We start from the raw sequence: 144,179 nt of genomic DNA on the forward strand, positions 1-144,179 counted from the left end.
ATATGCAAGCACGGTCGTCTTAAAGTTGGCACCATTGAAGGAGATCTCCACGCGCTTTCCTCTGCAGGTCTGTGTTGAACTTCAAGGAAAAGGTCTTATTATATTTTCCCTATCCATTTATTCAGTTTCCTCTTATTATTTAAACTTATGAACTTAAAAATGTCTGCCTGTTAAGTCTTGGTTTATCCCTGAACTTTGAGCAAATGATGTCTGTTTGCCTTAAAAGGTCCTAAAATGCTGGTGTGTGGGTCTCAGGGGCAGCAGTCCCAGTGGAAGGGAGGGTCCTGGGTGGGACAAGGCAGCCACATATCTACTAAAAAATCCAAACAAGAGCAATAACAACCACTTATATATAGCAAGGATCACTTCAGAGAGGTCTTAGAAAGTTCTATTGAACTTCCCCAATGTGAAAGCCAGGAGTTATGGTTTTCAGGTGTATTTAGAGGGTGACTGACCACATTGAATTTGAAGCCCAAACTTCAGATTTGCACTCCAAGGTTGGGTGTGTTCTCATGTACCTTGAGTATAATTATACTAGCTCTACATATTCAGAAATTTAAGAAGAAAATGACACATATCAGGTTTTCTCATGACACTTTACATTTGATAAGCACTTACATGCTTTAAGAATGAACATTTTAAACATTATATTCAAACAGTGAGATACTTAGTACAATTGCTAGGTTGAAACATGCACACAAAGCTTCTTAGATGTCACCGAGTGGTTGTGTGACAAGCCTGTATGACCATCTGCTGTTTCAGTTTTCATTTTGAATTTAACCCTTGTAGTCATTACATTCATTTTTGATAGAGCTTTATTTGTGCACTCATATCTGTATCTGGTTGCTGATTGTTTATTGAAATTATTAAAATAAACTCAACAATATATGACTTGGTGTTTTAGACACTCGAAACTGGGTAACAATCAGGTACCTGTGGTTTGGGCGTCAAGGAAGACATGAGGCCCAGAGACTAATGGCATGATAACCCACCACAATTTACCATCAAGGCAATTGTTTTAGACAGATAGTTTTAACAACACACAAATGTTTGGAAAGACAAAGTTTAGGGCACAACTCATTTCCAGAAGGTTTGTGGTTTTGTGGACAGATAGTTGTAGCAACCGAAGGAGATGATTTGTAAGGAAGAGAATCTGGAAGACACATCTGCATATCAGATGTTTCTTCTTTTGTTCTGGGCCCCAGAAATGTGCCTACATAGGACAGAAAATCATACACAGCCGAAAACTGGAGAAAGGGAAATATCACAATATATTCCAAACATAAATTCATAAGGGAGGAAGTTATAAGACCAAGAAAGAAGACTGACAAAAAATACTAATATACATTAGATATAAATATATTTATATAGATTTCTAGAACTTGTCTAGAAAGGGATACATACATGCATGTATGTGTGCATCCATCCATCCATCCATCCATCCATCCATCCAAGTGTCACTACCTCGTTCTTTCTAGAATGACTTTTTGTTACCTAAGCACAGAAAACCAGAGTTCTGTTCCTGGAAGTATGCATGCTGTCTTCTGGCTCATCTGTAACTAGCTCACGTCCCCAGACTATTATGCAGATTCTTTTTCTGGCCAGAGACTCACAGGTTTGCATCTTCTTTGATTCACATATATATATTTTAACACGTCCTTTTGTAACTCGACTTACACTCTTACACTTGAAATATATTGTGATATTTCTCCCTGGCCCCCTTTTTTCCCAGTGAGAAAACAAGAGGAGGACTACATGATACAAAATAAAGCAATGACTGTGACTTGTTCTTTGTACTGCAGTGGGAAGCAGCTGGCTTGGAGACTTGGAGATACCAGTGTCTGGCTTGATAGCTTATAATATATATGTATATTATAATATATATATACATATATATATGTATATATATATATTAAATTGTTACTTAAATTCAGGTAGCAAGTTACAGAGGCAAATGTGAGTCTTTCCTTCTGCATTAGAAGGTACTTCTAGTGTTTTACAATTTACTTTTTTTTTAATGTGTAAACAAAAAAAGTAAAGAAGATTGCAAGAATTTTCTTTGTTCTTTAAGATCCTAAATTTGACTGCAACTTACTTTAGCACTCAAAACACTTAGTAATCAAAATTAAATAATTATTCTTTTTTTCTTTTGAAGTCAAGAGAAAGACATGCATGTTTGGGCAGTGATTTGATCAGATAGCCTTTTCTGCTCAGTGTCTTGGAGGGAATTTCTGAAAGTTTTCATTCAACAAAGGGATATTTCTTGAGCAAAGACTTCCAAATCTTTCTATTCTTTGAGGGTGACTACCCATCAGTCACTCTTTTTTTTTTTTAATTGAGAAAAGGAGAGAAAAAAACAAAACAAGTTTCCACCTCCTCCCAGCCTCCCATTTCCCTCCCCCTCCTCCCACCTTTCTCCCCCTCCCCCCACTCCTTTCCCCCTCACTCTCCAGTCCAAAGAGCAGTCAGGGTTTTCTGCCCTGTGGTAAGACCTAGGACCTCCCACCTCCGTCCATATCTAGGAAGGTGAACATCGAAACTGGCTAGGCTCCCTCAAAGCCATCACATTACGGTAGGATCAAACCCCCGTGCCATTGTCCTTTGCGTCTCATCAGCCCTCATTGTTCGCCATGTTCAGAGAGTCCAGTTTTATCCCATGCTTTTTCAGTCACAGTCCAGCTGGTCTTGGTGAGCTCTCAATAGATCAGCTCAACTGTCTCAGTGGGTGGGTGCATCCCTCGTGGTCCCGACTTCTTTGCTCATGTTCTCCCTCCTTCTGCTCCTCATTGGGACCTTGGGAGCTCAATCCAGTGCTCCAGTGTGGGTCTCTGTCTCTATCTCCATCCATCACCAGATGAAGGTTCTATGATGATATGCAAGGTATTCGTCAGTATTGCTCTAGGATAGGGTCATTTCAGGTTCCCTATCCTCAACTGCCCAAGGAACTAACTGGGGACCTCAGCTTGGGCACCTGGGAACCCCTCTAGGGTCAGGTCTCTTGCCAACCCTAAAGTGGCTCCCTTAACTAAGAATTGTGGTTCCGTGCTCCCCTGTCCAACCTTCCTTTATCCCAATCCTCCTGTTTTCCCAAGGCCTGACCTCCTTCCCTTCTAACTTTTCTCTCCCCATCTCCCCTTACCCCCATCCCACCCCACCCCCAAGATCCCAATTTTCTCCCTGGCAATTTTGTCTACTTCCCTTAGCCAAGAGGATAACTATATGTTTTTCCTTGGGTTCCCCTTCTTACTTAGCTTCTTTAGATTCACCTATTGTAGACTCCGTGACCCTTATTTATGGCTAGAAACCAATTATGAGTGAGTACATCCCATGTTCATCTTTTTGGGTCTGGGATACCTCACTCAGGATAGTGTTTTCTATTTCCATCCATTTGCATGCAAAATTCGAGAAGTCATTGTTTTTTACCGCAGCGTAGTACTCTAATGTGTAGATATTCCATACTTTCTTCATCCATTCTTCCATTGAAGGGCATCTAGGTTGTTTCCAGGTTCTGGCTATTACAAATAATACTGCTATGAACTACAGTAATGAAAACAGTGTGGTACTGGCATAAAAACAGAGAAGTCGACCAATGGAATCGTATAGAAGACCCGGATTTTATCCCACAAACCTATGAACACCTCATTTTCGATAAAGGAGCTAAAAGTATACAATGGAAGAAAGAAAGCATCTTCAACAAATGGTGCTGGCAGAACTGGATGTCAACCTATAGAAGAATGAAAATAGACCCACATCTTTCACCGTGCACAAAACTCAAGTCCAAATGGATTTTAAAGACCTCAATATCAGCCCGAACACACTGAACCTGATAGAAGAGAAAGTGGGAAATACCCTACAACAGATGGGCACAGGAGATCGCTTCCTATGTATAACCCCAGAAGCACAGACTTTAAGGGCAACATTGAATAAATGGGACCTACTAAAACTGAGAAGCTTCTGCAAAGCAAAGGACACTGTCACTAAGACACAAAGGCAACCTACTGACTGGGAGAGGATCTTCACCAACCCCGCAACAGACAAAGGTCTGATCTCCAAAATATATAGAGAACTCAAGAAACTAGACTTTAAAATGCTAATTAACCCAATTAAAAAATGGGGCACTGATCTGAACAGAGAATTCTCAACAGAAGAAGTTCAAATGGCCAAAAGACACTTAAGGTCATGCTCAACTTCCTTAGCAATCAGGGAAATGCAAATCAAAACAACTTTGAGATATCATCTTACACCTGTCAGAATGGCTAAAGTCAAAAACACCAACGATAACCTTTGCTGGAGAGGCTGTGGAGGAAGGGGTACCCTCATCCATTGCTGGTGGGAATGCAATCTTGTGCAACCACTATGGAAGTCAGTGTTTCGGTTTCTCAGGAAATTCGGGATCAACCTACCCCTGGACCCAGCAATACCACTCTTGGGAATATACCCAAGAGATGCCCTATCATATGACAAAAGCATTTGTTCAACTATGCCCATCAGTCACTCTTGTGGAAAAATCAGTCATCTGCGTTTTCGTTTTCACAGCTATACAGAGCTTGTTTATACAGGTGTTGGTCACCTTTGCTCTCCATTGTATTTTAAGGCTCCCTCAATCTCTTAGAAAACCTCTGTGCTGTTTCTGTGTGGAAAAGGTGTACTGTAATTGTTAAATGTCAGACCCTGGACACTTAGGACATTTTTCTGATTCATACTTTGTGCTTGTTGCATATGATCCTAATGTTTTGAAAGACTCAGTTTTTTATTTTTTGTACTAGCTGATATGTTGGTATGTTTTGTTACACTTATATTCCCTCTTTCTCAGATTGAGTATCCCTACCCAATGCTTGCCCTTCTGTCTCCCTCAAGTACCTAGAACAGGGCTTTTCACAGTTAGGAAAATGGGGGACGTAGGCGTCATAGCAGCCTTCACCACAGGACATGGATTTAGGAATATTCATCGACAGAGGTATAGGGTGAGCTTATGAAACTTGATGTGGTGGAGGCAGATTTGGAATCTCTGCGGGAGCAGCCGTTGTTGGCACTTGGGTCTTTGGGCACCGCCCTTTTCTTCCGGCTGGACTTGGCTGGGTCCCCGTCATTGGGGTCAAACAGCACGGTCACCGACTCCATCCTGCTCACGGTGTACAGGCTGCTCTGCCGCGTGGGATGAAACCTGGTGGTCTTGAGCTCCAACTCGTCGTAGGTGGAGACTTGGATGAAAGGACACCAGCGAAATGCTCTTTTGAAGCCTGCGCGGAACCTGAGAGGCAGGAGAGAAAAGTTGTTTTCAAGTGGGTATTTCCTTCCGCTGCCTTCAAAAAGGATATAGACTAACGCTGGTTTTGAATTTAGCCAAATTCTACAGAGGCTTAAGTCTGTGCTACAGAATCAGTTCAGTGAGTTCTTGTTAAAAAAAAAAAATCATTTCCGTCAATGGGGAGATAATTCATCAAATTGGAAAAGCATGGGGTTATCAACGTGGGAAACTGCTTGTTGGCAATAATCTCATACATTTACATAATTAATTGCATGAGGTTGGCAAGTTAAAATATTTAAAAATGGCATACTATATTTCAAATGTTTTTTTTCCAGAAACAATTGCACATTTACGAATTTGACACATTTAATGTTAGAATTAGTTGTTAATATTTATGGTTTTACTTAATCATCTATAAATATGTGAAATTCTTCTTACTGTACATCATTAAATGAAGTTGATTTAAAACAGATTTATTGCTTGAACAGTGGCTTAAACTAAGATATGGCTTATGCAATTAGTTTATAAAGAATGAAATATTTAACCAACTTATGGCACAGGTCTCTTGGTGTCTTCCCAAGCTAGGAAGTTAGCACTTACATCTACATAAAGAACCATTTCTATTGGTCTATAAAATCTACTGGTTTATTGAGAGAATTGTCAACCATGTTGCATTTTGTCTTACTCCTCTGTGTTCAGTGCACTGACAAAGTGGGGTTTGGTTTTTGAATTTTTAATTTTTTAAAACAAAGAGGGCACAATTAACCTTCTTTACAGTATTACATTGGTCATCAAGGCTCCTGCTTTATTACATTGGTCATCAAGGCTCCTGCTTTATTTAAAGACAAGATCTCACTTTGTATCCTTCGCTCAATGCAAATTCGCAGTCTCCCCGTCTCAGTCTTCTAGACTGCTGAGATATCAGGCTTGTGCCACTACACATGGCACAATGATGATTTGTCTTTAAAAAGATCTTCTGCTTGACGTCTCCAACATTCTCACTAGCCATCCCATGGAAACTACATCCTCTCTGTCACTTTGCAAGACTGTGTGGGAAGGACAGGAATTCTCCTTGCTTTGACAGTGATATCCATTTTGAAGGATATTGATAGGAGAACTTTATGAGCCGAGCCGAGCCCATCATGTATACCATTATATCCCCTCCCATAGAAAGTGTATTTTATTTCTTTTAAGAACTCTCATGTCTTTGGGATTGTGGATAAGCCTTCACTCATGAGGAATTCTTTTACAATGCTAGATACAATTCTGAAGGTTTTAGGGGAGAAGTTGTCTTTTGTAAAAACCACCCAGTGAAAACTTCTAATGCAGTGATTCTTGACCTATTGGTCATGGCAGCTTTGGGGGTTTAACTGCCCTTTCACAGGGGTAGCCAAAGACCATTTAAAAACATATTTACATTACAATTCATAACAGTAGCAGAATTACTGTTATGAAATAGCAATGGAAAGAGCTTTGTGGTTGGGACTCATGACAACATGAGGAACTGTATTGAACGGTCACAGCATTAGGAAGGTTGAGAACCACAGTTGTGCTGACTCTTTCAAGAACCCAAGTTTTAAGGTGGGACATTTTGTGAAGTATAAAAAGCCTGCATCAAGCTTTGTGTTCCCCTCTGAGTTCTTCCACTGAACATGAGTTCACCCATGTCTGTACTTTAAATCAGCACCAAGAAACCAGAGTGCTTCCAGAGAAGGTGGAAGGGTTAAGAGACCTGGTATTCAAATACCTTTTATTCAAACAGCAGTAGATGATGGGATTGTACATGGTTGAGCTCATTGCTAGCCAGAAACTAGCCAGGTAGATCTGCTGGATGTATTTCCACCGGTTCAGCTGTTGGTAGATGGCAGTGAGAATGAAGTAAATGTGGTAGGGCAGCCAGCAGATGGCAAATGTCACCACAACAATGATCATCATCTTTACAACCTGGGAAGAAAGGGTAAAATCACCGTGAGCAAGTTAAAAAGTCATTAGAATAGTTTCAATAACTTTCTACAGGTTATTTTTAAGCAATATAGCTAAGTACATAGACTATATAGCATACTTAATGACTAGCTGAAGCTGTAAATGGTAAAAATGAATATACTCTATATTTATGCATACATAATGCTTATTTAAGCTGAATATATTATTCAGGTATATTATGCCACAATTCCATCGTTACCTAATAGTAAGTGACAGGCACACAAATATGAATGAGTATATTTTCATTGGTCTGGACTAGGGCTAGGGATGTAGTTCAGTGGTAGAGTATTTGCCTAGAATGCACAATAAGAGCCTGGTTTGATCCTCTGTACCATGCACACACAAAAATTGACCTAAAAATGTGTTTACAAAAACCTGTGGAGAGGAAGGCAGGTACTAGTTTAGGTCATGATAACATGGAATGTGTAATGGTGAAGATATATTTATGGAAACTAAGCCATTATGAAGGTATATTATTCTACAAGAGATGGACTGGTTCTTCATTATTTGTAATAGTCTTCTCAGAGTTATAGACCATTTAAATTTTGTTAATATTGTGCTCACTAGGCAACTGTCTGAGTATTTTTTGTAGAGATACTGTCTCTGAATAGTTATTATTAATGTAATAATCTAAGGAAATTTCACTAACTTACAATTTATAAGTAAGTGTTTGGTTTATATGGTTGATTTGTGCCATTTACTGGTAGGTAGGGGTTGGAGAGATGGCTCAGCGGTTAGGAGCACTGTTTGCTCATCCAAAGGTTCTGAGTTCAATTCCAATTATCCACATGGTGACTCACAACAATCTGTAATGAGATCTGGCACTCTCTTTAGGAAGGGAACTGGTCAGTCGTCCTCATCAACTTAGATCAGAAAGCTCAATATGGACAAGTTCAACAGAACTACCATATATGGGCTGCCCATGCATGCCTCAGCATTGCCAGGGCGTAAATTTTATTTTTTTTCAGAGATGAATGTTGTTTTCAGAACAAGGAGAGTCCCTGTCTTTCTCACAGAATCTCAAAAGGAATCTTTTTGGATACTAAATTACATTTTTTTTGCTTCCATAGTTTGAAATTTAATATCTAGAAGATTCCATTTGAGTAGGACAAGATTGTGTACCGATTCCTTTAGAGTTGAAATCTTCCTCCCTGAAGGAAGGCCCTTGAAGGTTTAGGGAGCTCTAAGTGGAAATGTTTCCTCAGGGAAGTAGAGTGGGAGGCTCATGCATGATACTCAAAGAGTAAGCAATCCATACATCCCAGAAAGTCAAATATTGCAAGTTCTCAGGGTTTCTCCCCAAGGTTAGAGAAATAATAGACGGTTGCAGGAAAAGAAATCTGACCTGTTTGCTGCCTTCCAGTCATGCAAATACCTTAGGGATGCAGCTTTCCTGAGTCAGTGTTTGGGGATGCAGTTGCCTTGAGTTACCTCTGCTCCAATAAATAACTCTTTGCCCTTATTAATTTCAGCACCACAAATGAATTGATTGTTTTATTGATTGAACTCCACTGTAATTATTACTTTTATCTGCCATTTGTTTCCTATCTGGGGTGAATGGAAGTTTGTGTCATGCCTCTCCAGTCTTAGAAGCTATTATATATAGGGTTGAGGAACAAAAATTACAGTGTCAGAGGTGTGCTGATTTTCTATGAGTTATTATTCAGGGAGGCTCCCAAGGCCCCACAAATCATAAACATATCTCTCTTGTTAATGGCATGCCAGACCTAGCTGATAAGAACCTACTGCTGAAGTTACCGAATGCTGTATTGATCAACAATAGTCCTACTTGGCTACAAACCCTGAATGCTGCAGTACCAAAATACCATGTAGTGGATGTCTGCTGGTGCAATGATGGCCTGACTAGAATTGACAATTTTCTGGTTGAATTTAAGGCTTGCTCCACAGGAGGAAATTCACATCTGATACTGTAAGCTAGGATTCAGTGTGTGTGTGGGGGGGGGAGGGGGGAACTACCGCTACTGCTTTGTTAAATGGGTGTTATGTCTCTACCAAAATGTTTTCAAAACATTTTTGCTTATACTCCCGCCGTTCAGTTAGTTGTTGTCAGTTTCAGTCATGGAAGTCATGGGTTACCATAAAGACTCGTAACCACTGGTGAAACCATGAGAAGTGACTGTGGCTGTGGCCTAGTGGTCCAATGCCTACCTTTAGATATGCATCTAGATGATGGCGTAGCTCAGTGGTATATAACTTGCCTTTCATGCAAGAGGCCCCAAGTTCAATCTCTAGCAACACACACACACACACACACACACACACACACACGCAGTGGTTAAGATGGTAAATGGCTGTTTGTAGGAAGTTAAGACCTACTAGGCCAAAAGGAGCCAACCTGGAGTCTGCCTGGTGCTGTCAGAAGTCCTGATCATGCCTAGCCAATGAGGCGTGACCACGTGATGTCAGCTGTCAATGGATCAGAAGGCCTGGGTGCTGGGAGGGTTTATAAGTTTTTTCTCCATTGTTAAATAAATGACTCTGCTCTATCCCTTTATTCAGACTCCTGGCATCTGTGACCATTGACATCATACCTTCTTATCTCCTCCCCTGAAGAAGATGTTAGGGTCCAGTTACAGCTATCTACAATACCCCTGTAAGGCTCAGAAAACATTATAGTTGAGAGAACCAAAGAACATAAGAGCTGGAGAAAGGGAAGAAGTTCAATTTCCTCATAGTTAGAACATTCTATATTGATGTGAGGTTCCTTAAGTTCTGAAAAGTTTTAAGTTAAAATATGGCCTCCAGGAAGAAGAGGGTGAGTTTAGAAGACTCAATAAGTAAACAAACTTCACACAGCTGAGGAGGTTGAAAATTATAAAATTCATGGGCCCTTTCCCCACAGTTATAGAAACATTCAACCATCACCCGAGAAGAGATTCTATGACATGTTGAGTTGGCACTGTAAGCCATACAGAGTGATCTAGGGATGCAGCCTTCATGAGCAAGACATCACTCATTGTGTTGGGGTGAGCTTTTTAGTAAAGTGGCTGCCTTTGACTTGTCTCTTCTAAGTAATGCCTTAGCCATACTCCCTTAAGCAGCCTGAATAAACTCACTCATTCAACCAACCTGGACTCTGGTGTAATCATTACTCTGGTCTGTCTTTGGTTCTCTATCTGGAGTCAATAAAAGTTTGTATTGTGTCTCCCCAGGAAAAGTATCACAAAATGCCAACTTCTATTTCTCCTCTACCTGCCCTTGAGTTCATGAAAAGCAGAGATAACCCAACACAAGATCGGTCTCTAATATATTTGGGGATAAAAAATAGAAAGAGAATATATGTACAATGAGCAATAATTAGAGTGAAAAGAAATGAATGGAAGAATATTTTATGTGTCTATGATTGAACTAAAATCTCATCTATGTGTCTATAAAAAAGATAGAAACAAAAACATCACACACTGATTGTATCATCAATATGATTATCTCTTTTAATATTTCTCATTACTCAGGTACCTGAAATCTCTTCATACTTGTTTAGGAATTTAGAAATAATAAGTTCAGAATAAGATATATCCAATAAAACAATTTTGAGGCATAACCACAGTCAGATTAACACAACTCAAAGGAATAACCTGATGCATGGCCCATGAGGCATCTTAGAAGTAGAAAAATACATTATTTATAAACTCCACTTGCCATTTGACTACATGTTGTGAATTTAGATGAGAGTTGGAAAGGTTAAGAATCATGAGAAACATTATTCTAGAAGCAGACAAAGCCTGAAATGGTCAATGCGAATGGTAATGCTTCTCTTAGGGTCTAAATGCTGGATGGTACAGGTGATTAGTGCTAAACCTCAGGGGAAACTGGCCATTAGAGCAGAAAATCCAGGTCAATAGCTCAAAGAATGTTGTCATTAGCTCTCCAAGTCATTTGATTTTTGTCATTATTCTTTAAATTTTATTTTTATCTGAAGATCAAATTTCTGCAGTTAGTTTCATGGTTCTTACTCATGTATTTGGGAAATTCAAATAAGGACCATGCTTTAATTAATTCAGCATTACACATTTCAACAGGTTATGATCTCTCTATTGTTCAGGGGGAAATTAAAAACTAAAAGGTTTAACTGCTGTCTTTTATGGGATGAAGCTAGGGTCTTTATACTCAGACCCTTACTCCTTTGTTCTTTATTAAAGCGTGATGGAGCCAATGACAACATGTGGGATATTTTTTTTGAAGTTGAAAAAGGTATATTGCTTCTGAGGCAATAAGATTTTCTATGATAGTGTTTGGGTCTTACCATCCTGTGTTGTCTGTGGTATAGGATTTTACCAGCAACAAGAGAAGGATGCACAGACTAGTGACGCAGATCTTAAAAGGCTGTGATGTTTGCTTTTATTTGTTTACTTTAGTTTTATGTTATCTATCCACCTACTTACTTATTTTTGAATGTGTGCAGGTGGTGTGGGAAGTCTTTGTGTATATGTGTTGCTTTTTTTGGTTAATGAATAAAGCTGTTTGGGCCTGTGGTAGGACAGAATAGAGCTAGGCGGGGAAAGCTAAACTGAATGCTGGAAGGAAGAAGGCAGAGTCACAAGGAGCTGCCAAAGGAGAAAGATGCAAGCTGCCAGCTGGAACCTTACCAGTAGGCCATGAGCTAGATATGCATAAGTTAATAGGCCAAGCAGTGTTGTAATTCATATAGTTTCAGTGTGATTATTTCAGAGCTTATCAGCCAGGCAGGAACAAGCAGACTCCCCCAACATGTGAGCACATGTGTGCCGTGGTGTACATCTTCAGAGCTGTTTGTTTCCTCTACTGTGTGGATACCAGGGACCCAGCCCAGGTCTTCAGGCTTGGTGGCAAGCACATCTACCAGTTGAACCATCATCCCTGCCTAGTACCTTTTTTTAGTAGTTAAGAATCCACTTCAACCACCCATGCAGAACTGAAACACAGATCATATGCCAGTGAGACAAGGTCCTACTTCTTCATGTGTCAAAGGGAAAAGGAAATGTTAGATTTTGGTGCCTTGCACAGGTCAGATTGAGATGCTGGCAGCTCCTCTTGTCTCTTATGTTCAATCACTGCAGGGTGGATGGTTTTCAGGTTTAGGCCACAAAGAAAGAATTGAAGTAGGAAATTAAAATAACTATCAACTACTAGAAAAAATCTTGGAGTAATATTTTTCAGTACAATATTTTGCATTCTGAATGTCAAAGTAGTTAATCCTGTGTGAAAGACTTTAATTAGGTCTCCACAGAGCACATAGAACTAACCAATATTCTATTCCTTCCTGATTGTGTTTTCTGTGTTAGAAACTTAAGTGCACATTGCTTTGAAAAATACTGGCCTCCTTATTTGAACTACAATTACTAGTAAAACACAACAAAAAGAAAATATTTAAATTTAAAATACTATCCCACCAGTTACTTGAGCTTGATTTGGGCACTTCATTTTCAAAGACAGTGCTTAAAATTTTCATTCCAAGTAAGAAAATAATTCTGAATGTTGTCAGTTATTTCAGAAAATTTGAGGATATAGATATATTGTAGGATATTATGGTAGTAAAGCTAAGGTCATCTAGGAATTAGACATTATTCTAATTCTAACTAACATGGATATCTACATAACCAAGGTTTGTAGGAAGTTATATGAGGCCCACGTAAATAAAGACAACTCCTATACTCATGTATTAGATGAAATTTTTGCACATACACATTGTACTTGCAAACTATTTTCTATATTTCATTAGTCACAATTAACTTTAATGTCATTTTTATTTTCTAATTGGAAACACAGCCTTTGAGACTACTGTAAGATTTCAGCACTATCTGTCTGCCGGATTTCACTAATATATGCAGATCCGTCTTTGCAACCTGTGATCCAAGGAGCTGAGGAAAGGCAAAGGGCTATAGTCTAATGCTGTAGACAGTTTTACCTCCGTTTCTGTGTACTTTTATTTATGAATGTAACAAAGAAAACAACGATTGAAGGACGGTTTTTTGAGTTCAGAAAAAAATGTAACTAAACACTAGTAAGCACATAGTAAATATTTAAAGAGCGGCCCCTCCCCAGAACTTCCTCAGGACAGACCAGTTTAAACACAGTTGCCTGGCACATACTCAAGATGCTACCTGGGAAAGCACAAAAGCCAGGCAGAAGGCCATAGCCCCATTCAGGGTACACTGAGGACAGCTCACAGCATATCCTTCAGACAGATCGGGTTCTGTGGCTATGTTCTGACATCCGACAAGAATAAATTTGTCTTATAAATTAAATGCAAATCTTTGTTACAATAGGCATGACATCATATCCAAGAACCACCCAGAGAACAAAATGCACTTGAGGTAAAGGGTCCTTGGCCTTGTTTTCTGGATCCTCTCTTACTGTTACCAATGCATCATTTTTTAAAACTATATTCTGATATATCATGATATCAAAATAATTAAAAAGATACAGCCATAGAAAGGAGATATGTGGCATTATAAAAATACATTAAAGCAAAGGGAATAGAAATTGGTTTTATGGGATTATGATAGCAAATGATAGATAAGTTATAAACATCTGCCCTAGCCTGCATTATGTGCCCTCCAAATGTTATTATACCATGATGTTTGAATACTCAGTCTCTCAAAGGTGATCCTATTTGGATAGATGGGATTTTTTGCAAATGTGATTCTGTTAAAATTCTTGATAGTGGGCTCCATCCAACATGACTAGTAGTTTTTGGAGAAGAAATGATTTGACATAGACACATCCCCAGGGAAGCTTGTGGACGCACAGATGGCACAGATGGCCACCCTCTTGCAAGAAGAATAGCTTCAGAAGAAGCAGGCTGTGCTTCTCGTTCACCTGCACTTCCAGCCTTGAGAATTGTGGGAAAGTGAACCTTGCTATTTACATTTTCCAGTCTGGTAATCTGTTGCTCTAGAAAAAATAAAGGTGGAATTTGTTCATGAGAAGTGGGATGCAGATGCTATGAACCAGACTCAAGGAATTTTGATGGCTCAATAAATTTTGATATATAATCAAGAGCCTGGATTTCCTCTAAGGCCATTGATAAAACAGATGTGAAAGATTTTTTTTTTTTTTTTTTTTTTTTTTTTTTAGTGAGGGCTCATGAAGAGAATAGAACACTAGGGAAGAGTTTTATAATTCTAGACATGTACATATATAACAATCGATCGACTATTCATTCATTAGATCGGAATGTTTAAGCTGTATCTGGTGAATTCTGATAAAATGCGAACAGTGTTATTAGACAATGCAGGAAAGACAATTTTTGTTATCTGGAAAATAATATAACGAGATAATGGTCTGGCTTTTGTGAAAAGTAGAGTAGGCAGAGAGCTTGGATATTAACAGGAGGGAATTATAAAGTTTGAAGGCGTGGCCTAGGCTCCCTTGCAGTTGCTGGCAAGATGTGAGAGGACATAGAGAAAGAAGAAATTTTAGACAAAAATTAGGAGTCTATCTAATCACAAACATGTGGGAGGGTTTTTTTGGAGAGAGTATAAGCATATGGCCACATGCTCATTTGATGAAGTGGCTACAGGAAATGACAGAAGAACCTAACCAGGTGTCTCAGTGAATGGCAGAAACACAGAAGGTTTTGCTAGTAGAGAATCTGCCAGCTTTGGATTTGGGGACAGAGATGGGTCTGAACAAGGAATGGCATCCTTCAGGTCAGACAGTAGAGCTGTTCTGTGGCCTGACTGTGTTTCCCTTCGAGAACACGGAAGGAAGACAGGGTTAACAGGGCTCTCTTGCCATCCTGGCTCCAAGCACACAGACCTAGAGAACTTTGTTCAATCATTTAGATGCAATGGAATTTTTCCTACTATGTTTCAAACTTTCTAACCTTCAGAAATTGGAGAAAGTGAACCTTGTTATTTGCATTTTCCAGTCTGGTATTCTGTCAACTCAGAAAAATAAATGTGGAATTTGTTCATGAAATGCGGGGACCCGATGTAATAAATATTTTAAAATGCTAGGAGTCTTGGAGCCTATCTTTATTCTTTTCCTGAGTTCTCCTGCTTAGAGGGGAAATATCTGTCCTGTGACCTTTCTGCCTCTGTATTTTGGAAGCAGGTAACTTGCCTGGTATCAGAACTGTTAGGTGACAAACTTTTCCTGGGGAGATTAAACACACACACACACACACACACACACACACACACACACACACACTTCTTCACCTCAGAGAGGAAACCTGTGAAAGCTCCAAATAATGGTTATACCAATGTTCAAGTTGGCAAACAATTGAGTTCTTTTGGCGGTTACTAATTGAAGTATATATAAGGAATTATTTACAAAAGCAGGAGTGCCTAAAAATATCAGGTGTATTATGAAAAGTTCACCCCAACGCTGGTGAACACACCAGAAGCCTGGAGCTTTCTGGGCATCTTGTAAGCGGTCCACAGGTCCATGTAACCTCTTCTCACAGCTAAAACTTCTGTCTGCACCTGGCCTGTTGCCTCCCTAAGCAGGAATTTATTTCTTTGTATACTGTGGGGCAGGGGCCATAAAGAATTTTTCGGTTCTAGACATGTGACCCCCGAATCTCTTTGAGCCCCCTCTTCTGGAGGAAGTATGTCACCTGGGAAGCAAAGACAGTTGCACAACAGCATCTGCAGGTAGAAAGAATTTGTATGAGAATGGAGACCTTCCTTCAAGTTCAATCCATGTTTCAAGTAAGATTATATACATGCATATGTATGTGTTTGAATTTGAATTTAGAAATTGATAAACTAAATGCATGTTGCATGTAAGACAGACTTTGGAGGAAGTAGAACCCAGAATAGTATGGGTTGAATTTTAAGTGTCTCACATTCATGTGTTAAAGTCTTAGTTTCCAGTAACTCAAGAGCATGATTGCCTTTGTACAGACGGCTCTTAAATTAAGATGAGATAATTGGAGTGCGTGTTGATCCAATCTAACAGGTAACACACAGAGAGGGATGAGTGACCCTGTGAAGAAACTAAGTTGTTGCTGTGTGTAAGGAATCAGGCCAGATGACACTTTGATCTCGGACTCAAAGGCTTCAAAATTGTAGGAAAACAAATTTGCAGTTTAAGGCAATAATTCTGAGGTGTTTTTTTAATGGTAGCCTGAGCAAGTGTCTTAAGTAAGATGTTTGTGATAGACAGTACACTATGTGGCTCCATTCAAGAAGAACAGAGAGTAAATCATTGTATAGGGTCCTAGTGAGATGCAGCTCTCCAAGGTGGTTTAGCCTGTAGGCCCTCCTGCAGCAGTACACAGAATAGAGCAGGGTCATTATTCCTATCACTCTGGCATCTTTTAGGTTAAATGTGATCTTTCTCACAAGATCTGCCTTCTGTGCTAATTCCCATATAAAGAAGGGATGACAAGCGCACAGAAGGTTTGTTTTCTGAGTGAAGACAGATTAGTCTTGGTTTTCATACAACTCACAAATCAAATTGAATCTGTCACCTGAGCTTAGACTGAAGAGTGAGCCTTTTCGACAATGCTTCTTAGTTATCACACTTAAGGATTCACCTTTGACAATTTGTTTGTTGTTAGAGGACTAAAATAGAAAATGGTGCCCAGTGCAATGTTCACGATTGTTAAACAACAGACACGGACTTATTTGCCAGTATTGCAGTGGTCAGAATAAGACCAATTTCAACAATAAATTTTAGATGAAATCCCAAAATATGATAAGTATTGTGACTGATTTTGTTTTGAAACATCTAATATTTTTGAAGTCAAATATAGTTTTAAAAGTACTATCTATTTTGGAGGTATGTATGTGAGTAAATGAATACAAACATGTAATAAGTATACATATTCATAGTGCATATAGTCAAAATATGTAAAATACATAACAGTATAAATTGAGTCTTGTAATAGGAATAGGAGTTTTTAAAATTTTTATTCATTTTTTGAGAATTTCATGTATTGTGTTTTGATCTTGTCACCCCTCCTGGTTCAACTCTCCCAGATCCAATTCCCCTACCCCATATATACAATGTTGTACCCTTAAAAAATTAGTGACCATTTTTTGCTGCTTAAATGTATGTGTGGCATTCCACTAGAGCCTGACCGACTTACTAGGAGCTTCACTCTTACAAAAAACTGACTCCTCATCTCCTAACTATTGGCTAATGATCACCAGTAGCTATGGTATGATTTCCTGTCCAAGTTCCGTCTCCAAGCTGGGATTTGGCCTTGGGTTTGTGCACAACATGGCATGCTTTTACAAATGCTAAGTTCATATGTGTAGCTGTCCCACTGTGTCCATAAAGCACTGTTTCCTTGTAGTCTTCCACTACTCTGGCTCTTACATTCTTTCCACTCTCTCTTCCTTAGTGATCCTTGACCTTAGGGAGAAGGGATTGTTGTGTATATTCCATTTAGGACTGAACATTCTGCCGACTTTTACTTTTTGTGCTTTTGCCAGTTGTTGGTAAACAGTCTTTGCTAATCACCATCTAGATCAAATAGAAGCTCATATGATGAGAGCTGAGAGATGCATTAATCTGGGTATAATGATATACCACTGAGAATTGGTTTCATACTAGTTGTACTTAGCAAAACAATAGTAATAGGTTCTCCCTTAGGGCCTATGACCTGCCTAGCTATAGGTTCTTGTCCTGATAATGGTACCAGATATTGGTTTCATCTTATGGGGTAGGACTTAAATCCAATAAGGAAGTGGTTGGTGGTTGGTTACTTTCATGATGTTTATGCCACTATTGCAACAGTGGGCATGTCTTGCCAGGCGAGGTTGACCATTTTTGACAAGCATTTCCCTCCTTTTGTTTTGTTGAGGTATCATGTCTTTCTGTATCCAAGGCTGGTGTTGATCACGTGTTATTCCTTGCTCATCCTCCCAAATGCTTATTTTATGGATATGCATTACAGTTTTGGCTTCCTTGTGCAGATGGCTAATGTGTTACATGGCAATAGACAAAACAGAAAGTCACTTTTGTTTCCTTTTAGGCTCTTCTCTAATAAATTCAGAATGGGCCAGCATTGTTTTCAAATTTTCCATCTCACGGTCTATTTGGGAATTTTTCCATTTTTTCATTTAAACATCTATTATTGCATTTCTCTCACTATTTTTCTAAAGAAATTTCTGTTTATACCTCTGTGTTGCTGAAGGCATTGCTCAGTACAAAAAGGACTCAGTTTTCAGTCTAAGATCAAGTGATAGTCTCAATTATTTTGGGGTTGTATGAAATCCATACCTAATCTGTTTTTTTTTTTTTTTTTTTTTTTGCTCCGTAAGCCACCCTGCATCTCCTTTTGAGAGTCATTGTAGAAATTCAAGATACTGGTAGTATCTTGGAAATGGAAGACCATGGCCACAACATTTTAAAACTCTGAAGTATGATCAAGAGACCAAACCTAAGAATGCAAGGGATATACAAAGGGCCTAAGGTTTAAAAGTCATAAAGAATATATTTATTCAATGAAATTGTAACAGAAAATGTCCAAATTCTAGAGGAAGAAATGAACATCCAAACACAAAAAGTATTTAGAATCTCCGGTACAGAGGTTCAGAGATGAACCCCTCTACAGTGTAGTGTACAAAGCAAAGAAACAATATTGGCAACTGCAAAAGATAAAGGCTGACTGCCTACAGTGACAATCAGAATAACATCAGAGCTCTCATCAGTAGCTCTAAAAGCTAGGAAAGCATGAAATAATACAGTTAAAGTCCTGAAAGAAAAGAATTAACCATGATCGCAATATCCAGCAGATCAGCCTCTTAAAAAATTGATGGAGTCAAGGAAATTACAAGGGAACTCACAGAGACAACTAACCTGAGCTCATAGGAGCTTGCCGAGTCTGGACCAACAGTCAGGGAGCCTACGTGGGAGTAATCTACATTCACTACATATGTGTGACAGTTGTGTAGCGTGGTCCACTTGAAGGATTCCTAGCAGTGGGAGCAGGGTCTGTGCTTAACACTTTGATTGGCATTTGAGAACCTGTTCCTCATACAGGGTTGCCTTGAACAGCCTTAATAGAAGGGGAGGCACTTAGTCCTACTTCAGTTTTATATGCCATGCTTTGTCGATATCCAAGAAAGGCCTGCCCTTTTCTGTACAGAAACAGAGGAGAGGCATGGGGGTTTGGGTGCATAGGGGAGGTGGGGGGACGAAAATGGAGGAGAGTAAGGGAAACTGTTGTTAGGATGTAAAACAATGAATAAACTTTACTAATAAAAAATGATGGAGTAATAAATACAATCAAAACAATCACCAAGTAAGGTAGAACATGACTACCAATCCAGAACTGACAAAGACATTTAAAGGAATATTGTATAAAGAGGAAGAGAGTCTCCATCATGAAAGCAAAAGAAAGAATAAATTTCACCAGAGGAGAATATTAACAGAGCAGAGCAAGGAATATCATGCCCAAAATAATAGAGCAGCAAACCCTTACAAGTCAAAGGTGAGAGCAGAAAACAAACACTGAAATGGCCAGTCACGAAAACAATTAACAAATCACCAGGAATTAGTGAACGTATTTCAAAAATAATCTTAAATGTAAATGACCTCAACTCAACAATATAGACTCTGACTGTTCGACTGGACTAGAAAAGAAGAACCAACTCTTTGCTTTGTCAACCAGCATGCCTCACCAGTAAACAGAACTGTAGGCTGAAAGTCAGAAGATGGAGTGAATGGGTGAGAAGTAGCTGCCATAAATATTTTGATACCAGGAAAAAAGAGTTCTATCCAAAATTATTCTGGAAAGAAGAAGAAGGCTACTATATATATATACATATATATATATGTATATATATATATATATCTGTGTGTGTGTGTGTCTGTGTGTGTCTGTGTGTGTGTGCGTTATATAATATGTTATGCTGTAGGAATTCCTGCAGCCAGTAGGCTTTAAGTTACCTACCCACTTGGGTGGGGCCTCACATAATATACAAGTTATTTATTATACAAGGCTTAAATTCATCAGGATAGGATAATTGTTGAAACATTTATCACATGTTTCTTGCTTGATGTATTTGTTCATATTGTATGCAATTTTGTATTAGGTTTAGAACTCTCTTATTTAAACAAAAGGGGGAGGTGCTATAGGAATTCCTACAGCCAGTAGCCTTTAAGTTACCTGCCCACTTTGGCAGAGCCTCATATACTATATATGCTGATGTAAAGCGTGTGTCTGCTCTCTCTCTCTTCTGGCTGCAGAATCCACAGAATGTTCCATCCAACGGGAACAGTATACATTCTTTTAAGACATCCATGAAATCTTTTCTAAAAGAGACCAAATTCTGGTCCACAAATCTACTCTTAATAAATACAAATATTCAGAATAACTTTTTCCTTCTTATTAGAGCACAGTTCAGTAAATCCAGAATTCAATAGCCAGCAAAACTACACAAATACTTGGCAACTGAACAGAACATTCTTGAAAGATCAGTACATCTTTGAAATCAAGCAGGTTATTAAAAATATTTGTGAATCAATAAAAAGGAAGGTACTATTTACTAGAACCATTGTGGTGTAGGTAGGGCAGTTCTGAAGATGAAGTGTTTACACAAAATGTCAGAAAGATCTCAAATAATTGGCCGAATGCTATACCTCAAAATCCTAGAGACATAAAAACAAGTCAAACTTTCAATCAGTAGAGGCAGAAAATTTTTAGGTTAGGGCAGAAATGAACGAAACAGAGATAAAAAGAACAGTATATAATAATAAAGAGTTTTATGAAGAAAATAAGCAAGATTGACAATACCCAAGCCAAACCTATCAAAAAAGGCAAAACCAAAATTGATAAAAATAGAGATGATAAAGAGGCAGTTCTAACAAATTCCAATGAAATATAGATAGTCACTAAAGAGGACATTGAATATATTTCCCCAACTGATAGAATATAGAAAAAAGTAAATCTGAAGACCTTTTAAAATTAATTAATTATTTTCTGAGCCTGATCACATTTTTCCCTCCCTCTTCTCAGTCACTCCTCCCAACTTCCTCCCATCCACTCCTCCTCCTTTCTCTTTAGAAAAGGGCAGGTATCGCTGAAGACATATATTAAAGCAAAAATATATGAACATAATAAATAGATCTATACCAAATAATGAGAATGAAGCAACAATGTTTGTGACCAACGGATTGCTTCCAAATTCCACCAAATTTTTAAAGAAGAGCTATGGCCAATACTCATTAAAGTGTTCTGTACATTGGAAAGGGAAGGGATACTACCAAACTGATTCTCCAGAGCCAGTGATACTCTTGCATCTTAATTGGATAATGTCACAACAACACCCCTTGACCAATTTCTCTGATGAATTTGGATACAAACATTCTCAGGTCCTGCAGCTGAATTCAAGAGCAAAATAACATCATACATTATAACTCCTTTCTATCATTCCATGTATGCAAACCAATAAATTGAAAATAGCACATAAATTAAGGACAGAAAGACGAGATGGTCTTGATGTCTTCAGCAAAGACCTCTGACAATGTTCAGTGTTGTGGGATAATCCTTCTGTACACTGTGAAGATGTGTTATTCTCATTGCTAGTAAAAAGCCGATTGATGGATAACTAGGCAGGATTTTTGGATAGAGAGAATTCTGGGAAGAAGGGAACTGTTAGAGGAGCCTCCAGTCCGATGGAGAGGAAACAGGACATGCAGAAGAGGTAACAGTCATGAGCCTTGGGGCAACACATAGTAATAGAAATGGATTATTTTAAGTTGTAAGAGTTAGTTAGTAAAAAGCCTGAGCTATCAGATGAGAACTTATCTATCATTAATAATAAGTCTCCATGTCAGTTATTTAAGAACTGGAGGATGGGAAAGAAAAGTCCACCTATAGTTCAGCATTTCTTTATGATACAAGTCACGAATAATAAGGATAGTGTAAACGTTCCTCAACATAAGAAAGACTACATGAAACAAGTCTACAAACAACATTATACTAAGTAGGTAAACACTCAGAGCATTTCCTAAAGAATCAGGAATGAGATAGTGTCCTCCATCTTATTATAGAGCCTAAAATGTTAGAATCTTAAGAGAAATAAAAGGGATATATATATAAGAAAAAAATAAAATTTCTCTATTTACAGATGACATTATAGTATATTGGAAAATCCCTAGTAACTCACAGTAAAACCTCCCAAGTCTGCTAAATATTTTCAGTAAATTAGCAGGATACAAAATCAGCATACAAAATTCAATAGCCTTCTATAGACCAATAATGAAAAATCAGAGAACAATAAAAGGAAAAAAGAACTCCCTATTGCTAAAACAAAACAAAATCAAAAATAACCAAGGAGAATAGAGACCTTTATAATAAATATTAAAACACAGAATAAAAAATTGAAGACACTAGAAGATGGGAAGACCTTCTGTGCTTATTGATTGGCAAGACCATATTGTACGTGGTTATTTTACCCAAAATCCACAGGGTCAATAGAAACGCCATTGAAATCTCAATTATATTCTTCAAAGATCTAGAAAAAGAAATACTAAAGTTCATGTGGAGAAAAATATAAATAAAACCTGGAACAGCTAGCTTGATCCTAATCAAAAAGAGCAATATTTGTGTCATAGATAACACCTGGTTTTAAATTATGCTATAATGTCATAGTAGCACAACTATATAGTTCTGACACAAGTGCAGACATGTAGGACAATGGAATAGAGAATACATGACTGAGAAATAAACCCACACAGTCATGGCCACCAGTTCTTTATCATGATATAAGAACACATATTAACAAAAACATAGCCTCTAGATGTGGATATCCACATGTAGAAAAATAACACTGGATCCATCTGTTATTCTGCATAGAAATTTATTTAAGAATGCACCCACCCACGGAGACAGTGGGGCTGATCTATTGGGAGCTCATCAAGGCCAGCTGGACTGTGACTGAAAAAGCAGGGGATAAAACCGGACTCTCTGAATATGGCGGACAATGAGGGCTGCTGAGAAGCCAAGGACAATGGCACTGGGTTTTGATCCTACTTCATGTTCTGGCTTTGTGGGAGTCTAGCCAGTTTGGATGTTCACCTTCCTAGACCAGGATGGAGGGGGGAGGACTTTGGACTTTCCACAGGGCAGGGAACCCTGACTGCTCTTCAGACTTGAGAGGGAGGGGGAGAGGAGTGGGGGGAGGGGGAGAGAAGTGGGGGGACGGGGAGAGGAGTGGGGGGAGGGGGGGAGGAGTGGGAGGCTGGGAGGAGGCGGAAAATTTTTTTTCTCAATAAAAAAAAAAGAAAAAAACCAGAATGTATTGAAGATTTACTACAGGACCTGCAACTTTGAGACATCTAGGGGAAGCATTGATACCACATATACATATAAATAACATTATATAGACTTATCAGGATATAGCTACATATTTAGAAATACATGTGTGTTTATCAATGTACACATATCAACAATGAAAGAAATAGAGTCCATGAATTTGAGATAGTGTAACGGGGTGCATGGGAAGGGTTGGAGGGAGGGAAGGAAAGGGGGAAAATGATGTAATTATATTTTAATTTAAAAAATCTAAATACGTGCCATGAGATTCCAACTCACACAATTCAGAAAGGCTGCCATGAAGACAGAAAATAACAATAACTCCTGGCAGGGATGTGAGGAAGGAAGGACTTTAGGCACTACAGGTGGGAATGTGTACTAACTACAGGTGGGAATGTTTACTAGCTACAGGTGGGAACACTCACTATCTCAGCGACTAGAGCAGTCCTGGGGGAGTCCTGACAGCGCTAGAGTGGAACTATCCTATGACCCAGCTGGACCACTTGGGTACATATCCATGTACCACAGAGATGTTTATATATCTGTGTATATGCCTGCTGCAGTATTTGCAATGCTTGAGGTATGAAACCAGCTTATGTGTAGATGAATGGATAAAGAAATGTACATACATACTCTGGAGTTTCATTTAGCAACAATGATAAATGACATCATAACCTCCGTGGAAAACATATGTAACTGTTTGGCAAAATAAGCCAAACTAAAAATGCACATCTTCTTTTATTTCTAGAAAACTAGCTTTAAATTATACACACACACACACACACACACACACACACACACACACACACAGTTAGGTCATAAAACTAGAAAAGGGACCAGGGAGAGGGAGAGGGAGAGGGGGAGGGGAAAGGGGAGGAGGAGAGGGAGAGGGAGAGGGGGAAGAAAAAAATCACAGTAAAGAGGGGGAGGGGAAATAAAGTCATGGAATATGTGTTATAGTAAAGAAGTCTGTATTTTTTTTTTTTTTTTTTTTTGGTTTTTCGAGACAGGGTTTCTCTGTGGCTTTGGAGCCTGTCCTGGAACTAGCTCTTGTAGACCAGGCTGGTCTCAAACTCACAGAGATCCGCCTGCCTCTGCCTCCCGAGTGCAAGAAGTCTGTATTATTTGGAGCAGTGGGACTATCAAGAGGGCTAGGGAGAGGGAGAGGGAGAGGGAGAGGAGGAGAGAGAGAGAAGAAAAAAATCACAGTAAAGAGGGGGAAGGGAAATAAAGTCATGGAATATGTGTTATAGTAAAGAAGTCTGGATTATTTGGAGCAGTGGGACTATCAAGAGGGCTAGGGAGAGGGAGAGGGAAAGGAGGAGAGAGAGAGAAGAAGAAAAAAAATCACAATAAAGAGGGACAAGGGAAATAAAGTCATGGAATATGTGTTATAGTAAAGAAGTCTGGATTATTTGGAGCAGTGGGACTATCAAGAGGGCTAGAGGTGAAGCAGTGGTTGAGTACAAATGGCTCCATAGGCTCATAGATTTGAATGCTTGACTTTAGGCAGTGGGACTTGACAGGGAGTAGAAGGTGTTGCTTTACTCTAGTAGGAGTGGCCTTGTTGGAGAAAGTGTGTTACTGGAGAAAGGCTTTGAGGTTTCAAATGCTCAAGCCATGACCAGTGTCTCTCTCTTTCTGCTGCCTTCAGATTGGGATGCAGAAACTCAGCTATCATGTCTACCCTTCTGCTGCCATGCTTTCCACCATGAGGATAAGGGACTGAACCTCTGAAACTCTAAAAGAGCCTCAATTAAACACGTTTCTTATAAAAGTTGCCATGGTTATAGAATTTCTTCACAGCAACAGATCACTGGTGAAGACACGTGATACATATGGGTAGTGGGGAGGAGAATGATGTCATGGCCATCAATTGCTCATGTGGAAGGGAACCTACAGATTATTCCTCCCCCAAGAAAGATTGCATGAAAGCCTCATGTGGGTTGAAACATTTTGCTCAAGCCAAAAAGTAAAAGAATGAGAAAAGTAGTTGAGATGTGTGAGAATCTCAAGGTTGAAGGAGAGTTTTAAATCTACATGAGCATGGACAAATTTCTCTGGGTAAAAATTTGTCAAATAGGGGCTGTAATGCAGTGTTTTAGGACCCTGTATAGTACAAAACACTTTTACATTATTCGTTTATCTGAAGGCAAAGGATTGGACCATGAATCCTTGACAATCTCATGTACACTCACTATAACTTGAAGCCATACCGAGGATTTTCTGGAAGGAGTCCTTCAGCCCTGATAAAAAGCTACTGTCAGGGCTTGACATGCACAAAAAGAAGATGAGCTTCATTTACTTTTTTTTTTTTTAACAGACAGTGAGACATAAGATCTTTTGTCTCTGCTGCTGGCTGCTTAGCAGAGCCTTCCCACCTTGTTTCTCCCAGGATATGCAAAGACAGATCTGTACATTTAAAACTTCCTGTGCAGGCAGAAAAAGGCTATGCTGACACCATTTGTCAGAATCACAGATTGTTTTTCTATATATTGGAATCTTGCTAGCTCTCTTAAAAATATAGCGTGCCTGCTGGGCAGTGGTGGTACACACCTTTAATCCCAACACTCAGGGAGGCAGAGGTGGGTGGGCCTCTGTGAGTTTGAGGCCAGCCTGGTCTACAAGAGCACCAGGACAGGCATCAAAGTTATGCAGAGAAACACTGTCTCATATATATATATATATATATATATATATATATATATATATGGTGTGCTTAATATATTGTGCTCATAAATACATTGTTGCAACAACTACTGCTTCAATGCGGATTTTTTTCCTATGGGGCAAAGGTTAGACTTGTTGGTGTTGTTTAATTTTTCAATGTGCTTTTGAAACTGGCCTTTCATCTTAGAAGTGTAAAACCTTAATTTATTTTCCTTTTGAAGTTGCATAAATACAGGATATTTAAGATTATTCTTTCCAGCACTGATTTTGGCAGAAAATTAGATTCGTCGCTGAAAAGGAAGCTATTTCTCTACAGTGTTTGGTGAACTGAGTCAGCAAGATGTGTAAATTACGATCTTACTTGTTTTTCACAGTGAAGTAGGGCTATGTGATTTGCATGCCTCATACTCCCTCCCCATCACTGGTCTTTGTAAAACAGTTTCCTGTGGGAGTTGCCTCAGGTCTCTTTCTAGCATTGTTTCCCTTCTCTCTTCAGGCACTGCAGGGTGATGTCTAAGGAGACTTAGCATATCACTCTTTCTACATACATATTTCCTAACATGGAAAATGTTTTCCATTTCTCCAGTACAGAGGAGGGCACATGTATCATTCATCTTTGTGTCCTTAGAACTTACCAGACTCCACGACACTGAGTAAATATCTTTGAACAAGACCATCCCCAACCCCACATCAGACAGAGGGTTGTTTTCCAAAATATACAAAGAACTCAAGAAATTGGTCATCAAAAGAACAAATAATCCAATAAAAAATGGGGTACAGACCTAAACAGAGAACGCTCAACAGAGGAATCGAAAATGGCTGAAAGACACTTAAGGAAATGCTCTACATCCTTAGCTATCAGAGAAATGCAAATAAAAACAACTCTGAGATTCCATCTAACATCTATAAGAATGGTCAAGATAAAAACACTGATGACAACTTATACTGGAGGGGATGTGGGGTAATGGGAACACCCCTGCATTGCTGGTGGGAGTGCAAACTGGTACAGCCCCTTTGGATATCAGTATGATGATTTTTCAGAAAATTAGGAAACAACCTTCCTCAAGACCCAGTAATACTATTTTTGGGTATATATCCAAAGGATGCTCAATCGTACCACAAGGACATGTGCTCAACTATATTCATAGCAGCATTATTTGTCATAGCCAAAACCTGGAAACAACCTAAATGCCTCACGACTGAAGAATGGGTAAGGAAAATGTGGTACATTTACACAATGGAGTACTACACAGCAGAAAAAAATGACATATTGAAATTTGCAGCTAGAAAACATCATTTTGAGTGAGGTAACTCAGACCTAGAAAGACAAATATTATATGTACTCACTCATAAGTGGCTTTTAGACATAAAGCAAAGAAAAACCAGCCTATAATTCGTGGGGACCACGGGAGAGGGTAGAGGAGAAAGGGAGAGGAAGGGAGGGGATTAGAGAAAAATGTATAGGCCAATAAAATCAATAAAAAATAAGACCATCCATTTCCCTCAAATCATGCTATGAGCAGTTTAACAGAGAGAACTTACTGTTTAGCCAACTTCACATCACCGCTGCTTGCCTGTAGCATGTCCACTGTATGAACTCCAAAATTATTGAAGTGAGTGAAATAAAATGTTTCAAAATATTTTACAGCCAAATTTAATTAACCTTTACCAGCCATTTGTTTTATGTTTTTGGGCATGTGGAAAGAATAACCACCTGAGCTACATAAAAACATATACACAAATGGACTATTATTTTTCTTATTTAATATTATATCCTTTGATCATAATTGCTTTACACTGTGTTTATAAAGAAACCAAGACCCTAGGTTCAACTTTCTATGTGTCATATAAGCTTTCACATTTAATAATTTAGTTTTATAAGATTCCTCCCTTGAATAGGGAATAATTGTCATCTTAACTTTGAAAGAAAGTGTTTATCTTTAATCCTGGAGAATCTACAATCAGAAAAGCAAAACATTTCTCAGAACCTCATAATCCTGGGAGGTAGAAAAAAAAGGTAAAGGGTGAAAAAAGTCCACAATATTCTAAAATTCCCTATCTGTGAAATCAGAAGACTTAGCTTTTCACCTGTGAGTTACACTCATCTCCAGCTAAGTCACAACGTCTAATTGTGAATAAAACATGGATCCTATCCAGCACTTTTATGGAGTTTGTTGGAAGGTACCAATAATATTCAGACCCAAGAACTAACTCGCTGAGGTCTTCTCTGCTATGGAGTCATGGGGCAGACAGAGGAAGAATCAGATGTAGAAGGATCAACATGAAGGCAATGGATAAGGGTTTTTCTTGCTCCAAGGAGCCATATGCTCAAAGCAAAATGAAATAAATGCTGTTCTAATTTAAGAGTTCAAGGTCAAAATTAAAGATGGATGTACTGCGAGATCATTTGCTGGACCTGTCCTCCCTCAATTCGTGGTCTATCTATCTTGGAAAAAGAGACTGAAAATGAGTACACTAATGACTTTTCCTTGTGTTGAATTTAAATAAACATAATTATAAGCTTTATTTCCATTTAAATAATATAACCTTGCTCTTTAGTTGGGTGGAAATGCATGTGCACACCCACATAGTTCAGAAAAGTTATAATTTGATTTACACTCTTAAATTGCTGATATTCTTTTTCTCCAAAGAAATTAAAAAGTATCATTTTGTGCATTAGAATATTATCCATTCTGCTTATTTTATGGATTTTTTTCTCTAAGCCTCCCTTTTAAGCTGTGACCCTTTAGAATGGTACAGTAAAGATATTCATTTTGTATCATGTGTTTAAGTATGCTCTAATTCTTGGAAACCTTTCAGCCAGATGAGGGTAATAAAACAGCTACAAGACAGTCTCTGCTCACTGTATTTCAGGTGAGCTGTAAATGCATGGAAACTGGCCTGCTCATCACCTCCTGACACCATTTAGGGGTCTTTATGTGGGGCCACATCTGGTAAAAATCCTGGTTCAATTGCAGTGTGTGAAGAGGGGCACCGTGAAATCTCACAGCAAAGATGCTGAGGAGACAGAGAACTGACTTGTATTTGCAATTAAGGAAGAAAAGTCACGTTTTTTCATTTTCTATAAAACCACATTTGGAAGCAAAACCAAAAGCAGATCAATGGTGACATATAAAATTTTGACCACCACTTACCAGCTTTTAGTGTATTTACATTAAAGACTTGTTTTTCCTTTTCGTCAAGACGGGTAGCATTTGAAGGTCTCATTTTTTAAAATTAAAATTCAAGTTCCTTTTCCCTTTACGGGTGAGTATGGATCATTTTTATTTGATTTAGGATGCTATTTTCTTTTGCTGATAACGCTGTGTGGAGGTTGTGTGTGTTCCTCATGTGTGCTAGTAAAAATCATTTTACTCCTCTGCCTTAGATAACCATAACAGCAGGCTTTGGGAATCCTATCTCAGAAGTTTATAAAAGACTAACACAGCTTTTTGGAGAATGGCAAAGTGACTAAACAGAAATAATCTCAGGATAATTTTTGAGAATCAAAGGGAATGAACTAATTACCATGCGATTGATAAATATAAACAGATAAGGATGTGTTGGGAGACATTTGAATGATTGACAAATTCATAAACTTGAGAACACCAGGAGCAAAGGCAGGAGATGTGCAAGGAAATAGAATTCTTAGAGGATCTAATATCTAAGCAAAGTCATAGAGGAAAACTTTTCTGATACCTGATGACATGAAATAAGAATGGAAAAACGGGTAGACATCTAAAAAAATAGGGTAAATAACTGTGACCATCTAAAAATATTTTTGTGCATCATGTGACATAAAATATGTCTGTCTTTCTATTCTTCATCTAGACTGAAGGAAACTAATCCTGGGAATGTGGAAGGCATTTTGTTTGTGAGCAGAGTAGTGAATGAGATTGAGATTGCCAAGTTTCACATTACTGTAAAAGATAGGGGCATTTGCTGCCATTTTGTATCTCAATCACATGTTAAACTTTTCAGTAAAAACCTAAACAGAGGGATCAGGGCTTACGTAGAAGTTAAAGCATTGGCCACCCAAGTGTGAGGATCTGGTTTTTGAACCCCGAGACACCATGTAAAGTCAGGTGTGAGAGCGTGAGACAGAGGCAGGAGAACCTCTGATGCTCACAGCCCATTAGCTTTGGGTTTGTAGTATTAAACAAGGATAATCTATCTCAGAACAAGAGCGTGGGGAGGACTGATGCCCAAGGCTGCTCTTTGAACTCCACATGAACTCTTTCACTTGCATTACCAAATACAACCATGTATAATATACACATGCAAACAAGAGGGAATAGAAAAAAAAAAAACAGTAGAGTTGAGAAATGGATCAAGGATGGCCGGCAAGAGGTAGAGATGCAGAGAAAAAAGGAAGATGGAACAAGAGAACAGCACACGCAGGCATTTGCCTGGTACCTGAGCTGAGAGAATTCTGGAAGGGATCTCATGTGAGGCAAGAAAGTTCTGTTTGGGGGGCCAATGAAAAAAAAATCCCCAATAAAACAAGAATTTTTCTTTCAGGATACAAAAAAGCTTAAAAACGATGGCATAGATGAAGTTAGTTAAAATATAATTACAGAATACCAGAGGGCAGAGAGCTAAGAGATGGTTCCAAGGAGGAAAATATATCATTAAGTGCACAGACAATAACATTAAAGAGATGAAGTTTAAAAAAGAATTCTGAGTTTTAAAATTTTATTTTGAGATATATTGTACAGAGTGCAATATATTTGAGATTATTACAGATAGGTATCATATGATTTTCTTCATTATTATTATTTATTTTTAAAATATTTTATCCTTTAATTTTTTTCTTTTCTATTCTTTTTTTTTCTTTTCTTCTCTCTGTGTGGGTATCTTGCCTGGATTCATGTTTTGCAGTGCCTGGGAGGCTACAAGAGGACATTGGATTCTCCGGAACTGGAGTTACAGACAATTGGTGGCTGCCATTAGGGTGCTGGGAATTGAACCTGGGCCTCCTGGACCAACAACCACCAAGGCTCTCTCCAGTCCTTAGATTTTATTCCTACTTATGTGTGTGTGTGTGTTTCTGTCTGTCTGTGGGTATGTGCACATGAGTGTAGGTGCTCTAGAAATCTAGCAGCACTGGTGTGTTGGTAGTTGTGAGTCAGCTGATATGGGTGCTGGGAACCAAACTGATATTATCTGTAAGAGATGTATGTGCTCTTAACCACTGAGCCATCTCTCCATACCCTTTCCCATCTTTAACTGCTTTTTTTTTTTTACTGTGATCATTTCTATTGTTGATTGAGCCACTAAAACATAGCCATATAATTTCCTGAGCCACTAAAAAGAAAACAGGCCGATAATTTCTTGACCCATTGGGATTTTAGGGTTCAATTATATTTGTTCTATTTTGTGATCACACTTTTCCTCAAACTCAGCAAGTGCTTTTCAAACAAACAATCTTTTAAAAATAGAGGTCAAAGAAAATAAAAAGTTATTAGTCAATACTAATCAGTCTGTCACCATGCTGGATAAACAGTCACAAGTGCAATACCTGCTGACAGTGGATCAGAAGTTCAGAGGCAGCACACTGTGATCCATGCAAACCGTATAATTAACAGGCCAGAAATACGAGGCAGGTGGTACAAACTTTACTGTTTCTGAATGCCCCAAATAGATGCACAATCAGTCAGTATTAACTCATTTTTCCTCGAGGTACTATATAACCAGTTTCCAACTGGTAACCACTATAATAAGGAAAATTTCTACTTGGATTTTATATATTGTTTGGAAATATTTCTTTTGCTTAATTACAAATAAAATGCAAAATTTATGAGAAAATACACATAGTGTAGCAAAATAATATTTTTTTTGTCCCTGCCCCTATTCTAAGCTCCAGGGGCTAGGAGACTGATTAAGGGTCCATGAATGAACTGGTGTTCATGATTCCTAGTAGGCCAGGTAATTGTATTCATGGCTTTTTTTTTTTTTTGTCATTTAGAAGTGTGATAGGAGACTCTTCTTATAAAAATTTCTAATCAAAGAAGGAACCTGTGCACATAAATAGCTAAATGTCCAATAGCTAGGCAGGAGAGAATAGGTGGGACTTCGGGGTAAAGAGAGGAACTTGGGATAAATCCAGGCATGGGAGACCCCAGCGAGACACTGAAGAAGTCAGACATATGGAATGGAGGAGAGGTAACCGAGCCACATGGCAGAACATGGATTAGTAAAAAAAAAAAAAAAAAAGATTAATTTACACTATAAGAGCTCAGGTCAAGCTTTCATAATTAGTAATAAGTTTCTGGGTTGTTATTTGTGAGCTGGTGGTCCGAAGAAAATCTGACTGCACACATATGTGACCATCAATTCTCCTCTGGAAGGTATAGATTGGTACATACTCCCACTAGCACACGGTCCTTTCAGCCTTGCTGGGTTGTCCTATAGTAGCTCACTTTCCCTATCCCAGAACCCTGCTGGGCTGTCATAAAGGCAACCTCTCTCTCCCTCTCCCTCTCTCTTCCTTTGTCTCTGTCTCTTTATCTTTTTCTCTTTTTGCTCTCTCTTCTTCCCTTCCTCTTTATTTTTCTCCCTCCTTCCCTCCTTCTCTGTCTCTCTACTTCTATGTCTCCCAGCTTTATGTAGCTCAGGAAATTAAGTTTTTTTCTCTCATCCTCCTAAATGCTGAGATTCCAGGTATGGGCCACCAACCTGATTCTGACTTTCTACTTTGTTTCAGTGGTGTGTCCATTTTATTAACAATTGAACAGTAAAAGAGAATATTTTCCTTTCCTCTCTCAGTGACTATATCTAAACAGTCATCAAATCGTGATCCTATTAAGTTTTCCACATTTGATCCCTTTCATTTTGTGTTTACCCTGTCTGGATTCAACTTTCTAAATATGTATGTCTTTATATAACTGAGATCTTTAATGTGATGGTAAAGTCAGGAAGAGCTCACTAATTGGTTATCCACTAAGAAATGGCTAGCCTATAAACATGCACAAACAAGTAATGTTTTACAGAGTAAGTGGGTTTTATTTATGTATTTAGGAATATATATGTATGCATGTAACAACAATTAATGAAAAAAGAGGTCATGACGTTGAAAAAGAGCAAGGAGGAGTATATGGGAGGTTTTAGAGAAAGAAACAGAAGAAACAAATGAAGTAATTATATTATCTAAAAATGAATGAAATAATTAAAATCTAAAAATCAAGAAATGGATTTCAGAATTGGTAATCTTTTTTTTAGTGATGTCTAGTTGCAGACAACATCTTTGTTTTGTCATTAGGTAGACTTCTATGTGCATAAAATATATTACATACACTATATATGAATCCATACATGAACGTTCATATGAGGAATTAAGACATACTTACTACACCACGCCTTGGCACAGTACATGTCAATACTTTAAGGATCAATATTTCTCTTATTTTGCTTCTTTTTTCTTTCATACTATCATGTATATGGAATATTTACCAAATGTAAGTCAACAGTGGTACATTTTTTCTCCTTTCCCCAGTTATATTGGACTAGTTGTAAGAGTGGGGAAAGATGTAATAGAAATTGAAAAGAAAAAAAAAATGTTGCCACTTGTATAGGCTAAAAGAAGTAATAAACTCATAATTTTATTAGTAATTAAAGAAATAAATAAACAATTGCTCTCTCAACTGTACCCACTGAGAAAGACATAGAAAGATCATTAGCATTGAAGGCAGCATAAAGGAAGTTAAGGGTAGTGGTTATGGAGAGACTCCTTTAGTTAAAATTTTGAATCTTAACTCAGCAGTCTGTGCCTTTTTAAAAACCCATGTAATAAGATATCTCTAAAATGAAAATAATACCATTGTTTTTCTCATGTGACTCTTAGCATTCAGATGCTTAATCTGCTTAAACCACAAAAGGAAGTGCCCCGTGTGGCACAGAAATAAACCCCCAAGCTCAGCTGGAGAGCTAGCTCTGCTCATGTGGCCCAGGAGCAAAGCCTGCAAGAACAGCTATATGGAAGACTCTGCACTATGATTTTAGTTAAAAATCACAATCAGGTTTATTTCTGTTTTATGGAACAAACATGGAGCAGATAGACAAAATTCCTACATTATGAACATTAGGTATCAAACGCGTTGTACATTTTGTTCATATACCATTATAAAAATAGCAAGCAAAAGAACACTTCAGAATTTTATAAATAAGAAATAGAGGGTGAGAGATTAAGATTCAGTATGAAGCCATCCTGCCTGACTCCTAGCTCATGTTCTCTCTAATGTGTGACACCGAGCAGATGTGCGTGTCTGGTATCAGAAATTCAAGGAAGTCACAATGGTTCCTTTCTTTAAAAAAAAAAAAAGATTACTTCAAAATCAGTTTAGTCCTTCCTCCATCTCAACCATCCCACTCCCCCAAGTTCTCCCCAACCCTCCCCTTCTCACTTCTCTCTTCCCCTCTCCCCTTCACTCCACCCCACCCCCACCCCCATGCTCCCAACTTTTGCCTGGAGATTTTGTCTGCTTCCAATTTCCAGGAGGATAAATATATGTTTTTCTTTGGGTTCACCTTATTACTTAGCTTTTCCAGGATCGCAAACTATAGGCTCAATGTACTTTGTTTATGGCTAGAATCTACTAATGAGTGAGTACATACCAGATTTGTATTTTGGGGTCTGGGTTATCTCACTGAGGATAGCGTTTTCTATTTACATCCATTTGCATGCAAAATTCAAGTTGTCATTGTTTTTATGGCTGAGTAGTACTCTAATGTGTAGATGTGCCACACTTTCTTTATCCATTCTTCTATTGAGAGGCATCTAGGTTGTTTCCAGGTTCTGGCTATTACAAATAATACTGATACGAATATAGTTGAACAAATGCTTTTGTAGTATGACTGAGCATCTCTTGGGTATATTCCCAAGAGTGGTACTGCTGGATCCTGAGGTAAGTTGATTGTAGGATGTGAATCTGTCCACCCAGTGTGTAAGTTTTATCTCTCTTTTCCTCTCTGTGCAGGAGCTTCTTTAGTTCAGTGAAGTCCTTTTTGACCATTTTTGGTTTTATTTCACATATTTTTAGAAGAAAATAAAAAGTTGTTATCCAAACAACTGTCCAAAGATTCCTTGCTACAAATTCTTTTAGTAGATTCAGTTTCAAGCCCCGTGCTTACATTTCTTGTCCACTTTGAGTTGATTTTTTTTTTCAGTTAATTTTGTGAAAGGGTCCAGGGTTTTTGTTTTGTTTTGTTGGATTGTGGATAAAATTTCATCAGTTAGTTTTAAAAAGAACATTATTTTTCTCATGGAAATCAATTGATGATAAAAGTGTGGGTTTATTTCTGAGTTCATTATATACTCTACTGACACAAATATTTGTTTTTATTCAAGTCTCTTGTTATGATTGATCTAACTTCTTATCAAGTTTTATGATGCCCCTAGGTTTTTTCACTTACAATGTACTGCATCACTAATCACCAGTGAATGTGACACAGTCCCAAAGTGAGCTATGACCCTCATTTGTTATTACAGAAAGATTAAAATTAACAATGTGGAAATAAGTCAACCCCTGTATGCTAACAGCAAGAATGTCCATTTGTATACCATTATAGGAAATGGTATACTGCTGCTTCCCTAATCTATAGTTAGTAGTATCATATTATTTAGCAATTTTACTTCTGGAGATATGTATATACACATACATGTATATATACATACAAACATACATATGTATATACATATCCAAAGTTACTGAAATTAGCATTCCTGGAATTCCTACATTGTAACATTGTCAAGATCAGGAGTCAACATACGTATGCATGAATTGGATGAATGGTTTTAGAAATGTAATACACTTACTCAATAGGGTACTTTTACCCTGTTGAAAGAAATATGTTTGCTATTTTAGAAAATATGGATTAAACTATTGAATATTGTACTAAGTTAAATAAGCAAGACACAAAAAGACAAATATCATATGATTTTACTTGTGTGTGCAAAAGTTAAACCTGTAGAAGAGTAGAATAGTTGTTACTGGAGGTGAGAAGGGTTGGGAAATCAGTTTGTTTGTCAAGGCACAAGTTTCAATTAGATAAAAAAATATACTTTAATGTCTACTGTACAGCTCGTGACTATAGTGAGATTATATTTCACTTCTAAAAATTGCTAGAAATCCAAAGAAGAAAGTAATAAAGTAGAGAAGTAGATATGTCATTAGCTCAATTTAATCTTTCCTTAAATATACAGAGGTCAAACACCAAAGCATATCCATAAATATAAGAAATATCAGTTTTTAATTAAGAGGCAAGGGAAACATCTCAGTTATCAGAACTTTACAAACAAACCATGCAAATAGATGTGAACTTTTGTAAAACTTTAGTGGTAATTTAGGGCAACAGATAAAATTTTGACCAATATTTATGAGGTTTTGATGCAACTTGGCCAAGGTAGACTTACGTATGTGATTTGTGTCTGCTTGTTGCAGGCAATGTTCATTTTATTCTTTACGTCAAGGAAATAACACCTATTGCCTATGAATCAAAGCAAATCCATTGTCATTTTGGATACATAGGAATAATGCAAATCTGGAGATTAACTTTTTATAGTAAGTTTAATAAACTGTGGGAACATTTAACAATAGTCCATGCAATTTTTTCATAACCAAATCTTTCTTTCCTATATGCTATTTAATTCCACTGAGATAAGAGACACACTGTAAAGAGTGATATCATACCCAAAGGATTGGTCTGGAGCCCTGGCAGGATAGAGGACATATTTTAAATTCTAAAGAAAAATACTTCCTTCAACTACCAAAATTTTGCCTCTCCTTATAACAAAAAAATGGCATATTTAACAGGCATGCAGAAGTTAGAGCTTATCTTAAGAAAAAGGCATAAAAAAATCACCCTATATGATGGAGAAAAAGAAAACCTGATATAATTGGATCAACCTGGGTCCCTTTTCCCACAGGAGAGTCCATTAGCTGCCTCACAGCTTTAGGCTCTGTTTTGGGCTTCACTGTAAACTGCAAGACTGGTACAGTGGAGAGAAACCATCTCTGTCTGTCCCTGGATTGTACCAGCACCGTGGATCACAAGAAGGCACATCTGGAATCTGGACAGCAAGTCAATGTCTCCCCTTTTCTTAATTCGAGTGTTTTAAGTTTGGTTATTATTTCAGCATTTTTGTCAAAGTTCTGAAGGATCTGGAGCTTTTCGCATCAGTAGAAAGAAACCACTGTATAATCAACTCGACATGGGCCATTAATTATAAAATTATTCTTGCTGACAACCATACATTTTAGCATTTACTGCAGGCTTTTTCTGAATACCCATTTTGTTTGAATTTGCCTAGTCTCAGAGTTCTGGGAAATGATGTATTAGAAGTTCTTATGACACAGGCAGGAGAAAAATCTCATTGATTGTGAAGCAAAGTTTTATTGTCTGATGGGGAGTTCTGTGTACTCGACCAGATATCTGGATCCGATACTGCTTCTTCTAGCTGCTTGTCAGCCAAGGGGAACACCAGCAACCGGGAGTGAAATCGTGATTGCCCTACGATGTAAGGGATGTAAGGGATTAATTGTGTTTTGTATATGAAATTACATGTTCCAAGGTGGTTTTAAATTTTTTAATAGCAATTTTGAAGGAGGAAGAGAAAGGCAATTTTGAATTATCAGCCATATGTCAGCAACGTAAGACTACAGTATGCCATTATATGTTGCTCCCTCTTTAAAACTTCAGAAGCTAGGGTTAATTGTGGATGTCACTGTGGGACAAATGGCTGTGCTGAGTTTCCTTGGCCTCAGAGCAAGGCTTCCGTTGTCTTTGAGCTTTCTACTCTGAGACAGTTAACGGTTGCAGACCCTGGCTGCAGACTTTCTTAAGGCATTACAGCACTGCTGGAGAATTCCACACTTTAATGAGCAGGGCCAGAACACCTGGAGTCTGACCTCACACAGATAGCCAAAAAGAAACGGTCACAGTGTGAGACGTTTCTCAACAAAATAATGAGATGTATGCCTAACCATTAACATATGAACTCTACACGAGTCCCGCTCAATAAGACTTAAGATTATTCTTTTAACTACCATGAAAAGACCTTTCTCTTTCTCTAAATGATGGATCTCCTATCTGGATACATGGAAAAATATGAACAGAATAACTTAAATATCTAATAAAGAGATATACCCCAGATATCTGGCCAAAAACTCAGGCAAAACAAATGCTAACAAATGTGAACGTGATACGTAATAACGATTAATGAAAGCAGAGGCCATAAATTTGAAAGAAAGAAGGGTATATGGTAGGGTTTGGAGGGAGGAGAGGGATGGGTGAAATGATGTAGCTATAATATAATCCCCAAAGCACACAGCCAAGCTACAAGGAAAAGGTATTTTCTGGACACAACAAGTCAGATGTACATATGGAATCACAATGCTTTCAGGAGATTATTATTATTTTTTGAGACAGGGCCTCACTATGTAGTCCTGGCTAACCTTGATCTCACTATGGAGACCATGCTGACCTTGAACTCATGAAGATCTGCCTACTTCTGCTTCCTGAATGCTGAGATTAAAACTGCGAGCTTCGATGCAAATCAATCCTTATTCTCCCCAAAAGTCTAAGTTAACCTATTTGTCAAATATTTTTAAATCATATAGACTGTAAGTATTTGGATTAATTTAACAGCTTTAATTTATGTGTGTGCTCACTTACCTATAAGCTTATTTGGTACCATGCAAACAATATATGAACACAAGCATACATGTAGAGATAAAATAAATATGTTTGTCCACATAAACACATGCAAAATACATTTTTAGAATTACAACTATTTTATAATTTTGATATATTCATCATTTGTATGTTTAGACTTGTAATATAATTAATATATTTTATTAATAAATTTTTTCATTAATGTAAATTTCTCAGTAGCATTAATCTATTTTTAATTGTTCCAGCTTTAATCTCAAATCTAGCCTTCTCAAGGTTTAACTACCAGATGAAATCAGGTAGAAAATTTATATCCTGTATAATATTTGTTTTGCTCCTCCAATAAGAGATAGCACTTTCCAGCACTAGGAAAGTTAGCTGGTAGGGATGAAGCTGCCAAGTCAGTATCAACTTGATTTCAGTCCTCTGACTAGAAAGACAGAACATTCCTGTCATCCACAATTAGGGTAACCACAGAATTCCCATTATTCAGGGGTAGGTTATCCCTATCACAAACATCCCTGTCTTCCAGAGGTAGGGTATCCCTATCACAACCATGCCTGTCTTCCAGAGGCAGGTTATCCCTCCTGATCACCCATAGGAATGATAACTATCCATGACCCGCTCAAGGATGGGGAATAAAATGGCCCAGGACCAACTGCTTGCTGTTTCATGAGGCAGGCACTTTTAAGTGCTGACTCTTTGTATTAATAAGCCATTAATGCTATTTTCCTTCCTAGCACTTTAATTTCCATGATCTTAAAGTGAGCATGCTTAGGAATAGGCCAGTCTCTATGTAAATGTTTTCTTTGTCCAAGGGAAGTATTGCTTTGGAAATAACTTCTGTGTTCTTGCAGATAATAAAACGCTCTCTACTAGTTTTGTTATGTCTTAGATATGCTTATATTTAATTTTCACTTATCATCACAAGAACACATTGTGTTCAGTTACAGCATATCTTGAAGTTTTATATATCTCATGTGTTAAGATTTATTATTCATAGAAATATATGATGCCAGGATCTGACTCTGCCTTCCCTGAACTTGTAATTGTGAGATGTGAGATACCAAGAATAATCTCTGGACATCTTTTCACATCACTGTTAAGAAGTCAAGACCTATATGCATCTTTTCTTATTTTTTAAATAAAGGAGTAAACACTTTTATTTCTCAAGGCTTAATGGAAAACCTGAAGGAAACACAGAAATGTTTCCAGGCTTTCCAAGATGAATCTTTCCCACTGCCAGCCAAGGAGGTATGGGAGATTAGTCAATCAAAGGATTCAGACGTGTGGTACTGGCAATCAATGCACAGCACAGTGGCCAAGCGTTCTGTTCTCTGATCTCATCCTGTAGCATGAGGCACAGCAGAAGAAGCTAGCCAGAGTGCACATACAGCTATTTGTCCTGAAGTTTCATTGTCTCAATTAAAAACACAGAGTGGTAATGAGATTCAGTCCTGCCAGAAGCATTAGATGTATGTGGCTTTGTTTTTGGTTCTTTTCCACTAAAAGAACGCAGTTTTAAAAGAACCAACTGCATGTTTCATCTTTCTCTGCTGGATTAAATTATTTGGATACTTTCAGAAAGATGTGAAGCAAATATATTCCAACACTGCTGACTGATTCTCCAGTCCAAACAAAATAAAAAACTGAGTGAAAAATATTTGATAAATAATCATTATTATCTATCTAAAATTTCTATATTTACTCTTGTTGTTGGAGACATTTTGAAACAAGGTGGAAACTTCAAAAGTTATCTTTCATCTCTCAACTTCATTTTCCTAGAAAATTTACTCTTAAAATAGTTGTATATACTTATATGATTATATATATGATTAAAACTTAAGACATACAGTATTTCATGACATATCCTTGTATTATGATTAAAAATAATAAAGGATATTCCTACAATTTGTCAGGGTCCAGTGGGGAATGACAAAGTAGAAAATATATTCAGAAAGCAATGTTTACTGTAAAGAAAAAATAATGAAAATAACAAGACAGATATTTTAACAAACTTTTAGATAAAAATGCATGGCCATAAGGAGGAATGTGTCATGAAGGTATAGAAATGTAAGACAGTTATCAACACAGGCACACCACAGCTGTGAGGCGTAACACTTGGGACTCTTTATGATATTAACACAAGTGGGATCTGGGTAACCACCATAGCCTAAAAGTTCTTTTTATTATATTTAGATTATTTATTGTGTGAGTATTTGCCCAGTTTTTTAATATGATATTGCATGTGTGGAGATCAGAGAACAACTTGTGGAAATTGTTTCTCTTATGGGATCCAGCTGAGCTTGGCAAATTTGGTGGCAAGTATCTTTACATTCTAAACCATAGAGTCAGTCTATAGAGTGTTTTTTTTTTTCTGATATACAGTAAATAAATGGAAGTATAGAGAACTGAACTGGCTGCTAAAACCCAGATAAAAAGATGCTAGCGTATTCACAAAGCCAGCATTTCAGCAGTTGCTCAATTATTCTCTCCTGTTGTGGAATATTAGCATAAGATGTATTACATTTGCTTATGCTGTGGAATATTTGTGTAATGGTGCAAAGATGTGTTACCTTCTTTTTATATTGCATTTCTTTAACTCTGTAAAGCTGTGTTACTTTGCTTGCCTAAAACACCTGATTGGTGTAATAAAGAGCTGAACGGCTAATAGCTAGGGAGGAGAGGGTTAGGCGAGACTGGCAGGCAGAGAAAATAAATAGGAGGAGAAATCTAGGCCCAAGAAAAGAAAGAAGAGGAAGGATGGGGAAAAGGAGGAGAGGAGAACACCAGGGGCCCAGCCATCCAGCCACACAGCAAGCCATAGAGTAAGAAGGAAAAAAGGTAGATAGAAGAGAGAAAGATAAAAGCCCAGAGGAAAAAGGTAGATCGGATAATTTAAGAAAAGCTTGCTAGAAACAAGCCAAACGAAGGCCAGACATTCATAAGTAAGAATAAGACTCTGTGTATTTACTTGGGAGCTGTGTGGCCGCCCTCAAAGAGTAAAAAAACGAGCTACACTGTCCTACAGATGACAATGTGTGGTGAGTTCTCTTTTTGATAGTACAAGTACACTTTGTTACTTTCAGTGTTATTTCTGGGGAGTTAAAAGACAAAAACTATTAAGCCAAAGTTCAATTTAACAGCATAAAATATGACTTGGGAATTAAAATGTGGAGAGGGAAATGCACTTTCACTTTCTTTGCTCAACATGCTTGAATGGATATTTTCTAAAGTAAGAGCAAGAGATGGTACCACTAGATTTGAAAAGTGTAAAATATACCCCTTCCCAAGGTTGCTGCCTTTGCCCCTATGGTCAAAAGATGTCTCAGGGCATTTCCCCTTTATTCTTGTTAAAATTCGTTTACTGAAACCTTAGGGTCTGGAAAACCAATATCTTTTGTCTTGACTCTGTCTTGATAAAAATCTACAGGAATCCTAAAAATTTCTCATTCAGTTAACAGAAAAAAATAACTAGAACCAGATATTTGTTTATGAATATGAGTTCTGCATCTGCATTCAGGATCTCTACATAGAGAAGAGAACAACATAGCATTAGAAGGGAATGGCAGCTTGCACTAACTGATGTGCAAAAGGTACCAGGTATAGAACCTTGGGATGCTAAGTCTCAAGGGTCCTGGATGCACAATGCTAATTAGCATAATGTTCTAAACAGTAATTCTAAGATGCCAGGAGGATTCTTCTGTCTCAGTCACATGTGTGTTATGGGATGCATTTTGTCACTGCCAAGTGTCTTAAAGTCACATATAGGATAATGTCACTACATTTTTTTCTCATTCAAATTAGAGAGAAAAGGTAGGGTTTATTTATGAATGTGAGAAAGACTGGAAACAAACATCTCTATTTTCAAAGTGAATGAATTCAATTTTAGCCTCAAGGATTTAGTTAGTAACAGCTAAGATCTCAAGTCAGAAAAATGAAACGTTATAAATGACTCTGAGACCATCTCCATGCTTGTTTTAGAGATACTTGAATAAAACTATGATTACGCTCAAAAGATTAAATCTCATATTTCATTTATTTACCAAAACACTCTAAATATGAGATGTTTGTTGCCTTCCATATTTTTTTACACAAGGCCAAATGAATTATTAGAGGATTTGTGAAACTGTAGTATTCTACTGGATATATCATTCTAGATCCTACTTATGAACTAGGATTCTAGAATGTTAACACTTCCTTTAAGGCAGGTTGTGGTTTGAGAACTATACCTTTAATATCTAACTTTCCATGTGTTGTTGTTTTATTAAATCAAAAAATAAACTTCCAAGAGCCTGGGCAATGGCTCAGCAGGTGAAGTGCTTCTTGCACAAGCTTGAAGATCTGTGTTTGGATCTCCACCATCCACATAAGGGGTCAGGTGGATGAGCTCCACCATCCACTTAAGGGACCAGATGAATGTGCTCCACAATCTACTTAAGGGATCGGGTGGATGTGCCATCCGTAATCCTAGATTTGGGCAACAGAGGCAAGAGAATCCTAGAATTCACTGGATAACTGACAGTCTAGTTAATCAGTGTTCCAGGTTCTGTCTCTCCCAAAATAAGGTGAAGAGTAATAGACAAAGAGATGTGGTCTCAACCTCTACTGTCGCAATGCACATACAAGGTTCATATCCTCACACTCAAACAAGCATACACACGTGTACACAGAGATATTTTTTTTAGCTTAGTCATGTACTTATGATGTGAATTATGTTGGAGTTAAGTACTTTTAATAGTTTCATACATGAAATTTTAGTTAATATTTCAGTAGCCAAAAATCTATGATTCTGTCTCCCAGTTAGTAGAAGAAAGTAGACAAGGTTCAGTTTACTTTTCCAGGTAGTATATTATTCTCACAATAGGATTGAGGTAGTCCTAGGCATATTGACAAAAGGCCCTACAGCGAGAAAGCCATCTCTCTTAAGACTTTATAAAAATATCACCTCAGTTTTAAATTTAATTTTATATATCATAGTAGAGTTCAAAATAGCCTGTATTCCTCAAAAAAGAACTTTGACAGGATTTTAAGCAATAGACATTGAGGGTAAAAACAGAGAAAGAAATGCTGTCGGCTTTGGCAGTTCTGTTACGTGTTTGATATTTATATTTTGCACCTGGCTGAGTATACTTTTCCTTGAAGTGCTGGAGTCCAATATGTGTGTAACATACAAAATTTTAAATCAGACTATTTACTATAATTAGAGACATACTAATTACATTATAAGGTATATCAATTTCTTTGAAACTGTAAAATATACATAAGAAGGTTTATTAATGTGTTTTGTTGCTCATACATTTTTATTCCATTAAATTCGAGTTTTTCACATGTGATTCAAATATTGGGACAATAATACAGAGTGCTCTTCAGCTCTCTTTTGTGTCTTCTTTTTATTATGTCTTTTATTTTTTTGAGATTAATATAATACATGCATTCCTTCTTCCCTTTCCTACTTCCAAACTCTCCCATACATACCTCTTTTCTCTCTTGCAAATTCATGGTCTTTTTCATTAATTGTCATATGTGTGTGAGTGTGCGTGTGTGTGTGTGCGTGTGCACACGTGCATGTGTGCGTGTGTGTGTGTTCAGTCTATAGATTGTTATTTTTATGTTTTTAGGGCTGATCATTTGGTATGGGATGATCAATTGGTGTGCTCTTCCCTGGGGAAGACTATTTCTCCCTCTTTCAGGCGCTGAGCTCTCTTGGGCTTTCCTCCCACTACTTAGCATGTCTATTTTCATTATCCTTTTTAGCTCATTTTTAGGCAGTCATGATGGTGAAGATTCTGACATTGCTGTGCCCCTCGATCTTTTTAAATTTCATACGTCCATGAAGCATAGACCAATTTTGAGTCAACACTATAATGTTCGTGATGTGTTGTTTCTGGGGGGAGGGTGTTTCTTTGTTTCCCAAGACTAATGGCTTTTACCTGCAGCTGATTACAGACAGTGTTATAAAAATTTATATCTTTAGGTAATATACATGCAAAAACGGAGAGGGGGTGGTTAATCCCAATTTATCTAAAAGTTTCTTGTCATTTGAAGTATCGAACATACTAGGTCCCAAAAACTTAGAAAGTCAATGTATTGGCTTTTCTTCAAGGGATTAAATATATAATGTCTTACCCACAACTCTAAAGATTATAGGAGAGACAGAGATGGAAAGAATGGCTCAGTCTCTCTTTTGAAATTTTTCTGTCTTTGAACTCATTGTAGACAAGACTGGCATTGAATTAGGTGTCTTCTGACATTAGCTTTCTAAGTGCTGAGATTACAGGTACCAACATGCCTGCTAGCTAATTTTATTTAAGTATATTTAAGGTGTGTTTATTTCTATATACGTTTTTAGAAGTCAGTCACATTTATATATACAAATATATACACATTTATTATGTGTCAGAAAAAATTAATTCAGCTGCTATTTTTTAAAACAAGAAGAAATGAAGAGATGTCTATACTTCAAAATTAAGGTAAAATAAGGTTATTATAGAGAGATAGAAGCATGGATAAACTATGAAGAAATCTAGGGTTGATATGAGATATGACTATGAAGTACCTATGCCTGGGATGTCATTTTACATTATTTCAGTCAGAGGTAGATAAGTGAATCATAACTTTTAAGTGCCCTCTTTTCTAAAATATTCTAGAAAAATCATGTTCCAGATGTGGTTTGTATTGTACCAACTACTAAGTGTAGACAATGAAATTGAGGGAACATTTGTGACTTATTTTTACCAGTAATGGTAAAGGGGAAAAAAGACAAATTTCCTCTTGGTTTTGTTCTCAGTAAGACTTTATATTAAAAAATAAAAGAACAAGTATGAAATTTTATTTTTTCCTAGAAAAATATTACATTTATATGAAAAAAATTAAAATATGTAATAATAATACACTTAGATTTCTTGAAAGTTGTTCTCTAAACTCTCATACAGAGCCTGTGACACACAGTGGTATTCCCCAATACTGATGATAATGATAATGATGATGATAGTAGTAATAATGAAAGGTTTCAAAGGAAATCAAGATATATGTAAAATGAACATACTGTTGAAACATTCCCTGTCTTAGGTTTTTCTCAGTTGTTATAGGGATAATTTGTTTTTGCAGATAATTTTTAAGATGAAATTTTTTAAAAAACAGAATAAGAAATTATATATATTTCATATCTGTAGCTAGTCAGAAATAGATCGGTCTTACTTTCTAATTTTAAATATAGTAGATTGTGTATATTAATGTGATGTGTCTTGTTTAGCATCACTTGTCAGTAAAGGATGTGGTGTCAAAAAGGAGTAATTTGTTACATGATATTTTAAAACTTGGATTGATTACTTTTTATGAGACAGTAGTAGATAAGATGTTTAAAGATAGCAAGATTTTAAAGGGATTCTCATAAGGTAGGTAATATTCCAATAAATAGATTCACCAGTCCTAAATGAAATAAATAACAATGACTGATATGTTCATCAAATGATGCCAAAAGCCTATTTCGGAGTAATTTTAATATTTAATGTGTGATCAGAAACAAATTTTTCAAGTCATTCAGTGATGTGTATAATACCACTAATGAAATACTCATTCCTTAAGGAGATGTATACGGTTGCTGATGAAGGGAAAGAACAAACAAAGGAGAAAGAAAGGAAAGAGAAGAGAAGGAGAAGGAGGGATAGAGAGAGGGAAGGTAAAAGAGAGAAGGGAAAGGACAGAGGGAGGGAAGGAGGAGAAGGAGGAGGAGGAGGAAGGAACCGAGGGAGGGGAGGAGAAAGAAAGGGGAGTGGAAGAGGGAGAAGAAGGCAGTAGAAGAGTGAGGGATGGGAGACAGGGTGGAGGAGAAAATTCCATTATTTTAACTTTTAGCGAGCGGTGCCACTCGGGGAATAAAGACAAGTTTGAGCAGATTTCAGAGTACAGCAGAGGAGCTCTGGTTAAGCACCATAAAAAGCAGCTACACATGCAGAAATAAAAGTCAGCTAGATTCCATCTAAGAAAAACTTTGACAGTTTCGGGAAAGTAACTAAGAATGAGCCACAAAGGCGAGCGACAAAACAGCTCATCTGTAAGGATGTAACGTCTACTGCAGACAGACATGCGCAGACCTTCAGGGCCAAGGTCCGCAGGAGGCCAGCAACAACGAAACGATTATGTAAAAGGAACACAGAGGCATTTGGAAAGGTTGAAACGGGATATGAACATACGTCGTATCAAATGACACCAGTCGGCTCTCCCTTCTCTCTCGGAAGGGACCCAGTCTGCACCAGTTAGGTGCAGTTAGGTGGGACAGTACCTTTCGTTTAGCCTTCAGCTGCTCATGGTACTTGTCACAGGTGTCTCCTGGGATCTCTCCTCCCCAGAGAGTAATTCCAACTATGGTGTAGGTGACGCCCATAATGAGCAATGGGAAACAGTACACCAGGATGATGACGATGATGTGGTACCTGCAGAGAAATACACACATATGCATGCTGAAGACTCCTGGAAGGAGACATATGGGACTCTGAATTTGTTGAGCTTTAAATCATAATACAAATGCAAACAGTTATTTTCATCTTATCGCTGTCTTCATTTCACAAACATATCAAAATATCATGCAAACACTGTAACCTCGGGTCATGTATCAAATGTTTTAATTGCTTATTTCCAACCTGTAAATGAAAATTTATAAATGAAGTCTTCTCTTAATTTATACACATTCCCTTTACTTAGAACCAAGGGTGATACCCCCTCTCTGTTGTCCTTTGTTTAGTAATTGCTGAGCGAAACTATTGAGGTGAATCCTCAAAGGTAAGGGTGAAGGAAAGAATATGTCAGCCATGATATGCATTCTATTCCACAAGAGAATATTCCATTTATTCTGGTGACATCAGACATTTATAAAATACATTTTCTTCTGCATGAAAAGAGGCACTCTGAGCCACATTGTGCGCTTCTTTTGATTTCCTAAAGAAAAACCCTGTGAAAACATTGCAGCAAGTCTCCACAGTCAAGGTGTGTTTGATTGCCTTATTAACTCAGATAACAAGCTCGTCGTGCGTGATAAACACACAGCTTTACAAACTGCCAAATTTAATTTTATGATTCCGTACTTTTCCATCAAAGCGACAAGGATGTCATTAGGGAGAAATGGAAGCATGATATATAATATTTTGGCTCATGCACAAATTTGCACATTTTATGTGGTTTCTACAGTCTTTTGAAGACTTTAAATTAATTAATGAGTTTATAAGTGTGGTTTGTCTTCTAAAATAAATCTTTTTTTTTAAAAAAAATTATTTATTTTACATCCCAGCCACAAGTTCCCTTCCCTCCATTTCTCCCAGACCCTCCCCCTCCCCCTCCTCTGTTCCCACCCTCCAACCCACTTGTCTGTTTCTGTTCAGGAAAGGTCAGATCTCCCCATGAGTATCGACAAAGCATGGCGTGTCTAGTTCCAGCAAGACTAAACACCTGCCCATGTATTAAGGCTGGGCAAGGCGACCCAGTACGAGAAGTAGGGTCCCCAAAGCCTGGAAAAGCATTGGAAACACCCCCCGTCCCTGCTGTTAGGAGTACCACGAGAGGACCAAGCTAGACAACTGTAACACAAACGCAGCCTGCCTAGGGCAGTCCCATGCAGGCTACCTAGTTGTCAGTTCTGTCTCTGCGAGCCCCTATGAGCCTAGGTGAGTTGATTCTGTGAGTGAAGGACACCATACAAGAAATCTTCAACCTCCTTGCCTATCTTCATCCTGGTAGCTAAGTACTGATTTAAAATCAACGGAGAAGTGATTCAGAATAATAATATCCTCTAGGTAGGATTATTCATAATAGGTAGTTATGGCACAGACTAATAACCATACCTGCTTTCTCTTTAGTAGAACCTCCCACTTGGCCAAGAGAGAAAACTGGAAATGGAGCTTTCTAAAAGAAGTCATGCCTGATCTTGTACTAGTTCTAGTCCTCTAGTGCAGGCATTCCTTGCCCACCTCTGTCTGATCTAATATCTTTTTACCAGTAGATGAACATGAGTTGGGATCTATTTTAACTTAGCAGACTACTAGCTTCCACCGGCCTGAAAGCTTAGAATGTTGTCAGAGAGCATCTTAGGCCTATAGAAAAGCTCCCCACCTTACTGTATCCTTCTCTCTGATATACCCACCAATGTATTTTAAAGTTGTCTTGATTTGTGCCCTTTTCTGTTCCATAGAACTTAATGAAGCTCCTTCCACTTTGGAATATAGAATTTAGAGTATCCTAAATCTATGTTCATGGGTCATAGTCACTCAAAGTGGCTCCATAATAAACTATTTCTTATTCCCTTAAAAAAATCGTCTGGACTTCTGAGAGAGCAGAGTTGGATAAAATAACTTCAGAAGAGGTGACTGCAGGCCAGGCATGGCTGCATAGTTCTTTGACCCCTTGGGAGGTAGAGGCAGGCATATCTCTTGGAGTTCAAGGCCAGCCAGGGCTACATAGAGAGACCTTGTCTCAAAAAATTGATAGTTCCTGGCAACATTTATTATTTTTAAATGTCATCAATGATAGGAAAGCAAACAAGTTCATTGAAATTTACAGGAACAGGAAAAAAATCAAATTAAACAATTACATTGGCTTTCTCTTTTACTTTTTTCAAGTTAGGTCTAAAATATGAAATCTATCAAATGGCATACCTATTTCTTTTTTAATTTAGTGGCCAGGACTTTTCATGCTGAAATGAACAAATACAAACATATGAAAGTAAAACAAAATTAAAACACCTGCCAGGACTTCTTTCTACTGCAGCCAGGCTTTCTAAAAGAGCAATCAACACACTGGGCATTCGTCCCCACTTCTAGCTCCTCAGTCAATAACACCCTGCTGTCCCTGGCACATTGCTTCCAGCCTTTACCACCCTGTTTAGGAAATGCTAGTGCTTCTCCAATAGAAGTCATCACTTTTCCAATTAAAAACCTTTGTAGTTTTACAAATCAGCATATCAGATCACAGTGTAGTTTTACATTTCTTTCCCCAAGTAGTAAAGGAAGTGAATGACTGGGTCATAACTTCATAACACCCCTCACCCCATCTTCATTTTCCTAAGTGTTTGATAGACTGGGTTGAAAATTGTCAAGGAGAATAGACTTACGTGAAATGTTGCTTGGGACCCTCTGGCCACTGCACATAGCAAAGAGTACGCCCTGGCATGACTTTTATTTTGGAATAAAGACATTGAGGGAAGGCAAGTAGAAATGCCAAAATCCAGATACTCCCAATGACAATCTTGGTGGCCGTGGCAGACAGTCTGGGTTTCAAAGGGTCGATAATGGCCATATACCTAGGTGAAACAAAGAAGAGTGTTCTGTCATTTCCTTCACTATTGGAATTAAAAACGGAACTTCAAAAGTGCTTTAATGGATGGGCTTTAGGACTTAAATTGATAAGGGTTTTACTTTTAGAGGTAGCACAGAAGGAGAACTGTGGCACTGTCTCAGGCATCGGCACACCTGGGGTCAAATCCTATTCTGAGACTTGCTTAACCATTTGGAACTCAGCCTCATTATTTTTAAAATAGAAATAGGAACATCCACGCCTTAGGGGTGCAGTAAGGATCAATGGAAACCATATAAGTGGAAGTATTGATTACCTGGTGCTGTGCCTACAACACTATCTGAATTCATAAATGTCTGCTGGATAGAACTGAAAAGGTACCTACCAAATGCCTGAAAATACAGGCTTGTTATCACAGCAGCTTCTCTCTCTCTCTCTCTCTCTCTCTCTCTCTCTTTCTCCCCTCCCTCCCTCCCTCCCTTTTTTTTGATCAGGGCCAAGAGTCAAACATGGGCCTCACTGCCACTAAGCTATATTCCCAGTCATCAATTATCGTTTCTTTTATGCCTCTTCTGGATTAATTTTTTTATAGAAAATTAGGGTTAGATAACATGGATAATAGCTAGATGCATGACAAGAAGAGAGAACCCCATGCAAAGGCTGTGGCCCACACTCTCAAAGTAGCAAAAGAATTCAGGATTCAGCTGGGGTGAGTATGTCAAGCTGGATAGAGGTTTGGCTTTCATGTTATTCAATAAGTTAAGTTTCTATTGCATCATGGGAAAATTCATGATGTATATTACATAATCATCCACAGCTTAGATTGGGAATGTGAACTTGTGGATCAAAGAGCATGCTTCCATGTGGTTACTGCAGCTCACTCTGGATTTTGGGAATTTTCTCAATATGTGAAGAAAAGTCATTTTATTCCTGCAGTGTAGATAGTGCAACTATGTATCTCAGAAAAACAAGTTCAACCTTAAATTGGATAAAATATGGTTCATTGCCAAATTTTGGCTAGTGATTAGAGAAGAAAATAATATTTATAAATTCAACCTAATTCGTGTTTCCACCAATAGAAAAAACATATTTTTGTCTCATTTTCACTGTGGTCCATTTTGTGTTATGCAAGTATAATTTTATATATTTGTGTTTTTTAGAGATTATACCTCAGGTGTAGGATGAATATTGATAAAGAGAAAAATATCAAAGTATTTACTTATGCATGCACACATACCCACACATACATACTAACCATTTTAACCTTGAGAATAAGAATAATGCAATTGTTTATTTTTTATGTAATTTTTAGGCTATTTCAGTTTTTAACTAGATATTTTGGAAATTATAAACTTCTATTAATATTAACATTAGTTACAGCTTACCTAAAGCAATATTGTTAATTTAGTATGTGTGATAAAGAAGAATCTTAGATACAAATATCCTATTTATCTACCTGTGGTTGGCTTTGCTGCAAGAGTATACAGATATGAAGCATCAAAAATAGTTAAATTCATAAAAGCAGAGGATAGAATAGTGGAGGGAGAAGAAAACTGGTAATTAATTCTGCTGGGCATAAAGCTTCATTTATGCAAGAAATAGCATCTTAAAGATCTGTATAACATAGTACCTATAGTACTAAGTGGAATTAGGAACTTGAAAGTGTGTTAAGAGTCCAGATCTCATGTTCAGTGTTTATAACAACCACACACACACACACACACACACACACACACACACACACACACACACGAGTGTGTGCTAAACAAAACGAAAACTTCATTCATGAACATAAAACCACCACAAGGAAGTTTTGGAGGTGTTGTATATGTTTAGTAACTTGATTATGATTAAATAACTTTATTATAGCTAAATACATTTTCTCAAACCCATCAGACTGTATACTCTAGAATACACACACACATACATATAATACTGTATCAATATACATTATTGAAGCTTAAAAATAAAAAATAAGAAAAGATGATTATAAAAATAGTACAGTTAGTTAAGAAAACAAGAACCACATAAGATAACGTAATGCATAGTTGAAGTGAAAAGCTGTTTATAGTTCACCCCTCTCGTTCTTCATCACCGATTACTAACTATAGACAGGCACTTCATCATGTGTACATTAAAGACCTCAAATAACCTCTTCAATAAGTTTTACCATGGGATAGATTTTATGGAAAATAAAATTGAAGTTTAAGGAAGTTAAAATCATTCATAATTGGACAAAAATGGAAAATCCTTGTCTATAGGGGGTAGCATTATCATTTCTCTAGATATTCTTGTTGTTGTCAATGTCCAAACAGATACAAACTGTGGTGTTGACAGTTGCATAAAGACCACAGAAGTGGAGGTAAACAGATATAAGCTGGGACCTTACAGAGCATCAAATGTATCATTTTTATCTCCTAAATCCAAAAGCACAGTGCTAAACCCTTTAGTCAAGCATGCAATAGCAGGAACTGTAGCCAAACATGTTTTTGCTCTTGCTGCTGCTGCTTCTAAATTTCAAAGCATTGATCACAATATATTCAATTATGGCTTTATGGGTGGTTCTAGAGCCAAGCACTCTTGTCAATAAAGTTTGCTCTACTACTACTGAACGGTGTGTTGCTCAATTATGTCACAATCTGGCTTCTTTTGTGGCTCTAAAAGTTTATAAACGCCATTTGGATAGTTATACAATTGGTTTTATATGCGTAAAGTACTTTCTAGGTCCTATAACACAGACAGGTTAAAGAAAAAAACTCCAAAGTTTTCAATGACTCCTTTGTATATTTATCCTAACTTTTGATAAATTATTTCCTGATAGGTAGACTATTACATGGAATCAGTTTATGTTCTCACCAAATAGTATGAAATCTTGAAACTTCAAAAGGCTTTTAAAATCTTATTTTTATTCAATATTGTTTGTACATGCATGTGTATAATATATGTGTTGGAAGGCAACTCCCTGTAGTCTGTGTTGTCTTCCTGCATTAACGTGGGTGCTGGGATAGAATTGGGGTTTGAAATGCATGGCACGCACTTTTTACCTGCTGAGCCATCATGTCAGTTCTTGAAACTTAAGGCATTTTTCTCCTTTCTACTCTATTATTAAGTTCTATAGATGCATAGAGATCTTGATAAAGTTTCCTTTGGTGGTGTGTGAGGGAACAGAATTCCCGCAGGCTGTGGCCCTTCTGACCGGACTGCTGCTGGTAGCTGCGGAGCTGCAGTAGCTGATTAGGACAACAGATGTTGAAGGGGCAGCCACTGAATTGGTTGAAAAGCAATAATATGGAAATACAGAGACACGGGGAAATTTTTAAAAAACAAGGCATCCAGAGTTAGGTTGGAGAATGACTGATGAGACAAGGAGACAGTAAGTTATCCGGAGCCCGTTTTGATTTGAATTAGAATTGATGGTTCAAGGGCAGGGTCTGGTCACTGCCCACTGCATTTAGGTAATAATTGATGAAAGTAACTGAATGACAAGATACAGAAGGGAGACCCAGTAGGAACAAACGGTAAAGTTTTCTCATTGCTGAAGACCACTTGGAAACTGATTCAGTCACTAACAATTCCGGTCCTGTATCTTGCCCCAGCATTAATAACGTTCATCAGTGTGGATGCAGCAAATGCGCGCTTAGGCTCATGGGAACGGCCTCACCAGTGTGGAAGCAGCAAATGCGCGCTTAGGATCATGGGAACTGCCTTACCAGTGTGTATGGAACAAATGCACGCTTAGGCTCATGGGAACGGCCTCACCAGTGTGGATGCAGCAAATGCACGCTTAGGCTCATGGGAACTGCCTCACCAGTGTGGATGCAGCAAATGCACACTTAGGATCATGGGAACTGCCTCATCAGTGTGGATGCACCAGTGTGGATGTAGGAAATGCGCGCTTAGGCTCATGGGAACGGCCTCACCAGTGTGAATGTAACAAATACAAGTACTTCCAGTGCTCAGTGGTTTGATGGACAAGCACTTCCAGTGCTCAGTGATTCAATGGTAACGATGCTACACCTGAAGACACTGTAATTCCATTGGGTGTAGAAGGAATCAATTCTCGTAATTTTATTTAACATACATCTATATATACCAAATTCTTTTCTGAAATGAAGAGCAGCCTGAAGCTGTTCCAGTAGATTGTCCTTAATCTCACAGATATCAAGGTTATCAGTAGAGTTTCCAAATTGTGTTAATTCTTAAGTTGTGAATGATACAAATGTTTATTTAAACGTTAAAGTAGAGAAAGCAGTCAATAAACCTCAAAACTCAGATAATAAAGATCACAGGGGAAGCTGTTCCTGTGGTTGATTTTGTCCCTTAGTTATATTTTCATGTCCTATTCCATTGACTATAGCACAAATTTTACCAAGTAATTTCAAAGATTACTTCCACTCAGTCACCCATTCACACCACCATCATGTCTTGTTTTCAAGAGCTGGAAATTGCAACAGGTTTGTGTGTGTGTGTGTGTGTGTGTGTGTGTGTGTGTGTGTGTAAAACTATTGTTAAAGAATGAGAGGGCTTGAAGTTTAGGAGGAACACAGGCAGAATTGACTGGAGCAACGGGAAGGGGAATGATGTAAATTCAAAACTCATATATTACCAAAGATAAAAATGATCAATAATGGCAACAGCAAGGGTTTTCTTGTGAGTTTGGAGGAATTTGGATGGGAGAATAGAATATGAATCATCTACACTGAATTGTGCTTGCTTAGCAACAGTAAAACAAGATGCTTTTAAACTTTAGAAGGCACGATTTTAAATTTATGCAATCCCAATTCTACAAAGTAATGATGACTCTAGAGGATTATGCCAAGAGTAGGTAAAATGATAGTTTACAATGAAAATTCTCCCTTAACAGAATTAAGTAGGAGATTCAATGTGAATTTAATCCACAAGGAATTCAGGAGTTGAGGCAAACCCCACCATATTAAGACTTTTGATGGTGGCAAGTTTATTGTTGTTCTTTTTCTTTTTCAATATGGAATAGTTCTGAGTGATAAAATTAGGTGTGGAACATCTTAAGTTCCATGCCAGGAGAAACACATTATTATATTGCTAATCAACTATGTTCTTTTCTGCCTCTCTTGTTCCCTTTAATTGAAAGTATTCTCTAACATTTCTCAAATTGTGCATACATTTGGCTGCCAGAGTATGTCCAAGCCAGGTGCTTGAGAGCAGAATTGAAGGTTGTTCTCCTGGCGTTCAGGAAGGACTATGGAGCGACTGGGGAAATGCAAATCTTTTTCTGCCGTGTGGTAAGATAGCTTAGGAAATCTAACAGTTTTCTATTTTATCTTTAATTGTTGGTTACATATTTGTGGGTTTAAAGCTTCAGGCAATTATGATCCATGGTGATTTATTAGCCTGATAAAGTTCCCTTAAGGATTCAGTATAAAATGTATTCCATCTTCAGCCATTTAAAAACTTTTAGCTAATCAGTTAGCCACAGTTTGACACAAGTTTTCTTTTGATGTCCAAGCCTTTCTCCTTTTCCAGGGATGGAGGATGTATGGATCAAACACAGCCCACAAGCATCCTTTTGTGTAAATTGCTGACCACTGCTTATCAACCTCTTTCTGCCTTTTTACATAAAATACAGACTTCAGCGACAGAAGAGGCAATATATCCATGACTAACTAGAAAATTCTGCCATATTATCAGATCTTCTATAATATAGAATATTGTGACATTCATATTAAAATGGGAAAATATTTTGGTTTTGTCAGTCAAATATAAAGCCATTTGGGTTGCATGACAAGTGTTTTCTACTTTAAAACCATTCCCTCATGACTGTCCATTGGAAGGTTTCCAGAGTAACTTAAGGAACACGTCTCTCTCCATCACTGAGTGATCATGCCATCATTGCTACACACAATAGCGTTTCATTTGTTCCCTACAGTGGAGCTAAGAATGGAAGCTTGATTAGAAGGCCAGTTTCTCAGTTCACAGCGGATTTTACTTAACTGATCTATTACCTGAGGTTATTGATGAGAACTATAGATTTTTCCAGCTTTGTTTTCTCACCATGTGAGGATCTTTTTAACTGTCTAGAGTAAAGAATCTCATTTATAGTCTCACTTAGTGTTAATAGAGTGATTAGAAAGCTGACAAATTATTCTGTTAGCCACCTGTTTGATACCATAGCCTGAAAACATCTTGTAAAGAGATTTTAATTTGTTGGCAGCTTCCATAGTTCTCTCTCTAAGCTTATTCTCTTACTTCCTTAAATGTTTTATTTTGATCGATTGGTTTTCTTGCTATGCTTCCATATAAAATATTATACACAACGTTTTCTCCTGTTTTGTCTGCATTTTAAGCTGATGAAACAGGGTATTTAAAAGTAACTTTCCAAACTGAGGATGTAACAGCATTAAAACAGAAGAAGAGCTCACATTGCATATACTATTCTATCCCCTCTTCCATTAAACTTTGTTTTTCACACATTGAGGGATCTTTCTACTTCATTTACTTACCAATGTTACAAAATTTATCCAAAATATTATCTCTTTCATGTCCTAAATATAATTTTGGAAATTTATTATACACATCTATCTTGTAAAGTCATGAGTTCCATCATCACGGGATGCCTTCTGAAATGTGCATTTGCCATTCCCAAATTTCCAGGCGTCATAGAGCATACTTGCTTACACGTAGACTATAAAGATCCCTATGTGTATATGAGGTTGTTGTCTGGTAGCCTGGTGCACCAGCATTCTCTTCTTCTTCTTCTTCTTCTTCTTCTTCTTCTTCTTCTTCTTCTTCTTCTTCTCTCTCTCTCTCTCTCTCTCTATCTATCTATCTATCTATCTCCCTCCCCCCTCTGTACTTCACTCTCTTTTTCTCTCTCTGTACTTCAAACCCAGGACCTTGATAGATAAGCAGTGTACCACTAAGCTACATCCCCATAAATGTTTTTAATCAGTAGATGGAGTGTACTCTAAGACAAGAATAAAAACTAGAGTATGGGGAATATATAAATGTAGTCAAATATAATGCATCGTACGTAGCTGTATATTCCATAATTTTATAAAACTGGTATCTTGGTGATGTGGGAGGTCCTTCTGTCTGTGTGTTGCTTTTATTGGTTAATGAATAAAGAAACTGCTTTGGACCTATAGCAAAGCAGAACTTAGGTAGGCAGGGAAAGTTAGGCTGAATGCTGGGAGAAAGAAGGGTGGAGTCAGAGATACACCATGGATCCGCCGCTGAAGATAGATGTGTGAAACTTTGCTGGTAGGCCATGACCTTGTGGTGATGCACAGACTGATGGAGATGGGTTAAAATAATATGTAAGAGATTTGCCAATAAGAAGATAGAGCTAATGGGCCAAGCAGTGATTTAATTAATACAGTTTTTGTGTGATTATCTAGGGGTTCTGGGTGGCCAGGAAACAAACAAGTGACCAAACGGCCTGCTACTACATCTTAGAAAATTTCTTCATACCAGAAACACATAAGCAATGTGTTGCACTAAGAGTATCTAGCTTTTTATAGTCTCATAAAGTCACCATATAACTACATCATCACATGAAATTAAAAGTGAGTTATATTCAATTGGCTGAGAGGGCATGAGAAACTGAAGAAATGGTCCCATAATCCTCCTCTATTCCTCCTAAACAGAATGTTGACAGTGCACAAACTCAATCTCAAAGCCTTTTTCAAGCAGTCACAACTGTACTGATGAAGATGGCAATCGTTTTGCTTGGAAGCTACAATACAGGAAAATCTCTAAGCTCAGGAATTATACAAAACTCAGCTATAACCCAGTTGATATGTTATACAACACACTGGACTAACTCAATGGTTTATATCTTAGTTCTATGTATTGTGCAACAAACTGTTACTACCAATTCAGTTGTATCAACAACCCAGGTTCAATTAAGTACAATTTCTATGATTCAGAAATCTTGGAAAATGTCACTCTTTGTTCTACTTAGATCACATAAGTAGAAGCTTTGAGCACATTTGCATCGGGGACACTGGCTAATAAAGCATCTATGTCCACCCTAGAAAGGGTGTCAGGAAAATGTTCTTGTGGACAAAAGCTTCATGAAAACTTGTTTCTTTAGTCATCAATAGAAAAAAGGGTAACTGTTGTGGGTATTTGCCAGTGAGCTGTGAGTTATAATTATCATGATAACAATCTTATGTCATTGCTGTGTGATTTTTTTTTTTTTTTACTCTTTTGGGGGCCTGCCACCTAGCTCACACATTGAGACTTATTCTTACTTATTAATGTCCGGCCTTAGCTTGTTTTGTTTCTTGTCAGGTTTCTTAAATTAACGTGTCTAACTTTTGCCTCTGGGCTTTTACTGTTTTCTTACTTCTGTAGATCTTACTTTCACTCTTGCTTTGTGGCTGGCTGGGTGGCTGGGTGGCTGGGTGGTTGGGTGGCTGGGTGGCTGGGTGGCTGGGTGGGTGGGTGGCTGGGTGACTGGGTGGCTGGGTAGTTGGGTGGCTTGGTGGCTGGGTGGTTGGGTGGCTGGGTGACTGGGTGACTGGGTGGCTGGGTAGTTGGGTGGCTGAGTGACTGGCCCCTGATGTCCTCCTCTCCTTGTTCTCTTGGATTGCTCATCATTCTCTCTCCTCCCAGATTTCATCTTCTATCTATACTCTCTGCCTTCCAGCCTTACCTATCCTTATTTCTGCCTCCCTATTAGCTAGTCATCTCTTTATTAGGACCATCAAGTATTTTAGACAGGCACAGTAACACAGTTTCACAGAGTTAAACAAACACAGTGTAAGCAAAAGTCACACATCTGAAAATAATATTCCCCAACATGTCATTTGCCACATTTTATTAAGTAGATGTGAATCAGAGATCGATCACCAGGAGATAATTTTTAAAAGAATATGACCAAGACGCAGAGATAACGAGAACTATTTTAAAGTCTGCCTGCCACAAGAAAGGTCAAAGAACTCTCGAAGGCTTCATCTGGTGATGGATGGAGATAGAGACAGAGACCCACACTGCAGCACTGGACTGAGCTCCCAAGGTCCCAATGAGGAGCAGAAGGAGGGAGAACATGAACAAAGAAGTCGGGACCACAAGGGGTGCACCCACCCACTGAGACAGTGGGGCTGATCTATTGGGAGCTCACCAAGGCCAGCAGGACTGTGACTGAAAAAGCATGGGATAAAACTGGACTCTCTGAACATGGCGAACAATGAGGGCTGATGAGAAGCCAAGGACAATGGCACGGGGTTTTGATCCTACTACCTGTTTGGCTTTGTGGGAGCCTAGCCAGTTTGGATGTTCACCTTCCTAGACATGGACGGAGAGGGGAGGACCTTGGACTTTCCACAGGGCAGGGAACCCTGACTGCTCTTTGGACTGGAGAGGGAGGGAGAGAGGCGTGGGGGAGGGGGAAAAGGGTGGGAGGAGGGGGAGGGAAATGGGAGGCTGGGAGGAGGCGGAAACTTCTTTCTTTTTTTCCTTTTCTCAATAAAAAAAAGAAAAACAAACAAACAAACAAACAAAAAAAGAATTCTCAAAGGAATCTAAAAGAATATCTTGGCCCGGAGGTGGTGGTGCACGCCTTTAATCCCAGCACTCGGGAGGCAGAGGCAGGCGGATCTCTGTGAGTTCGAGACCAGCCTGGTCTACAAGAGCTAGTTCCAGGACAGGCTCCAAAACCACAGAGAAACCCTGTCTCGAAAAACCAAAAAAAAAAAAATTATCTTGTACTGAATCGGGTATATAAAAATATAAAAACTAGTGAGATCACCTAAAGTAACACTTAGGTAAAAAGCAGAACCAAATGCTTAATATCAGAGACAGTAAAAAGAAACTTTAAATAAAGGCTATAATATTAAGAAACTAGAAAACAATAAGAGAAAAGCAAATTCAGCAGGAGAAAAGAAAGGAAATCAATAAAGTTTAAATAAAATCAGTGAACCTGAAAGCTGACGCTTTGGAAAAATCCCTGAAGATGATAATACAATGGCAATTGTATTATCCATTGTATTCCATGAAGAGCAGGCAACACAGAAAATCCTATACAGAGTAAGTGATATTACCATAAAGGCAAGTTTGAAAAATAAGCAATTGCAGTGGGTTTTTGATCCTACTGCACGTACTGGCTTTGTGGGAGCCTAGGCAGTTTGGATGCTCACCTTACGAGACCTGGATAGAGGTGGGCAGTCCTTGGGCTTCCCACAGGTCAGGGAACCCTGATTGCTCTTCGAGCAGATGAGGGAGGGGGAATTGATCGGGGGAGGGGGAGGGAAATGGGAAGCGGTTGTGGGGACGAGGCAGAAATCCTTAATAAATAAATAAATTAAAAAAAAAAAGAAAAAAAAAAGAAAAATAAGCATATATTGAAGATATTTCCTTAAAAGGAATAGAGAAATTCCTTAATACTATAGACCACTCACTCCAAATGACAACCATGTTTATTAAACATCCAACTATCCATCTAGGAGTGGTTGGTTCCACTCTTGGACACTGAAAAATTCAAAGAAAATAACACTGAATGAGGCACAATGCAGCATAACTCAAAACTAGAGGTTATTTATGATTCATATTTGAGGTTAATATTAACCTGATGTCAAAGACAGATAAAGATAGCAAAATATAAACCAACAACTATTATGAAATTAGACACAGAGCCCTAATATAAACTCCAATTATTTCTGGCTCTCTTTACCCCCCCTTTTCCCTTTCCTTCTCCTTTTTCCTCCCCATCTCTCTGACAAAGACCTGTTCCATCAACAGTGTTTATTCTCAGAATTCAACTCTGCCTATGTGTATGCATGTGTTTGTGTGGTTTTTTGGGGGGGAGTTTTGTATATGCTCAGTGTAAGTTATAACACTAAGGAAGACTCCCAGCTCCTAAAACTTGTTTACTACTACGACACTACTATTACACTACTATTAATTACTACCATTACCACACTACCACACTACTACTCCTAGACTACTACTAATCTACTACTAAACTACTATTACTACCATTACCACACTACTACACTACCACTACATTACTACTAATACACTGCTACTACTATTACTAAATATCAGTCAGCAGCGACTTATGGACCTCAGCCACCTAAGGGTCTACCTGTCTGAATTATTCAGAAAGCCCAACTTTACACCTTCTTCTTCCTCTCTCTTGTATAGCCAGGCTTCCCTTACTCTTTGAGCTTTCCCCAACACCTTCAACAATCTGAGCTTCTCCACTGTTTCTCTAAAGCTTTTCTTCCCATCATGTGGCTACTTGTGGACCATGGGTGTGACATCCATACCAGCTTACATGTTATGGCTTTTTTATTCCCACTTCCATTTCCCTTTGGGCAGCAGCCAAAGACTTACAGCTTCTCTGCTTTGCAGTTTTTCTCTTAGACCCTCATGGAATTACCCTTGTGGTTCCATTTGAATCCTTCTTTTAAATTCTTTTACTGATGAAACTAAGACTCCCAAGAGGGGACCCTGATTTCTCTGTATCATGTGGACCTCAATGAACTTCTGCACAGTTAGAATTGCCATTCTGAAACTGTGGATATTCTCTTTGGACTTTGTACTTTTACTATTGGCTGCAGTTTTTGCACCTTTAATGTATTTCTTTAATGAAAAGTGGACTCAGTAGTTTTTGTGATGAAACTGCCTTCCTTGATTGAGGACCTGTAAACTATTTCTCATCCAATAAGAAAGTCTCATTGCATTTACAGAGCTTAGATTTTTTCTCTACTTCTAATTTCTCCAGAGTCCCCTTTACACTTGAGGTCAATATTATTGAGAAAGTGTTCAACCCTTGGCCAAATTCCCAGATGAAAACTATCAGCTCAAGTCTTCATCTTTAAGTTGCTTCTAGGAAAATAAAAAAAAAAATGCTAGACTGGATCTTCAGTGTGCTCTTAGTGTTCTTCTTAAAGAAATCTACTAAAATTCACTTTGTACTAAAACCAAAAAAAACTATCCAAACAAACAAAGAACCAAAACCTCAAACTGAAAGCTAGCTCTTCCTAAAACTGGATCAGATGTAGTAAATATAAACTTGAATTACAAGAGCAAGGTCATGATCCTACAAACCCAGCAGGGCCTTTCATGCCCGGTGCCTTTTCCCTTGTGGTAAGGATGGGTCCAGTAAGCCTAACTATTTAACAGTGTTTTTCAAAGACACCATACTTAGGGTTCTTTTAGATTTTATTTGTGTAAAGCTGGTTATTTATGAGAATTTTCTCTCTTTCTTAGGCACTACTCCCAGAATCCTTTGCACCAGTGGAAATGTTAGCAATTATTGAAGTAAGACTTTTTAAAGACAGTTTCACATAGTTACAAACAACATGACTCATACTCTGAATATAAAAATCTCATATAATCTATGAATTCATAACTTTTCTTAAGCAAATGAGGTTACAGGGTAATTGAATTACAATGGAGGAAAGTGTTTCCAAGAAGACACTAGATTATTGAAATCATTCTATTTTTTAAAAGATTTATTTCTTTCTAATGAGTATGAAAATGCCTACATGTGTTTATTTGTACAATGTATGTGCCTGGTCAAGAAAAGGTATTGGGTCCTTTGAGACTAGAGTTACAGACAGTTGTGAGTAACCATGTGGGTGCTGGAAATGGAACCCACGCTCTCTGTAAGAGCAGTTGGCTGTCCTACCCACTGAGTCATCTCTCCAGATCCTGAAATACTTATACTAGTTTTGTTTATATTCTTAAGAGAAATCATGAATACATCAACAGTTTGTATCCAGTAAAAGTCAATTGATACATGTAAAAACATGAATGAATCTTACAAGTCTTATGCTAGGTGAGAAAAAAATAGGCCAGATTCAAAAGGCTAAGTACTGTATGATTAAATTTTCATGGTACTAAGAAAACATGAAAGAATAAGAAAATAGACCAGTGGTTTCCAGGGACAAGAATGGGAGAGTAATTTTACACAGAGCATATGAGACTTGGGGTGGAAATGTTCCTGGTGCTTATGATGACTATGGCACTACTACTAGCTTCTTGTTCAGTTCAGATTCTCTAAAGGGAAAATCCTAGTTTGTACAATGTGTAGCTCAACAAGGCCTAAGCCTAAACCTCACTTAAAATACGGCTCCACACTCTGCTTTGCCTATGTATATCAAGTGGACAAAATGGCAGCCCAGGTTCAGCCACACAGATGATGACCAGCCTGGGCTCCACCTAGTTTTCCAGCACCAGTCTTGAACAATACAAGGGCAGAATTTGCAGATGGATATTTAATAAATGTTTAGAGCAATTTAGGTAATATTATGTCTGTCATATCTAATTGTGATAGCTAATCTTTATTATCGGTTTGACTCTATAATCAATTGAAAGTAAGATGCTGGGTATATCTGAGAGGAAGTTGCTTTATCAGAATAGTTGAAGCAAGAAAACCCTTCTAAATCTGGGTGGTATCTTCTGGTGCAGCCCAGATGAAAAGACATGGAAGAAGAAAACTTTGCTTTTTGCCCATTTGCCGTCACTCTTGCTGGCAAGTCCATCTATTTTGTTACAATGTCATTCTTTCATTAATATTAGAACTAACTTAGGAACTGCAGCATAGGCTGGGGACCAGAAGCTCCAGTGCTTTCAGTGCCATATTGGGACTTCTGAGACATCCAGCCTTATAGACTGAACAACTATGAGATTCTGGGCCTCTCCAAAGTGGGCTTGCCATTGTTGGAATGCCCAGACAGCATCCTGTAAGTCAACCTAATAAATCTTCTATTTATACAAATATTAAGTCTATCATCTTTGTCCCTTTTACTACTAATAAAATATTTGGGGTGGTACTTTATTTAAAAAATCAATTTAATCTAAACTAACCATTTGAACACATCAAGAGATACAGAAAACATCCAATTAAATTTGAAACTCAAGTATTAAATTTTTAGCACATTAAAATATAAAATAGGGGCTGGAGAGGTGGCTCAGAGGTTAAGAGCATTGCCTGCTCTTCCAAAGGTCCTGAGTTCAATTCCCAGAAACCACATGGTGGCTCACAACCATCTGTAATGGGGTCTGGTGCCCTCTTCTGGTGCCTGCAGGCATACACACAGAAAGAATATTCTATACACAATAAGTAAATAAATAATAAAAAATAAAATATAAAATAATTTCATTAATCTCATAGAGTCTATAGAATATCAATTTTACGACATGTTTAATGATACATTACTATACATTTCCCTACTCTAAGAATAATACAGGAATTTCCATTTTTATACCTTTGTTAAACATTGGGCTTGTGGTGCATTAAAACACAAATAAGGATTGGCAGACACATACATACAAAGGAAAAAATAATATCTCTCTTCTCACTAATACTTTTAATTATATCAATAAATCTAAAACTCATTGGCCAGCTCATTGAAGATCAATAAAGAAAACAACAAGAATATTTATATGCTAGCAATAAACAAATTGAAACAGAAACTTCAAATATCATTTCACAAGTTAAAAACATTCACACACGAATCTAACAAACATATACATATACAGGATCTATTCCTTGAAAATTACAAAATGCTATCTTAAAAAGTCTTAAATATGCTGAAGAGCGACATTGGAAGATTTGGCATGATAAATGTTAATAATCTCCATAGTTGACCTACAGATTCAGGGTAGTTATAAGGTAGGAGTTTGTTGTTAACGGCATGAGCTCATTCTCAAACTTCTATGAAAAGGTAAAAAAGCAGAATGGAAAACTAAGTGCAAACAAGATTGAAGTAGAAGGAATCACACTTTCAGATGTTAAGACCCATTCTGTGCTGCAGTAATCAAGACCGAAGATTTGGTACAGACAAAGATCAATGGAACAAAATCCAGAGAACAGAAATAGACCTCCAAAAATATGGCTCATTGATTTTTTTGGCAAAGGTGAAAAGGCAATTAAATGGACAAATGACAGTCTTTTCACTAAATATTTGGGAAAATTGGGAACAATCCATATATAAAAAATACCTTGATATCAACCTCATGCTTTATTTTAAAAAGCTTAAAAGAATCATCTATCTGAATGTAAAACATATATTACACTGCAAGTTAAATTAAGGAAATTCCCACCTAAACAAGACTGAGAGAAATTGCTCAAACATACCCACCTTAGATAAATGCTGAAAGATGTTCTTTAGGCTGAAAGAAAGTAACACCAAATGTTACCTCAAATCCATATGCACTAAAAAGCGAAGTCATATAGACTGGTGGGTAGAAAGAAAAAGAGTGGGCAAAGAGACACCATGATAACACTGAACTAAATGAGTAAAAACAAAAGAGCTGCACTGACTGCATTAATATCAGACCAAATAACTAGGAAGACAAATTCCTAATATAGGCCACTTATGAAATATCTGAAAGCAAACTTTAGAAATGGCACTTAAGGTAATATTTAAAAAACAATACTTAAGATAAACATAAACAAAAAAGAAATGCAGGGATCATTTACTTAGGATAAAGCACTGCTGAAAATAATTAAAGAAGATTTGAATGAACTGAAACATAAGGAATGAATATGGACCAGAAGGCTCAATCATTTTCAACAGACAATGTCCTCAAAATTGGTCAGAACATGTAACACTATCCTTGTAAATCTCCGAGTCCAATTCCTTAATATAAAGGCTCATCCTAAAGTCGTGTAGGAACTCAAAGGTTCTAGATATAAAAAAGATGAAAATATTAAAAGACTTGTTATAAATCCCGCTAAAAGTGCAGATGAATCAGAGTTTGGAAATGACATAGGAACAGACACATGGACACCCAGAGATCAAAGCCCACGAGTTGTTTGACAAATAGTCAACCAAGGCCCGCAGATGCATATATTTATATCTTTATAATTCCTTCAAATTAGGAGACCCTAAGTGTCCCACAGAGAGTGGGTGAACAAACTCCGGGAGAGCTGCACCATGGGATGCAATAAAGAAGAATGTGTGAACAGCTCTGTGAACTATTCAGGCCATTAGATCATACCAGAGATGTTCTGGGGAGCAAAAGCACCCAGTATCAAAGATCACATGCTGAATGCTTATGTTAATATGACCTTTTCACAAGAAGACCAAGTGGCAAGGAGGACTGATTAGTCACTGCTAGGGCTTAGGAGAGGGTGAGGGTGGGAATACAAAGTGACCAAAGGTGGGAGTTCCTTTGTGATGATGGAGAATTCTACAAAATGATGGTGTTGATGAACATAGTCATGCATTAAACAGCCTAGATTTTTACATCAATCAAAATAAATTCTGAGTGGATTTTTTTTTAGATGGTGTCTGTTATATAGCTGAGGGTGTCTTCCAACTCAACATAGCCATTGCTGACCAGGGAATTGTGGTCCTCCTACATCATCCTCCTGATTTCTGGGATTAAAAAAATGTAAGATACCATGTTAAGTAAGTTTAGTAAATGTAAATCAAAGATAAAATGATAAAATATGAAGTTACATACTGCCTCAAAAGTGTACAAAGCCAATCTAGAAACACATTAGCAGCCCCCAATTAGCAGCCAATAGAAGCAGAAAGTGAGAGAACAAAACTAGCAAACATAGAAAGCATTTGTACATTATGAGTAGTCAGCTTGTTATGAGATGATGATGATGACGGTGGTTATGGTGACGGTGATGACGTATGTGGAACAGTTTTGCTAATTTAAATTGTCATATTGTATTTGTAGGAATTTTTCCCTTAAGCCTTTATTTTATTATCCTCTAAAAATTACTAAGCCAATGGTTGAAGCATATCTATGTAAAAATAAATGGGAAACACTATACAATGTGTCATTACTTATCTTCATGACATAATTTAGAAGTGTGTAGGAATGGACACAAATGGTCAACATCTGCTGTAAGAGTCATAGGTTAAGGCAAGTCAATGCCATTGCCTGATATTTCAGCAGTGAACTTGCAACAGAAAGAGCAAAGCAAAGGCACACGAGCTTTCAGTTTCTTGTGAATCTGAAGAAAAATCATCTATTGATAATAAAAAGCTGCATTTGCTTTCACTTGTAAACATAAGTTTTTGAGAAAAAGAAATGTATCCATAAGAAAGTAAAAGTCCTGCCAGTTACCCATGATCTCCACACAGGCACTGAGCAGAGTAAGAACCAGAACTCCAGGGAATTCTATTGGATCACTTTTTCTGCCTGCTTATCAGTCACCATATTTACCAACTGCCTGGAACCAATACAGAGTCTGACCCAGAATGACAGGACCACCGAAAAAATCCAGACATCCACAGACTTCTGAAGATCAGAGGAGAGGATTTTCTAAGCCTTTCAGTTCCTATTCAGTGTGGTGCTTGATGTCATACCTGGAGCAATAAGACAAGTGAAGGGGAGGAAAGGAATACAAATGGGAAAAGAACTCAAAGTATCCTCTTCACAGGGTATGTAATTCTCTATATGAATGCCCCTAAATCTCCACCAAAAACTCCTACAGCTGATTCAGCAAGGCAGCAGAGCACAGAATCAGCACATAAAGATCAGCAGCCCTCCTATATACAAATGGCAAAAATATCAAGTCAGAAATCACAGAAATAAACCCTTTTTTGAGTAGTCTCAAAAATATTTTGGAATAATTCTAAGGGAGTAAAAGACTTATATAATAAAAACCTTAAGACACTTAAGAAAGTCATTGAGCAGGAAAAGACATTAGAAGATGGAAAGACCTCATATGTTCATGGATTAGTAAGAACAAAATTGTGAAAATAGTTATCCTACCAAAACCAATCTACAGATTCAGTGCAATACCAATAAAAATTCCAAAGTACCTTTTCGCCGTAATTGAAATATTAGTCTAAAACTGAATTGGGAAACAAACAAAAAAGATATCCAAAGCATCTCTGAAAATGAAAAAACTGCTGAAGGTATCACCACCCCCAATTCCAAGTTATACTATAGAGTTATAGTAATAGAAGCAACATGGAAAACAGAAAAGAGAAACATTGGTCATAGAACCTATGAGCACCTGATTTTTAACAAAGAAGCCAACAATACACATTGGGAAAAAGAGATTATCTTCAACAAATGATGCTGGTCAAATTTTATATAATAAATTTTGAGCGTATTTACCCCCTCCTCCAATTCTTCCCAGATTCAACCTTCTTTCCTTCCCACTGTTGGTCATTCTTGCCCTACTAAGGCCAATTTGTATTGTCCAAATATTCTTGGATGTGTGACCTTTCACACAGAGTATGGTTGACTTAGGGCATAACTCTTAGAGAAAAGCAGCTCTTTGCCAACAGTGAACAGCTGCCAAAAGCTCTTGGTCTATCTATGGAGGGAACTTGTGCCCAACTCGCTTCTGCATGCTTGACTCTGGTCTGGCTTGTGCTGGGCAGGTCTCGTGCGTGCTATGACAGCTACTGTGAGTCCATATGTGCAGTTGGCTTGCTGTGCTCAGAAGACACAGATGTTTTCGAGTCATCTATTATCTCTGGCTATTATGGTCTTTTTGTTCCTTTCTCTGCAGTGATCTCTGGGCCTGTGGAGGAGAGTCATAGTATATATGCTCCCTATAGGGCTGAACATCCTTTAGTATCTTTAGTATCTGTTTTTTTTTGTTTGTTTGTTTTTGTTTTTTTTTTTTGCATCTTGGACAAAATTGTAGTGATTGATTTTCATTAATGATATGACCTCTAGTAGGTTTACCACATTCCAGATCAGGTTCCATTCTTGAGAATGATGAAGCAACACAAACTGGATTCCATGCCCCCCAAAAGAGAAAACTCAAATTTAGTTAAGTAGAGAGGTGAAGTTGCCCACTTTTCTGACTTTCATTAACAAAATATTAGCTCAAAATATGGGACTTTATGTTTTAATCAAATGTGCATCATGATAATGATGACTATTCTTATTTAGGTAATTTATTCTTGTAAAGCCTTGGTTATTTGTATGTTTTTGATTTGTAGGGACTCAGTGAAACTTAAAGTCCTTAACAACATGATTTTCATTTCAATTATTTTAAAGAGTTTGTTAATGACTTTATTTGTCTTTAATACTACAGTATATGATTTAGAGTTGTTGCAGTAGAAGATGAAGGAATTCTGGTTTATTATGAAATTGACGGAGCTGGTGTGATGGCTTGACGGGTGTGTGTGTGTATGTGTGTGTGTGTGTGTGTGACAGAGGACCACGTCTCTTGCCTACTACCAAGTCTGATGACCTGAGCTTGCGCTCAGTACTCACATGGTGGAAGATGAAAACCGAACCCTGAGGAGTGGTCCTCTGTCACACACACACACACACACACACACACACACACACACACACACACCTCACATACTCTAAATAAGTGACAATTCATTAAATTGATTAAAAAGAATGTTATCTAAGGACATAAAAAAATAAACCAGTATAAGAAAACATTTACAAACAAAATCATTGTGGGTCATGGATAAAAGAAATTTGGACATTCTTGATGGCTTTGTTACAATTATATCCATGGCCCTCTGACTGAAGAGCTGGGCTATATTTCAACTTAGAAATTTTCATTTCTTCACTGACTTTCATTTCCAGATGACCCAATATTTATTTATTCTCTTTTGTTGCGATTTTCATTTGTGCGGCATTATTGAGCTTTTGGTTTAGAAAAATCCTTTAATGTGGATTTTTATTAAAGTCCATTGTTATTGGTGGGGGCTGAAGAGACAGCTCAGCAGTTAACAGCTCTTTCTGCTCTTGCAGAGGACCTGCGATAATGTTTGCATTGGCAAACTGCGCTGCACTTCTGAAAGATCTTTGCTAATTTATACATGATTTATATTGGGCTAAGTCATATGAAATAACAGTTGGTGCTTTTAAGACTGAATAAAAGTAATGGCACTGAAATAAGTATAAGAACGCTATCTTTGCTGTGTACTGGTCAGTTCTCTCTTTCCTCTCTCTGAGTCAGGCTCACATACTACAGCCCAGCCAGACGTGGAATTCACAACAATCTTATCTCGCCCTCCAAGTGCTGAGATTGTAGGTGTTCTATTTCTCTCTTGTCTTTTTACATTTGGGTATCCTATGTTATGTATTAAGGGTTTGTTTTTGAAAGCTATGCCTATTGAAAGGCAGCTATATGTCCAATGCCTCAATGGTACCTATTTACTACAGTTTATTTGGGGATATATTTTACTTCCTGTTGTTGGTATAATCTTGATATCAACTGAAGTTCTTCAAATTATATAACATACTTCTGATGTTAGCTTAGTTACATCAGATGTAAGATGCCTATCTTACATCTTCACCTAATGAATAAATATGCATTTATTGTTTTCATTATGTTCTTATGATTAATTTCATAAGAACTGGTAACAACAGGACTGGTGAGATAAGTTAGCGGGAAGTTGCTATCAAATTCAGTTCCCCAAATCAGGGGATTCATTGCCTTTGATGTCTGTGGGCACCTACATCTCTGTATATGTCTATGCCACACACACACACACACACACACACACACACACACACACACAAAATAAACCTTACAAATGGCACTGTAACAGAACTTTCACTGTTACCCATTAGAGATAAATAATTTTTAGATACAAAAAGTGTTTTTAAAGTTTTTATAAAAGAACTACAAGAAAGCCAAAGGTTTATGATATTTCCTGAAAGTAATATCTCCCAGAACATAGCTTTATTACTATTTTTTAAATAATTCAATGATATCAAGTGATTGATCTTCTATTGACTTCAGCAAATTTATCTTATGGACTATATATTGTGCCATGTACAACTGGGTAATGATAAGGAACTGTAACTGTAGAGACGTTGGCTTCCCTCAAGAGTAGAGCAAAATCGGCTTAGGGCTCTCAACTCCGATAAAAAGATAACTTGACTTAGATAAAAAGATTTCTAGAAACATTTACAAAATCATTAAACATATTATTTTTGGCAATAATGTGAACGTTAGCATACCTTTAGAGTCAGCCTTTAGGACAACTCTTTTCTACTGTAAGTTTCTATTTGTTCAAAGTATCTTAGAAGCACCCTCTAACACTTCATGGATAATTTGCATGAATTAACCATGTGATAGGAAAGCCAAAGATCTCTGTTAAAAACAGAAGATAGAGAATAAGTTCATTTTTCACTTATTCAGATAAACACTATTTCTTGGTTTATTTAAATATTTCTTTTAGTAATTATGAATTTTGGTATGTATCTGAATCTAAAGAATATAAAGTGTCCTTTGCTGTGACTTTATTTTTGGGCAGTTACATGAAACATATGAAATTATCTTTTCAAAGTTTATCAGGAAGAATAAGTAAATTGAATATAACAAAGTTATTCAAGCATTCTACTCAAACTAGGCCATGTACCCTGTGATCATCCTTTACTATATTTTAAAAATAAAGCTTCCTAGAAGTTCTTACTTCATTTCAAATTACATGCCTAGAAAATAGAAGAAAATATTTATTTCTTATATCTCCCTAAATCAAGTGCTGTATGCAATAACTAAACAGAAATCACAATTTCTTTTATTAACTGTTCTCTTAGTGATTTTCTACCTCCGACATTCTCAACTGAAACACAGGTAACAAAGAACTTGCTATGTGTTTTCATGAAACACATGTGGTATAAGTAAGTGCTAGATTCTAACAGTCTAAAGGCAATCTTGATCTAACTAATACAAAAGGCTTCACAGCTGACCACTAGATATGATAGCTTGGAGGCTCGGAGAAGAAATAGTTCCGATCAGACTGAAGTGGTTTGAATCTTTGCTTCTTTGCATGGTTTTGGAAAAGTTTAGCATTTTAAAGATATGTTTTGTAGTCAAATGTTTTATTGCAGAAAGGCAAATTTGGAGAAAACGGTAGAGAAATACAACTTGACAGTGGCCAGCAATTCTACCTTGAGTTTGGGGCCTGGGTATCAAGACGACAGTGATGATGGGGAAGTGGCCTTCCAGGCAATAAGACAGGCTTTCAGGAATTTTTACTAATGTAATAAGAAGCACACATCAGTAGAAAGTTAAAACCTGTGATCTCACATTCAAGTCTTTGGTGCAGTCCTTTACAGAGTGGAAATATAAAGCGATCAACTCTACTAGCCCAGAATGGCTTTCAAAGCCACACAATGCCTTTTACTGAATAGATGTGAGTCCGTTACTGTCAGTTGCTTATAAGGGAATAACCCTTTTCAAGTCTGAGTTTTCTAAGAGTCACAGGAGCCTTGCAAACATTTGTTGCAGCTCATGGAAAGCTACAAGTCTATGTCAAAGTTCATTCTCCTTCCATGCTCAGGGGATCTTTTAATTGTGATAAAGAAACAGATTGAAGGGAGTGGGCTTTCCATTCAGAATGGTATTATATAAGCCAGTTTATATTATATTATAATAGAGAACATTCACCTTGAAACAATCGTTGTTTGAGTTACATCAGGGATGCTCCACCTTTTCACATACCATATGATGCTAACTGTCATTTACATAAGCACTGAGCCCCATACACAGCTCTCCTGGGATGCATGAAGCCTGACGGCCACCAGGTGGATATGCCTGGTGACATATTCTCTTATTAATGAGAACCAATTGCAGATAATTTAATTTTATGGTTATTTTTAATAAAGCATTAATTATACCAGAAACTATGCATTCTGTGAAAATATATTGTTAGTAATGATGTCAGCCACGTGCTGCAGTACATCCATGCAACTGTAACCCCAGAAGTCATGATGTTCCTGCAACCTCAAAAGGATTAATCTTGCAAAGCTCAGCTTATGATAGGACTGCAAACACTATAGGGCCAGTTCTCCCAGTCTGCGTTTGATAAGATATCATTGTTGAAAAGGTCCATGGAGAGGCAACAAGAATTTTAATGTGTTGTACTCTTTGACCAAAAAATTATCTCAAATAGGGTTTTCTTTACATCTATAGTTTTAAAATAAACATCTGCTCAAATAAGAGTAGTCTTTTGAATAACAGTTCAAACAAGAGATTTGCAATACATGAACTTTCAGAGCACACTTTAATTTCATAACAGATTGCTGTGCTTTTGTTTACAGTCAGTTTAATGATGCTCCCTATGAAATAAATAAAAAGAATAAGTAATAAAGTCTTATTATTTCAAGTCATTCAATAAAATGATATTGCTTTGCACGATCAGTTAAGATAATGCCAAAGCTGTCTAAGAAATGTTGACTAGATAAAACTGGAAAAATAAAAATAAATTGTTTCCTTCTCGTAAACCAATTTTAAACACACTCGAATTTCCATCAAATTGTATGTTGCCTTGTTAGCACTTCAAAAGGATTATGATCATTTCTCTGGCATTATATGCCAACGCCTCTTCCGCCATCACAACGTTAAACACTCACACATAAGAAATTTGTTTTAAAAGAAACCAGAACAAAACAGCAAAGGGTGATATGTAAACCTAAGAAGTGTTTACTTCTTTCTCTGTGGGGCAAGGTGAAGGGGGATTTCACCTTTCCAAGCTTTGGACTGATTTTGTTCAGTCTTTGCAATCACTTTTATCCCCAGCAGAAATGTGTGGAAAATCAGAGACAGACAGAAAGGGATGATACACTACTGAAGACCTTTAAAAAGTGCATTTGTTTATCCTACTTAGAGACATCCATCCCTTGCTCCTTCAGGTTGGCAATGTGGGCCTGGTATAAGAAAGAGTATATAGCTTTACACTATTAAAAACCTCTTTGTTCAATATTTCAAAAAATCAAGTATTTTTTCCTCATTATGATAGCTGAGTGTAGCAATAGTATTTATGTTTGTTAATGTAAGAAGGCAATCTTTTCACAGAATCTTGAGACTGCTAAATTAGGCATTAAGCTCATGCAAGTGTCAATCACTAAGCCAAATGCAGGATCACCTGGTTGTAGGCTGTGTCGGATTTAAGTGTTACCAGCTTTCACATACAAGGGGGGTTCATCAGTGCTTCCACAAGCCTGCATATTTCCTAGTGTTCTCTAAGGAAAAACAAAAGCATGGGGAATCTGTAAAAACTTGAATAGAATAACAAATGCTTGAGGTTTAATAAGCTTTTAATTAAGTATTTCAGATTTCCCACCTTAGGTGAAGAACATTTTCTTTCTATCTATCTATCTATCTATCTATCTATCATCTATGTATTAAAGAACCACGAGCCACCTATTCTTTCTAATATAAAATATTAGAAAAAATTCTAATGTTTTATATATTCTGAAAATTCATTACACCCTTCCAGGTACATGAATCTTCTTTGGATTATCAGATATTAAATCTACCCAGGAACATCATAGAGACTGACAAGACTTTTAGCAAGGTCTTGCTGCTACTGATGGGCCCTGGACTGGAGGACAGGAGAGTGCTGACTTTGGGGCAGGTTTAGAGAGCAGAGAATGATTAAGACCAAGACTCTGGAAAAGCATGGCAGGGGGATGGGAGACTCCTTGTGTTTTTTGTTTTTGTTTTTTGTTTTTCTTAAGCCAGCATAGTGACTGACCAACAGAGAAAAGAAAGGCAAAAGATTAATTTTCCACGGAGCAGAAATTCTAAACAATACTTCCGTTATTCTAGCTAATTGCTTACTCGGAATGAGGGATTTCCAAGAATGAGTATTCATTTGTCTCTGGTTCCTCTAGATGCCCTATCCCAGGGTGATGGGGCTGGAGTGCACGGGTCATGGGAGGAGAAACTGGTTCGTAGTTCCTTCACTTTTAAAGCCCCCTTGGGTCATTATTTCTTTTGCAACCATACCGACTGCTTGTCCCATTTTGCTCCTCTTGCCCTTGTCCGCCCCCTCCCTCACCTCCCCCTCACCTGTCCACTGCAATGGCTGTCATAGAGTAGATGCTGGCAAACACCGCTGTGATGGGAAAGAAGTTCTGGAAGCGGCAGTAGTTGGCGCCAAAGTACCATTCGCTGTGAAGAGCGTAGATGAAATTGACCAAGGTGTTGAAGGCGGCCATGGAGGCGTCGGAGAAAGCCAGGTTTACCAGGAAATAGTTGGTGACTGTCCTCATGCGCTTGTGGGCCAGGATGATCCAGATAACAATGAGATTGCCAAAGACTGCCACAGCCACCACCAAGCCATAGGCCAGCGACCAGAGTGCGATCCGCCAGGACGGCTGCACGAACTGGTTCGTGAGGTTGCCCCGGGCCTGGGAAGGTGCCTGGGAAGTCATCGGCAGCCCCAGAGCCGAGGAGAAGTTGCCAGCCTGGAGCGCAAGCCACTCAGTGACCCCCAATCCAGCGCTCAGGTTCTCTGCCTGCGTTCCCACGCCTGCCGCCCCGTCGGTCCAGCTCTCGGCGGTGGGGACTGAAGCCATGGCCAGCGTCTGCAGCCCCGGACGTGCCACACTCCCGCTGCCAGCCGGAGCCGGCTTCCTTGAAGTTCTCCAACCTCTGGGCACGGCGGTTTCGGGTACTGCCTGGTAGCAAGTAGGGAAGGTACCGGTTCCTGGGATGCTGTGATGGGGCAGGGGATGCGGAGCAGGGGCCACACTTAGTCCTGGGAGTCTGCGTCTCTGACTGGCAAGGAAGAATCAGGGACTGTTCCAGCTTGGGTCCTGCCAGGGAGGCGCTACCAGGAAGCAGCCAGAGAGCTGAGATCTGCTCTGAAGGCGCGCTTTATAGTCTCCAGGAGTCCCCAGGATCCGTGACGTCGCGGGTCGCAAGACTGACGAACACCCCACCCCCACCCCCTGCAAGCTCCCGCTCTAGGCTCTCCGCTTCTCCAGCCCACACTCAGGGTTTCATTCATTCTCTGCTCCTCTTCAGGCGACTGCCGGCTAATGGCACAGGAAAGACATGCTTTGTCCCCAGCATCAAATCTTACCAAAATTGTCTTCCTGCTTTTAACTTTAGGATTTTGCTCTGAGTTTTTCAGTGAGATGTACTTTCCTGAAACAACTAACGATTCACCAATAAGTAGAAGGCAAGATGACAGGTAAATGTGTGTGTGTGTGTGGGGGGGGGGGGTGAGGAGGAAATCAGCCAGCAGCAGGCAGTGGGTACAGGCGACTACACTCTGTGTCATGGGCTTCGCTATTTAAGTCAGCATTTGAGTCCTGTTTATTTTTTCAGTCGGAGATTCCTCTTCTTGTTCCCACTTTCAAGTGTCCACCACTTCCTTTCCTCTAACCCTCATTACTGGAAATCTGCTCCCTCTGCTTTGTTCCCCTCAGATGGACCCCCGCCCAGGCCAGGATTCTTTTCAGATTAAATTGTCTCAGCACTCAGAATGTAAACCAGGGATGTAAATGTTCAGAAAACAAACCGATACTGTGTAGGTCGCTTTTCATCCATCCCCTGGTCAAATGCACCCAACTGAGCTATGCGAGTGTGTGCACACGCGTTTACGTGTTTCCACTGAGCTGAGCGGCATGGATGTGCACACGTGTTTATGTGGCTCGTGCACACGTGTTTACGCGGCTTCACTGAGCAATATGAGGGTGCACACGTGTTTACGTGGCTCCACTGAGCTGAGCAATGTGTGTGTGTGTGTATGTGTGTGTGTGTGTGTGTGTGTGTGTGCGCACGCGCGCACACACAGGTGTTTATGTAGCTCGAGATGTTTGTGCTCAAGCCTTAAACTTTACTTTCCTAGCAAACCCGCTTGCCTGACTTCAGAGCAAGGTGAGCCTGGTGAAATGAGAGTGCTTTGTAGAGCAGAGACCACAGACGGTGGTCTGCAATGAGTGGACATCACAGGCAACTTTTCAGAAGGCGCCCAGGCAAAACTCCCTTGATTAATCTTCGGGCAGATGAACAAGGACTCAGGGATAAACATTTTCTTAATTTTCCATATACTTACCCCTCTGAAATTCAGTTTCCAATGCGTCCATTGAAAACCATCTTCTGTCAAATTGCCTCCTGGGTATGATGTGGGGTTTCAGCAGGCTTCCTTCCACACGGTGTAGAAGGAAGGCCTGGATCCATGGTAGTGGCCTTTTTGTAATCACCACACATTGCATCCCACGTTTTCAGGTGAAACAGACTGAGAAAAGGCAGAGTCAATGGAAGCTGGCTTGGAGGCGTTCTGCGTTTGTACATGCTGTTCAAAAGCCAGGTGTGATTATTGCACGAACAGACAACTGAGCGTGAAACATGGGTTTAACCAACCTGGTAACCATTATAGTGACAAAACCATCTTTCAAAACAAATACATGTGGCCCAGAATAGTTATCAAACATTAATACTTCTTCCAAGAGTATTACTAGGTAAGGCTATTAAAGGTTTCACATTTCCTGCTTAATAGAATTGGGAGTAAATAAAATGGAAAGGATTTTAAAGAGTTTCTTTTTTCTCAAAGGGAGCAATTCAAATCATGGCTTTTTTCCTAGATCTTTTCTTTCTGCATCTCAATAGGTGGTTGCTTGTCATATTTCTCGGGTAGTTATTGAGGGTACTTCCTCCCACATGCTATGTCAGGTGCTAGCCTGAAGTCTAGCAGTGCATTCTTTCCCTAAAGAAAAGGAAGGAACAGAAAAATATTGGACTGTTTAACCATATGGAAGGGTGCTGGAACTACAGGTCTTCTTAGGATTCTTTGGATCTATCTTCATATATTATTTTGTGAGGATGGAGCAAATTCTTGAAATACAGAATGCCATAGGTGTATACAGACACACACAACACACACACACACACACACACACACACACACACACACACACATTTGAAAAGTAAAGTAGTTAGGAATGATTTCCTGATTAGGGGTTTTGGACAACAGTTGACCCAAATAATCAGATTCAGAATCTTGCTGTTATCCCAACCTACTCACAGTTTTTTATATAATATTCTTTCTTCTCTTTGTATTATCATAAGAATTTCAAAAGTCATAGCCTTTAAAGAATGAACAGAAACACAAAGTACGTGGTAGAACATCAGAAGCCAACTATTTGAACAGGATCTGGAACTTAAAACCTTTGAGTGTGTATGCATGACAAGTGGGTACCTCATACCACAATGAGATATGGAGGAAGTTGGAAAATATAGCCATGGTGGGAGACAGCTCAGCTTGAAATGTTGATATGTTTTACATACTAACCAACTAAAATTACTTAATTATATAAGTAGAATTAAAATTCTATCATTTATGTGAATATTTATTACTTACTACTATTGGTCAAGAAGCTCTTATGTATTTTATTATAAGGTCTTATATCTAGATTATATTTTTCTCCACTTTGCTGTCCACAATTTTGCTTATACTATACAATGGACATGGGCTCTAGCAGTTTGTTAGCCACATATAAAAGAGAATGAGCACTTGTCATGTGCTATTGTTATGGGGACTTGTATTTGAGCAGGCTTTCCCAAAATAAGCATAATAAGATGGTATTTCAGGTAATGCTGCTGTCTGGTGGAGCAACTGCTGTTTGGAAAGGAGAATTTGTCTAAGCTGCAGATTTATGTCTCTGACAATAACCTTCTGTTTGACAGCTCTAGCAGAGAACTCCTTTTCAGTATATTCAGCTTATTTTCACCATGTTGAAATATTTTTCTTATCAATTTCAGATCCTCATCATCCTTTGGCCCTGGATTTACATGTTTTTCTTTGCAATTTCATCAGAACTGCTTTGTAATCATATCAATTCATTTCTAGATTTGGGGTTCTGGTCTGTTACCATCAAGCCAGTGAATGCTGTTGGTAGCCAATGTGATGGTTTGAATAAGATATTCCCCATATCCTTAGGTGTCTGCATCTTTAGCTATTTGTTGCTGTCTATTTGGGTAGGCTAAGAGGCGTGGCCTTGCTGGAGGAACTATGCTGCTGGGGTCTGATTTTAAACTTTCAAAAGTCATGTGCTCTTTCCAGTGCACTATCTCAGTTTCCTGTTTGTATTTCAAAATGTGAGTGCTTGGCTCTCAAATTTCAGCTCCTACCTAAATGTCTGCTGTCCGTTAACCTCATTATGGACCTAACCCTCTGGAACTGTATTCCCCAAATAAACTCTTCCTTCTGTAAGTTGACTTGGCTGTGGTGCTTTGACATGGCACTAGAATAGCAACAAAGATAGCCAGTCAATCAATACAGCTCCATTCATTTGTGCAGACAGATGTTTCTTAAATGTTTTTTCTAGTTACCATATTAATCATCTGTTTAAAACTGAAATTTGCAGATAAATGAGTGGAGCTAAAACAATCATATTGAGGGAGGTAAACCAGCCCAGAAAGATAAATATGTTATGTGTTTACTTATATGTGGATGTTACCTGTTAAGTCATTGATAAACATGCTACAATCTGTGTAACTACAGAAGTTAGGCATAGAGTAAGAACTAGATGAAAGAGATGGGCCTCACTGTGAAGGATAAATATAATAGATAGTTATGGATAGATGAGGAGGGGAACTGTATACCCCAAATAAATGATATAAACAAAATTTGCAGGAGACAGATCCTTCCCTGATCATCTCTTGTCACCAAATGACGCTTCCAGTACCAGGAATGGGTTACAACTAATTTAGTTGTTGTCAATCTAAGACATATTATTTTTTTACTACTTCTTGTTGCAACCATTTTTCTCTTTTAAATGCTTCATTATTTTTTGTCCTTTCTCTTTACTTTTAAAAGGAACGATTTCTTCTTGAACACATCTTACAGAAACTACTTTCACTGCTCTTTTTAACCCTTAAGTGAATTTCTTTATCAAGATATCTGCATTTGATGTTTCCACTTATACAGCCCTCACTCTAAATATTAAGTACTTGCTACTTTTTGACAATGCACTTTCCTATTAAATATTTGCATACTGAACCTATTAGTGAAGTTATAGCCTTGACTTACTTCATATTCCTATAGCAGTCATGCTTGACATTTTAATTAATTTTCCCATGACAAAGTGCTAAGAACCAAGTGGCTTGAAATAACAGAAATGTATTCCTTCACAGTTGGAAAGGCTGAAGTCTGACTTGGGAGAATCTGTTGCATGTCTGTCCCTTGGCTCCACTGCACAGTCTTTGGTGTTCTAAGCTTGTAGGAGAATCACTTCAGATTTTAGTTCCATTATTGCATGTTATTACACACATCCTTTCAAATAAACTGACACTATTTGAGAAGACTATGCCTACATGTGTGTAGTTGGCTTTTTTAAAATTCTTACTCTGCTCTTTGGGGGCTTTCCACTCAGCTCCCAAATAAACATACAGAGACTTATGCTTACTTATGAATGCCTGGTCTTAACTTGTCATGTTTCTAACCAGCTTTTTGTAACTGATATTATCCCGTCTACCTTAAGCCCAGTGTATCTTGCAGAATATTTTATAGTTCCATGTACTGAACAATAATGCAAATAATACGTAGAGCTGAAGGTTCTATGTAGGCTTCAATTTCTGCTTTGCTACTCTCAATTAACTGTGACCCTGGATATGTATGCCAAATGCATCTTATTTTTCCCCAAATTGCTCTTGGCTATGGGGTTTTATCACAGCAATAAAAAACCCTAACTAACACTCCAGTGCTGCTCCCACAGACCCGCTCCTCTTATTTCTCCTGTGAATTCCATGACAGGTTCATAACGGAACACTGAGATTTTAGCTTGCACTTTCCCTACTCTATTGCTTTTAAAACAAATAAACCAGAGCAAACATTTTGGGATTGAACAACCAGGTTGTTCAACATCTGGCCACTTGTTGAGTCTTTACCTTCATTACCTCCTCTCTGACGCTGTTCTTTAGCTATCAGGAACTACTAACAATACTAACAGGGATAATATTAACTGTCAACTCAGCAGGATCTAGATTAGAGGGAATAAACTTCTAGGGACAGCTGTGCAGGGTCTTCCAGACTGTGTTGATGTTGGAAGACCTACCCTAAACGTAGATGGTATCATTCATTCTACAAGTCAGGGTTCTGGACTGAGTCCAAAGAAGAAAGTGATCTTAGGAGTAGCGTTTGATCTGCTTCATGGCTACGGATGTAGTGCATCCAGCTGTGATGCACTGTACTGTCAAACTGTCAGCCGAAACTGACTTTTTCTTTCTTAATATGCTTCCCAAATATTCTGTTATCTGATATATAATGCACTCACAATTCTGGATCTTCTTGGAAAATTCTTTCACCCCTCCCCATTTCTACATTACTTAATATTTAAACATAACCTCACTTATTCTGTTCCAAAGGGAAGTTCACAGGACAGCTCAGCTCATTATAAAGTTCTATTTATTTCAGCTTTGCACTTTCTGCACCAGTCTTTGTTTCTAATTTACCTCTTTCTCTTCCCAAATAAACTATAGGACATTTCATTTTATAAGGATGAGCAGCACAGAGTCTATAATAAATATTTTAATTAAATTACTATGTGCTTAGCATACCATCTCTTGTTTCGAACATAAAATTAATAACCTTCAACTGGATACTAAATTAAGAACACATTTGGTTTATCAAACCATGACCTCTCAATAATGTGTATAATTTCATTGTATTTGTCATTTTTGGGTGGAATTTACACTCTATTGCTAATAATTTTTGAAGTTAGTTTGTATCTTAAATCATATTGGGAAGACATTAATTCATGTTTTGGATAAGAAAACATGCTAGCATGCTTTGTGGTAGATGTAATGTACTGGTTTACGGGTTGTTTTCCCTTGCTCAGAAGGCCTGAGGAGACCTGCTGTCTTCACTGGATTCACAGAAGGTCATTTAGAGTTTGTTTCAAACTTAGGTGTGTTCATTTAATGCTCTTTCAGTTCTTTCGTACTTTCTAGAGTGGTGCTGTACTTTGATTTCTGTTGATGTAATAAACACCATGATGAGCAGCAGCTTGGGGAAGAAGGGATTTATTCCAGTTTACAGGCTATAGTTCACCATGCAGGGAAGCCAAGACGTTCAGGAACTCGAGGCAGGAACCTGGAGGCAGGAACCTGGAGACAGGAACCGAAGCAGAGACCATGCAGGAATTTATCTTACTGGCTTGCTTCTAAGTTCACATTCAGCTCTCTTTTTATACACTCAGCCCTTTCTAGGAATGGTACCATTCACAGTCAACTGGGCCGTCTTACATAAACGAGCAGTCAAGAAAGTGCCCCTACATATATACCCGCAGACTAATCTGATAAAGACTCAAGAAGTCCTCTTTTCCCAGGTGTGCCAAGTTGACAGCCAAGATTAGCCATCATATAATAAATTTACATTTTTATGTGTACACACATTGAACATTGCACTCAAATACTCTAGGCCCAGAGATATTAAAAAAGAGGAAAAATTGAATGGGATTTTAGATAATTTAGTGTGAACTTATCCACACTAATAATAGTGGAAAATAGAGTAAATACTAGTGGGCTATTATTTATGGACAATTTACATTGGTATAGCTTGGACTTCTCCTTCCTGTGTTCCTGTTTCATGAGTTTGCCCTTATAATAATAAATAAAATATAAATTGTTTATCTTGGACTTAGCCTGGTATTCTTCGACCCATGTTATTTCAACATCTTTGTAACAAACTTAATTAAATATAAAAATCAACTTTTTATCTCTATATATTAGAGTAAGATTAGCACATGAAGTCTTTGAAATTTGTAATTGCTTACACTAGAACCTAAAGTGATACCTTAGACTTCTTGCATTTTCCTCTTTTCTTCTCACACCAATAAGATTCAACATTGTTAATAGTTTTCAATACAATGCTTAATGGATTTTTTTTCTTATTTTACATCCAGTAGTAGTGTCCTATTTTAAGAGTGTGTTATTTTTTCTCATATGTGTCCTATGGCATCATATATCATCATCTATCGCTTGATTTTGGCCTGCATTATTCACATTACTGGGTGGGAGTAGTAGCTGTGTGACTCTCACAACCGCTACTTACCCAGTTCAGGGACAAACCTGTAGATGTCTTCGAAAGTCTACCTTATCAGTTTTACTGATGGTATTGTTACCAATTCTTGTGTATATCTTCTCTAATAAGGCTCAGGAAAAGAGATGTGATTCATGTAACAATCCTGGTTTGTATTTCAAACAGTGATTTTAAAGTAGCCTTTTTATATTCAATTGGCTGAGAAGATTTTGACATTTCAGAAAAGTACAAAATTGTATTATATTGGTTGAGAGTATAAGAAATTAAATCGTTTGGAAATATGGTTGTTTTTTAGAACCATTAAATGAATCATCTGTTGAAGCAAGAGTATTATCACTTCCTCAGAGGTTTCAGCTACAAAGAAACAATTGTTGATGTTATTTTATAATAATCTTTCATTAAAATATGTATCTTACAAAAGAGAATCTGGAGTTAATTCTTCTTTGATTATTTTTATTCTTCTTTTGACTTGTGAATCACATCTAAAGTTTACATCATGTGGAATGAATTATCATCCATATAGTTATTTCTTTCTCTGCTACACCTGTGTGGGAAGCAAAGATGTGTACAGCCAAGGAGACAAAAAAACAGTGAGCTCTCAGTAAAATTGGCCTAGGCTTTGAATCTACAGCGTTTGTTTCTCTAGTATATATTTGCCCGTTATCAAAGGAGGACACCAGAAATGCTCAAATGTTTGGTACACACAATCATAGCTTCCTTACAGACTTTAACTGAAAGGAGGTTTTGTTACCAAGTCCTTCAAAAACTTGTGATTTCTCATTTTATTTTAGGGTTAGGAATCATGTATGACTTATGCAGCTTATGTATAGAATTTCTATAACTATACTTTCTTCTGAGAGATCTTAGTATGTTTTATGTTGCTATCATGAAATACCAGAGGTTAGGTTCTTTATACAGAAGAGAGCTTTATTGAGGTCACAGTTTCGGCATCTCCGTCTGTGAAGCTTTTGTAGAGAGTCTTTTGGCTACATCACAGCATCGTAGATGACATCACAGTTGGGGCATCTGCAAGAGGGAAACAGTGCATGGCTAGAGAAGAAGCAAGAGTGATTTAAAGAAGTCTCCATGTCCTCTTGCTGCAACATTTTTTGGAAGTGACTGATGTCCTTAAAAAACTGTAATAATACCATGTAAGTGTATTTCCAGTGACCTGAAAACCTGCCACTAGCTTTATCATTGTCACACTGAGAACAAAACTTTCAGGACAGGAAGCTTTGGGGAAAACAGTTAAAACATAACCTAGTCACAGTGGAAATTGTAAAAAACAGTGTGTAAGCTCAATTAATAGATGAATTTATCACTTAACTTAGTTCATACCGCTATCAGTTATGGAACATGTATTTTGAAAAAGTATTATAGTTATAAAAATCTCATCTCTTCTTATAATACAGGGTTGCAATTCCCTTCTGACAGCAGAGCAAACAAAGGCTTTGAGAAATCTGTACGAGGGTAGCAAGGGGAGGGAGACACTGCTGAAGACATGGGTGAAACATGGAAACACAGGATGAAAACATGAATTCCCTGCTGTGTTGAACAAGTTCTGTGTTGAAGGTGATATCCAGGTGGATTTTCAATGGGAGAACGGCAGCTCGACTGCTGTTCATAGATGTCACGGAGTGAAGCATCGGGTGGTAAGCCATGTATAAAGAGATTGCATGCAATGATTCCCTGAATTATTCCCCCCGTAAAGAGCAAATGTTCTCAATGTAACAATGCTCAATGGAGGTCAGTATATCATTAATGAGGTAGAAGTTGATACACTAGAAACTAACTTATTAATATATACCAAAAATAGTAATTTAAAAAGTTCTTCTGTAAAGTAAGTTCATTGCTAGTGGGACCTGGTAACTTGATGCAAGGACATAATCAGAACGTCACACAGAAATTTATGAAAAAATTGCACACATTGTAGCCTTATTTTGGGAGTAAAGACATTAGATGTATAACTGTAAAATGATTTTGAAATGCCAATAAAAGTAATAATGTCATATTTCAAAAATAGATTTTTCTCCTTATGAATAGCATATTTTATTTTATTTGGAAATAGCATATTTTAAAGACTGTTAGTGAATGGGTTGTATTAAAAAATTAAGTGAAACATACAAATTATGTATGTATCTTAATTTTTAATGCATGAACAATGAAATCCTTTGTATGTTCACAGACAGAAATGGAGAAGTTAAGGGTATTCAACCTTCTTAATGATAGAACATATTGATTGATTTAGACTTGTTTATGGCTTTAACTTTTACACTTATAATTCTTTTCATTTCTACATTTTTATCACTTATATACCTTTTAAATAAAGGATGTTGTGGCCTAGAGAATTTATGATATTGAAAAAGAAGAGAATTGAGAAAAAATTCTTTTGATCTGAGTAATTGAAATAAATATATATTTTAGGGTGATTCAATAAAAAAAATCTCACATGAAGGGATAGTTTTATTGAGGAATTGATATTCTTGACTGACAAGCTAATTTAATCAGGTAACATTTTAATGATATTACTGCAGGTATTCTCCAAAGAATATCACAGAATAATGAACAAGAATAAGGCAGTACATACTTAGCCTTAAATTAGTGCTCTCTGTTTTAAGAAAGTTAGACTTTGGATGTAGCTAATCAACTAACAAATATATAATCTTTTTATTGTTTATTTTTTTAAAACTATTCCTGGATAGCGATAATGAACTAAGCTTTGAGCACTGAGAGGCTGAGGTTAAAACTGAGGAATCTCACTCTATTTTTGATACTACCTTCTTTTAGGCTTAGTCTTGTGCTCAATAAATTAGTGATATTATATTAACTCATACATCTTTTATATTAAAAGTCTATTGCATAATGTATGCTAAGTATAAAATACCCAAGCACATAAGTATAGAAAATGAATCTCATAAAATAGAAGTTGAGTTTATTGAGCATTTTGTATGTACTGAAGGATTTCAAGCATGACATACATAAGCACTAACTCACTCTTGTGTCATAAGCATCCTTTGTGATGATGTCATTTGTATTCTAATTTTTGAATTAAGAGCTGAGGCATAAGGAGGTTAAATAACATGGCTGAATTCTCACATAATCTCCAAAAATAATAGGAGGTAGAATTATACCCAACATTTGGTATAGGAGTCTACTATATTAATAATTTCATTATACCATCAATCTAATAAAATAAATAAAGAATCAAATAAATCAATTTACAAATAATTTAAATGAGGAGCTGGATTTGCAGCTGAGAGTCAATACAATGTTCTTTCCTCCTGTTACTACCTCATCTGAGGAAAATAAAACCAGACAGAACAAAAGGAAAAATAGAAAAGTCTTTTAAATAAAAAGGGAATTATCAAGTTAAAATTGATGGTCCAAAGATATTACCTTGCTCTTCTTCTCCTGGAACATGAAAAAGGGAGAGTAAAGCCTTTAATAGAATCTGTGGATGACATCAATCCCAGAAAGCCATATGCAGAGTCAGATTGACTCATGCAATTCAATATTGTATGAAGACAAAGCGGTGGCTGCCAAGTGGGAGCGACTGATAAAGCTCAGGGTTTTCCTAGAAAGTGGAATGATCAAAGGACTCAGGAAACCACAGTGTTCCTGAGTCACAACTTTAACAGCAATAATTGGTAGGAAGCATCAATGAAATGCAAAGATGGGCATTCAGGCCGTTCTAGAATCCTTTGAGTTAGATACAGTTTTGAAAGTTTTGGTTTTTTTTTTTAACCTCAGAAAGGCATAAAAATTCAAGAAAGAATTTATTAAATAGAAGCTAAGAGATGAGTAATTCATTATAAAACATGAATTTTCTAACTCATGTTGAGATCATTCATCAAATAGTCAGTAGTATAGAACTTCCCCTTATCAAGGGCAGACTATGAGCTTTGACTTTATTGATAAGCAGATTACAAATGCCAACCCCTCCTTCCCAAATAGAAATCTAGATTTATGGTTTAATCTTGGTTATAGACTTTACCAGATCAAGAGACAACTGGCAAAGCACATATCTAGATATGTCTGTGAGGGTGTGCCCAGAATATGTTGATGCATAGGTTCTGGAGTTGAGCTTGAAAGATCCACACTAAAGAAGAGTGCCGCTATTTAATGGAGCAGCAAGGACTTGTGTCTAATATCAGTAATATGGTTTGCTGACATTCAGATAGACAGACATGCAGCAAAGAATATCTTTGGATTCAAGGTATAGCCAACAAAAGGAGGTCTGAAAAAACATTGATTTAAGGATGAAACCATGATCGAGATCTGGTTAGGATCCACTGGAATGGTTCTGCACCACCACTCTCTGGGAGGCGGTCTCCAGCAGCATAAGTGCTCTGAGAGGAATCCATAGAGAAGGCATGAGCTAGACTTTTCTGTCTGAGGGAATTTAAAGAAAAAGACATTCACACACTCTCTTGATGGCTTCCCTCTTTATTCTCTGTTTTTTCGTGTCCTTTCTACTGCATACCTTTTTTTCTGCAACTTATATATCCCAGCAAAGTGCTTCAAGCAATATAGGAATTACAATGCAGTCACATTTTGTTTTGCAAGTGAATGATTACAATGAATACAAAGCAAACAGTAAAAACAGCATGTTTCCCATATCCCTTACATGATTAAACATTTTATGTGCTACAAGTGGAAAACAAATTATCCGAAGAACCCACATGCATTCTCAACAACTTGTTAGAGCTTAACTGTGTGGGCAAGCAAGGTGTTTTTTTTTTTTTTCGTTTTTGTTTTTGTTTTTTTCTTTTACTTCATTACTTGTCTTGAAAGGTAATCTCATAAAGAGTCTTAAAGAAATCATAAATCTAAACTTCACATATGAAAAAGACTCAGTCAGCTCTACTTTAAATCTTTAGGGTACATATCCACTCATTAATAGTTTTTTTTTTTTGTATCAGTAGATTGAGGACAGGATAGTATAAGGAATCTATCACCTTTGGTCATCAACCAAACCTAGCAAGGAGAGCTAGCAACAATCTGGCTGTATTGTATTTTTGACCCTAGCCTAATGAATCAGACCACTCAGCTATGTGTCCTTGGGAATTTTCACTTGTTTTTTGAGATTATTTGTCTTAAAACTATTAGCAAGGCATCTTGTCTAACTCAAAGTTATTTTGAAGCTTTGTTTTAGCTAATGACACGTGACTGCTTCTTTTCAGCATTCAGAGAATTAGAACACGCCTGGCTCCTGGACTCAGGTGCATTCCTTTTAATCATTAACCTGAGAAGCTCTGAAGGTGGAACTCATAGGCGTTAGCTGTGAACCATATCCTTGTATTTACTTTTATTCATCAAAACTCTGTATAGGCTACAGTATCAAATTAGACAGTATAGTTTAGAGAAGGGTCATCTTCTTAACAATCCACAGGTATGATGCCTATAGAGCAGGAGGTTTCCAAGAGGCAAACAGATGATATTACAGGCATTGGAGGTCTCCCCACATCCACTCACACCGTGTTAGATACCAGAGAAAGAAAGCTGCAGCAAGCATGGAAAGGCGTAGCAGAAGCAAGACATTCTGGAGTCTGCAGTACCGTGGCCTTATCTAAACAAGACTGGCCCATTGGAGAATTTCCTTCTGGTGGGCTGACACCTGGGACTTCAGTTACCACCTGCTGCTCCTCTGGCATGGCCAAAGGCACTGTACAACCTTTTCATTATAAATATTTCTAAATGTACACACACAAACACATTCACAAACACACATACACAATAGTCAACATTACATCAGTATTGGTCTCACCTGTTTTTGCATAAGAAATTTTCATGTTCAGCTTTTACTCAAATGTATATAATGTCTAATTTCTAAGAACATAATCTATAGCCGTTAGCTAATTGAACTGTATTACCAAAATAATTTTGATTGAGTTTCAATTATAACTAATTTTGAAAGAAGAATTATAACCAGATATTTACAACATATACTGATAGAGTAATATTTGGTTAATCATGACTATAGAGAAAGTTTATGCTCTTGATCTTTACAGAACATGTACATAGCTGATAGTCTACATCAGTCACTGAAGGACTGGTTCTGCTTCTGCATATGATGAAAATGTTACGGAAGGTTGGGATGCTCATTCATTTTTAATGTTTGCTGAGCCTCCTCCAGATGCTGAGAATCTTTGAAAGAACTCATTATCATATTTTGGTAGTGCCTTTGTTACTAAATTCATACATTTTGAGAGATGTCCCCAACAGTATTTTCCTTATATGTCTTGTTTTATTAAAAAAATGTAACTTTTCTCTGCAAATGTGAAAGTTCTCCATGAACATCTACATTAATGTGACAGAAATTCCTATGAATGATTACTATTAATATCTCTTATTTGTAAATGAGAAAACTGAGAAACAGTGAAGTAATTTGGAATGCACTGACAGGGCCAGGGTTCAGTCGAGATGTGCGTAGCTCACGATCACCATCACCCCCATTTTCTGGCCTCAGTTTTATTGAGAAGTCAGTGGATGAGGAGAATGTGGCTTTCTCTGTCTGCTAACCTCATGGGATAAAAGATGCTTGGTAAAGCAAGCAAGTGAAAAGACTATCGACGGTTATTAAGAGAGCTTTCTAAACATTAGTATGGTTCAATTTATATTTTAATATGTTTTATACTAACTAAGCATTTCGGCTATCAGCAATTATTGTTTGGAAACCCTGTCTATTTCCCACAGAAACAAAAGTCCCTCTTAAGAGGTTTCTTATGGTGGGTGACTCATATTTACTTAAAAGTCTCAGGTTTTTAATAAGACTTCTAGAAATTGGTCAATCTATAAATGAGGTGATTTGAATGATAGTGGCCCCCACAGGTTCATATATTTGAATGCCTGGTCATTAGGGAGTGGTACTCCTTGACAGTATCAGGGTGTGTGGCTTGTTGGAGAAAGTATGCCAATGATATGGGCTTTGATGTTTTAAAATGTTCAAGTCAGGCCCAACATTACATTAGTCTCTCTCTCTCTCTCTCTCTCTCTCTCTCTCTCTCTCTCTCTCTCTTTCTTCTGCCTGTGTATCTGAATGTAGAACTCTCAACACTCTCCTGCACCATGTCTGTTTGCATGCTATCATGTTTCCTGCCATGATGACAATATACTAAACCTCTGAAACTGTAAGGCAGTCACAATAAAATGTTGTTTTCCTTTATAAAGAGACACTTTATAAAGTGTCTCTTCACAGCAATAGAACAATAAGATAATAAATATGATTTTTGATTTGTATACTTGTGTTGCAGTTTATAATATCCCTCCCCTTCTCAAAAATTCTAGGAAAATTCTGCTTTCTAAACAACAACAAACCAATACTTTAGAATAGTTGACTCTCTACATTGAAAATCTTTTTTCGGACTTTGAAAATTTTTTGATATAAAACAAAATAGCATGGACACATGAAAGTGCTGAAAAGTCAACGTTCAAAAGGTTTTACGAATCTGTACATTTATACATTATGCTGTCCACATTTATACAGCATTGCGAGTAGACATCACTTCGTCTAAGTTAGTGTATATGTGTCTCCTCATTGCCACCCAAGAAAGTCACATTCTTCATGTGGTGCTGAAAACTACTTAGTAGTGCATAGGAGGACACAGCAGAGCATTCTTATGTCCAGTCTTCATCTCGTTCCTTAGACATGTTATTGGAGTATAGCTTTAGAGATGGAATTTGTAAAGTAACGACCATATACGTGTGATGTGTGTGCACACTCTTTGATTGGAGGAGATCTAATGAAAGCCTTTTATGTTAATGCTTTTATTGTTGTGTCCTTTCTCCCACTGCTACCATCATTCCCTGGACAGAGAAAAGGTGCATGGTCATTGTGTTCTGCTTCTGGAAAAAGTTTCCCCCATTGTCTTCACCTTGCAGCACTTCACGGATGCCCTGGGGAAAGAAAGCCGCATTTACTTTCTGTTTTGGGACAGAAGCAGAGTGGAGCTACACTGCAGCTTTTCTTCTTTAACTATAAGCAATGATGCTTACAATTTCCTGGATTCACAGGAAACTTTGAATCCAACTCTGATGTTTGGTATTCTATTTCAAAAACATCAGTCATTTGTTCAGAGATTTCAGTGACTAGCATACTAGAGATACACTAATATGCAATTGATAATTTTCTTCCTAGAGAGAAACAAGACAAAAGATTTTTTACAGAAATCCTTTTAAAAATCACTTTTAAATAAGGAATAAAGCACTTTTAAAAAAGGAAAAAAATTCTGATTCTCTGCAACACCTTCCCTGTTCTTTTTAGGTCTCTGAAATTTGTTATTGGACAATACAAAACACTGCTTGCCTGTGCTGCAAATAGGATTATGTATCTCAGACTTTAGAGTCTAAATTTATGAAAAGGAAGCTTGTTTATAGAGTTACATTTTAAGGCTGTGGTTTATAAATTATCTCCCTGGGTTTAAAAGAAATTGATTACTTGTGTGGAGAAGTCATTTCCTTGTCTGACTGGAGTGGAAACAGGCAAAAGATAGAGGAAAAATTAAGTGACTAAATGTCTCTGGTTGGACTATGGGCTTCCCTTTATCTGCTTCCCTAGAAGTGGAACAACCAAGTCACTGGAAGAGAGGAAGGGCACTGAAGTCACCTGTGTCTGTATAGAGGAGACATTATTAGAATTGATGAACACTTGTGCTGAGTGTTCTGTCACACTGATGCCTGCTAGCAAAAACTTGAAAAGATAAATGATTGAATCCAAAGTTGCATAATTGAAATACCTATTAGACTAAATAAAGCCTACCAGTGAGAAAAATAGCTCCAACTAGGAATTTATGAATGAAATTTATAAATCCATGCATGGTCATGGACTCTCTGTTCTTGGAACATATTACTGGAGTAAATGTTACAACATAGAAACATAGAAAAGTTTCCGTTGCCCAAAACAATAAAGAAGGGAATCTGTTAATATCATTTATTCATCCTGTTTTTATCTGAGAATGTTAGATCAGAATCCCTCTAACTACCTGAGCAACCCAGTCATTCATTTCAAATACACACAGTAAATGAAAATCATAAATACATTTCATTTTAATTTAGGATATACTTGATGCAGATATTAGTATACCCCACTCAGCACCAAATATGTCTGAAAGAAAAGATGGTAGATGGTAGAGATGAACTATGAGTTATACAATAATGGTAATGTTTCAGATAACATTAGCTGTGCCCTGCTTGACTTCAAAAGTGTAAGACATGAAATAAAATAGGATCTTTGACAATTGATCCACTTAATTCCATCCTTTTCATCTTTATTTTGTAAGGAACCCAAATTCAATTTTTCATTCTTGTGGCATGGTCTCTATTATTCATATATTATTCTTCTAAAAATCTATAAATTGGTACTAATATGAAGAGAGGAGACTTACAATTGAGTTAGGAGAAAAACGTTTATTTTCTCTTGCACTGATACTATTCTGTCGATGTCTCAGCATGAGACCAAGGGAGACCTGAGTGGCAAATAATTAATATTTATATGACTTCTGGAAGATGGACGGTCAGGGGTACAACAAATACGGAAGCTCCTTGAATCCTTGTACATATGAATGACTGGATATGGCTCTCAGACAGCCAAAGATAACCTGTTTTTTTTTTCTGTCAGTTCCAAAAATCAAATTAAGAGGGAGAAAGACTGATTTCATTTTACAATTTCTGTAGAAAATACAGAACATCTGGAAATTCCACTCTCCATTATTTATTAAATTACTAGGAAAACACTAACTTTAAAGAGAGTTTTCTAAGAATTGGTTTCGTCTAAGCTTCAAGATACCAGAACACAGTCATATTTATCAGGGTCTCATGCTTGCCCATTAAAGAATGTTGGAAGTATCTGAAATATACAGTTACCTGACAAATCAGGGCTAACAGCAAATAGAGATCCAAACATATTCACTACAAAGGTCTAACAGATACTTACACCAAAAGACATTATTGAGAACCCAACTCCAGATGTCTAGGTCCCATTACTAAATCATAAACCACACACACACACACACACACACACACACACACACACACACACACGACACTGTGTTTCTCTCAACAATCAGTATTCCATGGTAACATTCCCTGCGAAAAGAAACTGAGATAAATATTAGTGGCATGACTGTTATGGAAATAATCAACTTCTGTATATGATTGGATTTAACATTCACTACTCAAGACATAATACATGTTTGATAATTTAACTGGGTCCAAAACTCATACTTATTTAGGTCCATGATAGAACTTAGTACTATTATTCTGATAAATGAATATATTAATATATTTCCTCATAGTTCTTATTTTTATAGCCTCAGAGTAATTCACCTCTAAGCCCTCATCAGAGAAGTGTCTTCTTTTGCAGTAGATAGTGATTAATACACTATCCGTAATTGGCCAAAGTATAGAGAATCCAACAGTGAGAATGCTTAGCTCTAAAGAGACATTTATATCACACACTCTCCCTCCCCACAAAATCTTAAATTTCATTGTAGAAGTCTGTAGTTGTGATTTGTTTTTTTTTTTCTTTTTGCTATTTGGGGGTCTGCCACCCAGCTCCCAAATATTGACATGCATGGAGACTTATTTTTACTTAGGAATGCCTGGCCTTAGCTTTGCTTATTTCTAGCCATTTTTTTTTCTTAATTTAAATTATCCAATTTACCTCTTGTCTCTGGGATTTTACCTTTTAAAATTTCTGTTTTTTTTTTCTTTTCTTCTTATTTTGTGTCTGGCTGCTTGGCTGGGTGACTGGCTCCTAGCATCCTCCTTTCATTTTCTCACTCCTCCATTCCTCCTCCCAGATTTCTTCTCCTATTTATTTTCTCTGCCTGCCAGCCCATCTATCCTTTCTCCTGACTAGCTCTTGGCTGCTCAGTTCTATATACGGCCAAACAGGTGTTTTAGACAGGCACAGTAACACAGCTTCGCAGAGCTCAGCAAAGGCAACATAAAAGAACTCAATACATCTTTGCATCGTTAAACAAATATTCCACAGCATAAAATAATACAATCCATCTTTAATATTATATTACAGCACACAGGGAAGAAAAATCATAAAGCCCAGCAAAAGTGAGAGACTGCACATGAGGATGCTGCTGTGCACACGAGCTCATAGTGGCGGTGGCTGCAAGTACAAGATGCATCAAAACTAAATCAGACAAAGTTCAAGCATGGATACAGGAGGGAGTGTATTAATTTGCTTTTTAAATTGCTTTGGTAAACACTGTGACCAAAAGAAATCTGGGGAGGAAAAGGTTTATTTTATTGTATAGCTTACAGTCCATCATGAATAAAAGTCAGTATAGGAACTTAAGGCAGAAACCTGCATGAGGGATTTGAACTAGAAGCCATGGAGGATCACTGCTTACTGGCTTGCATACCATGACTTGTTCAGTTTCTTTTTCTCTCTTTTTAAAACAATTGTTTTATTGGTGTTTAACATAACAACCCCAGTTCCCTCTCCCTGCTATTCTCCACTCCCCGACCTTCTCCCCATCCCATCCCCCATTCACTGTTCAGAAAGGGTGAGGCCTCCCAAATGGAGTCAACACAGTCTGTCGCATAGTCACTTGAGGCAGGACCAAGGCAGTTTGTGGGACCATTAGCAGTGGAGTCAGTATTTATCCCTAGTGCCTGAGCTGGCTCTTTGGAGCCCATTTCCTATGGAGGAATACCTTGCTCAGCTCAGTTTCTTTTTTGGTAATTAAATTTGTTCATTTGTTTCACATCCCAACTGCAGCTTCCCCTTCTTCCTCTCCTCCCATTCCCTCCTCCACCTTCCCTTGCCTCCAATCCATTACTCTCTGTTTCTGTTCAGGAAGTGGCAGGCCTCCCATGAGTATCAACACAGCATGGAATATTAAATTGAAATATGACTAAGCTCCTCCGCTTATATTAAAACTGGGTAATGCAACCCAGTATGAGGAATAGGTGCCTGGGAAATGTTAGGGGCAGGCCCTACTTCTTGTTCCCACAAGCAGATCAAGCTACACAATTGTCACACACACACGTAGAAGTCCTAGGTCAGTTTCTTATAGCGTAACCAACCAGTTTTCCCAGAGGTGGCACTACTCATAGTCTCCTGGGATTTCTACATGCAATCTTTAATCTAGAATATGTACTGCAGACTTCCTTATGGGCTAATTTGATGGAGGCAGTTGCTCAATTGAGCACCCTTTTAGCAGATGGCTCTAATTTGTGTCATGTTGAAAAAAACTCTAACATACAGGGAGTCAGTAGTCTCAGCAGTTGTTGAGAAGTTGTTGTCAATTGATGGTTGCAGGGGAGAGGAGAGCCAGTTTCTTTAAGCAGTAAGGCCCCTGGGAGGTTACCTAAACTCTAGTAGATGGTCCTACATACATGAAGAGTCTGGTCATGCTTAGTAGACTCGGTGGGTCCAGAGAGAGAAGAAGGAGAGGGTGAGAGGGGGGAAATTAAATAAGACCATTGAATCTTTAGATTCTCACCAGATCTTCTTAAAAAGTAACCCAACTATCCAATTAAAAAAATCTCAATGATGCTCTCCCAACAATGATGAAAATAACACAGTCTACAAATACTGAATTAGAGTTGGAGTTAACAGCCGGAAAATTATACGCCCTGTAATGATGGTCAACCCTACACCTAAATCAAGGAGGTAGAGATTAGTTTACTGAAGATGCAGAACCCAGGGACGTTTCCCTCGTGATATCAGTTAAATATAATTATAGTCATAATGATACAATGTGACTTTCTACATATGTGGGCATTGCCAATGAACTGAACCAGAAAATAGACTTAGATGTATGAAAGATAAAAAGTATCAGAGTACCAGGTACTACTTATGAATTTTTATGAGTTTGAAAGGGGGAAATCAAAGAGGGGGTTGGTCATGGTCATGAAACAACATCTAAATGTTAATGCAGTCTTCTGGTAGTACTCTTGGGATTGGTGCCCAGAAACCCCATGTTTCTAAAATTCATAGATGTATAAGTTCATTGTAGAAAATAATGTGAAATCCACATACAGCTTATACACTCTTCTGAAAACATTAAAGCACCTCTATATTAGTTATAACAAGAAAAATTCTGAACGTGTTAAGTCCTGATGCAATTGTTTTTTTTCTAAAATACTTTGATACATAGTAGGTTAAAACCATTAATGAAGACTGCTCAGGTACTGAGAGTGGCCTGCATTCCTGCTGATACCATGCAGTGATTATTTGAACAAATGAGATAAATGAACAATTAAATTATTGATAGATTTTTTTTTTTAAATCTCACAGTGTCAGAAAATCACAAGGTAATTAACAGTAGCTTTTTAAGTCAATAGGACCGAGACAGGCCAAAAGAAACCATGGGCTGTAGATTGAGCCCACAGCTTGTTATGTGTCTCTCAATGGGCCTAATCCTTTATGCGAATAGGCGTCAAAATCCTGTATAAGGTTAGAAATGCAACCTGTAGTTTGATTCATATATTTCTGAACCCCACAATGTCTGTAGCAAACATAGAGCAGATAATATTCCAATGTGGTCCTTCTACTTACATTGTATTTGGCCAAGAGGCCTCATTTTTTGTGCAGGTGTTTAGAAAATAATAGAGTGAGAAACACCATCCTTTATCATCTACAAAACAGCAGGAAAGCTGAAAATTGGATTGGGCAGTTGAGCTGTGTGTGTTAACTGAGCCCTGTGAATGGGCAATCGGCCACTACACACTGGGAAATGGAAAGGACAGCTTGCCCATTGAATTAGATTGTGCTGAAACTTAACATGTGTCCCTCCCCGAGCATCACTGCTGAAGCAGAGGGGAAGTGTGGAGAAGAGATGGGTGCTAGAGCTACATATACATATAAGGTTTCTTACAAATAATGCCTATACCATATACGTGTTCTCTATTTCCAATACTTGCCAACTTTTCCCTCATGTCACAGTACAGAACTTTAGCTTCATTTTTCAGTTCCAGAGGAAGAAATCATTGCTGAATGTGACCCATGATAATATCTGTAAAGAAAATTAAAAGTGAAAAGCAAAGCAGGTTTTTCTTTCCGTTCTTGTGGTGTGGAGAACTGAACTTCGGGCTTTGTTTTTTCCCAAGGAAGCACTCAACTACTGTGGAAATCTTCACCCAGAAATAAGTCTTGAAGATTATTAAAGTAGACAGGCAAAGAAAATCTAATATATGGAGATTAGTATACCTGAAATAGAATGATTCTTAATCATCTTTATCAGATATATTATTGAATAAAAATGTTACTGAAGTCTGCATATAGCTCTGCAATCAGTTATAGTGGTCTATCCGATTTAATTTATTCTTTTGTATGCACTGCAAGGTTTCTTACAAATAATGCCTTACAAATATATATATATATATATATATATATATATATATATATATACATACATATACCATTATTCCGTTTATCAGGAACAGGAAACCAGACAGTGCTGTACCATAATGTAATTACTAATAACTCTTCTCCTAATGGTGAATGACAATATTATCCACCTAATGTTTTTTACTTACTGTTTTTCATTTGTATATTTTGTTACTCATACCCTTGACAATTGACACTTTCAAAAAAGAATAGAAACCTTCAATACCTAACAAACGTGGAAAAGGTTTTCATCAGCAGTCAAAACATTACTGTCTACTAAATTATCCACATTCAAGACCAGTCTCATAAATAGAAAGAATGAGACAGAAAGAGAAAGAAAAGCAATTTTGTTAGTGAGGTCCCCTGTCTCCTCTGGTGGTACCAGGGGCACTGCATATCAAATCAACAGGGTATATAAAATTATTTCATTGGTTTGAGTGAGTTTTAGTTCCTACAGTTTCTTTTAAGTATTTTAACCATAAAACTGGGACTAATTAGCATTTTGGAGAAAATCATATATCCGTTAACTTACTAAAATAGTTCCCCTGAAGGAACCCAGCTGTCAATCGTGATGAGAAGCAATAACTATAAATGTTCACAAAGTAGGGTCTGTGCTGTCAGAATGTGCTTCTTAAGTTACAAGCAACTGGCCTTTGAGTAGGACTTGTCTGAAATGTTTTTGAGTGCTGGCTATTATTGTAACTAGCATTTGCCTGGACCTAAATATTGCTTTTAACAAGAGAACAGCATTTTCTCATTGGTTTTCAGAGGCACTCACAGAGAAGCAATGTATTAAGAGCTAAACCATAGCCAGTAACCAGGCAGAAGATAGACATGGACTCAAACCTTGTGGATATCCTCTGTGCCTGCAAAGACACAGGGTGAACATAAATATGTAAATTGGTTATCCTTTGATTTAACCGTGTTTTACATTTTCATGTATCTGACCGGGACATAATTATGGATATAATGGTAGCAGGCTTTTGGATTCTGGCTAAAATACATATGAATTTCTACTGTTTAAGAAACAGAAACTTAGCTGAAGGTTCTCTAACCATTGTTTTCTCACCACCCCGAGGGTACCATAGAGAGTTTTTCCAAAATCTCAGAGGGGAAATTTATGAGAAAATGAACTGAGGCTCTGTTTTGACCTTTCAACAAAATTAGGTTTTATCTTGAAGAATTTTGATTGGAGGAAAAGAAAGAATAACAATAAAAATTTAGTTCAAGTATCTGAACATAAGAGCATCCACAATGATCAAGTCCAGAAAGAACTAGCCTAAGTTAATGCACTGATTAGAAGCAAAGACTATCTCCATCCTGAATTTTTATTTTTAAAATACCTTTAATAATCTTGGATAATTCATACATTTTAATTCGATCTCATTCGTTCCCCTCCACCACCTCCTTAGATTCAGCCCTCATCTCATACCCACCCAACTTTGTGTCCTCATTTCTTTTTGTTCTGAACCCATCAAGTTCAAGTTTTGTTGCCTATATACTTAATATGTGTGGCCTCCCACTGGAACATGGCCAACCCACCAGATGCCACACAACTAAAGCAAGTGAGCTCTTGCTCTCCTGGCAGCTGTGGATCACCGACAGCCCCCACCCCCACTGGAGGTAGGAGTTCATTCACTTCTGCTCTCCATGGGGGAGAGTTTTTCTTTCTGACTTGATTTTGTGCTGGTCTTATGCTTGCTATAAAAGAACTGTGAGTTCATATATGCAATTCCTTTCCTGCTACAATTAAATTATGAATTTCTAATAAAACTTAAATTAGGTGAGGTTCTATAGTTCTTTCTGAATAAAAACGTCACTAATTCCTCGAGAAGTTCATACAATGTATTTTATAGTGTCACCTCACACTGTCCTCTTCATTCCTCCCAGAATCACGTTTACTTGCTTAAAAGCCCATATAAAACTGTATCAGATATTAAAGTTTTTAAGTTTTTTAAAATTCATATTTACTTGTGTGAGGGGGTAAGAACAGTCCGGATATGGGTGGTAGAGCACACAGAGCTGGAGTCGCATATGAAAATGGGCCTTTTGAAGTGAGTGCTGGAAACTGAACTCCAGACCTCTACAAAAACAGTACTTGCTTTATGCTGCTGAGCCGTCTCTGTAGCCCCATAATAGATATTATTTTTATATTGAATTTTCATGATATAGATTAGTCTAAATAGTATAAATAATTTCTCAGATTTTTCAAAATGATGCTTTTTTTCTGTAGGGAAGCAATCAAAGGTATCCACACACATATAAAATCTTTTATTGTATTTTTTACAATTTCTAATAGGTTATTTGTAATTCCACTTTCACTTTTATTCACCCTCTTTCCTAAAAGTCCCTTCTCATATTCATATCTTTTGTTGTTGCTTTGTTTGTTGAGACATACTGAATTTAATCAGAATCATCTTTGTGGCCATTGGTTTGAAACTAGCCTTACAGACTTCCCAGTGATATCAAAATTTAATGACTGACGTTAGATCAGTATCTAGGTATGCAGTCTTTCTAATTAGTAATGAATAAAAATTATTAGTTAAAATTGGTTTTTGTATTGTACAGAAGGTGCCCTTCCAATAAATAAAGCTCAACGATGTACCGATGGATGAACAACTAACTCATTTTTATAAAGCCCATTGTTGATTTGTACATTGTATTAAACACTGTGCTAGGATTTAGAAAATATAATAAAAGGTCAAAGGTATATACCAAGAGATAAATGTCACGTAGGGATCAGAGAAAGGACAATCACATGCAATCTTTGAATGACCCCAATGCACTTCAAACCCTGCTTGCCAAGTGCTCTTAACATCATCATAGTAACCATTGAAGTTAAGAAATTCTTTCATTGTTCCGGTCATGAGAAAATTCAGGTTAAAGTAACATAAGTGGATGAAAAAAATTCCAAATTTAGGAATCTATTTCCAGCCATCATAAATTTTACTGCTACTTCTGGTTACTAAGTAAAGGAATTTTAGTTGATCCAGCAGTGTCAGTGAGTAAGAAACAGAAAATTACGTGCGCCACAACGGGATGTGAACTGAATTTAGCATAGGGACCTGAACTAGGCAGCTCTAGAGTCTTTGGTTGTGAAACCCAATCTCTGCTTACTTAAACACCTAAACAAAATTTTTGGTGAGTGTAGGATGCTTGGTTTAATTTTCAGAAGCATGTTGAGATTTTTTTAAGCATTTATAGAAATATTTAAAAGGCCTCAGAAATGGACGATAGGCAAAGAAACTTAGATGTTTGTTTTTTCTGCAATAATACATTTCATTGATATCTTATCTTACCCTAGTAAGAATGGTTATCTTCAAATCTGAGGGGATCTCTGCAGGTGTCAAGGCAGACAGTGACCCATGAAGAGGGGCAAATGAAAATTAGGTTTCGATTGACTTCGTTAACCTTGATCAAACTTCAGGGAATATGAAGCTGGTTGGCTTATTGCCAGAATATTTAAGCAAATATAATTTGGGAAGAAAAGTTTGCTGGTTATACAGTCCCTAGGGCACAAAGAAGCATAATTGCATAGAAACTAAAGTCAGGGTACATGTCATTTCTTCTCAGAAGATGGGGTCTGGAGACAGGCTACCTGTAATAGTTTAAGGGCCTAGGGCAGGCTATGGACTGGTCTCAGTCATATAGATAATGTTTGGGTCATTTAGCCACCACTGGTCCTGCTTGTGGGATTTTGGGGTTGCCTCTGGCTATACAGGAAATGTAAGGATCATTTAGATTACTATCCAGCTTTGATCCTGGTTGTGGAAGCTTAATATGGCCTGGCACCACAGATATCACAGATCACCAGGCTATTAATCACCTCCAATTCCAGGTTTTCTGAATGGAAGTGCAGGTTTTATATCTTTCACATTTAAAATACAATTCTGTATGCTTAACATTGCTGGTTTCCTTGGAGATCTGTGGATAGAAGGCTATCTGTGCTCCCAACACGAATTAAACGGCAAATGCTGGCAAGGATACAGGAGAAAGGAACCTTTATACCATTAGGGGGAAAACAAATTAATGCAGCCATTATGGAAGTCATTATAAAAGTTCCCCAAAAGAAAAATAAATAAATAAAAATATATATGTTCACCAGCTATGTCACCATGGGGTATATTCCCAAAGAAAACTAAATTAAGTCATTGAAATATTTGCTCATCCATCTTTATCAGTACTATTCACAAGACCCAACACCATAAACTAGCCTGCAGTTTTATCAGTGGATAAATGGATAAAGAAAAGTGACATACTTAGACACAACAAAGTTCCATTTGACCATAAAGATGAATGAAACTATGTCACGTGCAGGAAAATGGGATAAGAGATCGCCATGTTAACCAAAAGGAGCTAGACTTAGAAAGACTAACATCGCATGTTCCTGGTTTCCATGCTGGGGTAGGCTTTAGGCGATGTAGCTGATTGGAGTCATTTCTGCTCCTGTAAGTAACCTCTCCACACATCCCTATAAATAACCCCAGTAAAATTCACTGGTGACAAAGCTGGAATTTGGTGGAATTCTTCATTTTGTCTGTAACTGCTTCTCTCTCTAGGATGAATAGACTTTGCTCATGTCTCTTAGGAACAGGGCTATCAAGGTGTGTTGTTAGAGTTGAGAGCGATGTGAAGAGAATAGACTAAAAACTGTGCAGATTAAAGGTCAAGAATTATTCTAATTTTACAATAGTCCAGAGATTCAGTACAAAGTCTGTAATAAAAGCTTTCTTGGTTATGTTTATTTTAAATTATTAGTTAGAAACCTCTGAATAAACCTCATATTTTTTTTGTTTTTGTTTTTTTTGTTATTTTTTTTAAATTTATTTAATTATTAAAGATTTCTGTCTCTTCCCCACCACCGCCTCCCATTTCCCTCCCCCTCCCCCAATTAAGTCCCCCCCCCCGAGACCGAAAAGCAATCAGGGTTCCCTGTCCTGTGGGAAGTCCAAGGAACCCCCACCTCCATCCAGGTCTAGTAAGTTGAGCATCCAAACTGCCTAGGCTCCCACAAAGCCAGTGCGTGCAGTAGGATCAAAAATCCATTGCCATTGTTCTTGAGTTCTCAGTAGTCCTCATTGTCCGCTATGTTCAGAGAGTCCGGTTTTATCCCAGGCTTTTCCAGACCCAGGCCAGCTGGTCTTGGTGAGTTCCCAGTAGAACATCCCCATTGTCTCAGTGTGTGGGTGCACCCCTCGCGGTCCTGAGTTCCTTGCTCGTGCTCTCTCTCCTTCTGCTCCTGATTTGGACCTTGAGATTTCTGTCCAGTGCTCCAGTGTGGGTTTTTGTCTCTATCTCCTTTCATCACCTGATGAAGGTTAATATTCAGGAGGATGCCTATATGTTTTTCTTTGGGTTCTCCTTATTTAGCTTCTCTAGGATCACTAATTATAGGCTCAATGTCCTTGGTTTATGGCTAGAAACCAAATATGAGTGAGTACATCCCATGTTCCTCTTTTTGGGTCTGGCTTACCTCACTCAGGACAGTGTTTTCTATTTCCATCCATTTGTATGCAAAATTCAAGAAGTCCTTGTTTCTTACTGCTGAGTAGTACTCTAATATGTATATATTCCATACTTTCTTCATCCATTCTTCCATTGAAGGGCATCTAGGTTGTTTCCAGGTTCTGGCTATCACAAACAATGCTGCTATGAACATAGTAGAGCATATACTTTTGTTGTATGATAAGGCCTCTCTTGGGTATATTCCCAAGAGTGGTATTGCTGGGTCCAGGGGTAAGTTGATCCCGAATTTCCTGAGAAACCGCCATACCCTGCAACTGACAAAGGTCTGATCTCCAAAATATATAAAGATCTCAAGAAACTAGACCGTAAAAGGCTAACCAACCCAATTATAAAATGGGGCATTGAGCTGAATAGAGAATTCTCAACAGAAGACCTTCAAATGGCCAAAAGACACTTAAGGTCATGCTCAACTTCCTTAGCGATCAGGGAAATGCAAATCAAGACAACTTTAAGATACCATCTTACACCTGTCAGAATGGCTAAAATAAAAAACACCAATGATAGCCTTTGTTGGAGAGGTTGTGGAGAAAGGGGTACACTCATCCATTGCTGGTGGGAATGCAAACTTGTGAAACCTCATATTTTTTTTCCATGGATTTTTCTTTGATTCAGTTTCTTAATTTGAATGAGTAACACATGAATAGATAACTTTAAGACTCATGTGTTCATGGGGATCTATCTATGCTAAACATTGTATTTAACTGCAGCCTTAATTTGGTATAACTGGCATCCTTGGTAACAATCACTTTTCACTTTGTTTTGTTTTGTTTGCTTTTAGAGATGGGGTTTCACGATGTAGCTTTAAAGCCTGTTCTGGAACTCACTCTGTAGACCATGCTGGGCTCGAACTTACAGAGATCTACCTGACTCTGCCTCCTGAAAGCTTTTATTAAAGGTATGTGCCACCACTGCCTGGCTAATAATCACTATTCTAACATGCATATAGTGCTATATCTCAGAGGGGTCCAGAGTCTAAGTAGAAAACTTCTTTTCTACTTAGCAACATGATTGGCTTTCAACAAAAACCAAGAAATCATAAATGTCCTGTGAGAACTCTGGAATGGTGTGCTTCTCTTGTATTCTCACCTGTCATCCGAAGATAATTAAGAGCATCCCTGTGTAACTTCCTGGCCATGACATTGGAAAGCACGTGCTTGTTTGTCTTGGATGTTTGCCTTGTGCACATTTTCACTTGCTATTTTTAATCTGTGCCTTTTGTTAAGGCAGTAAAACTTCATTGTATTTTCAGTTTTATTTTCTTTTAATCTTGCGAGTCTTTCTAGTAATCACTGCCTCTTTTATTCATTTTAAGAATTGTATCATAGGACCTTAACAAGATAGTCAAAATGATCTTATTCTATTGCTTTTTATAATTCCAAAGTGAGTATTGTCTCATCTAGTACAGATGGCTGTGCTTGTATTCTCTGTAGTGTGTGTGTTGTCTGCCTTTGTATACACTCTATAAGCGTTTGCTTAGGGCTAGTTTTGTTACAAAGGGCAGCAGTAACTAAAGATTATTGATTGTTAATGCAATCTGGAGTAGGGCTGCTCATTGTTTCTCAAAGTTGTGGGTATGAGAGGTTTTAAATTCCTCTGGAAATTTGTTTCCAGAGACTTCTCTACATTTTTCTATTTTTCTTCAGAAGGACGCTTGCTTTGTACTTTTCAATCATAAACTCTCATGTTAGAGTTCCTTTGCCTGGTTGTGAGCTCTGGAAGAGGATGCCAGTCATTAGATTTTGATGAAGTCTCTGTTTTGTTTATTTGCTTGTATTTTTAAGAACTCAAGCTGTAGCTTTTACAAATATATTTGACCCTCCTGCAATTTTAAAGCCTTTTATTTTCCTGATAAATCTTACCAATGCTCCCATCCCTGTCTGCAACAGTCTTACTTTATGTAATTAAGGTTTCGCCATTTGCTAACTGGGTATTTTGCTTTTAGGGACAGCAAGACAGGCAATTGCTGTGCATAGGACTTTATTTTTCCCTTCCGAGATAGTTTCAGAATTGCATGCCGCCAGTGCTTTCTTTTCAGAGATAATAACTTTGTCTGGAAAAGGCTTTGCAAGTGTTTCACTGTGGCTTCTCTTTCCCTGGCTTTGTGAGTGTTTGATGGCAGCTTCTCTTTCCCTGGCTCTGGGGATGTTTGATGGTGGCTTCTCTTTCCATGAGTTTAAATTTGACGATGGCTTCTCTTTCCTTCACTCTATAGAGATAGATGAACTCCTAGATTCTTACGATTGAAAGTTCTAAGATTGTGGGTCTACACTCATGTTGATCTGTTAATTTTGTTAGTCCATAGTCTGTCTACATCAATTTGTCAAATGTTGATACAATTTTCAAATGTGTGGCTCCGTATGCATGTAAGCAGATCACAGCTGTTACCTCTCCCTGGATCACACTTTTCCCCAGCATTATGAGAAGTTAACCAATAAAGTCTCAGGAACATGACTGTTCAAACATGAGTTGAACAAGGAAGACACCAAGAGACATCCCAAAGTGAATGGGGAAAAGTTCATGAGTCCTCAACTCTACGCTGAGAATCTATGTATAAAAATATGCTTCTTTTTGTCTTTAATAATGGCTTTCTCTTTGCTTATGTCTTAAAACTTTTATTGACTTTTGAGAAAAATATTTTATAATCACTAATACTCCTTGGTAATTAATTGGTCTCTTAAATACTCTTGTTTAAATTTTTTAAAGAGTAGACCTGTTGGTTAACCCTTATGTTAAAAAAAATTGAGAAGATTGAACAGAAGTTCCTTCTGTTTCCTCTCCATGATGGCTGTGTACTCACCCTCTGAACCCCAGCAAGCTCTTTCTTCTGTAAGTTGCCTTGGTCATGGTGTCTCTTCCCATTAATGGGAAAATAACCAAGACAGAAGTAAATAAACAGAGGAGTGGATAATAAAACATTAACAAAATAAATTGAAGAGGACAGGCAAAAATGGCAAGAATTCCCATGTTAATAGATTTGAAAAATTAATATGATTAAAATGTCAATATCTCAAAATAATTGACAGGGTGAATGCAATCCTCATCAAACCACAATAATATTCTATTAAAAATAGAAAATGAATCTTATAACTAATTTAGGACTGCAAACCCCACAAAATATCAAATATCACACCAATTCAAAATGAAAAATAAATGAGTAAACAAACAAAACAAAACAAAATCCTACCTAAGTTGGTATCAAATGTACTATAAAATCAGAAGGAGCAATGTCTACATGAAATTGGCATTAAAAATCGGCATGAAGGCTTAAAGAACAATGGAAGAGCAGGCCACTCAGAATAAAACGAGATGACTGTCTCCCACTATACAAAGTAATAAAATAATGGATCAGGACTTGAAGCTGTTATACTATAGGAGAAAATGGAGTAAAAATCTTTGCTTCAAGATATTGACATAACAAATGATTTTTTCTTTTTTGTAAAATATTATAAAACAATAGACAATAAGTAAGTGAGTGAGACTTTTTAGATTAAGAGGCTTTTCAAAGCATATAGCAAAGGAAATATCTAAGAGACATTGTACAGAATGTAGAAAACACAAACTATTTATTTGAAAAAGGATTAGTATACATAGTCCACAAAGAATTTAGTAATACACCTACAACTAACCTAAGCGTAAGGAAATACATGTTTTTAATAAATTTTTCTCTAAAGAAGATATAAAAATGGTCAATGGGCATATGGAAATATTCTAAATATTATTAACAATTAAGAAAATAAAAACCCAGAGATCCGCCTGCCTTTGGTTCCTGTCTCGAAAAATCAAAAAAAATCAAAAAAAAAAGAAAAAAGAAAAGAAAATAAAAACCATTACTACAACGAGATATCATCTTACCTGAGTTAAAAATGGCTTTTACCAAAGAGACAGCACAATAACACAAGCCAGTGAGCATATGGAGACCCAGAAACTCTTCTAGATTGTTGATGGGAATATAAATTCTTTCAGCCATATGGACACTGTATGGAGTTCCCTCAGAATCCAAAAGTAGAACTGTGAATTCTATCTAACATTGTCTCTACTGAATATGTTCACTGAAATGACGCTATCATATCAGAGTCATTATTTTTGCAGTGCTGTTCATAGGATCCAGCAAGGTGTTTTTTTGTTAGTAGGTGAACTAGAAAAATGTGGTATACATATTAAACAGGAAATCATTCAAGCATAAGAAAGAATAGATTTCTTTCACTGTGAAAAAAATGAATGGAACTGGAAGGGACAATGCTAAGTAAACCCAATTAGACATGGGAAGACGAATCTTGTCTTATTCTCATTATCTTATACATTTGTGGAAATTAATCTAACCACTCCTAGAAGCAACTCAGTACAGTGATGATCAGAACCTACAACGGATATGGAGAAGCAGAATGAATAAAAGATCAGATACTGGGCACCAAAATACAACTCCATGCCAAGAATTTTTCTGGTGTTCCATAACACAGCAGGGTTAAGTATAGCTACAACAACTTCTGCTATGTATCAAAATATCTTTTAAAAGTATGGATTTTTCCACTGCAAAACAATGATAAGTATTTGAGAATATGGAAGCACTATCTTATCATCGAACATTGTATACATCTACTGAATTATTATGCTTTATGCACTGTACCACTTGAAATTGTTACAAATCACTTGAAAAACCTAAATCAAAAGATGGGAGAAGTTGGGAAAGGCAAAACGGTAAAAATATATTGTGTGAACAAAGTCTATTTTCAATTAAAAAAAATCACTGAATGCACACACAAAAATAAACCAACCTTAGAATTTGAAGTATATAGCTATCAACATTTCTTTCCTCACCAAGTAGCTGTGAAGATTAACTTGTGTAAATACTTAACCATATATTAGCACACTTTAAATGTTGACATGGAGGCATCGTATGAGTCATTTAAGACTCAACAATCTATAGAAAAAAAAACTAAGCTGAAGAATCAGCAAAAAGGAAACAAATACAGCCCTTAATAACCTTTTTAAGGATTGCATTATCATAGGCATGAATTCTCATTATCCTACTGTAAATCAAGTGGGTAACTACAATTAGTGTTACTTAGAAACATTTTGGAGTGCTTTGTGAGATGTTTTCAATCCCATCTTAGAGATTATCACATCCTTCTTGTTTACTATAAATCCTGAAAATACCTTGTTTTGTTTCTCTCAGGGTAAGGGCAGGCTTTGAAATGGCAACATAATAGACTGCTCCTCTGTGACTGGGGATAAGCTGTTATTAATTGTACTCTTTGTTATCTTTTTTTTTCTTAATCAGAAGTGTGTCTTTACTCTCTTAATGTCACAATTTTAAATTCACATAGGTGTTTTTTACGTGATGGTTTGCATTACCATTCATCTCTCCCATGAATGTTTTTCAATGTTTAAACAAGTGTGTCTTCCCTCATGAGTGCCCAAAAAATACAGCCAAGCATAAGTAAGATAAAGATAATTATAACGAGGAAGTATTTTAATATAGAAGCATGTGAGTTCAATGTCAGTGCTACCCAAGACCAACTATGTTAACTCTTGTTCTTCCTGTTTGTGAGTGAGGCTCCAGGAAGCTCCAGGTACATGGCTAGCCTGCTAACATGGGCTGTGAGCTTTCTTTGTCACCGAATAGCATCAGTTTCTGTGCTTTTATGGTCTTGTACCAGTGCTCTCTCTTCCAGCTGCACTGGACACTGTCATTTTATTACTTCATGGTTCCACATACCAATACCAGTGACTGATGACCAATGCCAATGTTTAAGGATGCTTCAGATGCCTGATTTAGTCTCCCATGATTTCTCACATTTGTCTTTATTTGTTTGTAATGAGAGAGTATACAGCGTTTTAGTATAGTTTTGGATAATGTGTAGCAATTTAAACGATATGAAACTTGTCAGAAGTAATTTATAGACTAAGAGATGGCGACTAATGTATTATAGAGTGTCAATAATATACCTGAGCACTGTCCTGTTTGCCTTACGTTTAGCAATGTCTTAAAAGATAGTCAGAACAATTTTCATTCTCATATAAATGGAACGCCAGCCACTGAGCTAATGCTCTCGATCAAGTGAAAAATAGTGTTATGAGAATACATTGCACTCGTTCTAATCCATTAAGCATTTCAGTGCTTATTGAGTAGCTATTATTTATTTAAAAATTAAAGGACACCATGATATTGCTTTAATTCCTGATTGACCAATTAGTAGACAAAGGAGATCTGCAATTTGACACATGCTAGGATCCATCGGAGAAGAGGGAAGCTCAGCTGAAAAAATACCACCATTTGATTGGCCTGTAGAAAATCCTCACTACAGTAAATTACCAAAGACTTTGTGCCATAAAATATCAAAACATATGTTTTCGTTTCTGTATTTCAGAGGCTTTCAAACAATTAGGGCTATGTTTCTTTCTGGATTCTGTAGGTGCCAACCTATTATTTTCCTTTTAAAAAGTTTTAGAATCTGCCCACATTCTCTGGCTCATGGTCATCTCCCCTGCCTCCCCACCCCCATACAAAACCTTTGATGATAAGCTGAGTTCTCACAACGTGTTGCTCTGACCTCCCTTATTCTGTAGTCAGATCTTCCTATGTGTGTTGGCTAGTTTTATGCCTACTAACATAAGCTAAAGTCATCGGAGAGAAGGAAGCCCAAAGTGAGAAAATGCCTCCATAAGATTAGGCTGTAGGCAAGCCTGTAGAACATTTCCTTAATTGTTGATTGATGTGGGAGGGCCCAGCCCATTGTGGGTGGGAATATTTCTCCGATGTGGTCCTGGGTTCTTTAAGAAGGAAAGCTGAACAAGCTGCGAGGAGCTTGCTCACATCAACTCCAGTCTTCAGGTTCCTGCCATGTTTGAGTTCCTGCCCTAACTGCCTTCAATGATAGACTACGATGTGGAAGTGTAAGCCAAATAAACCCTTTACTTTACAACTTGCTTTTGGTCATGGTTTCGTCATAGCAATAGTAACCCTAACTAAGACATTATGTTAAGACATTTATATTAAGACATTTTCTATTCAGAACAATCTTCCTGGTTTCCTGAGATCATATGATATTTAGAATATTTCATTCTCAGGATACATCACCAAAATTTATTTTGCTGCTGAAGGTAACATTTACAGCTTTTGGAGGTTAGACATAGATATTTTGAAAATGAGAATATTTCTTCTATGACACTGCATATTGAAAGTATCTTTTTAAAATCCTGTTATTTTAGAAAATTGAAGTTAAAAGACTGCCTTCAGTCTCAGAAAAGACTGGACCTTAGAATCTTGAACTGTTGAGGCTGGTAAAGATTATTGGAACTTTTAGAAATGGATTAAACATTCTGTGACTTATGAGATATAAATGAGGCTCTAGGTACCAGAATGGAATATTATGACTTAAAATGATGTATTTTGATGTGAAGTTGACACGAGGTAGAGTTTTGGTTAATCTTATTTACCAAGTTTCCAAGACTTAGAACCACCATGGACTACACACTGGACATGTCAATGAATATGCACCAGAAAGATCTAACATGAATGGAAGCAGCAACTTTCCATGGGCTGGGACCCTAGATTGCCCAAAAGGAGCAGAGTAATGATACTCATCTCTCTTCACTCCATGACTGATGATGTAATGTGACTTCCCTATGTGAAGTATCATATTCTCAAACTGTGATCCAAATTATCCCACCCTTCCCTAAGTAACACTAATATTCATAGATTGGAATGGTAGTGCCTTATTAGATCCCAACTTCTGAGACTGTCATTTCCTGTTTTCTTCTGCATTTCCAGTATAAACACAGGCGTTTTTAAACTACCCAACCACTAATTGTATAATCCAGTGTATCAAATTTAACATATAATTCATAATTATATAGAAAATATATGTATAAAATTTATTATATTTACACACACATACAGATATTCTATTGGATTTTTCCCTACAGAGAATACTGCCTAACACAAACTTAGGGATTGAGTTTTTCTAGAGACGTTTAATTATAAGGATGCACTTCTAACTTGGTTTTGTGATTTCTGGAGTGGGTTCTTTAATTTGATTAAATCCAATGTTGCCAGAGACTCTTCTTATGATATTAAATTTGGCATTGATAATCCATGTCATGAACTCTTTAAAACGAAGACTAAAGGTAATCATTTAATACTTTTTAGCCACTACTTATGAGGAGCAAGGAATTTAATGACTTTATACATGGTATTTTTGCTTGTTTTCTGAAAAGTGAGGAATTTAGCAATGTTGACTGATTGTTGATAGTACCTCTGAGCAAAGTAATAAAGGAGAATAATGAGCTTAGAGATACAGTTTCCCAGCTTCACATGCTCACAAACAATCTCATTATCTAAGTATTCCCTAAAGGAGAATGTTCTTTCCCACCGCTATAGGGTTGAAGTGGTTGAAAACCAAACACAAACCCTATGTTTTACAATGCAAGTAACTCATCCTAAAGGGTATCTACATGAAAGTGACAAGGCCCCTTAGAAGAGAATGAGTACCTGAAAACTGGATGTAGGTGCATGGTAGTACCCCCAGGAGGGTAGGCACATTGAATTCCTAAATTCTGATGTGTTTATTGTGCCAGAAGAAAATGTTCTCATTACCCTCTTTGGCAGGGGCATTCCCACTCCTACTTCCCATTGTATTTGCTTCTCCACATCTGCCTGAAGGATTTAACTGTGCATTGCCTCATAAAGAGTACACAATGATGAGTTATATGAGAAAGAAAAGACCAGGGAGTAGTTTAAAGATGATTTTAATTATCATATGGGTGTTGTCTGAAACTGGACAACTGTGGTATTAAACCATCTTCTTGATACATCTTTATAGGAGAATGGTGATGGGAAATATTTTTGGTAGTAGAGATTTGGCAATTATATATAGTAGAACTTGGAAGGAAAACTATAAAGTATTCAACTACATACAATTAATTGACTGTAACCAACCTCTAGACTCTCAGAGACTTTGGGGTAATATAATTGGAAAACTAGTGACATTTGCAGAACATATATGTGAAAAGACTTCTGTAAGTGGACAAAAGACTGAATATATTTGTGTGTCATGTAAACATTCCACAGGTAACTGGAGTAGGGGGAGACTTGAATAATCAATTGGGTACAATGACCTGTTCTGTGAATAGTCAAAGTCTTTTTTCAGTTATACTTACCACAGCAAAATAGGCTTATGAGACAAAGGACGATGGTGGCAAGGATGGGAGTTATATATGGGCTGGGTCACTTGGACTGCTACATAGCAATACTGACTTGGACTTAGTTATTGCTCAGTGCCAGATCAGTCAACAGCAGGGACCAACCTGCAGCCCCACCTAAAGGCATCTATTCCCTAGTGGAACAAGCTAGCAAACTAGAAGCAGGCTCGTTACATGGGGTCACATTCATCATAGGAGCAGAAATGCTTTACCCTTACTGGAATGGACACCTTTTCTGAGTATATGGGAAGAAACTGGCCAGTGTGTGGAAATACCTATGAGACAGAAGAAGATGATTTGTTGCATGGCGGGAGGATGATAGTTATTGTGCTGAATGTTGCAAAGATACCCAATGAATGTTTTGAACATACTTATCAGGAATGAATGATAAATATATGAAGTAAATGTATGATATATATCTGATTATTATGCAATGTATTTAAATATTTAAATGTTACATTTTATCTCATAAATGTGTATAAAGGTGACTCAATTTAAAGAAAATAAGAACGTTATTTTTTTCTGTAACTATTGAGTTCATTATCTTTTTAGTGTCTGGGTTACACATTTATATAGTATATATTATTAAGCTTTATGAACTAAATCCATGATAGGAACTGTAGAAAAGCCATGGTTGCCTCATTTCCAACATATTCTCTTTGTTTTCTAATTTCCCCAGAAGTGCCACCCTGCTGACCACCCTGGCTGATGGGCACAAGATCCCTGAAGTCCTTCCAAGAAGTATCGCCTCTTGCCTAAGCAGGACGGAGGGGTCCCTACTGTCTCTGGACATTCCTGATTCTTTCGGGAAACCCATAGCCATCTGACCGCACCCTGACCTGGAATCTTCACATCGCCTGTTTCAGAACACAGGTCAGCCTGGTAATAGACAAAGCTCTTTATTTTATTTTATTTTTTTTTTTTTGGTTTTTCGAGACAGGGTTTCTCTATGGTTTTGGAGCCTGTCCTGGAACTAGCTCTTGTAGACCAGGCTGGCCTCGAACTCACAGAGATCCGCCTGCCTCTGCCTCCCAAGTGCTGGGATTAAAGGCCTGCGCCACCACCGCCCGGCAAGACAAAGCTCTTTAAAAGAGTAGGCATTCTTACAGCATAGCCTTCTCTCCTTTCTAAAGAAATTCAGTATACTAGATAAATTTAAATTCAATCTCATATTCCTATAACTTGATAACAAGAATAGAATTAAACTATGATCTATGTCACGTCCCCAAATATAAAATCTAACATTAATGTTGAAGTGAAAATAAGGCGATTACTGCTTCTCTGGTATAACATCTGGGTAGAGATGTAGAACTAAGTTGGAAAATTCATGGAGAAAGGCTGATGATGTAATGACAACATAGCAAATAGCTCCTACGTAGTTAGTGCTCAGGTTTCTCTGGCTAAGCTTACATATGAAGGCAATGTGTTCTTTTAGATTAATTTTATTATATTTAAATTAAGTGTTAAGTATTGCGTACTTGTGAATTGAGTATGTACATGTAAGTGCATGGCCACAGAGGCCAGAGGAGCTAGAATTATTTATGATTACAAATCCCCTGATGTGGGTGCTGGGACCCAAACTAGAGTTCTTTGGGAGAACAGCAAGTGCTTTTTTCTTTCTTTCTTTTTTTTTTTTTTCTAGCGCGGAGCCATCTCTTCAGTGCTCTGTATCTTTTATGTTCACAATTTTTGTTCAGGAATTTGAGAAATCAAATTAACCCTTTACCCACATACGCAGCAAGATGACAGCCATTTATGTCCAGAAAATTCTGTTTCACTTATTCTTTCATTTGCTGCAAGCATTTGTTATAAAGTCACTGTCTCTATCTGAGCACTAGAGAGACTTCAGGAAATCTTATTTTTGTTGTTAGCACGCTGTGTGAGAAGCATATGCTAGCAGCACTGTGTCTTTCCACCGGGTCAGAATTGCTGAGCAGCAAGAAACTCCCAAGGTTTACTGGGTATCCTCTGATCTTGGCATCTTGGCAAAGTTAAATGTAGATTATTTTATTCCATTTTTTCACTAATGTTAACACATATACCACACACACACACACACACACACACACACACACACACACACACCACACACATACTTACAGAATGAGTACAAGTTAAAACGTTAAATTGGCTGCAGCCAAGTTCAAGAGGCATCAGGGGTGAATTGAAAACAGTGGATGAAGAAGATAACAGACCAGACCAGTGCTGAAATCAAGAGGCTGATGTCAGGCTTGACAGCCAGCCTGCAGGAAGTAAGGTGAAATGACTCTTGTGGGCGTCCCTGTAGGAAGTGGGGCAGGAGCAGGAAACAGGTCAGGACTATGTCCAGGCAGGTGAACGAGCAGATGACAGACAGTTGAATAGGCCATGTCAGCAGCGGTGAATCCACTGTTAAGATCCCACTGGGGGCAGCCCTAGATGCACACATCAGTCATGAGATTGCTGGATGCCAAGCCATGCCATTGCTAGGTGTCTATCACCTTACGGGCTCAGGGGAGGGAGTTACACCCTTCCTTTCATCTGATGTAGCTGGCAAGCTTGGGGACCTGATTTTCCTGATAGGATTTTAATATGCTCACCAGCCCCTGTCGTCTAAGTCTCTTTGGCAAGCTTGTATGTGGATTCCTGTCTCGTAGGAATAAATCCTTAATTAGTCTATGTCAGATTGGAGGTGCCGACTGATGGTGCAGTTTCTGGGTCCACCCAGAACCTCTAGTCTTTCTTTTCCCTCAGAACACAGTCTGAAGCTGCTTGTTAAATGGAGTCTGCTAGGGTAATTAATACACAGCCTGGAGAACAACTGGTTTGTCCAGGGTAGAGAAACTGACAGTCCATCACAGCCTGGCCACGGTCATCTCTCAGTCTGCATCTCAAGGACAAGGATGGTTAGCAAAGTCACCACAGAATGGAATTAACAAATGACAAATGTGGCAAACAGAGAAGGATGCAGCTGTATCAAAGTGCATACCACAGTGGTATAACTGTGTCTATAAACGAGGAATGTTTGAGAATACTGGTCTAGGCCACATAAGAAAGAAAACTTCGGGAAGTCTCAAAAAAAAATTAAAAAAAAAAAAGATACTGCACCGGTGTTTTCCCTAGCACATTTTGTTTTGATGCCGTGACTTTGCTACTCCTTTGGCTTTTTTCCCTTTGAATTTAGGAAGCCTTATGACTGAGCTGTAAAGAGTAAAGTGCAATGGAGAGATTACAAGAGCTGTGCCAATTGCGATGTCCTTGCTTGCAGGACCATTTTCTGATGTGGGGTTTCCCTCTATATGCTGCGATTACATTATGGTTCAAGGGTCAAAGGCATGGGACAGGGAGAGCACATAACTTAAGACTTCAGTTGTGTCCTTGGCTTATGTTGTATAAGTTGCTTACATCCTTAATCCAAGGCATAGTAAGGTTGGTTACATTGTTCTCTTACGAACAGCTTAAAGTAAACCTGGTGAGCACACAGAAGACATAAGTACATAGTCTGAAATGATCTCAAGGCATCTTGTTAACTTGGCTGCAGGGTCTGGCGAAACCTCAGTCTTCTCAAAGGCAAGAGAGATTTTTAGGAAAATGTATTGCCGTGCATAAATAGAAAGATATTAATTATGTTTTGAAACTTGTCAGAGATGTTATAAATGAAGATGCCAAATGCTATCATTTGTGATATTTTAGCAAAACAATAACTTATTATAGCAGATTTTAAATAGGCTATTCTATCTTCACATTGTCAGTACTGATGAAAGGGCTTGTATTTGGACTTTGGTTCCAAAATAGAAGTTAAGATACGGTAAACGGCTGAGCTCCTTGTGCACATAGAAGATTTTTGCTTGAAAAAAAACTTAATATCACTCAATTTCTACTTTATTTTTTAAATCTCTCCAGTTCCTCCTCTTAGAGGTCTTCATTTCACTTCTGTTTGGAAAATTACAATAGATTATTGCTTCTATCTCTCTCTGTAGTCTCTCTCAGTCTGTCTTTATTTCTCAATGTTTTCTAAATTATCACTGTGTGTGTGCACGTGCATATGTGTTAATGTGTGCACATTTGTGTATGTCGATATGAACACACATATTCCATGGTTCATGGATATCAGTTCTCATTTTCCACCTACTTGGAGGCAAGGTCTCTTGGTTGTCTGCCACCTCTACCCGGCTAACTGGCCTGCAAGCTGTCAGAGAGTCTTTTGTTGTTATCTTTCATTTTGATATAGGGGTCACAGATGCATGACATTGGCTTCACGTGGAATCTGAGGCTTTGAACTCTCAGATCCTCATACTTGTGTAGTAAGTCTTAAATTGTTTTTATTTTCTCTCTACTTAAACTTGTATTTCTCTCTTGTCTACTTACTCTATTTGTTTTTTATCATGCACGATTTCCCTTGCTCTTGAGAAAATCTTCCCAAACATTTCCATCAACTGAACAAACCGTTCAAATATATGAGCCTATGGGGTAGTTCTCATTCAAAGCACTACATAGGATCTCACCATGCAGCCTTGGCAGGACTCCAACTCACTATGTAGACCAGACTGACCTCAAACTCCTAGAGATAACCTTCCTCTGCTTTCCAAGGGCTGGAAATAAAGGCATGAAGCACTATGCCAGGCAAAACAGGATATTTTTTTAGAGTTAGAATATTTATTCACAACTGAAAAGATCAGAATTGTACCTAAAGCCAAAAATACCTTCATCATCTGCTTTTAATTTATAAAGACAGAAGTCATTTCTAAAGGTACTTATAAGATAGGTTAACCGTTTGCAGTGGATTTTGTGATTACCCTGTTAGATAGGCTTTTTGATGCATGAAAAGTTTCCGTTTATATTTTACTGCAAGGATTTTATTTAGCTTGGTTTTAATGAAATGTGTATAAGTACTTGGTGTTTTTAAGTCTTTGGAAGGTGAGATTAATTTAGTTATGTGTAATTCTATAGTCCCAAACAAGGTAATAGATGCATTCCCAAACTCCTAAGGTTTCCTTCTATTCCTCCATGTGTGTGTTTGTATATGATAAGAACTCTTAACTTGAGATCTAGCCTCTTAAAATGTGAAGCCTATCATACACCTCACATACAGCTAACAAAACACAAGGACTCAGAATTTATTCTTGTGTCTCACCAATTCCCAGAAACAGGCAACAATCACCACAGCTTTTCTCTTCTATTTAAGTAGGGAATACTTGGAGAGTATTTTTCTTCATTATGTATCCCTACAAGATAAAAGTCTTAATATTCACTTCATTTGTATGGTGTGGCAGTTTGAATGAAAATGGTCCGTAGGCTTATGTATTTGAATATTTGGTCTCCAGCTGGTGGGACTGTTTTGGAAGGATTAGGAGTGTGGCCTTGTTAGAGGAAGTGTGTGACAGGGAGTGGGCTTTGAAATTCCAAAAGCACATTCTATGTCATTCCCAGTTTGCCCACCTCCCCATTCCTGCTTGTGGGCCAACTGGAAGCTCTCATCTGCTGCTCCTGTACCATACCTGTCTGCCAGCTGCCATGCGCTCGGCCATGATGGTCATGCAATTGCACTCTTAAACTGTAAGCCCCATAAATCTTTTCTTCTACAAGTTGCTTTGGTCTTTGTATTTTCACAAAAATAGAAAAGTAACTAAAAGTTAATGTATCTCAATAATCCAAAATTCTTGATTTTTAACTAAAATTATGATCATATATATATGCAGATGTATTTTTTCCATAATAATTTATATATCTTTAGGAATAATGTATTCTTACTCCTTGAGGAGCTTATTATATACATTATGGTTTACATATGAAATATTTTTCATGGACTTACTTGTTAATGCTTGGCATATATGTAAGTTTGTTGAAATTTTAGGAGGTAGAATATAATTGGGGGGAGTAGATCCTAAGGAACTTAGTTGTGTATTTATATCTAGTCTTCATTTCCTTCTTTGTTTTCTGTTTCTTATCCCCCGTGAGACAAAGAAACTCTTTGGTCACATAGTCTTACCACTGAGATGCTTCCTCAAGTGCTGGGGCTCTCTGAAACTGAGAACTAAATTAATGCTCCCTTCCCTTAACTTGTTTGGTTCAGGAAGTTGGTCAGAGCAGCAATACAAGTGACTAATACGTTGACAGACAAAATTAATATGAATCAACATTTGGTTTTATCATGTGATATGTACTATTTTAAGATATGAGAAGGTTCTTTAGAAACAGAAAGAAAGGAATTTAAACCAGGATTAGAATTGAAATTCCTTCCTAAAAATTTGATCTCGAGAGCACGGCTAGTATTAATTAGAACAAGGGATAGAAAGCAATGTATTGAAGGATAACAGACACATGACGTATGAAGCTGTGGCTTTATAGAGGGGATGGTTTCTTCTAGAAAGAAAGCTGTATGTTAAATGCCAGGACCAAGAAGAAGGAATGGGTGGACCAAATCACTATCTGTATGTGTTGAACATAAGGGAACAGAGCAGTAGGGAATCCCTGAGGGCTGAAATAACGGTGCAATGATGAAGTCCTGGAGGCCCAGTGGAGAGTAGGTGAGAAGGACGCCCCTTCAGAGGGGGCTTTGTTTCACAATTCAGTACTCACAGCACACAGGGAAAGGATAAACCTGCACTGAAGTCTGTAATGCATAATTTTCTCAAGCCACAAGTTCGAATGAGAATCTGATGAGTGCTGTGCACCCTAGCCCCACACAGATGGATATATTAGAAACAAGGCAGAAAATGCCATTATGCATATTGTGGATGTGGCTTTTGAAAAACAGGAGACCACAGTGCACATCTCTGGAGCTTGCGGGGTACTGTGCAGTTTGTGGGAAGTGTGTGTGGGTGCTTACTGGTAGAATAATGACCTAAGAGAATGTGCAGAAAATATCATTGTTTCTATTGAGACAAATACTAAATTCGACAGAGAAAAGCATAAAATGTAAGTCATTTAAAGTGACTATACCTTGCCTTAAAAAATAAATAAGTCAATTACCGAGTACTTTAAAATTTAAATGTAAATAAAATTATCAGATTCCAATTGTTTCTCTCTTTTCTAAAGTCAGCTTTCCCCAGAATGCTTTCCTAAAGATTTCTATAAAACCATTAAGAAATGATAGCAAAAGAGGAATTAAATGTCGATAAAGCAAAAAAAAGGTGACATCTTTCACATTATTTTTATATAAGAAATATTCATACAGCGGACTGACAATAATAATTCAAGGAAGATTGCAGCTCAGTCTCTATATAAATACTGGTGTGAAGACTCTCAAAATTATCTTACAACACAGCCCAATATAAAAGAATGTTAATAAGTAAAATTCATTTCTAGAAAGGTAACTCATTACTTTTAATATAAATGTATCTAAAAAGAAAAATACACAACTGTGTCTGTGTGTGCGTTGTGCTAATAAAATCCAGTTTTAAAGACTTGTTAATGAAATCTTTAATATAGAGTAGTATACACCTCAAACTTTAGGGCATTGTGCTTAAAATGAAAAATTATGTCAAGCGAAAGTCAGAAAACCCCAAACCATCCATGATTACCAGTAGTATTGAACTTTTATGTACTTTATAGTTACACTAAATAACCAACACAAATACTTCATAAGCTCTTATTAGGAGATAATTATATTCCTATAACTAAGGAAATGAAGATTATCCCTTTGTGTTCGTAGCCTTGTTAGCAAAATATTTTTTTAATATTCTTATTAGGAAGCTTAGAAACTTTATCAAAGTTGAGAGAAGGTAGCAGGAGGAGGGTTATGTAGAGGAGGAAGAGAGAAAGCAATGACTTTTGTGGTAGGCAGTCACAATGAGCAGCTGAAGATAGCAATCACTCATTGGAGAAAAGGGGACAACTTCTGAGAAAGAGTGGAAAAATTCAAAGTGTCACCAAAAATAAGCTTAGGCTTTGGCTGGAATCTGAAGGAAAGAAAAAAAAATGAAAAGTTACTCTGATCCAGGATACAGAAAAGCAGATGACAGCAGGATGGCAGCATGGATGGAGAGTAATGTTTTTTTTTTCTTTTTTCCAGGAAGGAAAATCACATTATCTCGTTAAGGGGATATATTTTCCTCTACACCCTTAGAGGGGCAGCCTTTTTGAGTGATGGTTTCTTAATTGACAGGCCCAGTTGGATTAACTCTAAGAAAGGAGATGATGGTGTACAATCTTTGCACGGATCAGAATGTCATGTTTCTACCAGGACCACATAGATTTCGTTATTTTGACCAAGAGGAAATAACTTTCCCTTAGTGAAACTCAGCAGAGTTCCGATATCCATTCTCAATGGCCTCTGGAACTCTATTCTAACTACTACTAACATTCCCCGACAGGTCATTTAGGAGATAGCCTGGGACTGGGAATAGACATAATACATTTAACTATGACAATATATAACTCCATTTCTAAAGCTTTTCATTAGAAGAGGTCAGTGTCTGGACCAGAGTCTCCATCAGACCTTAATATGGCTTCCATACATAAATTAGAGAAAAGATGAAAAGCCAGAGAATCCTTTTTGAATTCCCAGCCGGAGAACCAAGAAGGTTTTTGAGCCTGTGGCTCTGAGTTCCTGCCCTAAATTATCTATTTTCTAACTTCTGTCTTGATCACTCTCTCAAACGGGATAACTTTTTATCTTTATTTTGAAGTACAACCTCCCCAGCAATGTAGATTATCACATTGAGCTTCTCCCAAGAGCTTCTTTACAATTGTTAATGAATTTTTTGTTTTATTTAACCCTTTGATAGAAAATACAGTACATTGTTGGATTTTTGTCTTCTCCAGGGAAGAGCACACCAGCTGATTTTCCAATGACAAATGGTCAGCCCTGAAAATATGCACGCAACATTATACAGACGGAGCATGCTCTGTTTAAGAATATATTCATATTTTTTTAATTTAAAAGAGAGAAAAAAGGAGTGTGGAGGAAGGCTTGGAGAGAGGAAAGAGAATGAAGAAATGATGTAATTATACTATCATCTTAAAAATAAAATTTCATAAAGGATTAAAAAATCAATTGATGTGGGAGTGAGTTCTTTCTAATCTGTTGCTTTTATTGGTTAATTAATAAAGAAACTGCCTTGGCCCATTTGATAGGCCAACCCTTAGGTGGGTAGAATAAACAGAACAGAATGCTGGGAGAAAGAAGCCGAGTCAGGCAGTCACCATGATTCTCCCGCCGGACACAGATGTGATGTGGGAGTGTCATATATCAATCTGTTGATTTCATTGGTTAAGCAATAAAGAAACTGCTTGGCCCTCATAGGTTAAAAAAAAGGTGGGAGGAGTAAACAGAACAGAATGCTGGGAGAAAGAAGTTGAGTCAGGGAGTCGCCATGATTCTCCCACTCCAGGCAGACGCAGGTTAAGATCATTCCTGGTAAGCCAGCTCGTGGGCTACACAGATTATAAGAAATGGGCTAGTCCAGGTGCGAGAGTTAGCCAAGAAAAGGCTAGATATAATGGGCCAAGCGGTGTTTAAAAGAATACAGTTTCTGTGTAATTATTTTGGGGCATAAGCTAGCCATGTGGGCGGCTGGGGTGCTGGGGATGCAGCCTCGCCGCTCCTATTACAACACAGACGCAGGTTAAGATCTTCCCTGGTTAGACACCTCGTGGTGTTACAGGGATGTTAGAAATGGGTTAGATCAATATGTAAGAGCTAGCCAATAAGAGGCTGGAACTAATGGGCCAAGCAGTGTTTAAAAGAATACAGTTTCCGTGTAATTATTTCGGGGCATAAACTAGCCATGAGGGCGGCTGGGTGCCGGGGACACAGCCCCGCCGCTCATATTACATCAATCAATTGATTCTTTAAGGTGGGCTTCGACACAATTATTACTTTATGATAGGTTCCTGTTTCAATAATGTGTTCTGTGTGTCTCAGGGAAAAGTCTCTCACACCACATGTGTTCATATATTTGCACCAACATATACTCACCTATAATAGATAAGATACATAAAACTCGTAAACGGTATGTAGATATTTTTGTGTAAATGTATTTCCAAGGTTCTTTGGTAGGAAATTTTGAGTTTGTATTGCTGAGTTGCACATTCAGCAAAGACTGTTTAGTTTTGTAAGAAACCATCACACCATCTTTCGGAGCTCCTGAGCCATTTCTCATTCTCACTAGCAGCGAGTAAGCGCTCATGTTCTGACACTTCGTTACCAAGATTTGGTGCTGCTGATGTTAGATTTTTCACTTTTAGTAAGTGAAGAATAAGCATTGTATATTGTGGACTGCTCTTATATATCATTTTTTCATCTGTATTTTTTCTTAATTTAATTAACACATAACAAGTGTATATGTCTGGAACACAGTGTGATAATTCAATATATATATATATATATATATATATATATATATATATATATATATATGTAAACAGTACAATAATCTAGTCGGTTTACCTTAAAAAATTAAAAATAAAAGGAAAAAGTTACGTGATGAAAAATTCCAAATGTTTAGGAATTTTTGACCTGTGGTTTGTATATTAGTATAATTTTGTTGTGATTTCTTTTATGCTTAAACCATAGGTATTAAAATGCTATTCTTTGTAATATTACTTCTTTTTATCTTTCCATATAGTATTTGCCATCATCTTATTTAATCAATTTATTATTTATTTATTTATTTATTTTGGAGACAGGTTCTCATGTATCTGAGAGATTTCCCAGGTGTTTTCTAGTAAATGGAAAAAGTAATGAAAATTGTAAAGGTGTTATTAATTTTGTCCCTTTGAAAGTGACTTTTAAAATGTATTCTTTTAAATTTTTGACATAATTACATTTCTCCCTTCCCTTTCCTCCCTCCAAACCCTCCTGTATATTTCTTGTTCTCCTTCAAATTCATGGACTCTTTTTTCACTAATGATTGTTGTATACATACATGTATAGGTATAGATATATATTTCTAAATATAAAAACCTTGCTCAGTCTGTGTAATGTTACATGTATATGTGTTTTCATGGCTGACTCGTTGGTATTAATTAACCACAGAAAACTACAGCCAAACAAATTTTAGAGCTTTGAAGGTTGGCGCATTATTTTACTACAGGTAAATGCCTTTAATGCCTTTAATCTCCACCCTTGTGAGGTAAAAACAATAGTATTGCAAATCAGCTTCAGATAATCTTGGAGGATATAGTATGACTTAATGAAAAAGGGACTCATGTTCTTTTAAGCAACTGAAATATTGTTTTATTTGCCTTCTGAACCAGAGCAGGATAATCGAATGCGGCTAGTTTTTAATGTCCATTTGTTTTATCCATTCATCTCTGACCACAAGGTATCTTAATCTTCCATCTTCTCTACTGAAATGCATTCTCTATTATTTTTTATTTTCTATAATTCTCAGGTATCTATCATTTATGTGTGTTTTATTTCCTGAATAGGTCTAGCTGCTTCTTGTTTTACTACATTTTTAGGTATTCATCATTATATAAGTCCTTCATCTTAAAGTTTATGAAGGAGTGTAGAAAGAGAGCATTATTTGGGGTCTGGAGAGATGGTTCAGTGGGTGAAAGTGCTCACTGCTCTAGTAGAGGAAATGGGTTGGGTTTCCACTGCCTACTTGTAGACTCTCAACTACCTCTTAACTCCATTTCTCAGGCATCTGACATCCTTTTCTGGCTGCCATGTGTACTGCATGTATGTAGTGCAGCACAACATACATGCAGGCAAATATTCACACACATTAAATAAATAACAAATCTTTTAAGAATAAAAAACATGACAGGAGACACTGCAAGTATTAGTCCATGCTGTTTAATGGTCTCCTCTTTTCAACATCCACAACAGAGAGGCAAAACATGGAGTAGGACTTTAAAATTCTAAATATTATGAAAACTCTCCAGATAAGGTGAATGTATTAGCTTTATCAGTTGGTAATATAGCCATCAGTAACAGAAAGACTTGAAATTATAGGCGCTAAAACAGTGAAATGTCTTCCAAGTTTCATTTGTCCCTCTCCTATGACAGGAAGTTTTCTGTTCCATACCCTGCCATTCTGTGGTCTATGTTCTGATGGGGCTGTGTTTGTAGAGATGCTCTATTCTTACGTAATGAGAAAAAAATGCCCTCAAACCTAGGCTGCTTCCAATATGCACATTTTCATTGTAAAAGGAATTGCCTTCCTGCTGGAATTCTTCTTTGTACCTTACTATGCTTTATAGACAACCTATTACATTTGACAAAAGACTAACAAAAAGATTTTAGTTTTTCTAGTCCCGGAGAAGAGAAAAAAATGGAAGAGAGTATCTCATAATTTCTTACCAGTTACCTTGTCTTGCAGCCAAACAAGTATGGGAGGAAGTAAGTATAAAAATATGTTCATTGACTTATGATTCATTATCACAATTGACATGTATTTTTATTATTTTAAATGTACCCATAAATTCTTAGTAAGTCAAATATGCTCTCACAGAGGAACTCTGTGACATTTAAAAAAGAATCCTAGATAAATAAAAACTTTTAGTAGAAGCAATAGAGAGCATCATGAATCACATATTAGTACGTGATTTCAGCAATTTGTTTTTTCAGTTATGATTCATTACTGAAGCCTGAAAATATTTCTCTCTCTCAGGAGTAAATTGAATGGTTTTTAGAGACTGAATTCAAAGCATATGCATAGAAGAATATTATGAGAATATTCTAATGTAGAATAATAATTATGGAATTTGAGACATATATTCAGAGGGGCCGCTCTTTGACAGGCAGTGTGTTAAACACAGGGGAGATTCTCTAACTCCATAGGAATAACCTCTACTTATCTACAGCGTAGTTTTCACTGGAGTTGCATTGTCTGAAATTTTATGTGCAAAATTATGACGGCATTATTAATTTTCTTTTTAAAGAATATGATGAGGCTCATGTAGCTGAAAGGTATAAAATTCAGGCAGTATCGGGTTCTAGTTTAATAAGCTTAAATCAAAATATACTACCCACATCACTACCACTAATAGTGATAAGTTTATAACTATATAAGATTTAGTTATATGTTTCTTACTCATAAAAATAATGTTGTCCCGTCACAATGTGGCACATTTCAATCAAAAGTAAGACTTACCACTTACACACTCCACCTATTGACTTTGTCATTTATAAAATAGGTTACTTGGGGTGGAGAAATGGTTCGGTGGATAAGACCACAAACTGCTTGCTAGGGTAGAGGACCAGGGTTCAGTTCTCAGCACCCACCTGGCACATGGCAGCTGACAATATTAACTTCAGTTCCAGGGGGTCTATTGCCAACCTCTGGCCTCCTTGGACACTACATGTATGTGGTATACTTACATACATGCTAGCAAAAACACTCTCATACACAAAATAAATGTTTTTTAAAAAACAGATGATAATAATTTTCTATCACTGAAAGATTACATGGAGAAAATGCATATAACACTCTTCATTGTTGTCTCCAAAAGAGTGGGTATATTAGCTAGTTTGTGTCACAGTAAGAATATAAATTCTATAGAGGTAGAGGCTTGCCATTAGCTTTGTTAACGTGAGTTGACAGATATTTTGATATACATATAATTTTAATCAGTTTTTGAAGACAAAAGCAAATATGTACACTGATATGTTGTGCTCAATTTTTTCATATAAACAATCTTTGATATTGTATTTTATTATTTATTTATTATTTAGAGCGTTTTAAACAATTTCAAAAATTGATCTTATTTATTTATGAATTTTTACATATATATTCATGTGTGTGCCTATATGTAGAGCTCAGAGGTCAATGTTGGGTGTCCTTCTCTGCTTTGTATTTTTCTTTTAGTTTCGATATTAAATATAATTGTATCTCCATTTATTTTTCTCATTCCAAACCTTCCCATATATCTCTTTCTTTCTTTCTTTCTTTCTTTCTTTCTTTCTTTCAAATCGATGACCTATTTTACTTTGATTGTTGTTGCACATACATTTATATGTGCATAATACATATTAAATATAACTTCCTCAGTATGTATAATATTACTTATATGTATGTTTCCAAGGCTGATAATTCAGTATTGGATAACCAATTGGTATTTCCTTCCTTGGAGAAGACTATTTCTCCCACTTTCAGCATTTTTTAGTTACTTTTAATTCTTCATGTAGGGTTGAGGGCTCCTGAGCCTTTCCCTATCCATGTTAGCATGCCTATTTATGTTGCTCTTGTCCAGATCATGTTTAGAATGTTTGAGTCATGTTTTCTCACTGAACTAGGAGCTCACTGACTGAGGAGGACTTGCTGGCCAGTGAATTCCAGGGCTACCTCTGTCCTCATTTCTCCAGCTCTAGAATTACAGGTGCAGACCACCATACAAAACTTTTTGCATGGGTGAGGAGTAAAACTCAGATCTTCATTATCGCAAAATTTTGCATAAGAATCATTTTTCTAGTTGTGACATTTTAACTTTATAATCACTAATATTGAGAATATACTTTTGCATAAACTACAGCACAAAAGAGTAGAAGTCTGTTTAGGGCTATATTAGAAATTGTTGGAAATTTTGTCTTAATCCAAGATGAAACTTATTAAACAATTTTTATAAAACTCAAGTCAAAAATTTAAATAACATTTTAAAAAACAAAACATTATACCATGATACAATGATGTGTGACAACGGTCTGTATCCTGTCACTTATATTTTAAATAAATGTTTATTGGCCAGTAGCAAGGCAGGAACTATAGGTGGGGTAACCAGGCAAAAAGTAGAGGCAGGACAATGAGATTTTTAGGAAGAGGAGATTGTAGTTCGCAGTCGTGACCCGTCCTCAGAGGAAACAAGATGTGACTGCCTCGCCAAAAAAGGTACCAAACCATGTGGCTAACTCAGACAAGAATTATGGGCTAATATAAGTTATAAGAATTAGCTAATAAGAAGCCTGAGCTAACAGGCCAATCGATTTATAACTAATGTAGACCTCTGTATGATTTCTTTGGGACTTAACGGATGCAGGACCGGATTGAACAAAAAATTTCAGTCAACAGAATGGCACCCAACGTGTTGACAACTGCATTCACATAAAACCTGAGAGAGCTTGGGAATTAATTCTAGACATAAAATAATAGAGTTAAGCATGGCTTATTGTTAGCATCACTTTTTTGGGTAAGCTCTGCTTGCTAGAGGCAAGTGCTCTCATTTTAAAGAGGCTTCCTGACTCAGCTTTATTTGCAAAAATTTTACTGTCCTTTTAAGAGGCTCTGCTAAAAAACACTTAAATGGCATTTATGAATAGCCCACAGCATGCTTTGGTAGCAACACAGACCTTGAAATGCCATAGAGTTGTGGCAATAAACATGGCTCCAGCCAGTACCTCTGCCATGAGTCTGAAATCACAGACAGCTAAGGAATGGGCTGGATCCAGCCATCAAAGCCACAGCTTTAATCCTAGCCATATGACTTAGCCAATTAGAGAGTCATGTGGTCAGAAAAAGAGAGATATACAGTAAAGACAGATTCAGATGAAGAAAACCTCTAAATGGTTTACAGTGTTTTTTAAAAATATATGTAGGCTTGGGAAAAAGAAAAAAGATTAATGTTCTTAAAATAAAAAAGAAAGTAGTTGGGTGTGGTGGCACACACCTTTAATCCCAACACCTATGAGACAGAGGCAGTCAGACCTCTGTGAGTTCAAGGTGTGGTGGCACATACCTTTAATCCCAGACCTTGGGAGGCAGAGGACAGCCTGGTCTACAGAATGAGTTCCAGGACAAAGGTACACAGAGAAACCCTGGCTCAAAAAGCCAAAAATTAAAAAATAAAAATAAAAGAAATGGAGGTTAAAATAAAGCCACATAAAGATGAAAAATACACGGAAAGTTTGGATATATTAGGCTCTCTTTGAATTGTTTGAATGCTGAGGAAGGAGCAACAGCTGCCAAAAGATATTTGTTTGTAGATATTGCTGAATTAATCCAAGATAGGTATTTTGAAAATTGAAGTCAAAAGGTATGTTACTTTGGAGAAGAGGTTTTGCTTTTGTGGATTCATTCTGAGTTAAGAATAATCAGGTTTGTTACAATTTGTTATGGCTAATGGTCCCAAGAAATGCTAAACAATGGATATTTGATTCAGAGCTCTTGTTTTTTGTTTAAAAAGGGGGTGGAATGCTGTGGGATAATGGTCTGTACTCTGTCACTTATATTTTAAATAAATGCTGATTGGGCAGTAGCCAGGCAGGAAGTATAGGTGGGGTGACTAGGCAGGAAGTAGAGGCAGGGCAATGAGAATGCTGGGAAGAGGGAAGCACAGTCTGCAGTTGTGACCCAGCCTCAGAGGAAGCAAGATGTAATTGCCTTGCCATAAAAGGTACCAAGCCACGAGGCTAACTCAGACAAGAATTATGGACTAATATAAGTTATAAGAATTAACCAATAAGAAGCCTGAACTAATGGGCCAATCAGTTTATAACTAATGTAGACCTCTGTGTGATTTATTTGGGACTTAATGGATGTAGGAACAGACTGGACAGAAAACCTCAGTCAACAATACAATCCAAAATATATTTACTTGATGCATGTTGAGAAATGATAGTAAGAATAGAGTTCTAGTTTTCAGTAATTAAACCATTTTTTTTAAAAAATTTTAAGAGCAGGGGCTGGAGAGATGGCTCAGTGGTTTAGAGCACTGTCTGCTCTTCCAGAGGTCCTGAGTTCAATTCCCAGCAACCACATGGTGGCTTACAACCATCTGTAATGAGATCTGGCGCCCTCCTCTGGCGTGTGGGCATACATGGAGGCAGAATGTTGTATACATAATAAATAAATAAATCTTTAAAAAAATAAATAAAAATTTAAGAGCAGAAAATTTATATGTGCCTGGTGAAAGTATTGTGATTTATGACATACAATAATCTCAGATCTGAGCTAATCTGTTCATGTCATTTGTCATGGGTGTTGAGCTTGCACTCATAGTCAGGGATGCAGAAAAGTCAGACCATGCAGCACAGGTGAATTCTGAAAGAAACATTTCATAGTCTTTATATGATTGATTTTGAATTCATTTCCAGCCATTTTATGGTCACAAAACTTGTGCGATGACCAAAATTTCCACAGTTCTTCATATAAACTCTCACCTCTTTAAGCTTCCCCATGGTTGTAAAATATTTTCGCAGCAACAGAAAAATAACAGACACAAACAAACAATGCTTAGTTTATGTATTGCTATTTTATTGGGTTTTAAATTTGTTTTTACACTATGGTAGTTTTAGCTTGGATTCTTAGAATTTTGGTTTTCTGACATCAAAATAAGGTACTTGTTTGGGAAACTCTGAACCTCATATTATAAAATAGCTTTCTATAAATTTGTAATTTAGATAAATTGTTCCAATCTCTAGAGGAGTAAACAGTCTTGATTTTGATTGTATGGTGAAGTTTATAATGCTAAAACTCCCAAACCAGGAGAAGAACGGTTTTATGATATTAATTTTTTTAGCACATTATACTCTAGGAAATGCAGACTTAGAATTAAAACAACTTGACATTTTTAAACTTTATTAAATTTACTATCAGTCAGAACATCCTTTAGAACAGAACATTTTCATAGAGTCTATGGTGAACTATTTTGGTTTGGCATTTAGAACTCAATAACTTTGGAAGGACATTGGCCCAGAGAAGAGAATTGATTCTTTCATATTCTGTGTTCAGACATACAGTGGATTAATAGAAGAAACTCCAAAAGAATGAAGTCTTTGAGGCTTTTTAAAATAAATGTTCCTTCATTATTAAAAATATTTGTGAAACAATAACTTCCTTTGAGATTACTTTTACCCTAGGAAGGGAGCAGAATGTGATGTAATTAATTAGAAATCAATTAGTGGCATCATGGGGATCCTTTTAGTATCCATTAAGCCTTAGGTAATTTTCAAGCATACTTCCTAAGATAATTACTCACTTGGTTCCATAAGCTCTATCTGTGATTAGCTTAGTTATATTATAATTTCCAAGACAAGAATTTAGATTGATAGAAACAGGATTAGAAGGCCAAGACAATAACTATATAGAGAAAGTGTGATTGGGTCCACGTTTTTAATCTCTTTTGAACAAGTCATTGTTTCCTGAGCACTACAGACATTTTTCAATTTTCCTTAAAGGCAGTCCAAAATTTTTATGGTGACTTTTTTTTTGTCACGAATAAGTAATAACATATATAAATCAAGTTTTGTAGAGAAACAGAGATGATGTCTAAACTGAAAAAAAAACAGACGACTAAAATAGACATGTTTTTCTTTCTTGTGTTGTGTCTATTCCTGCTGCTCACTGACCTTTCTAGGGTCATCTCTGAGTACCACTTGATATACACCTGTCCAAACGCCCTGTGGCTCTGGCCCTGGCCACCCAAAGTGGTCTGCACTGACTCATGGGAGTCCTGAGAATCTGCTCTGTCTCTTTTCTCTGAATTTTTATCTCCGTGACTATACGTCGTATTTTTATCACACTCTATATTATTTCTTATGAGAAGAAATGATTTTTTAAAGAGAAAATTCCTCGTAGGGTCATATTTATACGTTATGTTTCAGAGATTTTCAGCATGTCGTGCTGCAGAATATTCGGAGATCAATTCTTTCCAAGAATTGTTTTTCCTACACTGAATGGTTCAGATCATAAAAGTAGCAGATTACATTGAAATATACTATTTAAGTTGTACAGAAAAGTTTATATATGTTGTTTTATGGACCCATTTGCAAATTACATACAGTACTGGGCATATTCCCCAGAAATTTGAAATAATAGTGTGATTTTTGACCAAGATAACATAGAGGCCAGCAGGCTATAAAGTAGATGTTGTAATGGAAAAATTAAAAATGCTGCAGGATCCCCGGCGGCAGTAGGCAGCAGAAGCACTGCAGGTCTCCAAGTGGGCCATATGGTGGCAGGTGGCAGGCCCTGAGAGCAGCCAGTCCCAGGCAGAGATGGCTGGTACCACCATCATGCCTGAGTGGTTGTCTCCCAGATGGTCTTACAGCTCATCAAGTTGACAAATATGAATCTTTTCTTTACAAAAGTGTAAGTTTAAATTTTCGATTCAAATTCATATATGTTCACTTTGTCTCCCAGTATGTTCTCGTGTGCACAAAGACTGCCTCATTCTTCCTTGAGTCTAAGAGGGCTTTAGTTAACCTTCCCACCAGTCTAGGTTCATATAGTTACTTCACAACTGATGGACTCTTAATTTTTCTAAAACCAACCAAAAAATCACTTCATCATTTTCAGAAAGATGAAATCTTTTGAAAAGAGGAAGAAATAAAAAATTTTAAATAGCTGGATAGCTGTACCCAGCTCTTCCAGACTTCATTTGGACACAGGATCACATGATGAGGTCTATAAACTTCCTTTTGGGAATGTGGTCTTTGTCAATGACTCTGACCTATGTCTGTATCTTCCACAATGTTCATTGAGTCTTAGATGCAGGAGTGGTTTTGTAGGTGCTATAATGCCCAGATCGCTGCATCCCTCCAAAACCAACTAGGAGACCATGTCCTTGTGTAAAAGAAAAGAACCTTTATTCTTACACAAGTTTGTACACTCAGACTCTCCATGTGTCCAACTTATTGGAGTGATCAGAGAGCCCCAAGCTCAGTTAGGGTTGGATTTTTATAGTAGTAAAGGTGGGGGTAAGGGATTTCTAAGATCCAGGAGCCTTGATTGGATGACATTTGTCTAGGGGTGTCCTGGTGAGAAGCTGTGAGTGGGTGCTGGCAGGTGATCCTATCTACAATGGTTGGAATGTTAGGAATTTCCTGTGGATGGTCTCAGTTTGTGGTCTTTCTTTCTTTCTTTCTTTCTTTTTTTTTTTTTTTGTGGTCTTTCTTGGAACCAGGTATGGCCTTAGGGTAAACTGTTGAGACTCAGGCCTCTATTGAGCTTGTTCTGGCTAGGGTTCTACAGTTGTATCCACTGATACTGGCTTCATAAATTTGTGTTTTAACAGGTTGCAGTTTTCTGCAATGTTCTTTTTCTGTTGCAAAGAGAAATTTCCTTGATGTGGGGTGAGGATTCCACTCATCAGTGAGTATAAGGACATATATTTAGAGTGTAGTTGAGGGTTAGGCTCACTGCCACTAAAGTGGCAGGTGTTCCTCCGAAAAAACTAGCTTGCTATTTTAAGGTTGTTTATTTCTTAAGAGTATAGTGATAGTTTTCTTTTGGGAGGTCAGTAAGGTTTTAGGGTAGCAGAGTGTCATATTTTAAGCAACATTGGCATGTTTACCCAAAGAAAGGTTTCAAAAAGAATGTAAATGCAAAGTAACTTGTTTTTTTTAAATATTTTATTTATTTTTTTTAAAGTAATCTTTCCTCATTTTACATACCAATCCTACTCCCTCCCCTCCTCCTGCTTCCTTCCCTTCCTCCTACCCCACCCCACTCCCTTGCATTCTTCAGAGAGGGTAATGCTTCTCACTGGCAGTCAGCAAAGTCTGTCACTTTGAGGCAGTACTAAGGCCCTCATCCCTGTTTCTAGGCTAAGCAAGGAATTCCTCTATAGAGAAGGGACTCCAAAAAGCCAGTTTGTGCACTAGGGATAAATCCTGGTCCCACTGCCAGTGGCCCCAAGCCTCACAACTGTCACCCGCATGTAGAGGGCCTAGTTTGGTCCTGTGCCGGTTCCCTTGCTGTCAGTCTGAAGTCAGTGAGCTCCCACTAGCTCAAGTCAGCTGTTTTTGTGGGTATTCCCATCACGATCTTGACCCCATTGCTTATATTATCATTATTCCCTTTCTGTGACTGGACTCTGGGAGCTATGCCCAGTGCTTAGCTGTGATTCTCTACATCTGCTTCCATCAGTTGCTGGATGAAGTTTCCAGCTGACAATTAAGGTAATGATCAGTCTGAATACAGAGGAAGATCAGTTCAGGCACCCTCTCCACTATTGCTTGACATCTTAGCTGGTGTCATTCTAGTGGATTCCCTGGGATTTCCCCAGTGCCAGGTTTCTCACTAACCCCATAATGGCTCCCTCAATCAAGATATCTCTTTCCTTGCTTTCCCTTTCTGTCCTTCCCCCATCTTGACTACTATCTTGTTCCCCTCATGTTCTCCTCCCCCCACCCATTCTTCCTTCCACTCTTCTCCCACCCCATGCTCTCAATTTACTCAGGAGATATTGTCTATTTATGTATTTACACACTTAAAGGAGTAAGCAAAAAAAAAGTGCTTATGTTCAAATATCTTAAATTTTAGTACATAGAAAAATTTTTTACATAGACAAATTGAATCAAGTTTCAGTCGAGGAGCTGATAGCTTTAAATTTAAATTACTTTACGTAGGTTAATCCAGATAGGCTTCCAAAAAGGAAGGTGGTAATGTATTGAGTTCTTTGGACAAGAAATATGCACATTGCAAAGATCAGATATGATCCAGGAGAGCAAGGGTGAGGATATGTGGTTATGCTAGAGTGTTGACTGGCTTGCTCTTGTGCAAGTCTTCAACCATGGCTGTCATGGGATCTTGAGTGTAGGGGTTCTATTATGTCCAGAAGACACTGTTTTGTCTGAGTCCTCCCAATCCTGGCTCTTTGAAATCTTGCAGCAGTGTTCCCTTAGGCTTTGGAGGAGGAGAGTGACATAGATGTTCCATTTATGGCTGGCCAATTCAGAGACACTTTTCCTGTGTACTCTGACTAGATGTGAGTCTCTACATTAGAAAACACCATTTTTTTTAAATTTTGTAGCTGGTTGTTTTATTTTCTACACTAAAAAAAAATCATAAAGTAGAAGATTAAAGAAAGAAAGATGTAGTTTATAGAAGCTAAAAGCCATATTGGATAGAAGGGATATGACTGTAATTTTTATATTGTGTTATTAAAAGGTGGCTCAGTACCTGCTCTTTCAGGTTATTTCATCTCTCTGTGGCTCAATTTTTTCATATGTAAAATTGGACTCAAACAGTAGAACTCTCAGATGACTATTATGGAATAGAAATGAGTTTATAAACATATGGTGCTTGCACAAAATAAGAGTTCAGTGTGTGATGTTACCTTGAATGCCCAGTGTTATGGGGCACTTAGCCTTTCAACTGTATCTGTTATGCGTCTGTTCTGTTACAGATGGCTACATTGGGTAGGCACTAGGGATGCACACACACACACGTGTGTGTGTGTGTGTACAAAATAGAAAGGAATTTTTTTATAGTTAAGATGAAAAAAAAGACCCCTTATAGACTCAAAACCAAGACAGTGTGCTACACCAACCGTAGAGAAACTCGGAGAGCTAAAAAGAAATGGTGGCAGGTTCTTAAGAAGCTGAGAAACTTGCATAACAGGAACTTTATGCAAACAAGATTTCAACAGAGAAGTGTGAACGATAAGCTTAAGAACTGAAAATTCAAAAGCAAGTTGGAAATCAAAGGGATCGCTTTGTTCCCAGTAGAAAGGATGTTGCATGCTATAAAGTAATACTGAGTGAAAATTCAACAAACAGTGCTTTAAAAAAAATAAGAGCTGATTTATTAATCAGTGTTTACCAGTATCAGCACTTAAGACAAATCACTATGTTCTGTAAATTAATTGCTTTTTGCTGTGTAACAAAACTTTTCAAAATTCAGTGACTTCAGTCTACCAAAATTAATCCACACTGTTGTGAGTCAGGATTTGAGCGCGGGTTCTGTGAGGGCCTCAGGGGAATCTCAGGAGCTGCACCTGTGCTTTACTGCGGGGCTAGGATCCGTATTTCAGAAGTGATGCTGTATGTAGAACAGTGGTGCTAGTCTACCTTCTGAAGTGCATCCATCTGTCATCCCAGAGAAGAGACTGCACAGAGAAATCAGTGACAAGAGACAAGGATCAGATCATTAGGAGCACACATATTTTATCCTTGAGGTTGACATGAAGGTTGACCATACTGCCTTCTGGGTTATGCTTATTTGATATCTCAAGAGATGGATAATACTGAGATGAATGATAATATGTTCAAAAATTGCAACAAGTATTAATTAATTATGCAGATTAGGGTATTGATCAGCAACTCAGATCTTTGTGTGTAATCTAGTTTCTTTTCCAGTAAATAATCATTACCAGTCCAAAAAAACATGCCAAATGTATTACTATGTAGAAATAATTTATAGTACCTCATTTATAAGTCTGGATCAAATAAAAGTTAGAAATTGAAAACCAGTTTCAAGGCTTATATGTCAAGTTAAAAGCACCAAAATATTATGTTAAAATCTTAACTGTGTTTTAATTCACTTAGAGAATAAATTCAGTAACTTAGGTAACAGATATTTTTGTATATAAAACCAACTGAAATGTTCTAAAAATTATTTTAAAGAAAAAGTCGTTTCAAAATATTACAGGTTTATCTTTTGTTCATACCCACTTAAATTTAGATAAGTTTAGGTCATTATAACAGTTTATTAAAAGGAAGTTGAGAAATATACATAGTCTTTCACAAGACGTGAGCTAACTCCATGCTCTAAAGGTTGGAGCATTTTGAAAAGGCAACTTGTTAGAACTTTTGTGGGTAACTAATACTGAAAGTTCCTCTTCCATCCTTCTAGCAATATGTAGAACAAGATCTGTAATTTGTCAGTTAAATTTTAGTAATTTATAATTAAACATTGGAGGTAAGAATAAATATGATAGGACCTCTGAAAATTATGTTTTGGTTAAATTCCTAAAACCCTGATGCTCATAGTCACCGAAAACCATGTTTTAAAAGGGCTTAAATTTGATTATATTAACCAATTCTAAAGTTCATATTAATTCAATCCAAAGAGGCAAAAAGGTGCCAACTAATCAAGTTTCTCTAAGGAAATATGTGTGTGTATTTGTTTATTGCAAATATTATTTTTACAAGACAGTCTAGTAACTGCATGTATTAAAAAGAAAAGTGTTTGAAATAAGTTAACCGATAATTCTTGATGAAAGGTACAGAGAAGCATAGAAATATGTTTTCTTTGAAAATGGTGCATTGAATAAATTGTAATTATTGGCTTTGTCATAGATCAAGTATTTCGGAACTCATTTTATGTGAGAAGTGATCATGACTTCACTCCACAGGGATTTTATTTCATTTATTTTTTTAATATTTATTTATTATGTATACAATATTCTGTATGTATGTATGCCTGCAGGCCAGAAGAGGGCACCAGACCTCATTACAGATGGTTGTGAGCCACCATGTGATTGCTGGGAATTGAACTCAGGACCTTTGGAAGAGCAGGCAATGCTTTTAACCTCTGAGCCATCTCTCCAGCCCCTCCACAAGGATTTTATAACACACACTTTCCCTACTTTTCTTTGTCTTTACTTTTAAAGTATAATTATTTCAGATTGCATATTGCAGGGTTTTAAAACTATTCTTTTTTTGAGGCCAATAATATTTTTCTATTTTTAATACATTTTTAATTAAATATAATTTTATCACTTGTCTTTTACCTTTCTTTCTCCAACCCTTTACAAGTCCCCCAACTCCTGAATTAAGAGTCTCTTTTCTCTTGATTGTCTTCTTCTCTCTCTCTCTCTCTCTCTCTCTCTCTCTCTTTTTATCATTTAAAATGCTATACCAACTTGGAAGCAGGCAATCTTTTTTTTTTTTTTTTTGAATTTTCGAGACAGGGTTTCTCTGTAGCTTTGGTGCCTGTCCCAGAACTAGCTCTTGTAGACCAGGCTGGTCTCGAACTCCCAGAGATCCGCCTGCCTCTGCCTCCAGAGTGCTGGGATTAAAGGCGTGCGCCACCACCACCCGGCTCACCACCACCCGGCTGGAAGCAGGCAATCTTTCAGTGACAGGGTCGTAAGTGGAATGGTCAAATGAGAATATAAAGAAGAAAGGAAATTTCAAGGTTGTCAGAGACCAAGTAGGCAGCAGCCTTGGCACTCTCTTCAAGTGGAAAAGCCAAGGTTTCAGGAACCAAAATATTTCTTAACTACTTCAAGCCCCTAGCCACTAGCCTCAGATTGGACCTAGCCAAGTCTACTCTTGGGCAATAACATAAAGCTAGGTTCCTTTGGTCCTTTGATTAGGGCTCTGAGAAAGGTTTGGATGTGTCTGGCTCCCAACAGTGACATCTCTCCTGCCTTTCATCATTCTCTCTCTCTCTCTGTCTCTGTCTCTCTCTCTCTCTGTCTCTGTCTCTCTCTCTCTCTGTCTCTGTCTCTCTCTCTGTCTCTCTCTCTGTCTCTCTCTCTGTCTCTCTCTCTGTCTCTCTTTCTGTCTCTCTCTCTCTGTCTCTCTCTCTCTTTCTGTCTCTGTCTCTTTCTGTCTCTGTCTCTCTCTCTCTCTCTCTCTCTCTGTGTGTGTGTGTGTGTGTGTGTGTGTGTGTGTGTGTGTGTGTGTGTGCAGGGAGTGAGGTGGAGGGAAGAGGATTGTGCTTTCTGAGGAAGTGAATCCTGAAGACTGAATAAGGGAGAAAGAACTCATTTTGACAGCTCTGAGGGAAAAGAATTCCACAGAAATATAGAGTATTCCATTTTGTTAGAGCAAATTTTCTGCTACTGTACTTCTTACTAGCCATGGAACTCAGTGCTGCTGTTCCCTTAATGAAAATTTTCTGGGAAGATAGATGGATAGCCTGCTTCACGTTTGTCTTTATTCACCTTTTAAGCCAATGATGTATGATTTCTGTTATTGTTAATACTTGCATTGTATCCAACTCATATTTGAAAGTAGAGAAAGTCTATATAACTAAACCAAGCCAACATTTTATAAACAACTTTTATTAAGTTTACCATCAGGGATTAACTGAAGCAAAATAAAATATACCTGCTTGAAAATGTCTTTTGTTGAGGTTTAAGAATTTTATATACACAACCTATAAAAGTGATTTCAATGTGAGTCTGTTTAGGCATAAACTTTTATAGCACTTATGGAACTAAGTATAGGGCATTCTCTCATGATAGAGATTCCATTTTGGGTTTAGAACTTACTATCTTATGGAGAGGTGAAACTTCTAAACAAATCAAACCAATGTCCTGTGTGAAGTGCTAAAGGAAAGGCATGATGGGACGGAAGTTGAGGCCACCACACCAGGTGAGGTCAATAAGTCATGTGGCAGCAGCTAGAAAAGAAATTGATATCTTATTTCCAATTTAGTTTGTGTTTTTCCTACCCTAGTTCTAAGAATAGCTTCATACTTAAGAGCTCTTCTGGGAGATAGATATTTTCAAGTCATCATCACTCACATAATTATGTTATACTTCTATCTTGTTACAACTACAATATAGACTCCCAGAATAGATAAAAATATCCATCTCTGAAATCATTATTTTGAGGACTCAAATTGACAATTTATTATGTAATATCTATGTGTCTCTGTTTCCTCACTCTTAAAGCGAGGATGAGAGTAATAATTAGCATATAAAATGGGGAAGAAAGCAAGAATTACTGTAAGGTAAGCCACTAGGCATTTATGAAGCGTGTGTAACTACCAAGAATCTTACCTTATTGAAGAAAGAGAATTCAATAACTGAAGAAGCAGTTTTATGTTTTTGTTTGTTTGTTTTTTTCGAGACAGTGTTTTTCAGTGGCTTTGGAGTCTGTCCTGGAACACTCTTGTAGACCAGGCTGGCCTCGAACTCATAGAGATCTGCCTGCTTCTGCCTCTTGAGTGCTAGGATTAAAGGAGTGCACCACTACCTCCCAGCCAGTTTCATGCTTTGATAGTATATGTGGATTCATGTCTATTGCATTTGACTAGATATACTGAAAAAGATCTGTTTTAGATGATTTCTAATTTTATCTAAAATGAAAATGTTTGTGCACATGCATTGTGTAAAAATGTTTTGCCTTTAAAAATCCTGGCATCTTTCATCTTTAACAATAAAAATATCTATCAGGAGTCTTCCAAATGCTAATTTTTAATATATTTCATAGAATGGAGGAAACGATGATGGTAGGTGCCCTTACACTGGACTTACATTATTGTCCTTAAGGCAAAATATTTTGCTGTGTGTTGTCCTTCATACTTGATGTGGCAGTCAGTTGACATTATGATCATGATGTCACACTTGATGTGAGCTCTAGGGCTCACCTGTTTTTTCCAGGGGTTAGCAGTATCCAGACTAGCCGGATATGACTCACAAAGCTTATATTTAGCTATTTCTTCCAATGACTTTATTTATTCTCTTTGTGAACATCCTGGGATGATGTAGGAATTAGCAACTATTTACCAGGACTCTCTCCTTCTCAAAGTAGTGAAAGGTCACATGAATTTTTGTTCAACAGGATGAATGGAGTCTATTCATTTTTATGTGGCAGCTGTATCTCAATGCCATTCTGGATCCAATTGTACCTTGAATACTTCATGAAAGCTGTTTGGTCCATAGATCCACATGTAGTATTGGTGACTTAAGCTTTAGTAACCACAGAGATATTTTGAGGGATAAAGATGAAGAGGAAACAGGCAAATAAGTAATCAAGACTCAGTTATACACTTGTTCCTTGAGTGACATTCTTTCTCCTCTCTGCTTGTATGAAACAAATGATTTTAGATTTATATTTAGTTCATGTATTAGATATAACAGCATTTGTCTTTGGCAGCTGGATTCTTGTAGTTTGCCACAATGTTCTCAGGTTTATACAAGAAGTCATGAATGACAAGATTTCTTTTTTGACAAAGATGGAATCGTATTCCAAAATGAACGTATGCTACGTTTATTTTATTCATTGATCTGTTAATAGGCATTTGGTTGTTCTACAGTCTTAGTCACTGTGAATATCGTTGAGATGAACATGGACTCCAGATCTGCTTTGGACGCACCTGTTACAATTCCTGTACATAAACTGTTGAATCAAAGCAACTTTCCTCTTAGTCTTTCAGGAATCTCCAGATGATTTTACAGCACAGTGGTACAGATTTTCATTTCCACCAGCAGTGCTGCCCAGCTCCCATCTCTGTCAGTATCTGCTACCTATTGAATTTTTAAAAAATAGTCATTCTAACAGAAAAGATGCATTTTCATTGTGATTCCACCAATAATCAGGAGTGCTGGATGCCTTTTCATGTGCCAGTCATCCAGATCTCTCTTTTAAGGAAGTATCTGTTCAGATATTTTGCCTTTTCTTCTGAATTGTTTTCTTATTGTTGAGTTGAATTTCACACATATTTTGATTTTTAGCTCTTAATTGTATGTATTCTTTGCAAATATTTGTTCCAAAATTATGGGTTATCTTTTTTTTACAATATACTGATGCTTATGAAAGGGTAACAAATAGCCACTTCATAAAAGAAGAAAGCTCCCAAATAAACAACTTAGTTTTGCACTATAATGGACTTTAAAAAGAAGAGCAAATAACCAGAGGGAAGGAAAATGAGCAGAGCATAAATAAATTACTCAAACAAGATAAGAAAACATGTTTTAAAAAGTCAATGAATTTGATGTTTATTTGCATTTTTTACTTTTTAATTATTTTTAAAACAATCTTGTTTTACATACCAATCCCAGTTCTTTCTCCCTTCTATCTGCCCTCTCCTCACCTTCTCCTCACCCCACCCCCACCCACTTTTCAGAGGGTGAGGCCTCCCATGTGGAGTCAAACAGGTCTGTTACATCACTTGTGGCAGGATCAAGGACCTTCCCACTGTATCTAGGCTGAGCAAGGTATCTATCCCTCCATAGGGAAGGGGTTCCAAAGAGCCAGTTCATGCATCAGGGATAAATACTGGTCTCACTGCTAGTGGCCCCACAAACTGCCCAAACCACACAACTGTCACCCACATTCAGAGGGCCTAGTTCAGTCTTATGAAGGATCCTCAGCTGTAAGTCCCGAGTCAGTGAGCTCCCACTACCTCGAGTCAGCTGATTCTGTGGGTTTCCCTATCATGGTCTTGGCCCCTTTGCTCATTCTGTATGACTGTATGATTGGACTCCAGGAGTTTGGCCCAATGCTTAGTTGTGGATCTCTGCATCTGCTTTTATCAGTTACTGGTTGAAGGTCCTATGACGACAATTAAGGTAGTCATCAATCTGATTACAGGGGAAGGGCAGATAGGGATGGGAATGGTCGAGTTGGGTGAAGGACAGAGAAGGAGAACAAGGAAAGAGATACCTTGAGAGAGGAAGCCATTATGGGTTAGCAAGAAACCAGGCACTAGGGAAATTCCCAGGTATCCACAAGGATGGCTCTAGCTAAGAATCTAAGCAAAGTACTGAAAGTACCTTGATGTTTATTTGTAAAGATAAGTAAAATTAAAAAAAAAAAACTAGCTAGATCAACAAAGAAGAAGTAAAGCCAATACTCAAAATCAGTAAAGAAAAATGAGATACACAACTAAAACAACAGTAGCAAGGTATGCCAAAATTACTATAAACACCAGCAAATCATTTCCTCAGGTACCCTAGAAAATATGTAGAAGTCCCTAGAAATAGCAACCTTAGACCGAAACAAGATGTGGGAAGGCTGAACAAATCGGGAAATCAAGAGTCAGTTGGCAATAAGACAGACCCCTGACAAAGAGGATCCTGGCATCTGAAGGATTCACTGGTGAATCCCATAAAACATCTAAGAACATTGCATAGTATTTCAACTTTTAATTGCTGGAAAGAATAGAGTGGTGTTCCTTGAGATTTCTAACTGAACAGTCAAAGCTCTGCTGTTTGTTTCCCTTGTCTCACTGTTGGTCTACTTACGATGCAAGTATGTTTGCTTATGTCTCCTAATATATGTTGACCTAAGAGAGTGCTATGTGGGGACTAATATTGGCCAGACCATTAGGAGATGACCATTTGTATGCAATGCTCGGTCACAACTCACTTAATGAAGAAGAGGAAGATGGAAAATAAATATGGGAAGTAGGATGATGATGATGGAGGAGAAAAAGCAGGAGGAATAGGAGGAGGCAGAAAGGTAATCTCATTTCTTACCCTTACACATTATGCATCACCAGGGAATTAATGTTATTATGTTTAATCTATGGAGAGGAATTAAATCAGATACATTTAAGTACTCTCACTGCGTAAGTAATAAATACTGTGGTGATTTTTAAATCGGGGTGGAAGGAAGGGAATCAGCATCCACAAAAAAAATAAGAGCTCAGGTCTCTTGTTTTTCTTGAAGGACTCTATACAAAATAATGGGGACAATGAATATTTTCTACAAATACTTTGTATATATTTAATAAGTTCTAACACTCAGTAACTATTCACAATCTTTATGAAATAAAATTATTCATAGTCTCTAATATTTCACTTATTTTTAATACTACTATGAAACTATTATTGATTCTCTTTAACCGCAAATGAAATGTGAGATTCTTTTAAGGAGACAACATTTTTCTATCTAAATAGACCCACCGTGTTCTCTACCGCTTCACAGTACGCCCTTTGCAGCAGTTTGCATTCTTTGCATATCTCTTTGCTACACTTTAACTGCAGAAGCTTGGAGATTATGTCTATTTTTATTCCATGCATATAGTAGTGCCTAGAACATCATATGTAATAAATACACTGTTGCCATGTTAATTTATATTAGCATAGCCTCTGAAAGGTATTAGAAAAAAAATGTAACTACTAGAAATTTGATTTCGTTTTCAGTGGAAAACATGCAGGAAATAAAAAGGGAATGACCTTGTTAACGTTGACCTGACACACAGAATTCAACCCAATTTATTTTGCTCAGAAAAGAGCCTTGACAAAAACCTAGAATAATCAAATTTAATTCAATGCATATATCAGAGCCACTTCAAAATTTAGTTTGTGTGGGTTGTTATAATAATATCTTATCTCTGCACGAGGGATATGAACTATGCTTAGTGAGTAGACAAAATAGACTGAGAGAAACAGCCCAGTATTATTGCTTCTATTTCACGTATCATCTCCAATAAGTAGGTGTGACGATTAACGTGTGTCACTTTGAAAGGGGCAAACATGCCCCAGATATTGACCAGTTAGTCTAAGTGTTTGTATGTGGTTGTTTTTCTTCCTATCGTGTTTTATATCTTATTACTATATATTGATTGTGCAGAATAACAGGTTCTACTGTGATATATTTACATATGAAGTAAAAGTCTTTGACTATATTTCCCTTCTATTCTTCTCTGTCCAGTCTTCTAGGCCCATTGAATTTGTTCTTCTCTGATAGTTCTTTTTCTACTTTGCTGTTATCTCTCTCTGCTGTCCTCAAATTCCATATATGATGAGTAAAGTGTGAAATACTTAGTTTCCTGGGTCTGGCTTATTTCACAAAACACAATGATTTCAAATTCTGTTCATTTTTTTTTTGCATGTGATAGGACTGTATTTTTCTTTATGACTATCTGGAATTCTGATGTATAGTTCAAATGTGAAAGAGGAGATGTTATGATTGATACAACACAAGTAATAATAAATAATAATAATAATAATAATAATAATACCCATTGAGCTTTGAACACTGAATGATCTTCCAGCCCCAAACTCAAATCACAGCAGTGCTTCTAAATCACATAGTCATGTCGGTTACTGTTATACCCCATGACCGAGTAACACAATCTGTATTCTTTATGGTCTTTAGAGGAACATAACTGATATATATTTTCATATAATATATACATAGATTTAGCTATTTTAATTGGCATCACAATTCACATATTTTGTGTTATTTTTATTATCATATCATTGAAACTATACTTTATCTTATACTTTATTAAAAACTTAGCTTATAATGGATATAAAACTTCTAGCGACCCTTCACCAGCACATCTCAAAGAAGGGAAACACACAAACTCTACTACCAAAAACAATAAGTATAACCAGAGTAAACAACCACTGGTCATTAATATCACTTAATATTAATGGGATCAATTCACCTATAAAAAGGCACAGGCTAAGAGATTGGATACGAAAACAGGATCCAACATTCTGCTGTTTGCAAGAAACACATCTCAACCACAAAGACAGGCATCTACTCAGAGTAAAGGGTTGGGAAAAGATGTTTCAAGCAAATGGTCCTAAGAAAAAAGCAGGTGTGGCCATACTAATTTCTAACAAAACTGACTTCAAACTAAAATCAATCAGAAGAGATCGAGATGGACACTTTATATTCATAACAGGAACAATTCATCAGGATGACGTCTCAATCCTGAATATCTACGCCCCTAATATTAAAGCACCCACTTATGTAAAAGAAATATTACTAGAACTCAAGGCAGACATCAAACCACACACACTAGTAGTAGGAGACTTCAACACACCTCTCTTTCCAAGGGACAGGTCAATCAGACAGAAACCTAATAGAGAATTAAGAGAATTATTGGAGGTAATGAAGCAAATGGACTTAACAGACATCTATAGAACATTCCACCCAAATAGGAAAGAATATACCATCTTCTCTGTAGCTCATGGAACTTTCTCGAAAATTGACCACATACTCGGCAACAAAGGAAACCTCCACAGATACAAAAAAATATCAGATCACCACGGATTAAAGTTAGAAGGCAACAACAATGCTACCCCCAGAAAGCCGACAAACTCATGGAA

The 144,179-nt window shown here is 37.4% G+C and overlaps 1 protein-coding gene across 1 annotated transcript; it reads right to left on the reverse strand.

Moving 5' to 3' along the window:
• Window positions 1-4,365: 4,365 nt before the first annotated feature.
• On the reverse strand, window positions 4,366-75,556 carry Tacr3 (tachykinin receptor 3). The gene is made up of 5 exons (XM_041653807.1): window positions 74,776-75,556; window positions 49,897-50,085; window positions 47,080-47,230; window positions 6,996-7,192; window positions 4,366-5,251 (listed from the first exon to the last, which is right to left on the reverse strand). The coding sequence occupies exons 1-5, from the start codon at window positions 75,282-75,284 to the stop codon at window positions 4,936-4,938; spliced, it is 1,362 nt and encodes a 453-aa protein (XP_041509741.1). The 5' UTR covers window positions 75,285-75,556; the 3' UTR covers window positions 4,366-4,935.
• Between the last annotated feature and the right edge of the window lie 68,623 nt (window positions 75,557-144,179).

Source organism: Microtus oregoni, unplaced genomic scaffold (genome assembly GCF_018167655.1).
Source record: "Microtus oregoni isolate MIOR12 unplaced genomic scaffold, Mior012 000000F_ref0000247, whole genome shotgun sequence".
Lineage (NCBI taxonomy): Eukaryota > Metazoa > Chordata > Mammalia > Rodentia > Cricetidae > Microtus > Microtus oregoni.

What these genes read in the sequence shown, in the direction of transcription:
- Tacr3 (XM_041653807.1), bottom strand. Translation starts at nt 75,284, where the DNA reads ATGGCTTCAGTCCCCACCGCCGAGAGCTGGACCGACGGGGCGGCAGGC. An exon ending in ACAGCCATTGCAGTGGACAG is followed by an intron (nt 50,086 to 74,775) that starts GTGAGGGGGAGG and finishes TGTTTCACCTAG; the next exon opens with GTATATGGCCATTATCGACC. An exon ending in TACTGCTGTTTGAATAAAAG is followed by an intron (nt 5,252 to 6,995) that starts GTATTTGAATAC and finishes CCTGCCTCTCAG; the next exon opens with GTTCCGCGCAGGCTTCAAAA.